This window comes from Paramormyrops kingsleyae, chromosome 20 (assembly GCF_048594095.1).
Source record: "Paramormyrops kingsleyae isolate MSU_618 chromosome 20, PKINGS_0.4, whole genome shotgun sequence".
NCBI classification, from domain to species: domain Eukaryota; kingdom Metazoa; phylum Chordata; class Actinopteri; order Osteoglossiformes; family Mormyridae; genus Paramormyrops; species Paramormyrops kingsleyae.
Genome location: NC_132816.1, coordinates 15,973,981 through 16,109,737, shown reverse-complemented (window position 1 = coordinate 16,109,737; position 135,757 = coordinate 15,973,981). Strand labels below are relative to the sequence as shown.

The 135,757-nt window shown below is 42.5% G+C and overlaps 1 protein-coding gene and 1 long non-coding RNA gene across 3 annotated transcripts; one reads left to right on the top strand and one right to left on the bottom strand.

Annotated features, from left to right (window-relative positions):
* The first annotated feature begins 56,860 nt into the window (after positions 1-56,860).
* Positions 56,861-134,172, top strand: LOC111853675 (muscarinic acetylcholine receptor M3). Its single transcript, XM_023830865.2, has 3 exons — positions 56,861-57,096; positions 77,582-77,684; positions 128,930-134,172. Exon 3 carries the CDS (start codon positions 128,949-128,951, stop codon positions 130,722-130,724), a length of 1,776 nt encoding a protein of 591 aa, XP_023686633.2. The 5' UTR covers positions 56,861-57,096; positions 77,582-77,684; positions 128,930-128,948; the 3' UTR covers positions 130,725-134,172.
* Positions 98,680-103,917, bottom strand: LOC111853676 (uncharacterized). 2 transcript variants are annotated; one of them, XR_002840501.2, is made up of 3 exons: positions 103,704-103,917; positions 101,085-101,366; positions 98,680-98,776 (listed from the first exon to the last, which is right to left on the bottom strand). It is a non-coding gene; the product is annotated as an uncharacterized lncRNA (long non-coding RNA). The 2 variants fall into 2 exon arrangements; XR_002840500.2 differs by lacking the exon at positions 98,680-98,776 and having other exon boundaries at positions 100,547-101,366.
* Positions 134,173-135,757: the final 1,585 nt, after the last annotated feature.

Sequence of the window (135,757 nt, the reverse complement as noted above, 5' to 3'; positions counted from 1 at the left end):
AAAAACAGGTCTTGATGTCTGAAAGCACCCTAACCTTTCTAACGCTAACCCTAACTTTAGTTGCCTAACCCTAATCTGGGCATTTAGGGTTACACCATAGGCCAGGGGTGGCCAATCTTAGCCAGAAAGGGCCGTTGAGTATGCAGATTTTCGCTGCAACTCCCTAATGGGTCTGGACAGCTGACCTAAAGGTTATCCCAAAACTCTGCATACACACCGGCCCTCTGCGGATTAGATTGGTCTCCACTGCAATAGCCTGTTGGAAAGTATGAAATATGCTAATGAATCAAGCTAAACTGTGGTTTCCCTTTATACGGGAGTCCTGAACAGTCATGAAAACAGGTTTTGATGCCTGAAAATCTATAACCTTTCTATCCCTAACAATAGTTTCTGTTGGCTACCCCTAACTCTAATTTGGGGGCTTAGGGTGACACATCAAGCTGTTGGAAAGTATGAAATATGCTATTAAATCCAGATAAACTGTTGTTTCATCATAAAAAAAACACCTTTTGATGTATGTAAATGCCAAAACCTTTCCTCCGCTAACCGTAGGCACAGTTAGCAAATCGTAATTTGGGGACCTGGGGTGACACAACAGGTTGTTGGAAAGTATGAAACATATTATTAAAATGAGCTAAATTGTGGTTTCCTATTATACCGTTGCCCAGAACTATTGTAAAAAGAGGTCTTAACGTCTGAAAATGCCATAGCTTTTCTGACCCTAACCGTGCCTTTAAGTGGGTTACCCTAATTTGGGGACTTAGGGTGACACATCAAGCCGTTGGAAAGTTTGAAATACACTATTAAATTAAGCTAAACTGTGGTTTCCTGTCATAAGGGGGCCCGAATAATCGTAAAAACAGGTTGCAGAGGCTGTAATTGCTTTAGTTTACCCAGTGACACCCTTTTGGGTGGGGATGGGGGGGGGGGGGGGAGATGCCAATGCAGAAGACCCAGTCAAACCCGGCAAAGAGTTGGGAGGAGGACTCCAGTAAACCATTGACACTCAATCCAACAAAATCTGCTGCTTTTTCCACATTGACATATTAAACATGAGACATTCCTGTCATAGTGCCTCAAACCCAGATACAAAAACGTCACAGACTGTTTTCAGTGTGAGCCATTGTTTTCACACACATGCTGATGCGAATTTCTCCCCCTGACACATCATCCGCAGTCCGGGGTGCTGGAACAGACTCGACAGCAGTGTCTGGTGAGTAATAGCCCATTCCATAGTACGTCAAGCCTCTCCATACTTAATCAAATTTCAGTCTGCCTGTCTCAACAAATGTACTCTCTTCTGCTGCTGCATGAGGCGGCGGGATATTAGTGTAGCATTGTGGCAGCCAGTTCACCGTTATTTTGTGCTTCCCTAAACATATAAAGAAGCAAAGACTGAAATGCATGGGTATAGCCCGCAACAGGGTGTGAATACTGTATGTATTCTCTCTCGAACCCAGGAACAAGCCCACTGTTAATTAATATCTCGAGTTTTATAAGTATTTGAGACGGTGTCTCAGAGTTTGGTTTGCAGCTGTACTGAATGAGGAGGTTTTCTGCTGTTCTTGTTAATATGAACTCTAGAGGCCAATTATCATTTTAGATATAATGTTTGAAGTTTAGAGGTGCATCCCGCCTATAGGGTACCTCAGCCTCATGACACACACCGCCTAGTAGAGGCTTCTAGGAAAGGAGTCTAGAAGATGGATGGATCGATAGACGGATGTTGTCATGGATTAATCATCTAGTGTGGATTCCCCTAGATTACATGCTGTTTTGAAATTAATATGTGGCCAATGGTACTATACAGTATCCATTTTGCATTACTCTGGTGGGACAATAAAAAGAATCCATGTGCCGGGGTTAGCAGTATAAACTGCTATGAACACAGCCGTCTCTGTATAGAAGTGTAAGAATCCCTTCTGCTGGAAGGCCGCAAAGAACCATGTGACCTGAGGATCAGGCAGGGGGTTTACTTTAGGCTATAGAATATAGCCTAGATATATAGCCTACATATACAGGTATAGAATATATATATATTCTCTAGCAATATGTATACATGTATATCTGTGTGTGTGGGGGGAGGTTATGTTTATATTGTGTTGTGGGGACCGAATGTACCCCAAAAATGTAATTGAAAACCTGTTTTTTTGATGTTGTGGGGACCATTTCTCAGGTCCCCACAAAGATCTCCGAATGCAATCAAAAAACTGAAAATGCCAAAAGTCTTGTTTTTTGTTTGGTTACTGGTTATGTTTAAGGTTAGGGGCTGGGTCGGGGTTAAGGTCGTCATGTTGTGATTGAAGTTTTCCCCATAGAAATGAATGGAGAGTCCCCACAAAGATATAATTACAAACCTACAAACATGTGTGTGTGTGTGAGATTTATTTTTGGTTTTCTTACTTGATTAATTTTGGCTGAGATTTTGATCAAGGATGAAAGAAACTGTCAAATTACTCTGGTCAATCTGAGTGATAAAATGCTTCTCCCTCCAATATAGTCTGTGTCAGCTAAATAAGATTCTCGAGTACACTGCAGTGTTTTAAACAGGCATCCATATGCCCTGGCTTTAAATATAGTTGGGGTACAGCTCCGCCTTCTTATGTCCAAATTGCACCTTGCTGGAGTGCGGCTCCGCCTCTTTCAGCGTTAACATTTTTTCTTAACGTCTTTATTTAGTGAAAGACTTAAAGTCAACCGCTCAATAAAAAGTCGGTCTTGCACTAAAAATCAGGCTTTTTATGTCAGCTGTTAATTATCATGTTAATGCTCATGACTAGCTTTGACCAGACGTTCATTTCTCAAGTGGATGAGATATTTCTACGTGCCGCCTTGATTCCTATCCCGTGTTTTTGTATTTAGACTTATTTTGCTTAATGCACTGCTGCCAGAACTTCAATTACTAGCTAGGCTTTGCTATAGGTAAGACGTACGTAAGAAGCAATCCATGAATAACTCAATATTTTAATGCATTTCTATGGAAACATTACGAATGAATAAACAAGAATATTATTTGTAGTGATAAGCCTTGATGCAATTTTCATTTACATTCAAGTTTTTTAACCACGCAATATATGCAATACATTTATAATAAAAAAAAAAACTGTATTGATCGCATTTTTAAAATTGATTTTTTTATTGTTTTTAAGTGGTAACACAAGATGCCGACACATCAACATACTTCACCTTTAAGATTGCGATCAAAATTCCTGTAATAACTGATAAACTAAAATACAAAGTGACTTATTAAAGACCCCCCATCCCTCTGGACCCGACCCCCCCCCCCCTAATTTAACCCTTGCTTATACAGCTATTTACCAGGACACGGCATAGGCCCTCTGCCTTTGAAGTTTTTTTTTTAATGTTTCTTGGAACAATGCAGTTTTTATTTCCGTAATACAATTGCCATGCGCCGGTCAAAATATCGTATGTTCAGTGTTGTTCACGACAGTTTAGCTGCCAGGGTAGCTTTGGAATATCATGTTATGCTGCATGCTATTCTTTAATATGTCCAATAAGAGCATTTCTCCTTGTGATTTTATCAGGAAAACCACATTGCCGCAATATCTATCGCCCCTTCGTATCCACGTGTGTCAGTTTGCTTCACTCAGGTTCTTTTCAACGTTACTTCGGTGACTTCGACCATTGCCATGGAAACAGCAAGAGCCCCAGGTGGAGATGAAGGCAAACTTCTCTTTTATAGTGAGATGTAGCGTAATTGTTGCTTGTTTTGAATGACAGGTGAAATGAGAAGGGGTGGATGCAGCCAGAAGAGGTGCTTATGTTTGTATGTTGAACTTTTCAGACTTCAGGCTGTAGCAGATTTAGTCAGAACACACCACCGTTTGCAAACAAAAGGAAAGGAGTACATGCATAGACCTCAGTTGGCAGTTTACTTTTGGCCAACAAAGATCACATGACTTAACGTGTATTTCTTGATGGATTTTATGTTCCTGTCTGTCAATTAAGAGGAAATTACCTGGTTGTTATTTGTAGCACACAGGAGACAATGCCCTTTTCATGATTATTAATGCATGGCATGGCTGAATATTTCAGGTGCATATGTGATTATTTTGCTACAAGTGGAATGAAGCCACTTCTCAGAAACTGGTTACAGCACTAATGTCACATAAAAGTCAAGTGCCACACAGGGAGAGTTTAGCGTACAAGCAGACAAAATAGCAAACGAATCGTTCTGAAATGATTTATGAGGGGAAACTTGACCCCGCGGTTGCCAGTGTGCCTCGTCGCTTCTTGGCCTCTCCCACAATGACAGCCTGTACGATTATGGACCACCCACCCATGGAATGGATTTCGCCGAGTCGGATGTCGTCCAAAGAAGCTTGCAAAAAACCAGTGTTGGGCCACGTGGTGGCCTTGGCGTGATGGATTAGCACCCCCTTCGCTGTCACGCGCTGTCACACCCAGAGAACCTTCAGGAGAGCTGGACCGTGCAGACACAGAGATACCACCATTTATTGTGGCGTGGCGGATGGATGCCGGAGTTCATTTGAAGCTTGAAGCACTCGTGAGATCGTAGAAGGCAGCTGAGAGTTCTGGGACTTTGTGAAGCATTTCAGTGATTTTATTATTATTTTTTTTTTTTAGCAGATTGTCGTGCACATTTACAAGCAAGTTGCACCGCGACAAAAGGAATTCGAGTAATTGGCAGGGCCAGCAGCCAGTGGCTGGTCTGGCTGGCATGTCGAAGCCTGGCGGTTTGAGATAACGCACGCTCATTCGCAACCAAGGAAGCAGTCTTCCTTGGGATGCATTGCTTGATCAGAGGTACAAGTGATGGGTGGAATGTGCTGAATACTGCAATTTCAGATTGAACATCTTAACCAGCTTGCAGGTTTTTTTTTTTTTTTTTTTTTTTAATATTTGGGGTGTGCAAGATTGCATAAGATGTGCACAGCACATAATCCTCCGTATCTGGCAACAAGTGTCGCTGGCTGAAGTATTAAAGTTTATTTTTTTTTATCGGGTTGCCTGTCAGCTTACTGAGTCTTACCCATGAAATGAGTTCGCGCTCAAGTAGCATTTCTTTCTAAATGAATCGAGAAAACTTGGCGCGCAGAATATTTTCTTCTACTACTAATTCGCAACCGTTCAAAAGTCCCATTTCAGCTTTTGGAAACTCTTGCTAATATCTCCGTTATATTGATTTCCTCTTTACGAAGGTATTACTGAGCTGTAGGCAGCTTCTCCTGTCGAACCAGTTGTTGTCATGCAAATCAGTCACTCGTTCCATCCTAGGTTCGACTTAGCAGCACTGACGTGGAAGACCTTACGAACGCTTCATCTGCCCCGTTATTCACTGTGCTCAACGTGGGGCTTCTACAGGTGTAAATCTTGGCAGGCAGACAGGAAATAATTACTTGTTATGTAAATCAAGGCACACAGACAGAGATTCACCAGGGCTCCTTGTTTGCCTGCCAAGTGACTCACATTCAAGCTATTAACAAAGAAATATTGAGTTCCTGGTTTTGTTCCTTACTTGCCCAACCACCTAGCCTGTGACTCAGAAACGTTGCCCAGAAATCCCAGACCTACCTGCTTCTCCACCAGGGGGCGCAATGTCTTTCTATACCACCGAAGACTTGCACTTCTGAAAACCACATGTCCCTGCAAGTGTAATTAACTGTATTCGCCCTCCAGTGGTGCAAGGTCTCCTGATAGATGCTCAGCACTGTAATGGTAAATATGAGTAATTTTTCACTGCCACGTCCTGAGTCACCAGGAGAATCTTCTGTGTTTCCTTGGTCCACGGGAAGTTCGCTTTATCCCCAGCATCTGCCTCTGTGTCCCGCCGAATTGATGAATTACAACGAGTCCATTAATCCATTATCAGACTCTGAAAAGAGGGCTGTTCCTACCCTTCAGTTTGTGCCCCCCCGCTGACTTTAATCCATGTAATTGATAGCTTATTTTCTCTTTTTTCTCTTTTTTTTGCATTCCTTCAATACAAATACCTCACTCTTCAAAATCCTTCACTAGACACATTTAATATGCAACTAAATGTGATTTTTTTTTCCCCCCAGAGTTACAGAGCGTGATGCCATTGACTGTTTTTTATAATTTTTATATTTATACATATTTTTTGAAGTCTTCCCTATATTACCAGGAGCTACATGGCCTATGAATTACTAAATACATGGGTGAATGGGGTGCATTACACATTAATTTTCTATAGCAGATCATATAAATAAACTTTGCTTTAACTCACCTTGATTTAGCTGTTGCTTGTGCATAGTGTCAACCCTGACAAACGTGTGGTTATTGCATTACCGAAATTGAATTTAGCTCAGGAACGCAGCATGCAGTTACCATCTGCCAGACACAGCCGCCTGCTTGATCAGAATACTTTCTCGTAACAGGGAACACAATTAATCATATCCCGTTATTAAATACATCATTAATATTGCAAAATATTTGATTGATTTTTTTTTTCCTGTAGCTCGGGTGATGTTTTAATTAAAACCAGTGAAACGGCAGCCTGTAGTGTTGTTACCATATCTAGTCGCGCTTAAAAGCCGGTGCGTGGAAGACAAGCTGTGGAGCTTTGAATGGCGACTCCATTAGACCACTGAGAAGTTGAAACACAGGGCAGAAGCAGTTCCTAATTTGAAAATGCAGAATGCATTAAAGGGTTTGATCGCAGATGCCCTTTTTGAGATAAATTGAGAAGAATACGTTAAAATAAAACAGTATACACTGAAAATAAAAGAACACACTGAAAATAAGGCAGTTTATAGGATATCTGAATACTATTTGGATGTTATACTCAATATTTGAAAAGGAAGCGTAGTGAAACATAAGAGACAAAATCCAGTATTAGCCAACGTCACATAACAGAATCGGCTGGTATCTAAAACGGGTAAGGTGCTCAACATGTGGTGTCTAAGTCTGACGTGGGAGACGCGTGTGAAGGGGATGGGGGCCAGTTTATTACACGGAGGAACATGATACAGGCGTGATATCACGACAGGTGCCGTGACTAGAAAGCCGTACTTCCAAATAACAGGTAAAGTGTTTGAAAGGAGCTAAAAAACGTATTCAGCCACACCAGAGTGCAAAAGAATTATGTGAACAAAACCGTATTAATAGAATCAGGCCTCATGTTAGTGTTAATAATTATACACCCTGACTCCATGTGGTCGAAACAACAAAATGATATTTTTTGGGCATTGCCAGTTTCCAAAAATAACAGAACCTTACCATTTGTAAAGGTTGGAGTTACAGAGGATAATTATAATGTCTAGTATTGGGAAACTGTGTAGTTTAACTGTTTAAAATTGAGACTGTTTAAAATTGAGACTCTATGGAACCTCCTGGATTGTGCATTGAGTATATGGAACTTGCTGGATTGCACATTCTGGGCTCATATATATCGTACATTAATATGACAGTCAAACTGTGGTTTTTGGTTAGGATGCGAACCAGTTATCTGCCTTCCCAGAGAGCCTGGTGAAAAATGACCCCCGGTGCCCCGGATTCTAATTCCCTCCCCCCCCCCCTGTCATCGGAGCTCAGCTGACCATGCAGCACTAATGGAGCGGGACCGGTGAAGAGCCGCTCCAGACGGGGGCCCGGGCGGCGGAAACGACGCGCCGCGGGAGCGGGTCCGCGCGACACCGGTGGGCAGAATCGTAATTACCGCGCGCGTGGATCCAGAGCCGCGGCGCTGGTGGCAGACTGAGATAAGGCTGCTGGGGTATATAACTGGCAGGGAATTACTCTGGAATTACCTGGAAAACTTTCCGCCGACTTGCCGTTCATTGACGTGTTCTTTTACGAGAACCTTTGTATCTTTCAGCTTCAGTATTCGCCTTTTAAATTCTGTTGAGCTATTTAGAAACTGGAAAGTGTTCGATATGGTATGAGTTAGATCAGCAGGCGTGTCATCAAGTGCTTTTATCTACGCAAGGGGGACAAATGCCAAAACCTGTTGGTTATCAGTTTTGGTGACTTGCCGAGACGTGTCTGGCTTGGCGATTGTTAAAGGCTGGAGAATAACGATCTAGTTGTAATAACCATGGTGATATAAAATAAACTTGATAATCAGGAAGAAAACTACTCTTCCAATTAAAAATAAAAGTTCAAAAACCTTTACAGGAGAAAAAAAAAAACAAGCTTATATTAAGCTTAGTAGTTGTCACTTTGTTGCTATTGTTGTTGTTAGTGTTTTTTGTTTGTCATTATTGTTACTCTTATTTGTTTGTCAGTCGCCCGATTGCATCAGTGTTTCCGTCGTTTCCGTCGTTTCCTCTCCCGTTTCTCTGCTCACTCCGCTTCGTCTCAAAATGAGTCGTCGCCCCCCCGGAGACCACAGGCGCAGATATGAAATGAAATTAAACCCTCTGCACCTAAAGCTTTTCTCTCGGAGAGAGGCACCCTGTAGGCCGTGGAACAACGCACCGGGTTCTACGGGGACCGCGGAATCTATAGCAAGGCTGGTGGAACCCAACAGAACGACGACAGGCCGGTGTGACGGGAAGACAGTGTGTGCCCATTGTTCTGTGGCTGTAATTGTCTTGTATTATGAGTTACTCTGTAGTGCATAATGCAAACGCAAATGTAGGGCATTGCTGCCCGAATAGATCCGCGGATAACAGGAATGAAGGGAATCCATTACAAGCAGTTGAAAATTGATTTGCGGCGAGTCGCAAATACTCGTTTTGTTTCATGGCACAGAAATTAACAGAATTTAAAATGATGCAGCTGTTTTCCTTATTTGAATGCAAACGCTGAACACTGTACAGAAAGCCCTTTTTGGCATTGGGAAATGAGGTTGCTTGATTGTGTGGCTTAAAGTGGACAATTAGAGATTCACATTGAATGAATGTGGATTAATGACATTATTTCAAACACTATTTATATAGGGGTTGTCTCTAAGAGAGAAACAGTGATAAATTGCGAGGTAGAACCAGTTAGATAACCTGTCCTTTCTGAATATCCTGTCAGGGTTCCCTTTCATTCCCTTTTGGCCAGACGGTGAATCTGTCCACCCACCGCAGTCACATAATAGGTCGAGCTGGCAGTAGCGTCCTCCTGCTCATTCCAGTCGGGCTGTGCTCCAATTGCGGTGTTGATGAATGACCATAATGCACCAGTCTGAGGGATCTGCCACTGTGGGGGGAAAAAGCCTCCTGAAATAAGCAAAACAAACAGCCCTTTTCCAGCATCCGCGATGTTTGCGTGTTAGGAAGACCCTCTACCCCGTCCGTGCACCCTGGGTCCTGTTAGGGAGACCCTCTACCCCGTCCGTGCACCCTGGGTCCTGTTAGGGAGACCCTCTACCCCGTCCATGCACCCTGGATCCTGCTGCTTCCCTCTTGAATTCGCCACCAGACGAAATCAGCTCCTAGGCCCGCTCTCTTCAAATCTGGACTTCGATTCCAAATCCAGGCCGTGTTTTTAGTTCTCCCAGGTTATTAGTTTAATAACTACTGATTCTGATTGGCCACAGAGGCTTCACACCCGGCTCACAGGTAAAGGAAGGCTGGGAACTCAGCAGGGCTCGGACCTCGAGGAGCACGGCACAGTTTGAATAGCCTCATCCTAGCCTATGGGCCAGATAGCTAATAGATCCCTGATATCCGAGACAGGGAAAAGAAGCAGTATGGATTTCCAGCTGATAAAAATGCTAATATCCAGTCCCTTCAGACCAAGAACCCGTCCAGCTCAGCTGATGACTTGGCTCTCGGGCTCCCCTTTAATTCACGTGTCACGGCTGCAATGCAGTGATGCTGTACACCTTATATTACTGTGTGTTTTTCAGAGCTACCTGATTCTGTATGCTTGTGTAGTTTACAGCGGTATTATCCAATGCCTGTACTAGTGAAGGGGTCTGATCTGTGATCAAGGAGTTTCTCAAATTTCAGAACAGTTGCAGAAAACCTTTGTTGGACTTATGATACAGAGAACGAGCTTTGGCAAAATATTCAGCCTTATAGATGTGTTCAATTTCAGTTTGGCTTGAATGAAATCTTTACAAATGCTTCAGTCAGTTCCATGCACAGGCGCTCAGATGCGCTGGCCAGGTGACAGTATTCATCACTTGGCCGCATCATCGCTGATCTGCCAATTGGCTTCGCTCCCTCTCATTTTGGCCCAAGGACTCGCCGGAGTGGAGAGATGTCATTGGTGTACTGGCTCCTATGCATCCCGCATCCCTTATTCACAGAGGAATATGCTGGCTGTGTGACTATCTCAGACAGCAAGCAGTCTACGAAATTGCACTAAGGAGACCTTATGAGAAGCGATTTGTATGGAATAAGGCCGGGCATGCAATTTGGACAATTTTAAAGGGGTGATACTCCGGCATGTTTGTTCAGTCTGCAGAGACTCGGTAAATATATGCTGTGGAGAATAAATGAAACCATTCTCACCTCACTATGAACACCAAGGGAAGGAATTGGGTACAAGTTCATGTACTGGGTACTTTCATTCTAAACAGGCCTGGCCATCCAGGTATCAAGTACATTTTGAATTTTGAGTAGGAATATGCAATGCCAGATCACACAGGACTTTTCTGATTGTTTTTGGTGACGGTCTTTGTAGATTAACGTGAATCGTGATTATTTTTGCTTATGGCAGAGAGATGCTTTGTCCATCCCTGTGGGAAAATTGTCTTTTTGTCTACCCCATCTTGCTCTCCGTGAGACACAGACACACAAGAGAGCAAGCTGGCGGGGGGGTCACAGCACAGAATCATCCAGCACCCCTGGAGCAGTTTGGGTAAAGAGCTTCGCTCGAGGGGCCACTGGTGACCTCATTCAGCTGGCCACACAAGGACATAGGTTTGGTTTCAACCTTGATAGGGACCAAATCATCCACGACCCCCCAAACATGCACAGTACTTCCCTACCATCCATACTCAGATCTACACCCTTGCATCCACAGGATTTGATCCAGTGACCTTCCAATCACCAGCACGGGGCCACATACACTGTGGGGGCACATCAATTTGGCCAGAGACCCCTGGGCTATTTCAGTTGTCAGAGGGCCCCTTACTACTCCCTTTGATGGTACAGTTGTCGTCAGGTGCCGGGGGGCTATCAGCATGTATTTCATTTGCACAGTGGGTCCTGACAGTGTCTGCTGGCAGTGCCTGTGAATTATGCTGTATTCCATTTACCTCTGAGGTGGGAGCTGGAAATGTCACACCAGAGTTACCCACGTTCCAGTACAACAAGATGGGAGGCCACTTAGCAATACCAGATCTAGCCAGGTTCATTATTAGCCATTATTAGCAAAGCCAGTGGATAACAACACATTATGAGGTACTTTGCACTGTATGTGCACTGTAGCAACATGTCCACAGATAGCAGTTGGACAGTGCTGTGTGTACGAACGATTTAATGAGACACAAATAAGACATAAGTGCTAATAAACAGTATGTAAATACGGCTTTCACTTTTGTTGATGAAGGGTGCAGCCATCTTGAATTCTGAGGCTGGGGTTGTACAGTAGATGTTCCTCCGACTTTCTGAAACTCAGAGTTCAGGGGACGTTACAGTTGAAATTTCCAACTGGGAACTAGGAAATAGTTCCCTGTTCAAATAGAACACGCCATTAAAGAGCCCCCTGTTCAGTGTCTTCACCTTCCTGGGAGCTGCTCCAAGCTGACCAGAACCCCACACTGGATGAGCGGTTCCAGGCGGATGGTGGATCAGGAGAGTAAATCCTTTCAAATACAAAGTCGTCTCACCAGCCCATGACCAGCATGCAGTCTGTTGCTCGACACAAAAGGCACATCGCCACACGCGTCGGTCATCACGCACTGCTGACCCCCCAGCCTCCATCACCCTCCCATTCCTAATTGGCTGCTATGCATTCGTGTCCCATTTTGCTCAGCAAGTTTTGTAGTCATCTGCCCTTTGGGACAAACATGTGATCATGGAGGGTAACGGAATGCTGGAAGGTCAGTCTCACACGTGTCCACTGCCCTGACGGCAACTGATGGCCTCCTAGGGCACCATCTTCTGCTGGGGCGCTAACTTAGCGATCTTCAGTCCCAGATACTATACCTTCACCAGTGCTTAAGCTTATCTAGGGGTCCACATGAGCTGTAACTGGCACTGCCCGCCGGAGATGTAGGACTGTCTTCCTGTGGTTTGCTTTTTGTTCTAACTGGGCTGTGAAGTTGTTCACTGGGATGTGGCTCAAAGCTGGAGCCCGCTGTTCATTGCATTGGGCTCTGACCAGTGTGACCAGTGTGACCAAACAGCATCTGCCAGGTAAATGAAAAGGTCAAAAATATACAAGAGAAACTGAAGATTTTTCGGGGGCTTTCCTCCTTTAAGAAGGTCTACTTCTTATGATACAAATAAATTCCCGATTTTCTGAATTTCAACCAATGGAAAAATCGACTGTCCAGGGTAACAACAGGCCAAGGGGAAAAAAAGAAAGGTGATAAAGGAGAAAGACAGGGGCTATGATGCGTGTTAGCAGTGACGGATATTGAAGATGCTTGGCGAGATAGAGCCAACAGGAAGTGTGGTGTGATAAGATTATTTAAACTGTCCAACTGCCCAAGCACACGCACCAGCAGTGCACAGCGGTTCCCAAAATCCACTCCTCAGCCCCAGCCTGTACACATTTTTCGAATTTAGATAGCTGCCTATCAATCAGTTATTCAGTACAATCTGGTGTGCAAGTAAAGGAATACAGCAAAAACATGAAGTGGCTTACAGGGATCTGAACACTACTGTTGTAGACCTTTCAGGCATGAGGCCGCATTCATGGAAACACTGTTATGAGAAGCAGTTTGTGGGTCACTTTTAACTAGAAGCAACTCTATTTATTGAAGAGTAGAACAATCTTACTCCGAGGCTCCTACAGCTCTGAAGCTCTGCAGCTTCCTTGACTAGGCCTCTAACCGAAATGTAGCCATACTGTTCATTTCACACTTCCCTGGACTGAATGGACCCAACCACTGATGGCAAATATAAATAATAGAACAGTGATACTTTAATCAGTCTGTGTTTGACTACCCCGTCTTGCTCTCTAAGAGACACACATACAGGGGGGAGTAAGCTCAGGGGTCAGAGTGTAGGGTCAGCCAGTGTGTAGTTAAGGGCCTTGCTCTGGGGCCCAATGGCAGAGTTACTCTCTGGGCCTTGGGGTTTGATTCCGTAACCTTCCATTCATGCCCTAACACACTGCGCGGCACACCACCCTGCAAATGTGTGTATCAACATGTTTATTCCCCTTTAAAGGTCTCACCATTGTGGGGGGGGGTTCCAATTTCATGCTAAATGCAAAGATTTGAAACGGCACCTTCCCCACAATAAGGTTATTTCTACAGCAAACAAAGTGTCCTTTTGTGAACCTTCTAGAATCGCACAAACAAAGCTGTACAATACAACTGATATTTTCCTGACATTTTCCTGGAACAGAGGGACACAATTGAAGCGGGGCACACACACGTCTAACCTGCAGGTGACAGCGGTGTGACGATTAATGCTGAATGTCTCTCCTGATCCCATCTGGCCACATGAATACAATCGTACCTTGTTCAGCTGCCCAATATAATAACCTTGATATCCTAGGCAGAAGAACCTGGAAAATATATGTGTGTGTGTGAATATATGCATGTAATTATATATAGGTTTGTAATTATGTCTTTGTGGGGACTCTCCATTCATTTCCATGAGGACTCTAATACCAAAAGGATGACCTTAACCCCTTCCCAGCCCTAACCTTAATCATCACTAACCAAAAGTGTTTTGATTGCGTTTACAGGTCACAACATCACAATAACAGGTTTTTATTACATTCTGGGGAACATTTGGTCCCCACAATGTAATATAAACATAATTCACATACACACACACACACACACACACACACTATGAAGTCAACCGATGCAAAATATCATAGTTGCAATGATTATTACCCCTTCTGGCAGTCTAACAAACATCTATTTTGGGGCCTTCAGACTCTCAGTTATTCCCATCTACTGTCAAGCTGTTTTGAAGTAGGACCTCATACATAACAGAATGTAGGAAGACATTTCAAAGAATGAAAAAAGGGCTTTGTGCTGCAGAGAGAATAACCGCTATGAAAAGTGACAAGCCGACTGACCTTCTGTGAGTAATAACGACTCTGAATCGCCGTGCTTAATGTGAACAACAGCATTATAACTGACCTAGTCCCTTAAGGGATTTCATTTCTTTGACCTATGATGAAGCTTTTTGTTGGGTATTAAATCTTAAGCCCCTATTGAATCTTGAATGTTAACAGGAAGCTTTTAAAAAAGCAGATGTTGTCGGAGATAAATGTTTTCTTGTAGTAGACCGAGCTTTTAGATACAATTTTAAACCACATGACAAAGATTCCATATTGATCCGTTTTCGAACCAAAACATCATGGATTGATTTGTAGGGGAGATCCTGAGATCCTTTGGCACCTTTAATGGGATATTTAGCTTGCTTTGTTTGAGTATAACTAAATCAAACTCCGAAAAGCAAAGTGTAAATGGTTGCTGTCTAAGTTTCCTTTGGTAAATGGTCAGCTCAGCACCTTAATAGTAACTGGGCCTTACTGTGCTAATTGATTGACTGATCGATCAAGGAACAGTAACTGCATCTTCTAAACAAAATAAAATGTAAAGTGTGTCTGGTATCTTAGCCCAAAGAACTTGACATGCTGATCTTAACCTTAGTTTTATTTAACAAACTGACAGCAGATGTCAAAGCCCCTTGCAGCGCACCCTAAAAAGCTGGACTGCAAAGGAAAGATTATTACTCAGAACAGCGGGAGCTTTTACCCAACTGAGAGGTATGGCATCGATTATAGCTCATTTGTTGTGAATTTTGATACTACAGCAAAAGTGGCTGAGATGTTCACACATGATGATTTAAGCTATCACCTCAGGAGGGCATTCGTCATGTGAGTTCAGAGTAGCCTAGAATATTATCATGGACCGTGGGAGATATCTAAAAAGACATAAACCCGTATACAGCAGTCAGCATCAGTCCCTGTTGTGTTTTCCGAGACATGATCACAAGCTAGCTGGGTTATTGAAGTCTCAGATGACACACCTTGTGTGACTGCGGCCCGGATGGAGGAAATTCTCAGCTGGCTGTGGATGGGAGGATGTGAGGTCCTCATGCTGTGAGGATTCACAGCGGCGGGAGAAAAGATTATAGGTGGTATTTCAGAGTCGCTCTGTGTGTTCTCACACACACGGCGATAGATCAGCCTTTCAAACACTGAAACCTTCAATAAGGTATGATGGGGGGGGGGGGGGCAGAGCAAAGATGTGTGGGAGAGCAATCGGTTAGCAGAAAATGGTCTGAGGATGAAAAAGGGGCTTTTATGCTCCAGCACTAGGAGCTGAAGAACCACAATGGAGATGGTACAAATAGGAATGTCTGAATCAATATGTCCACCGGAGAATAACTCAAGTGAGTGGAGCTTTACTGTCGTGACTGTCATTTGCGATACGCGGTGACATGAAATGCCATTCCTCCCAAACCCTTGGCGCAATATTCAAGACAGGATATGCATTATAGTGCTACAGACAGAATTTGAGGCAAAGTACAGAGTGCAAACAAATCCTCTATAATTTTCAGAGGGAGGGAAGACAGAGGGAAGCCTATTCAGTTAAATTTATTTTTATATAGCGCCTTTCATGGCAGAGTCACCCCAAGGTGCTTTATGAGTGCGTTGTAATAAATTCTTACATCATTCATACAGAATAATAGAAATACAGGGAAAATGGAAGACAAAGAAACGAAAGGAGGAAAGCCAAGTGACAAAGGAGGAGAAGAAAGAAAAAAATAAAGAGAAAAACTTCTGGGGGTCCAAGGTCAACTGGCTGAAGACTGAAGACTGAAGGCTGCACCCACGATGTTACCGAAGTCACATCCACAATGTCACCCCTCCATGGGACTGAACCAGGACTCCAGCTCAGATGGTGCTCATCCTGGGCATGTGGGAAGGAAGGTAGAGAGGATGGGTGATCAGAACATGCATCGAGTCATTAATGGACAACGCAGTAGATCAAAATGTCATGTTCAGCAGCACCAGCGGCCACAGTTATGGCGTGTTATGTGTTAAGTTGCTGGTAAACTAAACTGAAGTAGTAGGTCTTCAGTTGAGATTCAGCATCCTGAATATGGGCTATGGTGGCTTTTTCTGTGCAGAGGTTTATCTGTAGAGCGAAGGATGGAGAGATGGTTCTTGGGTTGTGATTGATCAGCTTCTGCACTTTTATTCTCATCGTGCTGGGCTTGCCCATGGCGAAAACACAAATGGTCCTTTGAAGTATGACACAGTTACCGGTCACATCCTAATCGTAGTTCATAAAACACAGCAGTAATAGCTACGATACAGCAAGATCAGCCCCGGACTGAATATATCAATAACACTGAATAATGCATGATCAAAACACCAAAGTCACGAGGCTGTGATTCAAAACATGCAGCACGCAGACGGTCAGGAGGTTCAGCTACTGTTCGGCAGAGTGATGGACAATACGTGTGATCTCAGTGGTCTTGAACGCGGTATAACTATATATCCTGTTTTTCCGGCATCGCAGAAACAGCCACCATCCTGGGATTTTCCTGCTCTTCAGTGTCTATCGTTTGCAGAGAATGGTGCGAAAAACAAAAAAAAAACATCCAGTCAATGGCAGTTCTGTGGTCAGAAACACCTTGTTAATCAGAGATGGCAGAATGGCAGGACTTGTTAAAGCTAAACCAAAGACCTCAAGTATAAAAATAACAGCAGTGAGAAAAGAATCTAGCAGTTGACAAAACTGTATATTTCACCAGGAAACCGGAGTTCTCTAACTGACAGCTTAAATTTAATTTTCCTGACATGAAATTATATTAACATTATTGGCATCTGAGGAGATTAAAATTCTAATTGGCAAATATTGCTTTAATTGGGTCCTCACTGGCGGCTTTGTTGTTCCCATGAAGGGAAAGAATGAAAGTAAAATGCATTCTAATGAGGCTAATTGGCTTGCAAATATTACACATTTCATTTCTTACCCTTATGCTTTATATTTTCCAAATGTCAGCCATTTGGGAAATGGTGCTGAAATAGGGTGCATTTTAAGTGTTTTTAAGAATGAGATTAGTCTGAATGCATGGCAATATAATATCTCTGACACACTGGCGAGGATTATCAGGTTTTTCAGACCAGCACTCTTGTGTTGTTCTTGAATTAATCAAAAGGTAAAATCTTATACAAAGCTCCAAATTCTTTATTCTGTTTGTAACGTTAATTTGAATTTAAAGGTTCTACTTCTTAAAGGAAGTCACTGTTCACTGCTGACAAAGCCTGATAGATTTGTCCATATAATTTATAGGTAAAACTTAATACATCTTGGTGATAATAACCATACTGTGAGAAACTGGCTCATAATGATAAAGGCGGAGATGGCCAACCAGTTCGACCCCAGCGTACAGATAAGAGGAATGAGGTTCCGTCACCGTCAGGTGGGTGGGATCATTATACCTTGGCAGGTATTAAGTATGATTCTGGCTCTCACTGGGTACTTACTGGTTCAGAATCTCTGTTAGTGACTGTCATAGTTATCTCACCCACCTTGTCTCACATATTGTCCGATGTTCCGTCGAAGTCGGAGTGTCGTGACCTAATGGAAGCCATCGCTACCTTTGTTGGTGTTGACCAAGGCGAACATGCTCTAATTTACCTCCAGGTTCGTTTGTCTGAGCTTCGCAACTTCCAAAGATCAGCCCACGTTCGGCTGGGATACAAAGGGTGCCGTTTTTGGTGACCCACCCCCACGCGGGGAACAGCAGAGAGGGAAACGCAGACCTCCATCTTAGAACCGAAAGCAGCCGCTATCGCTGTCGCTGTAATGGTGGTGCTTCATTTTAACGGATGGAGGTCGGTCATAAAATAACACAGATCTGACGCTCACGAGAGAATCACGCCTGTGACTATGAGCTATTTGTTTATTTGTGTTTTTTTTTTTTGGATAAAATTCGCCTTTGCAGAATTTTGTTTCTTTCCTTTGTTGTTTTTGTGATTTCAGAAGGGCTCTTTTCACATTATCAATAATAAAAATATTAGAAGTTTTCATAAGTACAGCCATCATCGTTCAGTTTCTTTAGAGAAAAAATAAATGCATAATTCATCAGTTTTTAACTATTTACAGGGGCAATTCTAGGATATTTTAAGGTGGGGGCCAAAATTTATACAGAGGGGCCAACCTTATAATTAACCAATGTTTTGAATTGTTGAGTGACAAGGAGGGGGCACTCTTGGGACCAATCCGCTTTCAATTTGGGCCAGTGGCCCCGCCCCTGTATATGGCTTTGGACATTTGTGAAACAACATCATAAAAATTTGAGAGTTTGAAAGCATGAGTGTCACGCCAGATGCGTGAGAGCTGGCAGCCCTGACCACAATAAACAAGAACTGAGCCAATGGTCAGAGAACAGAAAGGCCAGAAGCAGAGGCCAGAAAACAGAGCCACAGATGGAGAGTAGAAGCTTTTGATGGGTTATTTATAGTACTGAAGCACACAAGACCCCATCAGAGTAACACAGTGTTAATAGACTCCTCCCTACTTTGGCTATGCGTAGGGACAGCATGCATTGCTATTTTCCATCGCGATCTGTCTGTTCCCCCAAAGACTAATGAACCCCGCCTTCCGAGAACCAAATTTATTTACACCCCCATAAATCTGAATCAAAACGCTCTCTAAACTGGGCCGCCGGTAGTCGGGGAGATGAATCTTGCAGTCAGGAAAGATGAGGATTTGATTGCGGCGGCTTCCATAATTTAATACCCGGCGTAATTGCTGTTTCGGGGACGCGCCGAGGCTGTAGAGAAGCGTGACAGGCACTTAGTGCCTTAAATGACAGACAGGCTGTCCGGTCCGCATCGCCGTCGGGTATTTCACAGTGCCGGGAATGCACTTGTGACAGCAAAGTGAGCCACTTGTACACTGGAATCATTTCAGTGTAGGCATGTACAGTATGATGTATGTGTGCTTGAAGTACCGGCCCGTCCTAGAGGCGACATAAGCGGCCATCTTCTGAAGGGGTACTGACTCGCAAGCCGATTTCACTTTCCCTCAGACAGGGGGCGCCAGGTCAGCTTGGACCAGTACTGTGTGCTTGACATGTTTTGGGGTTATTCTGTTGTTTTATAATGTTATAGATCATTCTGGAAGGTTTGGCTACAGAAGATTCCAGGGCTGATGCTCCCTGGCCGCTTCTTTTTATCATGAGCCCAGCGCCGTGACCAGAAATTGCTCAATCTGGAGCGAAACATCCACCCCAGCACACTGGCTGATGGAGTTTTTATTTCTGCTCCTAGTGCCACTGAATGGAAACACTGGGCCAATTTAAACCCTCCTGGCTTGTTGATAATTGCCTGCCCCCCCCTCCCCTCACACACACACACACTCAGTGGCTCACACTGATCAGCTAAAAGGAGGCATCTGGGGCCCTTGCTAGAAACCCTATGGATGTGCTCTGACTCTGAGTGGAATCGCAAAGGTTGTTTAGCATTGATGACCTCAGGATGATGTCAGACACCGGAAACCACAAGTGCACATTAGTTTGAAATGTTCTACCTTTTTCCAGGAACTTAACTTGAAGTTAAAAGATGTGTAAACATGTAAGGCTGTAAAGGTGTGGCTTAAGAATGCTATAATATAATGTAAATTGATATAGCTGCACAGTAGTGCGGATCAAGATTTGTTATTTTTAAGTAGGACAAGATTATGATATTTACACCTGACCTGATTATAATGTAAGACCTGCTCATGTGAAAGGAAAGATCGTTATTTTGGTGGTGAATAAAAACAATAATTTCCTTTTTCTGAGGGATATAATCCTTCCAGCTGTTGGGTAGATTTCCATAGCTAAAGTGAGACTTACATGATCGGGCAAAAGATCACTGTAAGTTATTAAAAAAGGTCATAACTTTCCAAATGGAGTCTGTATTTACTTTACTGATATTATTTGCACTTTTCTGCCTGAAACTTGGCTGCTGTATATACTGGAAAATTAATCTTTTCATGCTTCTGTTGCCAGATTCTTGTGATGCGATGCACAGTCAATTGTGCAATCTTCAGCTTTTCTTCTTGTTAATTTAATACTGCAGGGCTCAAATAAATACTAAATAAATCCCACTGATGCAAACTATAGCCTTTAACCAAATTTTAAATTCTGTTGTATCCTGTGAAGAGGCTTAAGTGCATGTAAATCTTGTAAACAAACATGTTTTTAAGAGTCAGACATGTGATAAAATAGTACTTTTATGATTTTGACTGTGACAGGCCTCTTAATGTTTAATGTTTAGGGCATAGCAGAAGTTTGGTGAGATTGGTCTGATGTGAATTTCAAAGAGCCTTCTGGGAACTCTGTTCCACAAGGGCCTCTTAGTCGATGTCATAAAAACAGTAGCGCTTGGCATCCAAACCCGGTGGCAGCACTGTAGTAGATGTGTGGGTCCAAATCCAAGCAAATGGTAGCTCAGTGGGTAGTGCTGTGTTCTTGCAACTCTAGAGTTGTGAGTTTGAGTCCCACTTTGACTGTGAGTTAGGATTCTGTGGGTTTATGCGCTACCCTGAATAGGATAAGTGGTTACATAAAATGGATGGATAGATGCGTTTATGCACAAGATTCAAAGATATAACATTTAGGTATCTCAGTGTGTCTGCATTGGCCTTATTGTATATATGTGCCTGTGACTGATTGCCATCACATCCAGGATGTCTGTGTCCTGTGCTTAATGGGACAGGCTACAGGCCCACTCAGATCCTGCACTGGATAAATGGTTTGAGAAAATTCAATTTTAGATTATTTTATGCAATGGAAGTATTTTTCCAGGTGGAAGTTATACACTGTCAATCACAGATATTGACCTTTCAGGTCTCACCTGTGAAGCAATAGCAGGAAGGCAGTCTTTTGACTCGGGGGGGGGGGGGTGTTGGATTGTCCCTCAGTTTAGTTGGAGGTAGTAATGTTTAACTTTGCTTACCAGGGTGGAAGAGATACATTATCTACTGCCTTCCTCTGTTTTTTTTTATTTATCTATACAGATAAATATAAAAGTATATCAATAAATAATACGGTGTGGAAACGCTGTTGTTTCCTCTGACAGGAGCCACAAAATGCCTTCCTCCTGATGACCTCCCCGTCTCCAAAAGGGCACGCACGCCACCATCAAAGCGCAGACAGGACAATAAATAAGTAAGTGCTTTCTTCCCAAACCATCTCAAAAGAGCATCAGAAGACCTTCTCAATACGACCAGGAGAAGCTCGCTGGCGTTCCCGACACGGTGAGTCAGCGGTGCCCTGCCTGAATGTCTTCTGGACAAGGAGCAGATTGTCGATCGCGTAATTCATTCACCACGGCCTTTCCACTCTAACTCCTCTTTCAGAATCGCAGTCCGTAAACGCTCTGCTGTGATGGGGCGGCTTTTGTACCCATAATGCTTCTCTCTAAGGTGTGATCTGTGGGTAGTCGCCTGTAACGCTGAAGGTCTTTGTTTTCACTAACTGGGTTGATTTACCGCTCTAGACTTCAATGGCACAAACACTACAACTTTTTTTTTTTCCATGGCATGTTTTTTTTTTTCTAAAAACCTTACTATAGATTTTTTTTTGACTCAACTTGTTAGCTTATATAACTGTTAACACTTTATTTCCTGCCCATTTGTGTCTCATTACATTTAAACCAATGCAACAAAGGTGTTAATCTGATATCAGGTTAAGGGGCGCTTTTTGATGATGTCACACCACTGTAGCGGTGTTTCCCATGTCATCTGCAGCTTCTGGGAATTAATGCCTAAAACATGGCGTGTTTGCCCATCCTTGGAGGCGTGGTGGCGGAGGAGGCTGCTGCCTGGCGGCACCATGTCCGCATGCAGTCTTTCAGACCCGGCTTCTTAATCATTTCCACCCTCGTGCGTTTCGATCATGATTCCGGATCTTTCTGTGGAGCGGCGGCTTAGAGGAGAATTCCTAACTCAGCCCCTACCATTAAACCCCCAGTGAGACGGCTTCGATGCTGGTCCTTTCTACAGCACTAATTAGACGGCTCAGTCCTTAACAATGACAGATAATGGCATTCATTCAGCAGAGATGGATTTAATGACATTTCAGGAGATTCCGTTTCAGTGCCTTACTCACCATTGCAGGCTTCACTGTGGTGGTCAAAGTCTTCCTCGATTGACATGACAAGATATGCAAGTAAAAAACAATATTAAAATGTCATTAATTGAAATAACAATATAAAAACACTATTTGGTTTAATTTCTGCTATCTTCCTGTAATTAACTATAAAACTATACAAATAATTTTTACAGATAAGGTAACAATCTGGCCATTCTGGTTTTTAAACCGGGGATTTTGCATCTCCATTTATTAAACTGACATCATCTCCCTTAGGGATTGTTTTACTTTAAAATACAATTTTTTTAACTAGGCTTACATGGTGAATATGTGTTATGGGTTTTAATAGCATTCTAATCACATTATGTTTTTACACTATTGCATATAATAAGATATTATGGTTTATAAAAAAAAGAACAATCTTCTGCAATCTGAAATTACAAGAGGAAGCAGAATTTCTCCATTAACCGACGGCTGTCTGATTAATTCACATGCAAAAGTCGATAATATTCTAAAATGATGTGGCATATTTTTCTGTTCAGATGTTTATGATAAACTAATTCACACTAATTCTGAACTCGGACAGAACTTACGTGAAGGAGAGATTATGTCTGGATTTGGTGCTTTTGAAGAAAAAACATCTGAAATATGTGAAATATCTCCTTACTGGGAAATAAGCCCTCCAGTGGTTTCTGAGATGCGTTATTTTGCAGTTCTCCATCCTGTCCTGAACTGGACATGTCAAATTGGCAGAAATGACGGTCTGATTCTCATGGAATACAAATCCCAGCTTCAAAGGCGCTCGAGATGTATCTCATACAATTTACATAACGTACAGTAATGGTGTCTGAGATGTGATTGGTGGCCTCTGTAGCTCTTTTGACAGCCCGGTGCCCCGGAGCTCGGTGGCTCATAGAGGTTTTCACATCTGCTCGCCCATTATTTCCTCATAGCTGGATTTTACACAAGGGGTGAAAGGTCACGGTGACCTTTCGGAGGGGCCCTACGTTGGGGGGCTTCTGGGAGAAGCTCTCCCATTTCTCGCCATAGGAATAACAAACAGCTTGCGTGTGCGCCAGCCCTTCCCTCGCAGTGTTCCGCGCGATTAACGGAATGTTCGGAAAACGGTAAAAACGTCCGGCTCAAAGGACCGGGATTCTTTTCAGCAGGAAGAATGGAAGCTTTGAAACATCTGCTGTCCAGGTGTTAGAGAAGAAAACATTTTGAATTCTGCACGCCAGGGCGCAAAGGGGCCCCGACGGTTTAACATCTCATGAAAGATTAACATATTTTCCCAAGCTGTGCGTTCCTACGTGCCAGAACACTTCTGTGATTCAGGAAATCCCAACTATTGGCACCACACTTTTTTGTTTAATCTCTGATGGGGACATAATGAAATTCTAATTTAATATGGGAGAGGGGTCTCTTCTTAACTTTTCGCTCTGCACTGTTGGTACCCACCCTGGCGTATAATTGTCTGTTAGGGTTGAATATGTGTGCATGAGAGGTTCTTACGGTTCATTTCCCTACCCTGACTTCTCTTCCTGGATCTCTCGGCAGTATGGAGGCTTCTTTCCTTGTATTTCCTTGCTCTTCACTTCCTCCCCGAAGCTCCAGTCATAATATTTTTGAAGTTCCAAGTCATTTTAAGTAAGCTAATGGCCAGTACAGTTTGCAGCCTTTTAGTACGCGCGAACAACAACACATATATTGTGTAATATAGGAGCACTGCAGTTTACCGATGTCCATGTTAAATACGATGCATTAACCTGACACCTATAAACAAGGCACTTTCGGTACCAGTCAAAAGTATGGACACACCTACCCATGGAAAGGTTTATATGTACTATTCACTCCATTTTAGAATAATTATATAGACATCAAAACTATAAAATAACATCAAAGGAATTATGCACTGACAAACAAAGTATTAAACAATTTTTTTTTGGGGGGGGGGGGCAGCTCTGTAGGTTGAGACTCAGAAGGTTGTCGGTTCAAATCCCATGGGTGATCCCACCGTTGGGCTCCTGAGCAAGGCCATTAACCTGAATTGCTCCAGGCATTTGCTGACCCTTCTGTCTCCTCTATGCCCATTTCATGAGGTGGTCTCTGGGGATGCTCCAGTTGTCCTGAAGGAGGTCACACATTTGCTGAGCACACATTGTCCGCTTCTCCGTCACTCTCTGGTCAAACTCCTCCAAAAACCATTTCTGCTGTGTATAGGCCAGGTGTCCAGGTCATGTGATGCGATTGTATCACCCTCTTTGGTCGGAGGCTTGGCGTGTTCAAACTTTTGACTGCTACTCTATATTACACGCTGTTCATTTTTTGCTATTAGTGTCCATATCTACTTCCCCATTCCTCGATAGTATCTGTACTCATGAATTAATAAATATGCATATCATTGCCTTTGGACGGGGAAATATTTGCCCCTCCTGTGAACGACATGTTTACCTACTTCTCTAGTTTATTTACCCACCTGCTTCATTTTGGTGTTTACATGCTGAACTGCCAATTTTTCCCTAATATCGCATTGTGGAAACTAAGCTCTAAAAGAGTTACTTCCATTGTGCTAATTTGCCTGTTATGTTGTACCTTCTCTTGTCAGGGGAGAAGCCATAGAGACTTTGTGGCCTGTTGGGGTCACATATAGCTGAAGCAGGACAAAAACGGGTGTTTTTAAATTCAAGTACCATTTCTCACAGGGAACACAGGGATTCTTAGCTGGCAAAATAAACATGGTCTTACACACAAAGGCACGCAAATCGACAAATAGGGCTCAAATGAACCGATCAGGCTGATTTTCAAAGAAAGTGAACGAAACAAGTAGGGCTTCTCTCTGTGTGATTGATGCCTTTTCAATGGATCCCTACATTGAGTGGAGGTAATGAATTTACTCTTTCCACTTCCCTGAAAGGTGTAGAATATTTATAGCTTTTATATAATTTAGCAGTTATGTGCAACTCTCTATTGAATAATTATGAGTTGTGTCAAAATCTCATTAGCACAACACTGGAGAAAAAAAACATCTAAACAAGGAGACATATACTGATCCATGTATTGATTTTATATGGCGATTTTATATAAGTATTTAAACTGTTCTCCCTTTGCCCGATGTAAATGATTTAAGTGAGCTAAGCTTGAATAATTCACACACACTCCACAAACCTGTCCTCTGTGTTGAGTGCTTGAGTACCAAGCTGTCCTCTCCCTAATTCATGAGTAGTCAAGGATCCCTTCACTCAAAAAATGTAAATTATTCTTGTCTATCTGCTTATGCTTTTCCATCATCCCACAGAGTCCTATTGTTTTTCTGTTTTTTTTTTTACGTGTTCAGCAGGCAGAGACCCCAGTGAACGATCGTATCTTTTTTTTGCAAATAGACTAGACTGCATGCCTAGGGCATTTCGAATTAGTCGCTGGAGTATGTAACACAAATACAACAACCAGCGTAAGATCTTGCTGCAGCAAAGGGTCCTGCGCAATTCGCAGGACGATGCTGTAGTGTGCAACAGCTAAGCCTTTCAGAGGCCCCTTGTAGTTTTGTTACGGGTAATAAACCGACATAAACCAGACGTCAAGAGAACGTCACCTGGAGATCTGTAGTCGGGACGCCTCTCCTGCCATCATCCTCCTGCCATCATCCTCCTGCCATCATCCTCCTGCCAAACCGACTTCCACGTGTGTTCACTTCCTGTCGTACCTGAGATCTCTTTTTCCGGTTCCTGGGTTCAGCACCGTCTTCATCGTCAATCCCCTGTCTGTCGCTTCAGCCCAGCTCTTGCCTTAAGCTGTTGTGGGTTGTGCATCTTCAGAGTTGCTTTCTTATGGATCATCTGTGACAGAAGTGTAAATGACAGGCGCTTCAATACAGCTGTTGATCAGCCTTTTGCTGGTGTCTTTGTGTAGGGGCCGGTTTTATAATTATTAAGTGTTGGTTTGGTTTCTCTGGCTGCAGCTGTCTATGATGTAGGCGGATGGGTAGGTGTGGTGGCTTCGGCAGAAAGGAAGCAGGTGGGGCAGTACGGGCAGGAACACAGGCAGGAACACAGGGAGGTACGGGCAGGAACACAGGCAGGAACACAGGGAGGTACGGGCAGGAACACAGGCAGGAATACAGGCAGGAACACAGGGAGGTACAGGCAGGAACACAAGGAGGTACGGGCAGGAACACAGGCAGGAATACAGGCAGGAACACAGGCAGGTAAAGGTAGGAACACAGACAAGAACCAAGCAGGTACAGTACATGTAGGAACACAGGCAGGAACACAGGCAAGGGGCTCCTTTATATCCAGACCTCCTATTGGTTCACTCCAGAAGGGGGCAGGAGACAAGGAAAGTGTATGAGCAAGTGTGGGACAGAAAAGTGACAATGAAAGATGCCAGCATGAGTACCATAAAGAAGCCACACAGATTATTATGAATCTCTTGTGATGTACTCCATTGCTATAAAATATTTCAGGATGTATAATCTTCAAGACCTCTTTGATAAAACAAAGACATTGCAAATGCACAAAATATCAATTTAACCATACCTAATTTTTTTTTTAATCAAATCGTATTGTGAGTAGACTCAAAATACTACCAAAAACTGGCTTGCCACCAATCCTATTTTATTTAAATATGCAATTTTCAAAGTACAAAAGACAACAAAAATGTACAGTTCAGAAATAGCAGAAACTGCCGGCAATTTGAAGACTAGATAATCTTGTTACCCAGTTACAATTACCTTCGACAATGAAAATCATAACATTACAATGACATTACAATGACATCATTCTTGTGTCTAAATAGCCTGTATTTCGGAAACACCAAACAGACATGTAATGTTCCAATAAGGAATAGAGCTACACTTTCAGAACAGCTTTTTAGAAACAATTCCTCTTGGAAAGCTGTCATACAAATCCTGGACAGTTTGCATTGGGATACTGGAACATTCCTTTATAAGAAGCCTTCAGTTTTTGAGAGCTGGTAGAATCATGCTTTGCTTTTTGCAGTTCTAGGAGGTTGTAGTAGATGTTTCATCCTGGTGTTTATGAAGCCTCTCTTTAATTTGTTTCACAGTGTGCAAGGGGACATTATCATCTTGGAACAAGGGAACATCACGACGTAACAATGTTTGCGCCATAGAGTTCAGCTGCTCCTATAAAATGGTCTCCTATTCCATGGTTGTTATCTGACCATGTAGAACAATCATCAGACCTGATGGTTCCTGTACATATCATTACGGAACCTCCCCATCACTCGTCGAAGGCATCTGTGGGTTTTCTCCAAACATAAACCAATCTGCATGTAGAAAAACAGGCCGTAAGATGACTCATCAGGCCGTTGTCCACACTGTGTGTTCCTTGCACCTGGTTATGCGTCTGTGTGCACTGGCCTTTGAAATGAGCCGCTCCGAAATGCCATCCCTTCATAAATTCCAGCTTTGTGAAACTTGCTACATACAATTTGTGCTCAGATGGGTCACAGAGGTACAGATTTGGATCTGTGATAATTGTTGAAGCTGTTCTTTTCTGCTGTTTAACAGCTGTGCTATTAAGTGTCTGTCTATCCCTGTCTGTGTCAGTGTGACCACTGTTCCTCTTTGCCGATTCAATTTGTGCCTGTTTGACAAAATGCTGTCATGATTTTTTAGGCCTCGTGACACATTAAATAATTTTGCAGTTCATGGACAGAGTCTTTGGGCCTTTTGCGTTTGGTTTTGTTGCCTCATTTTGCTTTGAAAACTCATATATCTAAGTATTGATTGTCTGCCATTCAACATAACATGAATCTGCAATATGAATTGTAGCTGCGATTGTGATTGTCATTTAGTTATGTGAAATGAAAAGTCATTTTTCATGAGGTTTTTCCGTCACCGATTGCCCTTGATTTGCAACCTATGCAATGATGATTCGCAGATACAACCAAAGTTTTTTTTTTTAAATACAGTAAATGTTTATAAAAATGTATTTCAGTCAGCCATGTGAATGGGAGTATTATGCTACTAGTGCGTGTTGCATGATACTTAGCCATAAGTCCGGAACAGTCTATGTGTGTGTGTGTGTGTTATTTCTTAGATGACCTTCCACCAGAATAAACCACACCAATCCATTTCTAGGATTAACTGTCACATACACACCTGCTAAGAATTAGCTCTGATTTAATGGCTGTCCTTTCATCATTTTAAATCATGCCACAGTGAAGGAATGGCTATTTCTACATTATAACAGTGTCACTTTATTACAGGGTAAAACATACAGCACACTGCTGAGTGGAACAGCAGGCAGGATAATCCCGTACCTTTTCTCCAAGAGGCACCATCGAGAAATGAGGCAGGTGTCAGGTGACAGATTAATGCCCTTTGAAGAAACTCCTCTTAGGTTTAAGAAACTGAATGAGCTTTTTTTTTTCCACCACTGAAGACAAAACATTAATTTCCTTTTTTTTCTTGGTTTGAGGTATGAGAACCTGAAGGACACAGGGTCTGGAGATGTAGTTATCAGTGGCGGGGCAGACAGTCACTTCATTTCCAGAAGATTCCCTCTAAATTCTAGGTGGCCGCATTGCAAACTCGGTATCTAAATTGCACCAGTCAACATCCTGCAGTATGAATGAGAAAATGTGAAATTATAAAATGCTGCAAATTGCTTAGCATACAAGCGCTGAATAATTATGAACTTTATTGTAGTCCCAGGAGAAGCTGCAGCTGCATTCTTTTAATAAAAAATCTTTAATTATAGATTTTGTGCCAACTTCAGTGTAGAGGGGAGAAGTATTATTAATGCTATTGTCATGGGATGGGCCAGTTCTGTTGTCGCGCGGAATGTGGAGCATTGAACCAAGCCTGTGGTGCTTCAATACATGTTAATTTTCTAGTAGTATTAACTATAGTATTACCAGCCAGGGGTTACTCTGCTGCTATGGACAAGCACTGATTTTTGTTTGAATGTCACTCTGAATAGAACCTTTGAATGGAATGTAACATTAATAAGCTTTTTGAAAGGCAACTTTGCTCTTGACTTTGATGCAGTTCGAGCTGTTTAAGTGCTGAGTTTAACTCTGAAACGAAAAACAGCCAATAGAAGGCAAGATCTTCCACAGCAGAAGGGAATCTGATGGACGGAGAACAGAGATGCTGGAATTCCTACCTTGATAAAGCTTTTTAGTCAAATAGCTCAGGAATTAGGTTTGCAGAAAGCTTTCAGGCAGGACGTACATTAGCTGTCAAAAGTTTTTGCGCACACTGAGATTTTCTACATTTGCATGTTACTCACTTAACATCCACTAAAAATACACTCAGTATTCTTTGCTAACAAATAAATGTACAGTATGTTCATCATTTGAGTACCTTTATAAGCAAGAAAATCTTTGATTCATCTAAGTAACCTCCTCTAGCAGTTATAACAGCAGAGAAAATTTGAGGCATTTTTTCTACAAGGAATATTAAATCTGAAGGTGAGATGAAACAGTTGACTAGTGCATTTAAAGTTAAAGGACAGCCTAGAATCTAACTCTGCCATCACCACACAACCGGTTAATAGGATGTCGGACATGCACTGTTACAGTACATACTCATTCCATGTTATAAAGGAAACTTATTTATATTTGTTTATAGTTGTTCACTCAACTTTCCAATGCTTAACAAGAATAAAAAATCTGCAGTTTTGCCTGTAAATAAATGGAAGACTGGTAAAAACCTGTGGTGTGCAAGAACGTTTGACTGGTAGGCGTTTTTTATCAATAAATAATAACAATGATATCAAATCCGAGCAATTGTCTGTCACACAGCTAGTTAAAGCTGTGACATGAATAATTACCTACAAATGTTAGAACTGCAGAACAGCAGACAGGCCTTAAATGGGAGGGAAAATCAAGCCCCCCGCTGTCGGCCTGATTGACAGTATATTAATTGCCAATTAGCAGAGTAGTTAAGGATGAGAATGAGTGAAATGGATGAGGCACAAGATAAAAAGTGAACTGGAAAGAGAAATGGCTTCGCTATTATTTTTGGCTTAAAAAAGGGCCCAGAAGACTATAATCATCCGCTATCTAACTTGACCCAATCCTATAGTAGATCAATAAATGTTCACTTGCCAGCAGGGGTTTAATTATAGAATTGCCGGCTCTGTCACTATACAGTCAATGAAAATTTATGCTTCTGTGACACTCGTGTGATTAGCACTGTATTATCACTATTCAGGGCTGCGGATGATTATAGATGACAAGTACAGGAACTAGACGGTCACTGAAAGGAAGGCTAGCTGTTAGCAAAGTACGATGGAGAATCCCCAACATGAGTGGTGCTATCTGGGATGATTTTTATATCTATATAAATCTATGAGAGAGAAGACAAAAACATCACTTGTATTATTTATCGGACACGGAAATTAAACTTTTTATAATAAGCAAATTTCTCATTAAGAATGATCAACTATCTGTATTGTGTATAGTTTAATTGATCACATTCGTAAATTGCAAGGTTGAAATGATTTAGGCTATGGTATAGTGCAAATATGGTCATAAAATGCTGATTCGGCGATAACAGAGGATGCAGGTGCCCTCGTCAGCGCAGTTTGCTATGCTAGCAGATCAGTAAGATGGATTTTTGTGGGCGATTCTCATAATGCGAGCCACAAAGTGTGCATACGGTGACGCATTTTCATTGTTATTGAATGGGCTGGAACACGGCTGGCTAATCGTTGCTATCGACTGCAAGCTGGCTACCAGCGTGAAGGCACATCGGCGCAAAGTATTCTGTCGTCACTGCTTAACCCTTAATAGTGCAAACCAGTTTCTAATATTACACCTGACTCTTAAATTACATCCAAAGACGAACTCATGTTTTTCTTTTCTTTTTTTCTGGCTACCAGTGTTTGCTAAGTTTAGGCCTAAGTTTATCACCTTCATTAAACCCCGATATTACAAGATAACTAGCAGGAAGCACGCAAGTGGCAGTCAACTGAAAGTCAGAACGCAAGTACTGTAGTTACTAAAAACACTCCAAAACCACCAAGAATTTCACGTGGATTTACTTAGAGCCCATCAGCTCCAGTGGTCATGGGTAAACCTGGTTGAAATACAATAGACACTATATACTTCTCATTCAGGGGGTCCGCATGCTGTCTGTGAGCTGTTTGGCCACTAATATGACAGGCTTTGATGGATCGACGCATGGAGAGTCTGTTCATACTCTTATTTTCTATTTCTTCCCTTCTGTTCTTTGGCCGGGCGTCAGACTTGCGATGTCACTATGTCCTTCCGTAAGATGTGGTTCTTCGCCACTTCATTCCGGGCCTCCGGAGGACCCGACATCAGGGCGCCCTTCTACCTGCCCGAACTCGCCTCTGTTTTGGATCCCGCTTCCCACACAGGCTGCCCAGTGCGAGCCGGGGAGCAGATAATGAAGCCGTAAGTGGTTGGTTTTAAATAGGCATTGTTTACGGAGTCCCTGCAGCCAGCGGCCCGCTGGTTATAATTCGATATCACCGCATGAAGGCTCCCCCGTATTTGTTTATCCCCAGAATGACAGGCGACACCACATGACATCAGAGGGTCTACACACTCTTCTCCATCCCTCATCTATACAACTTAAATTTGTGTCGTTGCATAAGAAGAACCCTTCCATCTTACTCTGTCCAGCTACATGTTGTAAAAGAAGGGATTTTGATTTATTTATATCTGTATACAGCCTTCGTCGGCATATGGTGTGAATTGCCAGAGGGACTTTGCTAATAGTCTTTGATTAAAGACTCCACCTTTTGGTTGTGTAGCACTATATTTTGCCTTAAAGCCCTGCATTGCTTTACAGGAATTAGCCGTCCGATACAACTGCAATAAATTCAGTGGGCAAGTTTACTGGTAAATGATGCTGCATTTGCCATTTGCGAAGGTACATCGGAATAGTTATTTTTTGCGTATCCCATCATGCTCTCCGTTGAGATGCACACATACACGTGAGAGTGATGCTTAGGACCAGAGTGTAGGGTGAGCCGGCATGGCGTGTCCCTGGAGTAATCAGGGGTTAAGGGTTTTTGCTCAAGGGCCCAATGGCAGCATCGGCCTTCTGGCGCCGAGATTCGAACTAGCAAGCTTCCAATCACAGGTTGTGTCTCAGTATGTGTTTTACGTCATCTTCCATTCCCATAGACCAGTTCCAATACTAAGATCACAAGACCAGCGGACAGTGTTGGTCTTGCTCTGCCCCAAATATCAAGGATGCATCGGGTGCATCATTGCCAAACGAGAACAATCCCATGATTCATTGTGTGCTGTCTCTGTGGTGGAGGAAGAATCGGAGTTACCTTAATCGGAGTAACATTTCCGTCGTTCCTGTCAGATAGTATTTTCCCACTGTTTTTTACTTTTTTGGCTCGTGACGCTGCTGAACTGGAATGGTTAACAACCGCATATAGCATTTGTACAGAGCTGAAATTTGTACAGAGCTGTAAACTTTATTTGTGTGAAAAGCACAACTAATCATACCAGGAAAAATTTGTCATTTAGACTGGACATTTCGATTATGTGTCATTTATTAAATGCTACAATAAAAATTACGACTATGGTAATCAGCTGGGCGTCCAGCATAGTGGAGCAGCAAGTACACAAGTACTTATCTGTCTCAATCCACAATTGGTGTAGTCTCTGTCCTCGTGATATTCCGAGATTGTTTCTGGCAGGCAAGTCCGCAAGACCCGTCTTGTCAGGACACAAGTACGATCTTTGTTTTCTGGGTATTGAGATTCACCCAAGAGTCCTAACCCAATGAGCCAAACATCGCCCCCTACAGGTTAATTAACCTGCAAAAAGATAATGATGAATATGATGGTTTGCATGCGACGATAAAATGAGACATCTGTGCGAACGCTGGGTAGGATAACTTGTGAAGAAAAGGAAAAGTTTGCAGCGTTCTGGGTGGCAGTGAACTCCTGCAGCTCCTGAACGTCGCATATAGAGCAGCGTCTCTGTGTAAAACAGCTAGTGTTGGTATTTATATACACATGAATATCTACAGCTTTAATCCTGTAAGTCTCACATCACCTTGTGTATTTTGTAAAACTGTCCTTGAAACCAACAGGAGCTAGAACATAGATCCCATTGATAAAACATGCATCTGTACAGTATACAGACCGTCCCCGGGTTACGGTGGTCTGTGTTATGATATTTCAGCTTTACAATGGGTAAGTGACTTTCACTTTCAGTACATTATTCAATAAATTACACAAGCTATTCAACACTTTAGTGTAAAATAGACTTTGTGTTAATGATTTTGTCCAACTGTAGGCTAATGTAAGTGTTCTAAGCATGTTTAAGGCAGGCTAGGCTAGGCTATGATGTTTGTTGGGTTAGGTGTGCTGTATTAAAATACATTTTTGCCTTAAGATACTTCCACCTTACAACAGGTTTATCGCTACGTAACCCCCTTCGTAACCTGGGGAGCATCTATTAAATGTAGGAAGTGAAGAAAGAAAAAGAAAGTGTTAGTCACCAATTAGAACATTTCCCCCAACATCTTGGTCTTCAGTGAGGCCCTTAATTCCTGACCCTGCCTTCTCAAAAAAATGTATGTTGTTTTTGATAAAAGCGCCTGTTAAATAAACGTAAACGCTCTCGCTGCATTTCAGTGGCAGAAGCCCAGATATCTCACCGTTCTGTGTTCATTTCAGAAGTGGAATTCAGCTGGTGGTGCAGCCTGAGGAGAAAACCCTGCTTTGGTGTGATGAGATGAAACGGACACAGACAATCCCGCAGGCTCTCCCGGAGACAGCTGCCTCGAGAGTAACGTGGCAAGAATTCACCCGAAGACTGACTCCCATGTTAAAATCCAGACAGCTTAGTAAATTTCTTTTTTTAATCCTTCAACACACATCTATAAAAATACCCCATCATTTATTTTGCTTTTCATCACCTTCTGTATTTTCCGGGAGCACCTTGCCTAACTAATCCTCTCACCGACCTTGGCTTCACTGGCTATCCTGTAGATATGGGCTCCAAGCAACACTGCAAATGTCTTTATACCATTTCTCCCAGTGAGGGTCACAGTGGCAGCGTGCCAAGCATGTCGGACCAGTGCTCTCTTTCCAAGGCTCGCTCTGGGGGCTCCCCAAATGTTTCAAAGCCATCTGAGAGATTTAATCCTTCCACGGTGTGCAAGGTCTGGCCTCAGGCTCCCCTCCAGAGGAACGTCCCCAAAACAGCTCCCAGTGCACAATCCAGGTGACATACTTACTGTATTAGATTCCCAAACCACGTCAGCTGATTCCTCTCAGTCCCAAAATGCAGGGACTCTATTTCAAAGTCTCTGCAACATGGAGACCTCAGACCACTTTAGCATCTTTTATCCAACAGTAAAATCATCAGTCACACAGACCTCAGTCTAGGGCTTGTCTAAGTCTCTCCATACTCGCCTATGTGACGATAAGGCTAACTCTATGTAGCCCACACCTTGCTATTCCTCAGGGTTCTTCCCAGCCAGATAAGTAACATTCCATGTTCCTAAAGCCAGTGTTTGGGATCTGTTTGGGTCCTTTCTAGTCAAGCTTGTCACCCAAATAGCACTAAACCTGAACTGCTTCACCTTGAGGGAGGTGAGGATATAAGGTGGCTCCATATGACCTCCATATGACCTTTCAGGGTAAACCATACCAGGTTCTGTGGGTCGCCTGGCCTCCAGACACTCACTGAGGAAGCAGCCCCTAGGATTGGCTCCAGAGGTGGGTCCCAGGAACCTTTTTCAATGCACGATACTTTCATTTTTTGTGGTTCCTTTCACAAGACATCTTGCTGGATCTTGATTGCTCTGGCCTTGCCCCGCAGAGCTGTTTGCTAAGGGAGGACCTACCAAAAACTCCAGCTAGAGAATCAGCCAGCTGAGGATCACTAGAACAGGGAAAATCCTTCCACCACCCTAACGTGATCACATGGTGTTTTTGGTGTTGAAGCTTTTTCATGTTCATATTTTAATTAATTGGTCATTAATGTCATCTGTGTATGTAGAGTTTGTATGTTTTACTCAGGTTTTGTGGGGTAATGTATTTTCTTCCTGTAGTTCAAAAACACGCAACTGGTGAATTGCTCTAAATGGCTCATAGTGTTTGGGTGGGCAAGCAGATGGATTTCATTTAAATATTTTAACCATCAAGCAGCTAGCAAACATTCTTCCATCTGACATACTTTATTCACTGAAATTCAAATGTCAGGCTGGCTATTTCCACAAAGATTCACCACAGTTCCCGGCTATGATTGTTTCCACCGTCTTCAAAATGTAACATTAAATATCAGCAACTTTACATGCAAAAATGTCGAGCCATCTCTTTGGTATCAAATAAGTGGGTGTCTGAGGAACAGAATTACAGCGACGGGAATGTTTTGAACCGAGGTAAAATTAGCCGCCGGCTGTCTCAGCTGTAAGATTACTTTGTAGTAATTTTATAACACACCCTCATTCTGGTAACAGCGGATAGTTTGATTGATTCATAAATGTGATGGCGGAATATGCTCAGAATGAAACCACGGCACTAAGGCCCCCAAACCCAAAGAGATCCGCTGATGGATTTCCACACCAGAACAAATTGTATTGTGCCACTCCAATGCTTGTTGTCACTTCCTGTTTCGTCAAAACGACACGTTGGCCCATCGCTGTTCTCCTGTTTCATTATACCTGGCATTTCAATCTGCGTGAACCTTTATCACAACCAGACCTATAAATTAAAAGCCATTATATGTTGTCATTTAATTTTTTTGTTTTATCTGGGTCAGCGTTTAACATGGTCGAAGCTTAACTCTGATGTGACACCAATTCCCGTCCCAGAATTCAGCTCCTATGTTCCGTGTGGGTCTGCAGTCACATTTATATTTTATCTCTGTCTTTTCGCCAAACTCTTTCCTTTGATTCTCCCTCCAAGGTCACCACAATGTGAAAGACTGTGTGTGAAATCGGTGTGTAGGCTCTCTGCTCATTTTTCTGTGATTCTGTGTGATTCTTAAAATACGGGAATCACAATTTTAAAAGCAAATATCTGTCTACCTATTTTCTAAGCACATCTCCTGGTCAGGGACACATGGAGAAGGCGAATATGCCCTTTATTAGCATAGCGATGCTGCAGTAGTTTTACATAAACCAGCTGACATTGTGAACGCCTATCAAGGTCAGAAATGATTAATCTAATAACTGTTCGTTTTACTTAAGTTTAATATCAGATTTTAATCGCAAACAAGGCAGGTGTGGTAGTGAATCACAATCCAAGCCGCATTTGTGATGTAACGCCGTATAGTGATCTGACAGTAGCCAATTAATGTTTCAACACATTAAATGCTTGGCATAGCCAGTAATAATCTGAGGAAATTGGTTATTAAGAAAAAGATACTGGATGTATTGCTTTATTACTTCTCCCTTGCTGCTTTCTTAATAGCTGCTGACCAGCAGTGACGTTTGCCAGATTGTGACAGGTAAATGTAGCCAATTAGGTAATGCTTTCTAATGCCATTTACTGCCCATTGCTCATCGGATAATACAGGCAGTCCGCGGGTTAAGAACATCCCATTTACAGACGTCTCATACTTACGAACGCATTGTCATAAAGCCTATTGTATAAAGAATTTAACTTAAATATAATTGCAATAATGAACACGCACACTAATTTGTGATGCTCATGAAAATATTAGTCAGCTTTAGCAGTTTGTCAGCTCAAGCTACAGTACAGTACTCACTTTTGGTATTACTGTATTATTATTACTATTACTATGTACTACATTACTATTGTTCTAACTTACCTACAAATTCGCCTTAAAGACAGACTGGAACTGCCTCGTAGCCTGGGGATCTCCTGTATATAATGATATCTCTATGCATTCAGGTGATTTGCAGACGCTCCTCAGGTTACAATGGTCTGTGTTACAATATTTCAACTTTACGATGGGTAAATGATTTTCACTTTCAGTACATTATTCAATAAATTACATGAGCTATTCAACACTTTATTGTAAACAGAGTTGGGTAATTCAGGTCCAGAGAGTAAAAGTCCAGACCAAGATTTTGTTTCAACCAACCATAAGCATAGATAGTCACAGTCACAGAATAGTCAACTGGTTGGTTGAAACAAAATCCCGGTCTGGACTTTTACTCTCTGGACCTGAATTACCCAACTCTGATTATAAAACAGGCTTTATGTTAGTGATTTTGCCCAACTGTAGGCTAATGTAAGTGTTCTAAACATTTTTAAGGCAGGCTAGGCTAGGCTATGATTTTGTTCAGTTAGGTGAACTGTATTAAAATGCATTTTCGCCTTATGATACTTTCGCCTTATAATAGGTGTGTCAGAACATACCCCCAACGTAACCAAGGGAGAGGCTGTAATGAAATATAAAGCAGACAAAACACTACCTTTAAAGGTCTGTGGTGATGATACATTACTTTAACTTTATACCTTACAGGCGTGCAGTCAAAGATGGATGAAATTTGGGGGGAATTTGTCGATTCGGGTCAGTTCTGGGTCAGTGCTAAGGTAACTACACTGTTCAGCTTGGTACTCACCCTAAATGAAGTCAGTAATTATCTAGCTGCGGGTGAACTGCTTTGCAAAGCAGCTGAAGAAAATTAATTAAAACACAGTTTAAGGATTATGTTGAAGGCGGACTGGGAAAAACAGTGTCGCTAATGCAACGTTTAATATGTTTGTCTGAAGTTGAAACGCAGAGGCATTTTGACAGGAAACATGATAATTAATGTCTGATAATTCTCTTCAGGGTTTTGTCAGTGCTGGAGTACCGATATCTCAGTCCTTTCCAGTCACATTTTCCATTAATTCTGGCAGGATGATTAAACGTGTTTTCAGTTGAATGTCCTTTGCTTAGTGTGCTGTTTTAACTGGTTATAATTTCGCAGTTACACAATCATAGAACAAAACAAAACAACAAGGCAGGAAACATACTTTTAGTCAATAAACATTGATCAGTAAAAGGGGCCTATATTTAAATAATAAAGGAATTGACCCATGCATTTTTAAGCAATTAAATGAAACATAATTTTAGACAGATCAACACAGCAAAATCTACACCAGCATTGTAGAAAGGAGAATAAAAGGCTAATTATCAACTAATTTAATAATCTTTCTTTTTCTTGATGTATTATCATGACCTTTTTATCAGAAAATAATGGCATCACCTAAAAAGCATGTTACACTAATTAGATTATTTTGGACTTGCCTGGTCATTATCGCATATTGCACGGTCTATTTCCATGGAAACCACTGTGTGAAAACCTGCCCTCATTTTGAAACAGGCAAAGGCCCAATGACAGCCCGACAGTAAGGCCCAGCGCTTTTCACATCCAAACTATCATTTCCCTCTTCTCCATTTTTTCCCAACTGGCTTGAGACACCGTTGCATTGCTCACTGCTCCAAAACCAGTGAGCGTTTCTCGATTCCATAATCCCATCACTTGCTGGGATTTGGGGGAAGTTCTCCAGTTGCGAGATCTTAGGAGATGGGGCCAGAGAAAGGTAACCATGGTGAAGGGTCTCGTCATTTAAGGGAGCATTTCTAATTTTGGTCGTCTTCATTACTTTCTAAACAAGGATGCGGGTGGTCTGACACGTTAATCCATTTTCAAACAAGACCTCAGCTGTTTTTGTGTGGAACGGCCCGCCTGTGTCTGCGGACGACCACCTGGAGCAGTGACTGGACGTGCTGTAGCCTGCTCTCATCATGCCCCCCCCCCCCATTCAATCAAGAATTCCTCACCTCCCCAAACAAGGAAGTCAACAACGACCATAATTTCTGTTCGAAACCTGCAAATTAGCTCATTTTCATTAAGCCAGTCCAGTTCTAAAATAGGAAATGATGAGATTTTGGAGGAAAAAAAAACATCAGGTTCACCCACCCGTGGGCTATGGTGCTGTCTTTATTAAGGAACACCGAGAGGTCAGAGGTCACTACATCAAATTTCACTTCCCAGCCCTGAAGTGGCAAGGAAAATGAGAGGCGTCCTCTCACCTGCTTATGCCGCACGCGGCCGCTCCGCACTGCGGGAGCCCAGGGACGGTTTCCGTGGCAAACGCTGCCGGGTGCTTGCCAGCAAGCTGACGTGTCCTTTTAGGGTAAAAATGCTTGGGAAGAATGATACGTTCACACGTGGTTGTTTTGAGCTTTCAGATGGAGGTCTTCAGTCGCACGTGGGAAACGTGCACTAAGTCAAAACAAGTTTAACAACTTTCAAGGTTTACTTTTTCATGTGTACATAGCAAAATTAAATTCTTGCTGTGCATTTCCTGCAGACCGTAATGCCAAATAAATCAAGACAATAAGTATATTAAATAACATCCATCCATCCATATTTTGACTCCTTATCTTGTTCACGGTCACAGTCCTGGAGTCTATGTCCCACTCAGCATGGGATGCCTGTCCATCACAGACACCAGTTAGCCAAACCACATGTCTTTGGACACACAATAAGAGCAGAGGTGAGATTCAAACCCATTACCCTGAATGTGTAAGCCCCCCCCCAAAGAACAGACAAAAATATTATCCTATACAAAACTCATGGTTAACTCAAATGTACTAGATCCTCAGTATTGAAGCACACAGATCCTCAGTATTGAAGCACACAGGTTTATCGTCATGGTGACTGTCACAGAATGAAGAAATGCAAAGGGATCAATCCTGGATTCATTTATTTTAATGAGGACTAATAGTCAAAGTATTGGAAAATGAGAATAAGATAACTGCCGACTAATACGGTGTTAGAGTGTCAATTCCCCAAGCTAAATCACCAATACTGCTCTTTAGCCACGATTACAGAAAATTTCAGTTGTCCCTGGCTGAGGAAATACAAAGTAGGTGTTAAATGCTAGGCAGGAGAACGGTTATAGACAGACAATCAGTATGTCAACCCTAATGCCATCGATTTGTCCTCTTTTCTTGAAAGAGCGTATAAAGCTTTTCTTTTAGAGAAACTCATCAGTTCTATCTTAAGCTGTGTAACCCCTGAACAGAAGCCGCTTCCCCGTACGTTTTAGGACGCTATCTGAAGAGTCTTGCTGCATGCTGTCCTGCCCAGTATCACTTCAGGATTTCCTATCTGGGAAGCTGAGGCTTAGCAGAGACAATTACTGCTCTTGCGTCCGCTGTGTCAGCGGGAGCCGTTCAATGGCCGGCGGCGAGGCTGAGCCAGTGGCCAATCATATCTCAGCCTGATGTTGCATGACACTTGATCATCGCCAGCCGAGTAACTTAAATATCTCCAGTGTAATTATCCTGAGTACCAGGAATGCCTTCGAATGAAAGGTTGTGATCAAAAGGTTACTGATTCAAATCTCAGGGTCAGTAGGATGATGCTTGGGTATTTGATAAGTTCCTTAATCCTCAGTTGCTCTCCAGAGACTAGCTGATCCTACTTCCTCAAAAAATGTATATTGCTTTGACCAAAAATACACTATATGGACAAAAGTGTAGGGGTACACCTCTTAATCATTGAATTCTGATGTTTCATTTCATGGATGAGCATAAATGAGGTCCCATAAATATTCATCTTACACAAGCTGATAGAAAGGGCCACGTTCCCAGGTTGAGGGCCATGTGCTGTTTATCATGGTCTTGTGGAGAAACCTGAACAATAAAATCGGCATTGGAGGACAACTGGATTTGGGGCACGGAGATTCTGAAATCTGATTAAAATTGTATATTATTTCGCAGATGATAGGAAGTGTCACTTCACATAGCCGCTTCTGGTCTTATTCATCTCATTATCTCTTATCCCTCTAATTAAGCAAAACCGTCCGCACTTGTAAATCATCACCACCGTCGATCCACCTGTCACTCGGATGTTCCTCTTACCCTTCCCGGTGAACGAGATCTTGAGAGATCCTAAGCATTTATACTGGTTCACTAAGAGCAGACTCTCCAGCCTCTGAAACTGCTGCAGAGCATGAAAGAGTTCCCAGTCTGATGAGTCTAGAGGAGCAACACCTGCAAATAACAGGAATGTCACCTCTAGCCCCCCATACCAGACGGTTTTCTAGCCACTGCTGTGACTTGATATCCCGTCCCTAAAAATCCCAAACAGGAGTGCAGATACAACACCAGAGGCCGGTATATGCTCTAAACAACCTTGACTTTGTGCCAAGCTTGCAGACGTAACTCTTGTTACCTTCATACACCAACTGTGTGTGTTCAGTGAATTAGGGCTCTATGCCTGCAACTGGAAGGTCACCCATAAAGGCAGTTATTTCGCCATTGGCCCCTTGTGCCTGCCTTCTCATCTGCACATTGGTTTGGATAAAAGCTTCTGCTAAATAAGTTTAATTATTTAAATGTAGCGCCCCCTACAGTACGTACTGGGCTGCACACGTGCTTTTTCCAGATCCTTAAAGCTGATATAGACTTGTTAGAAAATTTCCCATATTTCTTGTGAATCATAACAATATGAGATGGAATTCATGGAGCTGGTGTCTGTGTACAACGCTGAAGCTGACTCTCCATACTAATATCAGTCTGGACTGCTCAGCTGAGTGAGGAGGAAATGATCAGCTATGAGCAGGAGTTCATTCATCCATTTCCGACAAGCACTCATCCAATTAGTGCGATGCGGTGATGTGGAACCAATCCGGGGGAGGCACGGGGAATCGGGATCACCAGAGAGTCACCAGGCCGTGGCAGGCGTCGTGTAGGGTCGTCATTTTGCATGAATGGTATGTCTTCAGAAAGTGCGAGGAAACAGGGAACAGACACCCGTAAACAGACGAGTACATAAGACCCAGATGCCTTAGACTGGATTCTGTATTTGAGAGGTATGTGGCACTTTATTCTATTATGTCACCCACTGGAATGTAGCATGTTTAAAATTCACACCACCAATGGTATTATGCTCAAAAATGCTACTAGAATGGTAGCAGGTGATTCATTGTTTCACAGATATCACTGAAATACAAACGTGGGAAAAATGATCCCACACGGTCTCAACAATTGCAAGCAGGTGGTTTTGGATGTACTCTTCTTGACTTCATACTATAACAATTTCAGCTTTCTGTTTAATGTAAGCCTTAGTAATTATAGTACACACTTTTGTTCGCTTTAAGAGACACTTTGTAATGTTCTGTAATTGCTCGTAAAAACACCCTGGCAGCCAAAAAAACTGAATCACACCATTTAACTCGGGACTAAGACAAAAGCATCAGGCCAACCTTTGATGTAGAATCAGTGCAAACTATGGTGATGTTCCCGCAGAATATTAGGGAACGTCTATCACCATATAAGGCTTTCCTTTCTCCAGCCTGGCAGTAAGGTCACAAGGAACTTATATCCACACTAGAGATAGACTATGTCCTTAAAGAGCGTGGATCATATTCCAGAGGTCTTTGTAGGGGGTTGTGGTGATAAACTGAGAGTGGTTCTTGGCAGTGGAATTTCCGTCGTTGGTTACTTCCTGTCAAAACAGGACAGTGTAAGTGTTCATTCCCTCGTGAGTTTAAAAAAAAAAATTCGTTAAGCCCTTATCTTTTACATCGTAGTCTTCAGTGGTGCCTCACGCAGGCTGCAAGCCATGTAGTAAAATCTCACATTTCAACCTCGAAATTTACTTCAGCCGCCCGGATGGGAGACCACCCCCCCCCCCCCCCCTCGAATGATGAAATCTTCTGAGGGGTGAACGCCCATCCCTCTCCCTCCCCCCTCTGGCTATGGGCCTGCTGTGAGCTTTGATCTTCTTTTTTTAGGAGAAAATGACAAGAGATAAAAAAAAAAAAGAGAAAAGCACTAATTCCAAAGGCAACTGTGCACTGAGCGAACACCCTGAATGCCGGTGAGAGGTGTCGTTCCTTCCAGGCGGGACGCCTCCATCTCCGGGTGAACTGGGTGCTCCCTCGCCATCTGTTAGCGTGACGAGGGCTGGCCCCCCCATTGCCTGGTATGTTTTCACCCATTAGACGTTTCCAATGACGCTGACATGAGCATCGCCAACCCTCTAGATTCATTCAGGTCATTTCTATGCATACATCTCATGATGAGTGAATTTCAAATAGCCTGGAATGAATTATATCCCGAGACCTTCTGACCTTCATGCAGTAAGGGTTCAGATCAGATCGTCACTGACAGCGACGGCTAATATCTGTTATTTGACTTTAACTGCTGCTTTGTGATTTTGCTCATTATACTAAGCTAGACCTAGTAGGACATGGAAATTAAATGAGCAAAACTAATTATGAAAAGGTCTCCAAAGGAATTGCTCTCGCTTCGGACCACAACTCAGTATTAATCTCATCTAGCCTTCCTTGTACACAAATGCCGCCATGGCGTTTTCACAGAACAGCATCAAAAGTAAAGGAGTTATTGCTGCGAGCAACTTTGAATTGAGTAACAGATGTGCCAGATCCAGTGGTGGAGAGCCAGCAACTGTGGAAATGTGCCTGGTGAGTCCTGGTTTGGTTGGTCAGAATCACAAAGCCACAAAAAACACACAACCATCCTTTTCTGTGACCACTTGTCCTATTATGGGCACAAGGTACAGTAGGCAACCCAGGATGGGGGGCCAACCCATGGCAGGGCATACTACCCATGGGCAATTTATTAACTCCAATTAACCTCAGCATCTTTTTGGACTGTGGGGTGAAGCCAGAAATCCCACGACGACACGGGGGGGGGGGGGGGGGCGGGGGGACATGCAAACTCCAACCGTAGTTCTCGAGGTCTGAGGCAGTGATGCCAAGCACTGTGTCACCGTGCTGCCTTATAATAATAATTATTATTATCATTATTATTATTATTGTTGTTGTTGTTGTTCTTAATAATAATTCATGTTTGTTTGTTTGTTTAATAATTTAAAAAGAATAGGTTATACTAAGATATATACAGTATTTTGGGTAGCACAGCAAAGCTAACAAGGGTGGCAGTAATGCATGGTGTGCTGAACGTGGCGGGGGGGTGGGGGGGGGGAGCATTTGGAGCATCAAGAATGCAGTGATGACAATCAAGGTACAATTACCTACAGATAATTTAATGCAAATCAATAAAACGCAAGTAATAAAAGCCTGAATTATTCCCTTGTTTTTTAAAGCAAAAGGTTATATGGTAAGGTTTCACTTAAGGCCACGTTTTTAGTCATTTATAAACACATTCATAATGTACTGAGCAGAACTGTAGTGTTAAGACATTAAAAAACAGCGTTCACTACTGTTTTTATTGCGGTACAGTTTACTGACAGTCAGCTCTTAAGTAACTAGATACCTATTTATATTTTTTAATCTATTCATGTATTCATCATGTAGCTCAGAGTTTTTCTGTTTGTAGATTAGTCTATTATTCTCTTGATGCACTTTTTTGTGGTCTGATTTTAACTATGTAATTATAACTGTAATTATGGAGCAGGGGGGAGGGGGAGTGATTTATAGTAAATGTGCAAGAAAGAAATTCAAAAGTTAGGAGTGACAAATGGTGAGCAAGTGTCCGAAAAGCCCACACTGTTTTCACCAGGCGTGTCGTCAGAGAGGCAAGCAGTTTAGATGTCGGAGAAGATCAGAAATCGCAGAGGAAGATGGTGAAATGTTAACATGCACACATTCCAGGGATTCAGAATGCTTGGTTAAAATGTGCTTTTTGGCTAATTCAACCAGAGTCCAAGAGGACCCCAAATGGGGCTGTTCACTGACATTGCCTGTTCATTGAAATTGCCCAGTTTACCACCCAAACGCAGCACAGATATATCACCAGCGGTATGTTTTACAGCACTGTGATGCCTTGTTGATGTTAGAATGCTTGTCACTATTTGTTCCTTATAAACAGACATACCACTTGACAATTGACTGTAACACAACCAGCGGCGTTGGACGGGTATGGATACCCTGGCAGATTCCTGGGGTCCAGCACTTAACAAGGGCTTATACATAACATTATATGTAAAACTGGCCAGGAGGGGCAAGGTGACATTTTGTCAGGAAGCCCAGAATTTCTAAGCAGGTCCTTGAACAGGACAAACTGATCAGATTATTCTGGAGTAACAAGGTTCAAATACAGCCTGAGTGGGCCTCTGTCAGGAATCACCCTTACTTTTTTGCTGAAATGAGAATAAAAGTCCTCAGAAAACAACTATCTAAGGTTCTGATAGCTCTACAAGGCTATGCATGCTTGAGATTATCTGACGAGGTGATGTGTGCTCACTGGGTTCCAATATCATTTCTGTAATCAGAAGGTCACTGGTTCAAATCCTATGGTTGACAGTGTGGTCTCCCTGTTGAGCCCCTCAGCCGCCAATCACTCTGGGGATTGTCCGATCATAGTAACCTTCTCATGAGTATTTGAAGACACTTGTTCAGTTGTCCATCTCAAATATTTAATATCCATAGCCCTTATACTGAATTTGTCAACAGTTTACTGAGTACATATACTTATCAATTCTGGTTTTACTTGGCAGACTTATCCAAAACACGAAATTCCCAACATGCAGGCACGCACAGAGCTTTCCTCCCCGTCCCTCGGATAAACGATTACGTGGTTGGAGATGTTATTGAAATCTCATCAGACGTAACAAATGATTAATAAGGCCTGTCTTTTGTGTGGGCCATGTATGCCTTAGTGTACACAGCCATGACAGCAATTAATACTTGATTAATGGGCCACTTGTCAAATTTTGAAGGGGGCAGTCAGAACGGGGAGCGGGAGAATATAACTGTCATCTTAAGGCTGTTGTTGTTCGTTTGTTCATTCAGAACGGAAGCCTGTCCGGCTTGTAAGTGCTTTATTTCTGGACACAATTTATTTGCTTAGCTGGGGTGCAGTTAAGTGAATTTCACATAGCAAATTGCTTGTGAAAAGTCAACACCCAGCGCGGCTCTGTCCTCAGATCAGGTCCGCGGCTTTTTCGGCTGGGGAACACGGAGGATTAAGTGGCACACGGGACGCTGCAGACCCTCAGCCGGGATCGCTTTCTTCCGGTTCCCAGAAGCATCTTTTATACCGGCGATGATTTACTGAGGACAGTGCAAGCCTGTGTATTCATGGGCTGCTTGCATTCTGTGGGCAGAGAAATGCAGCATTTAAACAGAAACAACAGATGCAGTGGGCACCTGTGATGATGGTATCTGTAAGCAGGGGAAGATCACTGCAAAAGTACTAGGAGCACTGCACTCCCACTGCTTTTCCCATCACCCCAGGATTCAGATCCCATCCCATCTGGCACATGCTATGTAGAATATCCTGTATGCACTTGATTGCAGATGCACAATCCCACTTTGGTTACTCACCTTCTTACTTACATCGTCTTTTTGTCCCTTTAATCTTTATATTCTTTATATTTTGTTTGTTATATTTGCACAGTGAGATTGATGCCTTGGCACTACCATTCCCTTTGGGATGAGGAAAGTTTCATCTTATCTTATTGTATCTGATCTTATATTAAGGGAATGCCCCATTTTTTGAAAACGTAACATCATACTAAACGATTTATCCTTAAGAGAACAGCGCACACCTGTAATACGCCCTACCAGCGATTCCCCATACCACGAAATGTACTTTCTGCACAAAGCCTAGAGCTGTACATTTCCTTTCATGGTTACAGTTTCAAATGCAATTTTCCCTTGTGTGCTTCTGTTTTTAAATGTACTTCTCCGCAAACTGTCGTTCTGACAGAACAAATCAATATTTAAGCTCAAATAAAATAACCGCTGAACAAGATGCTGCAAAGTTCAGAACCTTAGAAGTGTGACTTACAAGGGACTTTGAAAGCTTTTGCTCCTTAAATTCTGTCACACTGCAATGGCTTTATCACCTTATATTTGTGACATTTAGTAGCTTGTTCTGTCTTGTTTTTAAATAAAATTAATCACAGGTTTTGACCTGTCTTTAAGTGTTGTTTTTTTGAACATGTACGACGTGAGTGTCTTGAAGGATTTGTTCATTATGTAGATATAAACGGTATAGAGTGTTTTTAACCTGTTACCAATCAGGTTATTTCTCTATATAAGAAGTATATATAGAAAATCCATCCATCTCACAGCCGGTTGTCTAATACAGATTTGTGAGGAGCAGAGTATCGCAGGCAGCACGGGCCACGAGGCAGGGGGCGCTCTGGACCAGATGCCAGTCCACTGCGGGGTACTCGCACGAGCACTCACACACACAGTGTGAGCAATTTAGTGATGCCAGTCCACCTACAGTAACTGTGTGCTTTTTGACTGAGTAGCAGAGTACCTGGAGTAAATCTGCCTAACGTCGCGATACAACTTCCACCCCCCTACTACTAATACTACTAATACTACTATACTACTAATATACTATAGAATATATATATTATACTACTAATATATATACTACTACTACTATACTATAGAAAATATATACTACTACTACCAGTGGCAGATTAACGAGTTCAGGGGCCCCTAAGCCCCCCTTCTGCCCCCACTCCCCAAAACGATACAATCAACTATAAAACTATTAAATGTTAGTACTTCACCTATAATAAGTCCTACAAAGTGAAAGAGAATGTAACACTGTATCAAACGAGAACAATCACATCATAAGGACAAAACCCCGGCAAGCTTAGACTTTCACGACAGTCATATGTAGCAGCTATACACATACTGTACCAGACAATACACAACGGCACAAAGGAGCCCCAAAATGGAGATACATTTTTCCCCATTCAGTTTTAACCAGTCAACAACTCGCAAACAAATAAATGTCCCATAAAAAATCATTTAAAATAATAATTTAAAAAACTAGATGACCAAAGGGCCATAACATATTATAGCCATGTTTCTCATGCATTATGAACTCTTTATGAAGCTCTCAACTATAATGCACTATACTGTAGATACCTTCATAATGCATTATAATGGTCAGTATAACAATTAAGGATGAGTTGTGCTGCATTATGAATGACTTCATTATAGATGAAACCTTCATAGAGCATTCAGAATGCAAAACACATATGACTATAATGGTATTATGCCTTTTGATAAATATTTATAGCCATGGTTATAATGCTTTATGAATGCATTATAATGTGTTATGAAGGTATGTATAATGCAGTACAATGACTGCTATAATTAAAGTGTTCCCAAATGCAAATGCATTAATAAATTGTAAAATCTGAAACTAAGTAAAACTTTTAACTTTGTTTCAGTTCATCAGCCCAATATATGTGAATGCTTTGTTACTTTGTAGTTATAATGTTTCAGTCTCAAGGCAAAAGTCTATCTGCAGAGTGGGAGCTTAACAGGCAGACAATTAAAGGGGAGTTATGTCTAACTGTACAGAAAGCGGAATAATGACCATGGAAGTCGGCACCGGCAGGCACGGAAGAGAATTATCGCGACTCTCATTTCTGTTTCCCAGAATACATCAGCAAGTGTGAAGAACCCATTTCAAAACATAAAAATGCTGACAGTGACTGTGGCTTGCTTACAGTTGCATAATTAAAGACATCTGTATTTACATTTTCCAAGGCCATGTAGTAAATAAGAGGTCACGGTGTTGTAGATAAAACTTAGAAGTGATAAATAGCAAAACTGGGTTTTTTTTTTGCTTATTTATTTACTTATTTCAACTTCAACTGTAATGGCTACATTGACCATTAGCAGGGCATGGAAGCGTAAAAATGTAGTGCTTGGAAAAACAAAGAACAAAGATAATGCACAAGTGAACAATAATGCCAAACGAAGTCATCAGAAGGCAGCACTTTGCGAAAGTCTATATCTTATTCCATTTGTGAAGAAATCCTGTATATTAACTACCAACAAAGCAATTAAGTATTTGTTTTTTTGCCAGTCCTGGCCCAAAGTCTAACAGACAGAAAGCCATTTTATAATCCAGTGCAGAACAGAGATTAATTAATCCTTCGTTCAGCTACCCATTCAGGGATGCAGGGCAATCTAGCAAGGCACAAACGGATCTGCATTTTCATTTGATTCAAATGCAGAACTAATTAAAAGCATATATTTCATGAAAGCACACAAAGCAAATTAAGTGCACCGCCCAACCATTGAAAAACAAACATTTATTGTCTCCTTTCGTAAACAATTGTGGTGGAATTGAAATACAACTGAAAAATATGGTCCAGTTGGTAATATTAAAGTCGACTCTGTGACATGCATTTCTTTGCTGATAATGTTTTATGAAATGAGATCATTAAATATGATTCATATAATTAAATTCATATGATTAAATGAATAATTAATTGGAGTGTTGGTAACTCAGTGGGTCAGAGATATGTGGAGGGTCATAGGTTTGAATCCCTTGAGCTCCATGGATGCTGGCTGGTTCTTTGTTTTGCTCCCAGGACACACTCTCTCCTGTAAATACATCTGCCTGTCTCTCGTGGACACCAAGATGAAAATTTCCAATTTCTCTATTAGAGTAAAGAAACCACAGTAGGCCAATTTCCTTTAACTCCTATTTGGCCTAGAGTCCCGAATTATGTCTCATTGTGAACAATTTGTGTTCTGCTGTTGACTTTTTCTGAGCATTATGTCCGTCAGCTGGGTGCCGTACAAACACGTTCCCCCATGCGCACTAAAAAGAGGAGCCGCGGATCAAAGAGTAGAGCGGCGTCCCGCCTCAGGATGCTCCTGTGGAATCCGGAGGGGGATCGGGCCTCACCTGTGCTCTCGACGGGCTCTTTTCGTGACAAGGGCTGTCGCTATGACAACGGTGACGTGAAGATCCCTTCGGCTGTTAGCTGCAGGGCCCTGCTGTCTCTGGATCCTAGAGAGGAGCAGTGGTGGCGCTCCACCATCAAGAGCGAGGAGAGAGGTGCCAGGGGAACGTCACGTGTGGCGAGGGATGACGGAGCTTTCAGGGGTTACCTTCTAACCGTCTGTTTTCTTCTCTTTTCTGTCAGCAGAACCTTTAAACTTTCCTTGACAGATACAATGTGTATGAATCATAATCTAACTCAGTCTTAGTCATGGTATAGAGAGAGAACATTTACCTTAGATGTGATTGGCATGGGAAGTACGGCATTCTTAGTTCTCATTTCAGTAGGGTTTTGTGTGCATCTGATATCGCGTGTGTGAGTGATGTATTTTGAAAGTTTGAAATAAAGATACTTACAGGTTTCATTCAAAGTAATTCAATGTAGAAAAGTAACCCTTTACTTAAAACTCACGTCTATAATGCGGTATAGATACATTCATAATGCATTATAGATACCTTCATAATGCATTATAATGGTTGGTATAAGAATTAATAAAGCATTACAGCGTCTTCTATTGACAGGAATGAAGTATTAATGTGACGGCCGTGCGCAGAGCGAGCGAGCGAGCAGGGAGCGGGGAATCAGGATCGAGCACACAGAGATCCAAAAACGGGGTTTATTGCAGGCAGAACAAAACTACACAGTGAACACTTCAATGACAGGACTGGGTAAATGTACTCGGACTGAAATACACAGGACTCACTGGAAATCACAAGAAACAGCTGATATCAATCGGGATTACATGTGAGGTTAATGAGGGGGCGTGGCACATGAGAGGACCGGACAAGCAGGTCATGACAATTAAAGTGTTGGATATAATACTTCATAAGCTGCAGTGAAGCTCTCATCTATAATGCACTATAGATATCATAATATAATGCTTCATAATGCATTATAATGGCCAGTATAAGCATTAAGGATTCTTTGTACTGTATTATCTAATTATCTAGGTATCCATAGTAAATTATAGATTAGAGCTTCGTAAAGCATTCATATTGCATAATAAACATAAATATTTATAGCCAAGTTTATAATGCTTTATGAATGCATTATAATGTCTTATGAATGTGTTCATAGATTCTTATAGTCATGGCATTCGTAGAAAGTGTTACCAAAAAAACATACATAGCCTTGTTGAATCTTATGCTAAAAAGGAGACACATGCAATCGCTCTAATTATTTTTGCAGTGTAGAGGAATGAGCAAATCCCAGGAAAATGCCCTTAAAGCAGTCCATCAGTGTCACTGGCCAGCTTCTGTGCCTTCTATTTTCCTCACAATTGGCCTTAATTGGATATTTCCAATGTTCCATGCCAGCGAAATATAAAAGACCACTGCCAAAATCTACAGAAGGAGAATGTTCTTAAGGTTTTTTTTTTTGTACCGTTTTACATAAGCCTACAATGGACCTTTCTTAAATTACTCCTGTTCCTTAATACTTCCCTAGCCTGAAACTTATTTGATTCATTACAAATTTGGCCTCATACCAAATAGTCCACTAACATCTCTACAGTAGCCGATTTAATTTTCATTTTTTCCATTCCAATCCTAACTATAACTGATGTCAACACTCTTCATCACTTTAAAATTTTTCTTAGATACTGCTCTGGAAAAAATTAAGATGCCACTCCATATTTTTTTAAAATCTGTGTTGTTAAATCCTGGTTTAATCCTGGTTCTGCTGGCAGAAGGCTACACTGCGAGGCAGGCTGCTTCCGGGCGGCTACACTGCGAGGCAGGCTGCTTCCAGGCGGCTACACTGCGAGGCAGGCTGCTTCCAGGCGGCTACACTGCGAGGCAGGCTGCTTCCAGGCGGCTACACTGCGAGGCAGGCTGCTTCCAGAAGGCTACACTGCGAGGCAGGCTGCTTCCAGGCGGCTACACTGCGAGGCAGGCTGCTTCCAGGCGGCTACACTGCGAGGCAGGCTGCTTCCAGGCGGCTACACTGCGAGGCAGGCTGCTTCCAGGCGGCTACACTGCGAGGCAGGCTGCTTCCAGGCGGCTACACTGCGAGGCAGGCTGCTTCCAGGCGGCTACACTGCGAGGCAGGCTGCTTCCAGGCGGCTACACTGCGAGGCAGGCTGCTTCCAGGCGGCTACACTGCGAGGCAGGCTGCTTCCAGAAGGCTACACTGCGAGGCAGGCTGCTTCCAGGCGGCTACACTGCGAGGCAGGCTGCTTCCAGGCGGCTACACTGCGAGGCAGGCTGCTTCCAGACGGCTACACTGCGAGGCAGGCTGCTTCCAGGCGGCTACACTGCGAGGCAGGCTGCTTCCAGGCGGCTACACTGCGAGGCAGGCTGCTTCCAGGCTCAAAGTTTCTAAGACGGTACACAAGAACAAGGTGAAGCAGGAGACACTGGCAATGACCAAACACCAGCCAGGTACAAGGCAGAAGTGACCTTCTAATGCCAGAGATGACCGTCAACTTATCTGGCAGTGCCTCATAAATCAGAGGATGACCTCAAGTGACCTTCAAAAAGAATGGGAGACATTAAGTGGGGTGAAGTGAACTGCTAGGACAGTTCATAACAGGCTCCTAGAAGCAGGACTGAAGACCCATAAAGCAAGGAAGAAGCCCTTCCTCAGTGACAAGCAGTGAAGAGCCAGACAGGAGTTTGCAAAAAAAAAATGTATATTTTACACAGGTGCACACCCATAAATTGAGAAATGAGAGAAACAGAAAATTTTGCTGTGGTCTCAATTTTTCCCAGGGCTGTGTTTGGTTAGATGGGTGTAAAAGTTCCTGAGTTGAGGTGCGACTGCCGTGAAGGCTTATAGTAAAATCAAGCTCAATTTCTCAAGTTCAATTTCCATTCCATTGATTGGACAGTTATAGCCTTGTCAGTGGTACTTAGGATAAGCCATTATTTTACTCTCACTGAGACAGATTCCATCATATCCTTATCTTACCATAAAGCTGTCGGAGTAGGAAGTATTAATATTCTGCTGATTAAGGTTTTAAATTATAACAAGTAGCCTAATGCTTGCATAGAATTGCCTTAGATGTGGCACAGTGACAGTGGGTAACACTGTTCCTTCTCACTTCCAGGGTCGTGGGGTTGAAAATCATCCTCTTGGTGTGTGCATTTGTGTGTTTGTGCGATCTCCTCCTGTCGCCTGCATTTTCTCTGATCGGAAGACAAGCGCTTCGGCTAACTGGCATCTCTAAATTGTCCGCAGTCTCTGATTGAATGTGCCCTGTCTGGCTCGCGGTGTCCCCTGCCTTGTGCCCTATGCTGTCTTGGATAGATTCCATCTCTGCATGACCTTTTCCAGGACAAAGCGCTAGAAGATGGATAACAGAACGGATTCATATATCGTAATTAATTTATTTTATAAAATTTCGGTTCAAGGTTAATGGGTAAGCATTTTTAAATAAAATATTTGTGGATTATCAAATAAAACAACCTTAATTTTATTTTAATTATGGGATTTGTAATCTGGAGTATGGGTCACTAGTCACGGGACCCCTTGAATGTGATAGCGGTGTATTGCAGGGCACACGCACGAACGATCACGAACCGTGCAATCTGGAGATGCCAGGAACCTGCAGCAGCCAGTGAAAGCTCATGCGACATGGGAAGAACATGCACGCCGCATACATACCGAGCGGGGACAGCATTTAAACCCCCATCCGTGACGTGTGAAACGACGGCAATCCCTACAGAGTCAACGTACGGCCACTATGATCCGTCATAATAAAAATAACATTTCCAAATACATAACTATTGTTCTTCCTTCCAGGTCAATTTTTCATTTACATTGTTAGTATTGAATTGATTCCATGATTTTCAAGTGTTACCGTGTTTTAAAACCATAAACTTTCCGATCAATAATGAGACCGTGGTTTTTTCACAGTTTGAATTCTTTTGCAACAATTGTATTGTTTTGTGACGATATTATGGCACAATGTACGGAATGAAATATTTAGAGATGGGTTATAAGTATGCTATGCGCGCGCTCTACAGTATATTCGGTCTGGGTAAACAAAACAACGAAAATGTACTGCCTTTTCCCCCTAGAGGGCAGTGCGCCCCCCCACTTTCAAGCACTAATTGGTTTATAATGCAAACGCCACAGATTTCCTTAAATGTACAAAACATTTGTGTCAAGTTACATTTATCGATAGTAAATGAAACGGAAGTTTTAATTATCTGATTTTACAACTTGAGAAATCATTTCAGACTCCCAGGGTTTACATAGTGTAGGCAGTTAGCAGATGTGTTTTTTTGCTATGTAAGTAGGCTACTTCATTTCAGTGTGCAGTGCAGGCCAAACGTTGAGGAGAGACTGAGGTTCTTAGTTTTACTCTAACTGTTCTGTACTGATTATCTGATATACATTTTTCCCGACAATGGACTGGTACCCTATCCAGGCTGTTTCCTCCCATATGCATCCAAATGCAGTTAGAGGATGGATGGATGGATGGGCGGACAGATGGATGGATATGAATTTCTTCACAAAATATGGGTGAAGCTGAAGAAACAACACAACATTTGATGGCTTAGTTGCTGGGACGTACGATTGTGTGGTTCTCTGATGTCCGTACCTATGAAATCGTGCCAAGGCATCGTGCCAGAAGAGTGTGAAGCGGGATCTGAATAATGGTGTTAATGTGCTGGGAGCGCTTGGCAAAGCACTGCTGAAAAAGAAAAACGGTCAGAGTCAAGATTGCAGGACCTGAAAAACCTTGACAACATTCAAAACAAGGCTGTTAAGTAAGAGAGGGTTTCAGACTGTCGTTTACTGTATGCCTGGTAGGTTGAAAGACTTTCATTTAGTGTAATTAAAAGCAGCGCAACTTAATTAAACCTTGCAAATAAACTGAACTTCCACTATTTATTGTTAGCTTTCATTCAGCATGATCCACAAACCATGTAAGTTAGTTAGCTTACCACTGCCATTTATCCATAATACTACCTTAGAAATGTGTTGTGTTGCCATGGTAGTAATAGCTGAGGTTGTTTTGGGCTTTGACTCCGTGCTGGTAAAAGCGCGTAATGAATCTGACTTGATTTGGCTGATTTCATTGGCCAGGATTTGTTTTCAAATTACAGAATTATTTTTTGTGATGATGTCAGCAGTCCCTGCTGTGATGTCATACACGTTACGTAGGTTAGTCTTTGAGGGTGAAAAATAGACATAAGTGATTTGAGTCTGGTTGTTGGGATTTGTTGAGGTATGAGCGTTGTGTGTGTGAAATCACATTCCACGAGGCTGAGAACGAGAAGGGGCGCAATGTTTTACAGCAGAAATGCAGCTCCTTCTTGTCCATTGTTCACTTTTAGTACCTTTCATTGTTTCACTTTAATAGCGAACCGTCAACGTTCATCTGCCTGAATTTGTGTTACGATTAGGCTGATATATCACTAGCTACTGGTTCGGATTGATGTTGAGATCTATTTCCTAGAGCAAGGTCTAACACAGAACAGAGCTAATATTTAACACATACAGTAAGTATCAAATAGATATATACAACATGACTTTGCAAGCATTTTTGACAATATCATGAACTTCACAGCGTTGGATGGCAGACAGTGTAATCCTGCCATGTATCAGTGCCATTTCCACGCCACCCTTTTTGTAGCTGATGTTCAACCTCAACAGCTCACATCTCTTCAGCATGACAACCTACTGATATTTCACCTAGAACTATATGAGCAAGGAAGTGAAGTGTTTAATGGTAATGCAGCTTGCAGATGATCTGCCTTCACGTTCCATCTATCTAGCCTAACGCATCCTTAATCGCTATGCTTAACAGCAACTGTATGCGTGCAAGTGTCTATGGAAAACGGCATCAACCAGAAAAAAGTCCTCGCACTTTTCTGCCAATGGGATTGGTGAATAAACATGGACTTAAAAAGTTCTCCACACTTGTGAAATACCCACCTGTCGCCGTTCGTGCCAGAATTTTATTGCATGATCCAAATGTGGCGTTTTCTGCATTTGCTCAAGGACCTGAGACTGATTTTTGATGGTACCTCTTAAGGTATCATTCCCTTATGCAGCTCATCTGACGACTGTAAAAGAAGTGAAATTCCTTTACTTGTGAATTGCTCCCTATTTATTCTAAAGGACTTACACATTTATTTCAAACATTTCCCGGATGTTCCAAAGGCATCTGCTAATCTGCAAATATTTTTGTGCCATTTGGTTCACAGTATGAATATTCAGACGGTTTTGTGCAGCGCACAGACTAGCGGCAGAGTTCTAGCCAATGACAGCACACTTCACAAGCACTGACAATTACAATATGGCTCAGGGAGCTTTCGCCCATTTTGGTCTGATACACTTGTTTAGAGAGAGGAAATAATTATTATTTAATACACCTTTCTCACACCTCTGAGACCTGGGTTTGAGTCTCTGCCCCGGTTCAATGTCAGTGGAGACATTCAGGGCCCCCTGAATCTGTGACATTATATTATTTTACATATTCAAGCCCCCCCTGTAAAGTGCTGGGCCCCCTGAATCTGTCAGGGTATGCATGGCCCGCCGACGCCCCTGGTGTGGAGTTTGCGCATTCTCCCCATGTCACCATGGGGTTTCTTCCCACAGTCCAAGAACACACTACGGTGAAGTGGAGTTGCCAAATTGCCCGCAGGTGTAAATGGTTACCGTGCGACTGTAGCTTCTGCAATAGGCTCTGGACCCCTACAACCCTGCACTGGACAAGCAGGTATAGATGATGGATGGATGGATGGATGGATGGATGGATGGATGGACATTTACAAGATACAGGAGAGAATCACTTGAATATACTGTATGGAACATTTATTCAGTAAAGAAAAGCAAGAAAACTGCAAAAGAAGTATACTGCAAAAAGAAAAAAACATCACACGATCAACATGTCCGTGGCCATCCTCAGCACCACCGTGACAGAAAGGCTCTTTGCCATAACTCATTACTTACCGTGTTCCCTATTGCTACAGTGCAGGGATGCGAGAAACGCAGATAACCCCCTTGCATCCTTGCATCTGACGTGAGGAGAGGTGTGGCACTTGCCCTCAACGTCACCGTCACACTGGCCAATCATGCAAAGGCGCCCGCACAAGCGATTCCCAGGCGCGACTGAAAATTCCGCTGGTGCTTTAATTAATAATTGGAAGGGGGCAGAGCGCTGATCGCGGAGCCGCCGGTCCGGTACCGAAGGGAACGGCGCACTTTTCTAAGCGGCTCTCAGCGCCGAAGTTGTGCCGGTTGGTACGGATCTGAAGCACCTAATGGATTTAACTTAAATTAAATATCAAGTTGTCCCTCGTTAGTGCTTTTGCCGCTGGCTCCATGCATTAAGACATTTGCGACCTCTCGAAGGTAAGCACGATTTTTCTCTGTCAAATATGAGCAGGAAAGGCAGCGCAGCAGAGAACTTTTTCATAAGCGGGATGGTTTGGGACGCGACAATCTTTGCACCGCATTTGCGCCTAGAATGCAGTTCATTGTAAAATATATTAAAAATCCGAGTTTTGTTGAAGTTTTTTTTAGTAATAGGCTACTGTTCTGTTCTTGTAAGATATACGAAGAGGTCAATTAAGAATTGGTGTGAAATCTTGAACATTTTGATGTAACAAGTGCGCGCGTAGCTTTAAGCAAATTGAGTCGTAAAAAGACGCAGCTATCTATTAAAATCGACGATGTCGGGTGTGATGCAGCGGCTGTTCGTTACTGCCTGCTTACTTTTTCAAACGGAAGCTGCTTATGGCTTGTGCTGCACTCCGAGCATGTTTGCAAAGTGCGGAATTGCTGCCAATCCGTTTCCCAGAGCGTCTGCCCTACGTCTGCAGATCTGCCCAGTTTGCAAGGGCACCCCAGTAATAATGGGCGTCCGGGGGGGGGGGAGCACGCAGCATTTGGATTAACGACACAATGCATGACCGTAAAGGGTTTATTCCTTGAAAACAACCATGTTGGTCTTGATAATGATTAGAGACTATAACGCCGATTTGAATGGACGGTCGGAGTCAAAATTACGACTGATTTCTTCATTATTATTTTTAACTAAATGATACAATGACTATATAAATAATTTCTGAGCATTACCATTGAAGTGTATCGTGTAACGACTGTAACTGTGTTGTGATGTAAAAACTAGCGCAAATAGTTATTTTACTGCTTCTTTGTGTTTTGGGAATAGCATGTTATATTATTGAAAAAAGATACAACGTTCTGTATACAACTTTTTGTTTTCCCTGGGAAAACGTTAACCCGTTTCGAGACCTAGCCTACATATTTGAATATAAGAAATTCTGTCCAAAATCTTGCGCAATCAACCACTTGCAGGCAAAGTCGCTCTAATTGGTAGTGATATACCGTTTTCGGATAGCTTTTGAGAAAACCTCAGTTTTTATCTCTTGGTAGCAAATCCTTTTCTTTTTGTAAAAGTTTTTTTTTCCTATTTGCAGGCGCATCCAGAAATAGCATGTCCATCACCGTTTCATCCTTATTTTAAAATCATCTATTGCCTTATTTGTTTGCTTCTCTGCCATCTGGTATTTGTACAACAGCTGTCTGGTCTGTAACAGACAGCTTTTGGAGAATAGCAACAGCTCTTTTAAAACAGTGGGGTTTTTTTGCTGGTAAATGATAATTTTTTAAGTAAGGAATTAATGTGGAGGTCATCAATATGCTTTTTGGTTTTGTTTTTGTCTGTCTGTCTATGTCTGTCTGTCTATTTATTTATTTTTCGATTACCCCTGACAGCTCAGCGCCAGCTCCCCCTGTGTCTCTCAAGCTGCGTTTGGGTTCACGTTTGGGAGTTTTTGCGGCACGTTTTGCGGGTAGAGCTGCCGATTCCCGCAGAGCCCGTTTTCACGGTTCGAGCCCCAGATGTGCTCCCGCAGTCACAGCCCTCCCTCGCCCGAAAGCCGCCGTTAACCCCCGTTTGCCACAGTGTCACGGCAGAAAACCCCGATGCGCGCCGTGCGCATGCGGCTCCTTTTTACAGAGCGACGGCACCCGGGTGAGTTTGGAGAGCTGGCGGTAAAGCGCTCTGTACCTGCGCCCCTCACCGACACCATCAGCCGGCATGGGGTCGTCAGCCAATATAGTGAAAGCACAACCTTGAAGGAGCGATTTATTGGGAGACCACCGGCTCAAGCTGTCATCAAAATATAACGGCTTCGCCGTAGAGGCTGCATTTACGCACCTTGGTGGCACATAAACGATCGTTTTCGTGTATTAATTGTCTTAGGTCGGCATCAATGGGATAGAGGATAAACCTTACACATTGAAAAATTGCATGACCCCTTTGGAGTACCATCTGTGGCATTTTATACATGTGCTCATTCTGACTTTATTATATACAGGGGAGGATAAACGTTACCAGAAGGAGAGGGAGAGATGGTGGACGTGCTAATGTATGAAAATCATGTTGGTCTTGTAATTTACTGCCTCTCCATCTTTTGATTAATGCTTAATCATCCTAGGGATATGTCTGGATGTTGCCGTACCAGTAGCATTCAGACTGGTAGGTTTATACCTCCTTACAGTGCCAGGCTGCACACACAAACCAGGCTGACTGATGGGATACAATTACAGAGATTCAGTCCTCTGCCGGGACTTTTTGAAAGCCATATAGCTCAAATTCCCGTGACACTTAATTCTTTCTTCTGCAATCAAGATAGTTTTTATGATTGCATCATTAAACTGAGAAACACAACATATTAGAAATGCATTTGGCGTTGATAGTGTCTAGCATGTAGCGTTAGCGCAAAAAAAGTGCCTCAATTAGTTGACGCATTAATAAGGCATTAATAACGTGATCTATGTTAAACTACCGGTCTCGAAAAATAAACACACACACAGTCCTGCAGGGAGTTGCGACGCACCGAAGGAGGGAGCGTATCGTGTTCTGACAAGCTTGGTGCTCATCAATCAAGACTGTAGCCTTTCCAAGACACTAGCTTTTAATCAGCCACTCCCTTAATGCTCATTAATGCTAAGACACCGATGCCAAGGTTTGTATATAATATATGGAGTCTTTATTGTGGTGCGCTAATGAAAAATGTACTGGCCAAAAAATTATATCAATGGGAAATAACACTCAATAAAGAGGAAGTGATTCTGGTGCTGTGTTCGCATATTTCATGCCATGTTATCTTAATGTATATTTATAGTTTCTAAAATGACTTAAACAACCTGCATTTCTGGTGTAAAATGCGCAACCCTACAACTGAAAAACATTCGAGCAATGCGCAGATCTACCTGAGCCTGGTGTAACTATAGTGAATGATTCTCAGTGACAGGCTGGTGACTGGTGTTACCTCCTCATACTGACAGGTCACTGATCCCCTATTGTTAATCAGCAGAAGGTTATAGAGACTGGAGGATTAACCGCGGGAGGGGAGCGTTTCAGCTGTAGGACACTGTGGTTATAGTGCACACTGCAGTAATCCTACAGTAATAATTTTTAGTCTGAACATGCAAATATATTACGGCAGGATTTGTTTACTTGCAGACTTTCAGGGGATTGTGTCACAGTTCTCAAGTGAAGTTCAACTTCCCTGTTTGTAATACAGCATCCTTATACATCAGGGCTTGTGTGCGCTGATAGAATACCCTGTTAGGTAGCGACCATCTCGGGAGTATACCATTGCTGTTTTCTTAGGGTTTTGTCGTCTTAGGTTTGCATCAACGGGAGGGATTAACATATTTAGCGATGCTAGTGTTGGGAAAACAATAAGGGCAATCCGCCAATTAACAATGAAGAGTTTGTCTTAAGCGACGTCGCGTTACTTTCGCAGTGATGTCATGCCTCCAAGTTCGTATTTGTAAAATATCCAGAAAGGGCCGATGGGTCGTTTGCAGATAAGCGCCACGTATTTCCACTTCTCGCTTCCGCTGTTAAATAAATCAAGCATTTCTAAATCCGGAGGCATCGCGTAGCCGCTTTGTCGAGCTGAGCTGGTGCAAAAAAAAGTGCTATATGCTACAGAAAAAGAGAATGCGCTTTCCCCCCGATCGTAAAATATTAAAATTCATGTCATTTAAATGGGTTACAAAGTTTATCATTTTCTCTTAAACTTGAATCTTGTCCCTTGTAAAATGGAAGAAGCTGTTCTTGGCAAATTAATGCGGAGTGTTGCTCAGTTTGTCTGCAGGTAACAAATTGCTGCTCATACTGATGTATACTGCACTGAATCCACTGACCCTGTATACAGCTGTCCAATATGAAAGACATCTGTACAGGGAGATGTACAATAGTTTGGTAACACTTAAGACTCAAGTTACTTAATTAGTAACTAACTTACTATTCATGTACAAATCATGAACAAATATAGTAACACAGGGTTGCCAATTTTGGTCAGTTAGCTGGCATGAAATTTTCGATTGGAGACAAGTCTGCACTCTCATTTACATGTATGAAGCCATTTTATTACCTTGTGAAGAGTCTGTAGCGTTTGCAAACGACCCCAAAACTTTAAACGTAGCAAATTTTAGGTTTATAATGGAATGATGTAGATTCGCCGTCAGATTTCTTGCGTGAGAGTCTGGTAGCGTGAGTGTCACGCCAGATGCCTGAGAGCCGGCATCCCCTGGTGATGCGTGAAGGAGGTCACATGTACAGTTACGATTGATTACTGATGAAGGAACATGGGATCCAGGGCCTTCATCTTTCAAAATGGGGGTGGGGGATTCCCCACTTAAATGGGGGATACTACTTGTGAGCTTAACTACAGGTCTTACCTTGCCCTCTCCACCTTTACTTGCCTCAGCTTGCATTCGTTGCTTTCCTACACTTTAAAGGATTCTCTGTACTATACAAATTGCTGTAGTTTGCCGTCTCTCCTATTAATCGTCATCCCTGTGAGCTGCATCAGCGTCCTTAGTCTTTCTTTTGGTAGCTCCCTCTTCTCTCATCTCTACGCTCTATTCTTTCCCTGCACTCTGTTTCCTCCGCCTCATCCCCCTCCACTTGCCGACGGCGGCCCATGTTTGCATGCCTTACAGTTCATATCATTGAAATCTGGATGTATCCTAGCGAGAGATGCTGCCACAGCAGAGGGGGCTGTCACTACCTGATCTGTGCCACCTGCCTGATTTGTACTTCACAAGTCTGTGCATGCGCAGCATTTTCTAGCGTGCTTACACACGCATAACATTTCCTGGTCCGTTCTGTTCGTCCTGCCATTTTCTACATTGTTTGCATTTACTATAAACTAAACTGGTTACTTTTATTGTTTAGCAAAAACTGGTGTTAATGATTGTGCTGAAAAGGGGAAAATGCATTTACTTTGCTTGTAATTTTCAGGGTTCACTCCTCGTCTGTTTCCAGTTTATGGAAATACTAGGTTGTTATGGTGGGTCATAGCAAAGGGACAGGAAAAGAGGAACGAGCCACGGAGTGGCTCCAAAAAAAGGGGTTTATTAACAAAAACAATACAAAGGGTTAAACCACAAAATAATGGGACCACGAGGACCCAAGAACTAAATGGGAGAAATAAGAACTAACAAATATACCACAAAATTAACATGCTAGGGAACAGAAAAAAAGAGAGCAGGACTTGGGGAAAATCCAAAGCCGTAACAACAATATAGCTCAAACATCTACACACATATAAACACACACATCTGAAATATAATGACTAACTGAACAACTGGATGAGAGCTGACACTTTAAATACATACAGACAACAAGGCAAACAAGGGGTAGGTGTGAACCTTAACCAGGTCAACCAATCACTGCAGGTATGGGACAACAAGCACCAGGTGGAATAAGTTACAAGTAACAAGCACAAGAAACTAGGAAAAATTACCAAACACGAACATAATACTGCAAGGTACGGGCAAGGTAGAGTATAAACAGGGACACACTGAGCCACTCACTTGACCAATTGAGCTATGCTGTGATCTAGGGAATAAGGAAACACACTGGGGATTTAAGGCTATAAGACAGAAGAGGGACCAGGATGGCCAGCGACACCTGCTGGCCAAACGGGGACAAAACACATGGGACAGGATCAGATTGGCACCAACCCTGCCACTGGGCTATATTATCTAAATATCCTGTATCTGTATTAGTTTATATTTCCATCAGTTGAAGTTACTGCTATCCAGCAACATGGTATTTTGGTCACTTATAGCTTTGGTTCACTCTGAACTGAAATATGAAGTTTGGGGTATTTTATGTTTGCTCCAAATCAGTGGGATCAGAAAAAATGAACAAAATAAATAACTATTTTCTCTAGTTGTTTGTCCAACTGGCATAATCTGCTGATTGTGCTGCAGCATAATAGAGAAAGCCGTGAGGGACATATAGGGGGTCATCCCACCGCAACTGGGGTATCTAACAAGACCCATGAACGCACATGCAGAACCCTAGTGAGATCAATATGTTACACTTAGTTTCTGGTTAATTAATATATTAACTGAGTGTAGTCTAGTACATTTGTCTCCTCAAGTAAAGTGTTACCAAGAGAGTAATTTTTTAATTATTTAATATTTCAAAATGGTAAATGAACTCTAAAAGTAAGGGAAGTAAAAGTATATTAAATACTGTGCATTATTATTTTCACAACTGCATATCCAATGTGGTACAATTTGCCCTTGTTTCCTTGTCGTTGTAATTGTCTCCTTGCTTGAAGGGCCACCTTCCATTCAAAAGCAGAGAGGAATAATTTGAAGAACTGATTGGGGAAGTTTGCATATCTGCTTTGATATCTGCTTAGCCCAACCTACTTGATTGGTCTGAAGCTGTTTAAATCTGGGAAATAATGCTAAGCAATCAAATACCGTGATATTCGGCTGTCACAAGGACAACCTCTTGCGATGAATGGCAAGAATGTGATTTCAGACTGAGCCTGCGTTGCTGTGATTGGTTTTTATATTACAATTTACTTTCACAGAGTAGTTTTGACAAGGGATGAAGCTGAAACTTCTGGAAAAGGTCATCACTTGAAGTTGGTGTGTATGCAATGGATTAAGGCACCATGGAGACATTATCCATTCAGTGACACCTTACTGAAGGATCATGTAAGGGTAGAAGAAAGAAGTTTGAGGTGGACCAGGTTGAGACCAGGAATCCTAAAGAAAATAAAGACATCCTCCCCTTGTCCGTTGGGGATGATATCCACACTAGGTTTGCAAAATTCTGGGAATTTTCCCGTTAATTCCTATATATTCCCGTTAATTTCCATGAAAAGTTTCCAACTTGCAATATTTCCAGACTCCCTGGCTTAACTTCCCATGGAATGGAAAGTTTCTGGAAAGTTATTGAAAATGTTCCGTCCCCATGCAACACTCCGCACCCTATATTCTGATGGATGCCAGCCCCATCATACCATACATCCCTGCTTAAAATAACATAACCCCTTGTTTAATCAGAGATGGTATGTTCATTAATTCTTTATCCTAGTGTCCCTATTTATTGTCATTTATGCTGGTTGCTGACCAGTACGTTGTTAACGGCAACCATGTAGGTTAAATCTATGGGAATCAATGTCTGGATATATAGTGACACTGTTATTTGTTCAGGTAAGAAGAAATGCCAAGTGCATTAAATCAGGCCCTCTGTGAAGCGTGAAATATTTACCCTTTGATTAACTAGTGGTTTCATAGCTTTGAGAAGGTGTAAGTAATGAATGTACCCAGTTGAGAAGTGCCTGGTTTTTCCTACTTTTTCTTGACGTGCTTCTTTGCGGAATTAAGACTCGATTCACTGTAACGTGTTAGGCCATCTCTATTCTTTTCTGTGTTTTTTTTTTTTTTGTTATTGAAAATTAATCAATTAGTTCTAGCAGTTACCCTTCCCCAAAGGCACAGGGATGTGTCGGCCATTAGGTGTAACACAGATGCTGACTCTGGTGTCACCTGACAACCGCTCCTGATCGCTGGCCAGCCCTTTTGGCGTTTGGTGTGGAGTAAGCTCTGCCCCAGCTCCTGGGGGGTCGATGGAACGGTGCATGTCCCTCAGCCTTGTTTACCGACAGCTGTCCCATTGTGCTTATGTAGAACTTTGCAAACCACCCCTATCTACTGCTTTCATCTGCAGGCCTCCCCAAGTTTGGCTCCTCTGTCTCCTTTGTGGTGGGGGGGGGGGGGGCAAGTGGTATTAATCATTCTGCCCAATACATACACAAACAGCTTGTAGTCCACACATTCTCTGCTTTGAGAGCCACGAATAAAAGAAACGTTTTTAATTTGAAGAGGAATATCTATCCACCATCCATAATTAAAGATATGGATTTGTCTTGTAATGTTAACGCACATCCTGATGGATTTAAAGCTGAAAACTTCCCTATATTGTTGTGGGGATTTCAGTTTATTTGAAACGTAGGATCATAGGATTTTGTTTTTTTCCAAGGACCATTTCTGAAACCAGTATACATGAATCTTACAGGCTGTTGAGTCATTCTGTTCTTCAAGCAGGGTGCTGGACTCACCAGAAGCCTGATAGCAGGTTAAGTGGACTGTTTGTTAGCCGTAGCAGTTAGTATCTCGGTCAGTCACTCCCTCAGTGAGGTCACATGTGCATTCAGATGAGCTGAGTCATAATCCTAGCAGGTGAGATTTCAGCGGTGGGGGGTTCCTGGGATTTCGCATGACATTGCACTGAATAGGCATGATGTGTTTGCTTTTTTTATGCAAAAGTAAATTTAAATTTAGATTTATGAATGTCCTTATGAAGAAATGAAACTTTGTATGCTATATTGCCAAAAGTATGTGGATACCCCTTTAATTCTCCTTATAATTAGCTGAATTGGCTAATTAAGGCACAACTACTGCTGACACGGGTGTATAATTAGCCACGTAGCAAAAACCACTGGCAGCGGAATGTGTGGTGGTACAGAAGAGGTTAGTGACTTTCTGCTTGGCTCCATTATTGGATGCCGACAAGTCAGTCTGACAAATTTCTGCCCTGCTAGTGCTGCCCCGGTCAACCGCAAGTGACGTTCAAACATCTGGGAGCGAGTTCAGCTGCAGAGTGTTTGGCAAGACAGCTCGCAGAAAGGGACCTGATCACCCAACATCAATACCCAACCTGAATGGCAGCAAATGCCTGTGGCAATGTTCCAGTACCTAATGGAAAGACTTCCCAGGAGAGTAGAGGCCATTACAGTAACAACAGGCAGACCAGCTCAACTTTAATACCCTTGGTTTCAGATTGAGATACTGAAGAAGTTGGTGTCCACCTACTTTTGACCATAAAGTGTAAATCTACTCTATATCTCTCCTCCCATTTGACCTTTTTTTTTTTGTGGAACAAGTATGATGGAATGCATAATGCCATATAAGAATTCTGCAGAATGTTTGCTTTATAAATCACCAATACCGCAAATTCTTCTTGGTCTGTTGTTCAAAGGCAGAAATGGTCTATTACTCATTTTCTGTAGGTTGCTGCTATTGATTTTCTGATATTAACAGCGCAGTCACTGAAGTGAGCGCGACCCGACGTGAGCTGAGATCCACACTTTCTATGAGTTAGTCTTGATGAGTATGTAGCGTTTGTGTGGGGGTGGAGGAAGGGGTGGGGGTTTCCTCTAATGACGAATATCGAAATCACCACATCATTTACTCCCTTATATGTCTTATGTTTTCTGTTGCCATAATGTAACTGTATTCATGTTTCAATTTTGAGAAAATTTAACATGTTGGTCACACTTGACTGGGGAAAACCTGCAATCACCCTACAGTATTTTGTTCTCTGAAAGATAACATTATCGTACTTGGACTTCAGCTTTTTGTTTGCCCTCTGAAGTTTCACACCATCCTCCATGCAGATCGTAATACCTTATCCTGGGTTCTCTGCTAAGGGTATGGAGTTTGTTTCCCTTTGTGGAACAGTCTAGCTAGTCTAGAACCCTAATTGACTTATCCATGCTGTATGAGAATGCTGTATAGGTTCTGTTTGCTTCTGAGACCTGATCTGGATAAAAAAGAAGAAAAAAGATCAATGTGAACAGCACAGGCAACACAACAGCCACCTGCATCTACTGCTTGTGAAGTCAAACGTATTTTCCAAAGATTTCTCACACATCGTATTGTGGGCAGTTATGTTTCATTTCAATCTAAAATGAATTGAATGGTCCAGCTTTGCCCAAGATGCATCTTTGAAGTTCAAGAGACTCAAGAATTCTTTATTGGCAACACATTCATGTATGAGTACACATTGCATTGAAATACTATTTCGCTTGGGCCCCCCTCTATGGTGCTACATGTAAATACAAAAACAAAAGATTAATGTATAACATTAAGGTGTTCAATTACAGGGGTATGTTTTAACTCTGATGTGGAGTTTCTGCATACACTTCCAGCTGAAGAACACAGCACACTCACCTCAGTCACCCTAAGCTCACATCCATCCATTGTCAATTTTAATTGTGGCTTTAAGGTCTGTAATAATCTTAATTTACTGAGCTGTCAGTCATGAATTGACAAAATTCACTTCATTTTTGAGCATTATTGAGTTAAGATATCCCCTATCTGGGATAAGTGGGTGGAAGATGGATGGATTGACATGTACAAATGTGAAAATGTCTTTAATGCCCTGATGTCTTGCGCATGTTGTGAAATATGACATTTTAATTTAAACATTCATCCTTATTTACACTTTTTTTTTAATGCGTGTTTGACAGATTGGGGAGGCATTGTGGCGCACTGTTGCCTCACACCTCTGGGACCGGGGTTCGAGTCTCCGCCCACCGGGTCAAAGTGGGTGGAGTTCATATGTTTTCATGAGGTTTCCTCTCACAGTCCAAAAACATGCTAAGGTGAATTGGACCAACAGTGCCCATAGAATGGCGTGTGTGCCCTGTGGTGGGTTGGCATCCTTTTCTGGATTATTCCCTGCCTTGTGCCTGTAACTTCTGGGATAGGATATACAACCCTGCATTGGACAAGCAGGTATAGAAAATGTATGGATGTTTGGCAGATCCCAGAACATCTCAAAAGGTGAAGATGATCAAGTGTGGCTAATGAATGTGTAACTTTGTCCAATTGGCGTGTAAAACGTGCTCCATAATGGAAGGCTACTGAAACTTCAGGTCTTATGGCTGAAGACCGTGACACTATTTGAGGGTTCGGAGCTGTACAGGTGGTCCTTGGCAGAATAATGCATCAGAAAATCTCTGGCTGGGCTTTGGGTCCCCAGTCCTGGGCTGCCTCACAGTACTGGAACCAACAACCATAGGGAGCCCTGGAGAGGCAGCGGGTGGGGAAGGCGCTCTTAGAAGTGATGTGGAATCACCTTTGATAACCTTTATCAGCATGTAGTATCCCTGCGGGGCACAGCAGGTAACAGAGGGCTGTGTGTGTTTGTTTCTCTGCTGGCTGCCTGTCTGTAGGTGAGCTTCTCTCTGGTCTTTCTGACCGAGTTTCTCGTTAATGCTCTGTCCTTCAGGCTTCTGCATGGGACAGGATGGGCTGTCCTCATCCTGCTTGTTCTGTGGTCATTCTGTCTGTCCATCTTTCTATCTATCTATCACCCCTCCCCCCCACCTTGGACTAAACTCATGCTGTGCAGACAGTTTATATTATTTATACCACATGTAGTCCAATCTTTACAAGTTTACTCAAGGTAGACGGGTTATTCGGGTTTTCTAGTTGCTACAGTAAGTCAAGGTTTTTCCACTCATAATACAGCAATGAGAAGAGCTCCATCTAGCCTTTCTCACAGAGCCGCTACGTTTACCCCGCATGGGAAATCCGCGTAACGCGTCAAGATTTGTCTGGCTCTCAGGCATCGGCCTTCGATAGACAATAAGCAGTGTGGACGCTAAACCACACAGCCCAGCAGGAACCCGAGTTTCCCCTTCCAGAAAAAATTCAAAACACCCTTTTTTTTTTTTTTTTGCATCCCGCTGCTGTCAGACTGGAGAACAAGGCGGTAGCGTTTTTTTCAGTCGCCCAGCTGCGTCTGTGCGCCGATCGACGTTACGAGCGTCCTGCTGTGTGTGGCTCAAAGGGCTTGCGTCGCTGATTCTCTTTGATCGTCTTATAAATCCAGACTTCAGTCTTCTTCATTTAGAGCCTGGAGCTCTCACACTTATCCAGGTCTCCCCCAGGGGTTTGGACTGAGAGATCTGCTGAGGAACATCTCTTACAGTCTAATGATCCATCACACATTTGGCATGACCAGCTCCCTGCTTTTTTCAGTCTGGCGGTACTGAGCCAACCCTTGAACCAAAGTCACCAAACAAAGTGTATGTTACAAAAAAAAATCCTCGTTTGATGAGCAGTTTTGAATCAATTTTAATTTATTGCCAGAAGGATCTGCAATGACTCTTCTCAGACACCTGTGCGTTTCATTAAAGCTGGATCGTCCAGAAGTGCATCGTTTTCATACAATTTAATCCCTAAGCGTGATATCACTGGTTTCAGTTCTTTCCTTAGTTAGTAATATTATTCAATAATGTAACAGTCCATGTATCCTACATTAAATAATTAAAACACTTTAGAATGTTCGGCTACTTACAAAGCTAGTGATTTTAAGCATTAATAAATAGTACATTAAAACAATATCACCCTCAATGCCTGAAATGGGCTAGCCCCAGCTCATATTGTATATCAATATTGTATATCAATTGCAGCATTCAAGTCTCTGTCAGAACATTGAGGTCCACGTCAGTTTCTCCTGTCGCTCCCATGAATCGCAGCTCAAATCAGATTCAGTAGTGTTCAGTTTTGAAATATATATTGTTTTGCAGATACTGTCATAGCAGTACACACACCCGTCACCTAATGTGTGATTTAACCATTTTAAATACCTTTCACCTGAAAGTTGTGGGGGGGGGAACAAGTTTTGCAGGTTCGTTTCCCACTGGTCAGACTTGGAACCCAGAGACTCGGGATGTCCAGTGAGTGTCGCCCTGTAATTGTGGCCAGATCCAGTGCAGCTCAGTCCAACACTGACACTGCAGAAATTACTTTAACCTCCAGGCCGTGCTGTGTACAGCCTCGCTGTCTGAACGTCCTTAGGGGGAAAAGCAAAGACAAACTGTCACTAATGTGCGTCTGCTGAGATCCCGTTCAGCGTGGTCACATGGCGCAGGCCGAGGGCACCTCGCAGGGACAGTGGCACTAGCAAGTCTAATTGGGAGTGTCAGTGCCTCAATGTCACCCCTTTGTCTTGTGACGAATCCGTCTCGAAAGCATATACTGTAAGCAGGCCGTTTAAAGCGGGCTGAATCCATTGTAGGGGTGTCAGATTCAGGACTTCGAACCGGCAACCACCAGGAAGACCTATAAAGTGGCACGTTTAGATTATGATTCAGCCCTGATCCAGAAAACCTAGAGCGTGGTGGTATTATAGTCAGATTGGATCAGCTGAAATCAGCATAAATGGCTAAATAATTGCAGTCTGTTCCTGTAACGGGCACCTAAGTGACAGAACCTCCAGGGTAATATCTAAGTATACCAACCTGTCATAATGCTGCAGGTGTAAATATGCACATGTAGGGCATTTGGTGCTTTTGCACATGTCCAGAAAACAGAGGAGCCTCTGGCTGGGTCCTGCTTTCCTGCCAGACCATGTGACGAGACCTTTCCATCAACGTGACTTGCTCTTGTGCGTCAGCATTGAATTGACCAGCCGGGCGAAAAATATCTGCGGGGGGGGGTTTTGAATGCTGTGCCGGGCTGCCACGGCCTCGTATCCCGATCCGGGGTCAGGTCGACCCCTCCCCGTGTCAGGTCAAAGGTTAGAAAGGTTGGTGCAGATCCGAGCCTTGCCGACTTGCTGGGAAGTAATAATTACTCTGGGAAACATTCGCAAATAAACATACTACCTGTACACTTTGGAGTGAGTTTGTAGGACCCAAAATCTGCCGGCGACGGTTTTCAATCACTTTTTAAATCTAATTTATAGTGTCTGCAAAGTTTCTATCTGAAGCTAGGGTTAAATCTAATGTCCAACTTTAATTTCACCAGTTGTCTGGTGATTTATGAGACGACTAAACTATTTTAACCCCATTACACCCCCGTTAGACCCCCCCCCCCCCCCCCCACACACACACACACACACACACATGGGGATATCATCTCCGTTTATTTAACCAGTTCCACTGAGAAAACTGTTTATTAATCTGGAAATTTGCATTCATTAATGTAGAAATTATTTTTACCATGCCACAGATTCCCCCATGTATGCAAATATGAATGATTTAACATTTTAGCAATTCAACTTTGCAAGACATTGGCTGTCCCCAGTTACTGCTGGGTGGATGGCGGATGTGGAAATAACTGTTCAGTTATATATTGTAAGGAGGTGGTAATTTCTGATTAGCAAAAAAAACTCGCCACTTGATGGGGAAAAATACAGACCACTATAAATTCCTTCTTATTCCTTACCGCATTTTGAAATGCCATGCTTTTAGTTTTAGAATGGTGATATACTCTGGGTTTTTGTGCACCATAAATGGAACGTTGGTCCTCGAAATGCTAAATTGGTCTGTGGGACTCTGGTGAATACAACTCTTTGAGAGAGTCTGATCTGAGAGGAGCTTAGACTGTCTCAATATCAAGTTTTCCACATCGAGCCATTGAGTAATGTCTGTCTGTGTATATTAATGCTTGACACCATTTACACATTTATTACAGCGATAATATTTAAAAGGCTGCCGCACAACTTGACCTACTTGGGCTACTCCAGAGTTGAGAACGCAAATATCTCTATTAGAAGAAAGCCGTCTCAAGTAAGTTGCAGTTTAAAGTTCTGGTTAATTCTGGTTCAGATATTAAGATGGTTCTTCCCCGTCCTACAGAAGTAAGGCATGTTTTAGTAATGGGAGTACAGATGAATTTAAGGAAAATGAGACCGAGAAAAAAATGAAAAAGTACCAGGCTCTAGGGCCAAGAGAAAACAGATCTTAGTCTTGTTTAGTGATTAGTAATAAAGAACAAAATAATGAATGAATAGATTTGCACTTTTATTTACTGATAGCTATCATGTATGCAATGATTGCAGTCCGACGGTCTAAAAAGCCATCTGATTTGTAATTGCTGGCTCTGAGCTGATTGGTAGTTATGCAAAACCTCTGTTTTTAGTGGTCTAGTCCAAATCTGTCCATCATCCAGCTGGTTATTCCGTACAGGGCCACTGGGGAGTCTGGAGCCGATCCCAAGCAGCACAGGGCGCGAGGCAGGGGTACACCCTGGAGGGGACGTCAGTCCACATGATTAGCATAATTGGAATTGCTAATTTAACACTGAGGGTTTACATAGTCCCGCAGTACATTCTCGGTGTTGGACACTGTAGCGGTAGCTTTTGAGAAACGGCAGGGTATCGAAGTCACATGATCATCGCTATTCTACCTGGGCTTCTAGTTCTATTGATTACAAAAGACTTCTTGTCTAAATTTTCTTGTGCCCGCAGCCAGCCTTTTATACATTTGTTAGCTTTTAAGTAAACTCGATTTGATTTCTCTCTAGCTAGTCTCCAACCATACTGAGCCAGCCCACGACAGATTAATATATTTTTAAACACGTTCATTTTATTTGTAGCTTGGTATCAAAATTTCATACTCTTTTCAGAATCACTTTGTTGTGTAACTTGTTAGTATTCTTGCATGAACCGCTACCGTTTGCACTTCACCGTGCAAACTCAAACACTCTGAGGCTTCTGTGTGTCCTGGTAAAATTAATTTTGAAAAACACTTGCTGAGGTAAAATCACAGTCATGATTTTAGTCATCGGTTGTTGAAGGGGAGAAATGTGAATGCTTAAATATTTCAGGCTCGATTTTTTTTTATTTTTTATTTTCTCCCCGCTTCGGTGAACTCAAACCAGCCCCCGGAGTTATTCGTTTGCAAATCTCACTGCACAGTGTGAATGAGCTGCTCGGTGCTTAAAATGATTTGCTGAGGTTTTTAAAGCTTCTTCATAACCCTTGAATTGCATGTCCATTGCACGTTTCCTAGTGCATCTCTCTTTCAACATGGTTTCTACACTGAAAGCACTCTGTTCTTGAGTAAACGCTTGGAGCGAAATAAAATTTGTCGGACACTAAGTGTGTGCAGTTTTGACCACTGCAATATACAGTGTTAAGCCTTAAATATTTAGTCATTTTCCATTTATACTTGCACAGAAAGAGCTTTCTTAATAATACATGATTAGTGCTATTAACATCATCTATATATCACAATATATATGTTCTATTAATATCCTATATGTCCCATAATAAAATAGGCCTATAGTAATGTTCTCATATGAATTAACCAGTTATGAGGTTCAGAATAGTAATGATGTCACTATGACGATATTAAGGAGCAGGTGTTTCAATTTAACATCAGATCCTTGGCCACAGGAAACCGAAGAGAGCCTTTGATACTATCCTGATATTGGAAATATCTCGCACCTCACCAGGATGGCAAGAAATGGAAAATGTCAAGTATCTTGAACATGCCAATTGTGTCCTAAAATATATCTTGCATTTTGAAATAATGCTCAGCCGCCTCCTCTATAACCAAGTAAAGTTCTTGCGTTCTTTAAGATTAACTTCTGCCGTGAGTTAAATGAAACGTATGGAATTCAGAGTGGAGCTAATCTGGTTTTAGCGAGTATCGGGGTTAAGGATTTAGCCTTGCTTCCTGTTAACTGTACAGTAGCTCCTAGACAGGGCTACTGCAGTAGAGCCATGGAATAATTAAGGTACTTAACCAGGACAAATCTGGTACAAGCTCCAGCTGTGTTAGTAGGTTAAACTCTAGGTTGCTGTATGTAAAAAGTATTAAGTGTTAAAAGGCTTAACCGTGTTGAATCATTTTTTTTTTATAACAGGAACGCAGGTCTCCGAGACCCTGTATGTTTGTGGATGTTGGCATGGTCACGATTTATAGCAACAAATCCATTAGAGAAATGGACGAGATGGCAAAAGCATTTATTGGAAGCATGCATTTAGTCCTATAAATTCGGTTTTGCATTTGCTTTTTAATGGGATTGTGAATCATTTGAAATATGCTATTTAAAAAACAGTTGCTGACAGTGTGAGGCGAACTGGAGTTGGAGGGAAAATATACAGAAATTATTTCCATATTTATATGAATTGCATATTAATGGCATAAAATGAAGCGGAGCATCGATTTATCACTCTGCTACCGTTCGCATTTCAGGAATTATCGATGCGTTGTTAAGAAAGAGGAAAGTAAGCAGAATGAATTCAGTCAGCTGTCAAAAATGTTATGATCGCAAGACTGAACAAAATGTGTTGAGGAGGTACAGGTATTTTCACAGTATAGTACTGTTTAAAAAAAAAAAAAAAAAAAACCTCTAAATGTAAAGCAGTATTGATCAGAAAAAAAAATCTTTGAGCTAGACTGATTTATGAGACCTGTAGAATGTAAACCAAGTTCATACGTTCCTTACAGGATTCGTAGACCATAAAAAAATAAATCTTGATGGATAGATGGACTCAAACAGACAGACTTTATTAAAGCTCAAGGGGAAATTTTCAAAAGAACATTTTTATTGATCTTCAGTTTCTGCTTTTATAGAATGAATTTAAATGTCTCTGATGTTCAAATGCCAATCAAACAAAAAATTTGTATATGCTGGGAATCTCGCATGTTGTCTAACCATTTTAAACACATCGAACTTGTGCTAATGTCTAAACAATATTCTACATGCTATTACTACAGTAGTAACCTTACTTGGAAGTTAGCTTACAAATCTAGAAACCTCTAACCGGGACTCAATAGAAAGGTGAACATTCTTTCATTTTGAAATTCCATTCTGTGTCTGCTTATATTATTGGTGGTCACCTTATTTAGCATGAAATGTACAAACGGGGGTGTCCTCGTATTGTTTTGGGCCACGGCAGTTGGATGGCCAGTGACTGTCCCTGAAGCCAAAATGAAAAGTACCACAAAGATGTTTGGAGGCAGATGGTACGTCTTGATAATGCAGGCTGGAGAAATTCCTTCTAGGAATAACTGAACACACAACCCTGACTGCAATCTGTTTACAGTGACCACACATATACATCCCCCCATATTGGGTAAAGATTGTTGTGAAATATTTCCATGCTTAATAATCTGAGGTTTTTTTTTTTTTTTTTGTCATATCACGTCAACAGTGGTTGTCCATTACCGAGTAATTTTTAATTGCAAGGGAATCCACAAGCAGGAATATCTCGCAAGAATATGATATTTTTACCCAAAGAGTACCAAAGTGATCTGGTGCCTATCCCAGTAAATCTAAGACTAGATAAATGGGAAAAGTTCCCCCCCCCCACATAAGAGAATTCCTTCTTCAGGTTGAAAGATGAGAACAAGATCAGGTTTTTTCCTTTGTTATGCTGTAATCTATCAAATAGTCAATAAATATTCAATTATTATCTGTCACCCCCCACTAAATATATTAATATATTTAACTGTAGAGTTAAGATTTACTCTTTGTAATAACCTTGTAAGGTTTTTGTTTAGCCATTATGATGTTCGCTACTGACACTGTTAATAACAATTTACCGCGTGTTTATTTTGAGAAAATCAATAGCAAGAACGCATTGTTTCTGTTTACTACATCAGCACAGCGTTTTCAGTTTATGTAATGTCTCACATTTAACTGTATTTAGCCATAAAGCCATAAAGCCAATGACCATGGGGGCTGGGGTAATGTTCTTTTCACTGTGGTCGCCATTCAGATGTCAAGTGACACAACGCATTTCATTTAATGTGCATTTGTGCGCCGTGCTGTGTAGTAGAATACATTTCAGGAGAGGCCTGGATGAGAGGAACATAATGAACAGGAAAAGTGCTCTTTAAAAGGATATTTACAGATTCATAATGCCGTATAGATAGAGAAGCCTACGGAAGCTGAGCGCCCGGATGTTGTCGTGCCCCGCAGACCAGTGCTTTCTCTGGGATTTTTCTCTGGGATTTTCTTAGTGTTGCAGCGTTAAATATTCGGCTGCTGCCACCGCATGCCGGGGTCACAGCAGGCCGCGAAGGGGGTCATTACGGCGACACGCTCCTCTGATCTCGGAAACCGCCACCTGGGGGCCTCGCTTATCGTTTCAGTTTGGAGACCTCCTGGGGATATCAGGTAGTCTACGCTTGCTTTCTTTTATTTCCCCTCAGGGATTAATAAATTGGTCTAAATGTGAGATTGAATGGGGTAGCGGGTGGGGTGCGGAATTTGCAAGTGCTCGAAGGAGGGAAAACTCACAGGAATAAACTTCAGCAACATTCTGAAAGGAATGACCTTACTAAAGCAACATTGTATACATTGTCTATGAATTTATGGAATGTTTGTATATGAAATAATTGTTTCCCCCTGGAAATGAGCTGCAGTCTAAACTTTCTTCTGCATTTTACTAGTTTATCAGATGCTCTCAGGGGCAGCCAGTCCCTGGAGCAATTGGGGAGTTAGGGGTCTCACTCAAGGGCCCCATGGTGATTGTGGCTTACTGTGGGATTTGAACCAACAACCTTTCGATTACAGGGACCGTGTTCTAGCCCAGTGAGCCACATACCGTCCCGTTTTCTGACTTTGCGTGTAAGATAACGGCTTCCTGCCCACATGAATGAAGATGGGATTCGATTTAAGCATTCTGTCATCGAGGAGTTGCTAAGGAAGTGATGAGATCAGTTCTCCAATGTAGCAACAGATGGGTTTGGTGATTAAAAAAATAAAATTTTAAGGTTAACGGTTGCATTCTTTTCAGGGGGTCACTGCAAGAAACGGGAAGAGTGGGCTGTTTGGGGCTTTTTCACCATTAGGGATTAAATTTGTCCATCTGCCTTTCTGTTTTTATTTAATTTCATGTCCTTGTTTATGTCTGGTGGGGTAAGCTTATACCTGTGCTCAGCACCACGCAGCCAATCATGCTGACCTGCAGCCCTGTTATTTCCAGCCGCGGCATTTATTCTCATCGCCCCTTGTCCCCCACGGCCCCCCCGGCACGCCACGCTTCTGATTGCGAAATCACGGCAGGTCCCATCACAGCATGAACCGGCTCTGCCTCGATCTCGTCGGATTCGCTTGTTGGTGTAGCGAGGGGCGAGCTGATTAATTACAAACACAGATTTGCGCTGTCGTAAATATGTTCCAGATGGCGAGCGTGGCACAGGAAGGACGGCTTGGCGAAATAAAAATGTACTTTTAGAAAAAAGCTGTGATTTTATCGGCTAGTATTCGAACGGCTGCGTGAATGTGCACTTAACACGTTTGTTCACTTTGATCTTATGTATGTATGACGTAAAGACACCTTCCCACACCATCATCCCACGGTGTCTCTCATGCAGCAACAACATAATGAGAAGCCAATCAATTAGTAATGAAATCATTTAGACACAAATGCCATCAAACATCAAAACACCGCCAGAGTAAAATATACTAATTTCTTAGTAAGTATAATAGCTTTCAATGCGTTTATGCCCTTTAGCATCTGACAGTTCATGGACTAAATGTGACGTTCAATTAATTAAACAATATCAAGCAAAGTGCAACCTGTTTTTGACATTTTTTTATGGACTAAATGAAAAGAAATGCAGCCATATTTTGAGTCACCTGTCGCTCACGTGACCACTCTAAAAGCCCTGAATCTCACTGCTGTTTGTGACGTGTGACACATGTGGCATTGTGACACATGGATAAATCCTGCAAGATCTTGAATTACTGTTACTGTGACGCCCATAAATAGCACTGAAAAATGGAGGGGATTCCTCCAGGTAGCTACTGGAGCCATGAACAGCGCTTCATTAAGGTGGAGGCCAGCTCTCGGCGCTTGGCGTGCTACGTTACGTTTGTTTTGCCGCTATAAGTGATTTGGGTTTTAAAACAACCAAGGATGCGGGTTAGCATATTAGAATTCAACTTCTGGCGATGCACAAATATTAAGTGTGAGTGTTGCCTCTTGCTTCTCCAGTCCTCTGACACAATGACAACTCCAGAAGAGCGTGCCTTGGCTGGATGCTGGAACACAGAACATCACTCCACTGAGAGGTGACCCCCAGATCTTCTCGAACCTGGTATGTTCCCCAAAGTCGCTTGCATCGGCACTATAACTGAATCATTGAGTTATTTTACAGGCAGTCCCCGGGCTAAGAACGTCCAACTTATGGACAACTCGTACTTAACACTGCAACTCGGATTACCATGAAGTCTATTATATAAAACGTTCAGGTTAAATGCAAAGGTTTGTAATAACAAAGGCACACACTAATTTGTGACGGTCATGAAAACACTGCACGACTTCAGCAGTTCGACAGCTGGACCTAGAGTACAGTATGCAGTTACTTTTATTATTTCTGTATTATTATTATTATTATTATTATTATTATAATTATTATTATTAATAATAATAATATTATATACCACAAACTCGACTTGAATACCGACTTAGGGAATGGATCTCGCTCATAACCTGGGGACTGCCTGTATGTTACATTAAATATTATAGATAAATGGGAACAGGAAAGTTTACATTTTGCAATTACATTACACGCAAATAGCGTATGTTTAGGTATATGAACACTGGAGTGACCGGGACAGTTTGTTGGATTAGTAGATTAGGACACAGAAGTTAGTCTCAACGTATTTCAACATTGTTTCCGTTGTTTCATATAAATTTTTACTTATCATTATTTATAATAGCATTAATACCAGAGTTGATTGGCAGTTCATTTATAACAATACTGCTTTGCTGGCTCTTGGTTTGAATTTAAATTGTTCCTTTCACATCCCTACGGCATAAACAAACAGCAAGTCTTCAGTTTTTGGTACAAGTATAGTGGTCAAGGTCGTCCAGCTACCCTCTGGTCAAAGACTTATCTGCATAATGAATATTAGTGATGCTCGCTGATATTCCCAGAGGTTATTAACACCTAGTGATAATAATGACTGCTGATTCCCACTGTGCTCCAGCAATGCTGTTAAATGGATCCACAGTCCCTTTGGTTACATAACCATAGTCACACTATGGCCTGTACTGCAACTTCTCTCTGTACCAGATATTTCACTTCGTGTGTTGCTTTCATAAGAGGGAGGCTGCAGTTTCCATTTCCCTGCCTTTAAATGGTTAAAAGCTCTGTAATTAGACACTGAATTGATGTCAGGATGAACCCGTTCCTATTGTTCATTAAAGTGCAATGCTGCGACATGGTTACAGTCCTGCAAGCTATCTTCGGAGTCCCTGTTAAAAAGGAGAAATGCTTTCTGTCTTTCCTGAACATTTATTGTGAGGGAGATTCATTTTCATTAAAAAAAATAAAATAAAAAAAACATTTGAAAATATACACTGGTTGAATAAGCGCGCATATAAATGACTAAACAAATGGCTGCAGTGAAGATATTTCACAGCGTGCCTTAACATGATCACTTTCCATTATAGAGCTGCCATTTATGTGAAGGTATTACAAATTACACGTTGAGCTGGCTGACCTTTGGATTTGAAGTGAGAGAGAAATCAATCCGACAGTGGGCCGTCTGTGAAGACCGCTCTTCATCGCTATGTGTGTGTCGCTCGCTAAATTGGCAGAATACAGGTTCCGTGGGTGGGGGGGGGGGGCTGCCCTATTTGCCTGAACGAATGAAAGAGCTGGTGTGGCCAACAGGTTAGCCCACCCTGAGGTACGTGTGGCTCCCCACACTGGCACACTGTAAGATGGTGCCGTTCTTCCGATGAGACGTAAAGCTGAGGTCCCGACTCTCTGAGGTAGTGAACGGTCCCTGGGCATCTTTCCATAGAGTAAGGCTGGTAACCCGATGTCCTGGCTAAAATTGCCCACTGTGGCCCTTTCAAATCTGGCCCTTATATCTGACTGGTGAATTCTCTCCTGCCCCCCCCCCCCCCCCCCCCCCCCACCTTAGCTACTGTGTGGTGAGCGTATCGGTGCAGGATGGCTGCCGTCACATAATCCAGGTGGGGGCTACACAGTGGTGGTGGTTGAAGTGGCTCCCCATTGGTTCAGTAAAGTGTTTTGGGCGTCTTGAAAAGCGCTATATAAATGTGATTTTAATTCAGCTGATATTCGTGCTCCCTCTAATATAAAAAATATTTATAGCTGATTTGACCATTTGCAATGTGGGAGGGCTTGGCCAATTTGGGGAGCCTACACTTTAAAGTAGACATATGTATTTCTTTGTACTTAAAATTAACATATTTAGTTACGCTTATTGAGGGGTACTCAGTCTGACTATGTTTCAAGGTATGTTAGGGACTGTAAATATTTCTACTCTTTGGTGAGGAACGTTCTGAAATTTTTGCACAGGGAAGACCTTTGATGTTACGAATTCACGGGAGAGATTAATAGAAAAGATTAGGGGCCAGTGTCTCCGAATTCCGAAGGCATTTTGCTTTGTGAGGAACAAAGAGCCGTGATGCTCTCATTTTGTTGCCTCAGAGTTTCTAAAACTCACATCGCTGTCATCGTCGTCGGCGTCTCCCCGATACCGCAATCCCCAGAAATGTGCTTGAGATGTACTGGCTTTTTGCAGCGCATCACAAAGGATGTCGGCAAATGTACATACAATGTCATCTCCCCTTCCTCTGTAGTGTTCTCTAATTCTCTGTCTTTAAAATAAACAGTGGGAAAAAAATTGAAGAAAAATAATCCCAGACATGAAATCTCTTGCTCCTCTGCAGGGCTGTAGCTGTAAATGAGCCCCCCCCCCCCAGGTTATGGACTCTATAGTTAATGTTGCCTATACAAGAAACTGAGATTGATGTGTCGCTTGACTGCCCTAGTAAATTTTGCACTGTACCCAATCTGTCTATATTTCCTGGAGGTACATTAAAAATTGAGTCTTCTGTTGGGAAATTATGAGAGACAGGGTGTGCGTAGTGTTGAGGTGCGTGTCTTTCTTTTAAAAGCTGCAGAATAATGTGATGGTCTACCGTAACAGGTAACATTCAAGTAAAAATACACCATAAACATGCATGTTTTAATAGTCAAACACCATTTACAATTTAATACCTGTAAATTATCATTTAAATTCATATAATTTAAATTCAATCCCATGAACAGAGGGAATTCAGTTGTGTGATAAGTAATATAGTTTGAATTTTGCATTCAGAGAAGTATAGAGCAGTGTTTCCCAGACCGGTGCTTGGGGACCCATGGACAGTCCACATTTTTGCTACCCGGAGCTGGGAGGGAGCAAAAACATGGACCGTCTGCGAGGACCGGATTGGGAAACACTGGTGTAGAGAATCATTGTGTAACAACATCAGATTTTCTGGATTCATTGGGAGCTTGTATAACCCTTGTTTGATATGGAGGTCGTTTTAAACATCAGTAGGTACATATAAGGGTAAAGTAGTCATAAGCATCCAATAAACCCCCCTTTGACTGTTTTAACACGCTTTATCCCCACTGTTAGTATGCTATGAATACCCCGAATGGAGTTCAAAACACTCTTACCTTTAATCGTGTGGCGCTGTAGTTTGCATTCCTTTGGAACTCCACAAAGGTGGAAATTGCCCAAAAGTGGGAGAAAAAAAATTAGCATTTTAATGAGCTTCAGCTCACCCGAACTGAATAACGTTCTAGACTGCTACATCAAACACGTTTCACTTATCTCCTGCTTTCCACACTGCTCCTAATTAGACCAAATATAATGAATAGCCAACCAGTGTTGGGTATAATGTACAATGCGCTTGGATGTTAGTGACTCAGCTTGTAGATTCGCTCCAAAAAATGAATTTGACTCCAGTCCCATAAAGAAAAATGTTTTCTTTAATCAAGACTACTTTCATTTTAGACTATATATCAACTCAATTTCTCTGGGCCGTGATTTGTTACGTTTTTTTTTTTTCCTTTGGTTATTCTCCGTGCTTATCCAACCGTATGATCACATGCTTTTGCCGGTATTCCCGTCTCCGTAAATAGAAGGGCATTTTACATCTGACGAGAGTGATGTAATTCTATTCTGGCAGGTATATGACAGCAGTTTGCCACAAGGACCCAGTAGAAAAATAAATGTCAAAAACAAAATGGAAACCCAAATGGGGCCAAGGTCCCTTTACGGCTTTTACACTGAAAGGTCCAAAATCAGAAGGAATCATAGCTTAGTTAGAGGCAGACCAGCAGTTCTGGTTGAGATGCAGCCATCCCTGCTTCTTCAGGTGTTCCCCAACATCCACTTTCCTTAGCTCCACCCCCTCGCCATATAAACACCATTTCCAGGCTATGGGTCCAACTAGGACCAGCTGGATTCCATTCGTTGGCTTTACATGTAAGCTCTGATGCGGAAAATATTTCTACCCAAACCCAGCATGGTGCTATTGTTCTCCTTTAGTCTCATTTACTGCATTATGAAGTGGAAACTGAAGGGAAAACAGCCATTTACTCATTATAATGGAGGTTAGTTACAGGGCTTGGCAGCCGACATTAGGGAAGGCACTCTTGGCTAGCAGGCGAGGATTATGCCCTTATCTGGGGTATTGTGAACACTGAGCATTGCGACAGCCACATAGCTGGGCTTGTGCGCCTCGTTAGCAGAAGGCAGATTCCACACGTCGTTGCCTTTTGAGACATTTCCTAAAGAAGATTTCGAAGCCTGATTTAATATGCCTTCGGAGACGGAAAATACGACATAAGGATGCAAAAGGGTGCCGAACACTGGCCAGATGTTAGGGGTCACAGCACAAGGTACACTGTGTTCCGAATCCCAGAGAAGGGCCTTATCATAGGAGTACAGTCCTCTCTATGTACTTCAGTCTCTGTCTCTCTTTTTTTTAACGCCCAGATTTCACTGACTAAGACTTTTTTCTTTTCTCACCATGGTCCGCCTCCGTTCTGAATTTTAAATTTGGTTGAAGACACTGTAATTTTCCTTGTCATGAATTGTCCACGCGGCGCTTCGGGAGGTGAGAGCGCAGCCGTCCAGTGCGGTTCCCACATTAACATCTTTCTCACGTCCTCCCAAAACGATGTCATTTCTCTGGCTCATTCCTCGCACATTCCATTTCTGTGCATCTGTCAGGTATGCAGTGCAATTACTGCGTGTGTTTTCACTCAGAAACGACACAGTTCTCCAGTTAGCATTTTAAAAACTGCTGTAAACTTGTAGATCCAGTTGCAAAAGTCTGTGTTCCCTGCAGTGGACTTACATCTTGTTCAGGTTGATGGATGGATGGATGGATGGATGGATGGATGGATGGAAATCCAACTTGCACAATCATGTTGTCTACATGCATGTCCTTTGCCAATTCCCCTTACAATGGTGATAAAATGGGTAGTTATAAGACAATTAAAATTATATTATTATTGTATTGCATTAAAGAAACTTTCCTGTACCGAAATCTGCTAAGAAAACATTTCCCATCATGCAGTATGTATCTGTTTTTTTAATCTGTTATTCACTGCTGTGGAGTAACCGGCCAATGAAGATTAGTTGATCTGAAGCCAAATGGATTTCGGAATATTCCCAAATAACTTGGTTCTGCTCCAAAATGCAGCTATGCATTATGCTGTCTTTCTTTTTCAGGCTGCGTGAGGAAAAAAAAAATATATATATATTAAAGATATGTATGAAATGCATGAGCAACTTAGCAGAAAGCATTCACGGCATTGAAGAAAGGAGCGGAAATGAGATTATCCTTGTTTATACCTTAAAATATCGGCTGACAGTTTGTGACCATGCCCTGCAAGAGCGCCTGATTGTCCCGGCTTTGGTTCGGCTTAGGGAGCTTGTGGATGAAGACACTGTCATACTGGTTGCAGGCCAGCATAAATTAAGGACTTGTTAGATGTTAAGGTTTGGCCTGTCAGCAGAAACTATTTTGAACTTCGTCCATTTAGTCCTAACTCTCCACTGGTATTTGCGCTCTTTCCGTGACCACCTGCCCAGGTGGCGGGGGGGGGAGGATTTATGGGGTTGCGTGGTGCTTTTTCTGTCTCCCGATGGAGTGTCCCAAAGCGGCGCTGTGGGGATCGAAGGCTGGCCTGCACCTGCGGGATTGTCCTGTGACCCTGAGAACGTCACAGCACACACTGATCTCTGGAGGCTTAGCAACACGCTCTTGGGCCTTCAGAGGATTTCGAGTGGATCTTGCATCTATTATTAAACAATGTGGCACATTAAAGCTCTGGAAAGGCGTTTCATGAACTTTGGAGCAGTGCCAGAGACACACACACGCTCGTATGTAGACACACGGGGACGCACATATGTACATATGTAAACGCGTGCAGGCATGCACACGCACCCACACACACATGTACATACGTATATAGATACACAAACGTGTATGTATGTAGGCAAACACACATGTACATACATATATAGACAAACATAAACACAGACACAAACCTGTATAAATGTAGACACACGCACTCGTGTACACACACACACACAGAGTCTTGTAATCATTCATTTCTATGGGAAAAATGTTAATGCTAACTTTGACAACCTTAACCCCTACCCAGCCCTAACCATAGCCATAAGTAACCAAACAAAATACAAGAGTTTTTGCATTTTTAGTTTTTTCCATTGCAGTGACACATTTTTATAAAATATGAGTTTTTCCATATGGGGACCAAGAAACTGGTCCCCATAAAATAAAAGAGCAGGTATCATGTTGTGGCGATATTTGGTCCCCACAAGGTAAGGTATACTTGGGACACACACACACACACACACACATACACACAAAGGGACGTGATGAGAAGGTGTATATCAGCTTAATCTGCTACCCTGTCATGCAGTGCTCTTTGTTAGAGGTCAGGATCGTTTACTGCGTGTGGAGGTGCATCGGAAAAGACCTGCAGTGAGTGAAGTGGCCCTGCTCTTGTACTGAAGGGACGCTTTCAATCTTCCTCGCAATCTCTTCTCAAGGAGAAGACTAAACAAGGACCCAAGCTGGAGGGCGGAAGATTTTGTTTTGGTAACGTCACTATTGATCTATTAAGTGTATTTTTCCCCCCGTTTTCTAAAATGGAAAATCAGGTTTCTTTCCCTCTTTCTAGAGGGGCATCTGCCCCCCCCCCCGCCCCCCCACCCCTCCCTTCTGGTGAAATATTAACACAGCCTTTATTTGCAGTATCTTAATTGAAGGAACCGTTCCAGGAGAAAAAGCTGAAGACTGAATTGATGATTCTGGCTTTAATTAGTATAGCCTGTATTAGTGATCACACCAAATCTTTACAGGCTATGCTAATCTATGCCAGAATCAGCAATGCAATTGGACCAGCCGGCCCTCAACATTGTGTTTTTTTTTTTTTTTTTTTTAATCATTTACTAATTTACTTACTTCGTTTACAGTATGACTGCACTGTGTGATGTACTGATGGTGTATAGATATTGGTTATCTAATTATTTGTGCAATTAATAGAAATGAATCTGTACATTAAGTGTAAGTTTATCGTGCTATGGAAAAGTAATATATGTGATTTTTTTTCCCAATAATTATTTTATGATCATTTTGAAGGTCAGTTCTACATTTGTATTCCCATGGTGGTTTTTGGTTAAAGGACAGAGAAGGTGTTGAAGGATAGAATATTTTGTTCTTTTTAGTTTGTAGATGAGCATAGATATGTATCTACAGGGCAGGTTAACAAATGGTGTTTGAATGTGAAACTCAAAGTTTTCTAAGATTAAGCCATGAAATCTTAATAGCTGTAAGTATATCAAGGAAATGTGTGACGGTGTATGACAAATTTAGCCTTTATATTAAACTGATAATCATTGCAATAGATGTAAACAATCTTCCACAGCCAACAGTAATAATGACTCACAATTATTATGAATTATGTAAATATGTTTGTCCAGGTTTTCATCCAACCAAAAATCAGAGTGATTAAAACCATTTTGCCTTTTGTAGTTCTTAATATTTCATCCATCCATCCATCCACCCAGTTATATTAACCATTTATCCCCGTGCCTCAAAATTCTATAAAATTTGCTAAATGGACTTTTTATTTCAGCTCTCCTGTTGGTTTTTAACTTTCTTCTCAAATGACTCTTGACAGATAGATCAGGTTTTGTAATTTAATTTTGTTTTTAACGCCAGTTCACTGTTCGTTTCAGGCGCACTGCCTGACAAATCAAAGCCACACATTTCAGTTTTTAAAATCCAGCTTTGAACAACTAGTCAAAAAATGTGCGTTATCTCATGAATGTGTCCCAATAAGCCCCCAACAGTGAACTTTGTAAGTGGTAAACTAGGTCCCTTCATGTAATGAGTGGACTCCAGTGGGAGTATAATTGTAATGAATGGAACCCAGTTGCACTTTATCACCTCCAGTAGTGCTCTATCAGTAAAGAGTGGGACCTGGTAAACCTGTACAGTGACTGTATTCAGCAAGCAGTGTATGCAGAGAGACTGGCATTCTCCAGTGGCACATAAAGGAGGGGTAAATGTCAGGTGAGCCTGGAGGGGTCTGGCGTGAAAGGTGCAAGAATGTTAATGTGCATCCCAGGGTGGTGGGGGGGGGAGGGGGGGCGATGCTGTCAGCTGCAGCCGCGCTCTGCCTCCTAAACGGCAGTGATGCTCCCTGCATGTCCAGTAGCGACATCAGTGATTCTCAGCAGCATCTCGTCGCCACAGTGATTAAAACTCTCATTTACTGACACTTATATATATATATATATATATATATATATATATATATCCAGGTGAGCTCATTATGAACCTGATATCATTATTCTAATACCGAACTATAATGCTCGCCGCAACATATTAATCAGCAGGAGTGAGGAAAATATGGTTTTTGAAATCAGCCATTACAAAAAAAAAAACAATTTAAAAAACAATTCTGGCCATCGGCTGCTTCAAGGGAAATTTGAATTATGTTGCCATGCAGAGTGTGGTAAGACTTCACCTCAGTAACCTGACAGCATGTTGGCGGCCTGCTTCACTGCCGTGCCTGGGAAGGCAGTCGACGAACGTGAGGGTGGTTGCTGCATCTGCTGCAGGCCAGCGGGGTCAATACACTTCCGGAAGGTTATACTGTATGCTTCAGTAGGACTTTTGAATGTATTTACAGACCCAGACAGATTGTGTGCCACTAGACTATACTCCACATCAGGGTTAGAAACTCAGATTTTAGAGCTTTAGGATTAATGTCCAAGGTGCTATTACAAAGTCTGCAACAGTCTAAATATCTGGCAGGAAACAATGTTTATGATCAGGGCAGCGTGGCGGCTGTCTGGGTATGACCAACGGCCTCTTACCACAGGTCTGAATCTCTGTTCTCTCTCTGTTCATATGGATATCTTCCTGCAGTCCAAAGACATGTGGTTTAGGTGAATCAGTTATTCAAAATTGAGGCTTGCAAGGATTTAGATTTTCACAGTTCGGTTGTTATTTCAGTTCAATGGTCACAGTTCGGTGAATTTCGGTTCAGATTTTGTCCAGAGCAAATGTACAAACAGCAGACTTCAGTTTTGCAGGTGGATCTTTCAGACAGTCCATCGTGTGCACTTTCATATGCAGTGATTGATTGGCTGACCAGGTCGCCTTTAAGCAATTATGTGAGCGATTACTTGAGAGATGAGACCACAGTCCTGTCTGTCTTTATTTATGACTTTATTGTTTTGACATTTGAATAATGTTTTGACTTGTAGCATGAGAGATTACATCAATCTGTGACTCCACTGGGAAATTCCGAAGTTCCTATAGATAATTGCATGTTTTCGGTATAATAATTGATTTGTCAAAAATCATTTCGGTGCACCAAACCGTGACCTGTGTAGGGTGGTTTTTGGTTTTCTTTGTGAACCGTTTCACCCCCCCTCTAAATTGTCCCTATTCTGTGCCCTGCAATGGACTGGCATCTCATTCAGACTCTCTTCTGCTTTGCATTTTCCAGTACAGACACCAAAATTGTGGTGACTCTACTATGGAATCATAAATTAATAAACCCAAACAAAATCTTATTGTATATATTTATGTTTATGCTGCTGTTTCCATTAGTATAATTTTGTTGTTTCATAGAAGGCCACGTCTTTCCTGGATACCTGTGTCCAGGAACTAAAATGAACGTCATGATGGAACTGCATGATTTCACTGGAAAGTATTGATTTTTGAGGTATAGCAGAAATTACAGATGTACTACTTTTAAAGAAAATCGATTATTGTTGGATAGCCGTTGGCTTTCTGTATCTCTTTAACCATTTAAAAAAAAAAAACAATGTTTCCTTGTTAAGCAAATTGATTCCCCTTTCATATCATTAAGTACCATTAAGATGTTTGACTGGGTCTTTTACAGGCATTTTACATTAGTAAAAGTAAATGACCTTCTTATTAGACATGCTACTTTGATTAGGCTCGATCCTGTTTAACCTTCATGACTTGTTCACCGGGCCTGTGTTTCGCAGAAACACCCGGATCTATTTTTTGTCCCTGGTGCCACAGAAGATGTTAAGAGCGTGAATGTCAGTGTGTGTATTGAATATCCTGTCTAATATCAGCTCCCATAGCTAAAAATGGGCCTTTGGAGAGATTTAAATCCCAGCATGAAAGAACAGGACGTCTAAATCTGTGGGCTTCTGCTGTGTTTGGGGGATTCAGGAGGAGTAAAGTGTATAAGCCCTCCGCAGGCGTCATCTCTTCTCAGTGCCCCTTGGTGTTGATGTGTTCATTTAGCCTCACGTAGAATTTCACTTTCTGCAGTAGCAGCTAATGGAACGATCGTCGAGTTGCATTTTGTGACCAGAAGGTGACAGATTTACATTTTGGGAGGATCTGTTGTGCACTTCAATGAGGAACTTGACAAGGATTTCTTGGATTAAAATTTGTCAGTAAAAACTGGTTTGAGTTAAGTTGGATAAAGTATGGTACTGCTGGTTAGGTAATTTGACGTTCTGAAATGGTGTCTCATCACGATGTCTAATGGTGCTTTTCCACTGCAGCCAGGAACCGAGCCGTACCGTGAACTGACGGTTTTCCATTGTAAAGTATGTGAGCCGTACCCCTGATATAATGGCCCTACTTACTATCAGGGTCGAAAGCATGACCAAACTGAGCTGGTTGCATCATCACCACCTGATTGGCCAAAATACAGGGAGACACCGGTGTTCTGCATCGATATACATGGATTATCTGAAGAAAAAAACTGCATATTCTGTACGTTATTCATTATTAGTGGAATCGCACATCGCGATATATTAATGCATTCCCGATAACTCGGAACATGAAAATTTCCAACTTCCTACTTAAAAACCGTACTTTCCACAGTACCGTAGAATGACTGAATGGAATGGATTCGTAATGCAAATTTACAGAAGCGAATGCTAATTCCACAAGCGTCTGATGCTAACATACACAGACATACTAGTGGAAATTAGCATATAATAATAATAATAATAATAATAATACATTTTATTTATAACGCACTTTTCATTAACAAAATCTCAAAGTGCCACATTAAAAACAACAAAGTTAAAAATATCCATAAAATCAAAATAATATCACTACTACTAAATATGATATCTTAGCAGTTGTATGCTTTCCTAAAAAAAAAAAAATATATATATATATAGCATAAAACAATAGGAAAACATTTTTAACAATGCAAATGGTTAATCATGATGTATACCATGTGAACAGTAAGTAAGCGTCTCTGTTGCTGTCCAAACCCGATGCCTTTACCAAGTCGATCTTTCTGCAGAGAAAAGCTGAAGCGAGCTGGAACCACACTGTAACTAGACTCTCTTGGCGGTACGGCTCGGGTCCTGTATGCCAGTGGAAAAACGCCATATCGGTTCCCGTTACTTGGGAACAAACACTGGAGCTGGGTCAGTGCAAAAGATGTGTTGGGACTGGACTGGATTCCTGGGGCTCTCCGATCAATTAGCCCAGCCTCACGATGCAAAGCACCTTCCCTCAGGATATTCTCAGCCTGGCTGTTTCCTGAAAGGGTAATTTCCGAGGGTCCCGGCACCCTCTTTTCACGCGATTATGTTGGCATCGGCAAATATGGCGGTTTATTAATTTCCTACCACAGTAATCTTGCCTGGTGTCCATTACATTGATTTGTGCTGCAGCCAGAAGTAAAATAAATAAGCCGAAACACGCCACGCATATTTCATCTGGACATATTTTTATGACGCCACATGTTGAGATTTGTTATGCTTTATTTTTTCCAACAGTCGGAGACCTTATTAAAAACAGGCAGTAATTCAGACACTCCTGCTCAATTGAATGTTTCAGTGTCCCTCCTGCCAGATACAGGCTTTCCGCAGTCATCAATTTAAAATGGCCGCCTGGCAACGTCGTCACGATAATGTTAATCCTGTACTGCCTGTCCTCTGCACACTTTGGCGAGGGTCTGACAAAGGCAGGCTAGCGGTAAGAAAAAATTAACGTGCGAATGACACCCAGCTGACAACTTTTAACGGTGATTGAATCACCGCAGGCTGGTGAAGAGTTGAGTGCAACAAGGTAATTCCAGCCAAGCGAACAAAAATGATTTTAATGAGGGCTCGCGTTACACTCTCTCTTCCTCCTTCACCAATCTCAGCTCTGGTGATTCACTGCATCGAGGCCATCTCTGTTATGGCTCTGTCATGCCGCCTAAGATTAGCCAAACCCTAAACATATACCACGTGAAAAGAGTGGAGTAGTAGCAATGTTATGTGTGTTGGGTGCAAAATTCGCCTATTTCTAGTGCTTTTTGCAGCATGTTATTTTCCCATTTGTGCACCTTGAGGGCATAAGAATAATGGAAACATTTATTTCCCTTGGAGTTTGGCGAGATTTTCTGAGGGCGCAGACTTTCATGTGTACCTTGTTAGAAGGCAGGAGTCCTGTTTCAAATCAAAGCAAAGATGTGTTGAGCATTTTAGGGGTGTGTGTCCTGATTTAGATACAATCAGTCCATTGTGATAGGAAACACTGTAGTTAGGCATTACTATGGTGCTGTCATACAGTAGTAGGCTCGGTTTTTGCTAGTCATTTGCCACGTCGCCAAATGCAAATGTGGGGAATCTATTTCTCAACCAGTTAATTTCTCAACCATTTTGCCAGGCTGGCAAAGATCACACTCGCGGTCCTGTCCACAGCAGCTTTTTTTTTGTGTGTGTTACACTAAATATATTTTGGTGATAAGAGGTTTATTTTTCAAAGTTCTTCAAACATTCTAATACCACATAACTTGGACAAGCGAGAGTAAACTAGTGATGAATCGTTGGCAAACGGCTTGGCTGTAAGACACAACTTTTTTAAAAGAACGTATTATGCACTAAAACAATGATTTTTTATTTTTTTTTAAAAGCCAATCAGATTTTAGTATCCAAACTATTTGAACTATATATTCGAATCTCCTTGAGCTTGACAGTTGAAGCTTATGCAAACGAGTTTCATTGCTGAGGCCTTGCAGAATCTGAAGAGAAAAGAAAGACTTTGGAGGACGAAACGTGACTTAGATAAATAAATGTCCTGTAGACCTATGTATAAAAAAAAAAAACAACATAAATTAAGAAATGAATAAATTCACTGCATAAATAAATATTTGTTTGTCCGTATTTTTCCGTACATTTTTTGAGCTTTATAAGCTGCTTTAAGCCGAAGACCGTCACCCCAGAAAAACAAAGCACAATAGGAATTAGATAACTGCCAGCGATTTCCAACCATTTTCTATTGCGGAGGATCAGGAATCCAGAAAGTACAGCCACGCTCTTCATCCAGTGCACTGTATGTTATTCTAAAACAATGTTACTCTCTTAAACAATCACTCCACAACTGTATGATGAAGCACCTATGGGCGTCACTGGGAGAAAGGGCTCAAAAGCCACTGCAGTTTGCTTAACAACTTGACTCATGCTGATATGCTCAGATACCACTCACCATACAGTGGGTCGGATGCTTCAGAGGATGATTTGAAGCCAAAGGGTGCATAATATAACATTTCAATCCATAGAGTATAGATTTGATACCGATCTATTGATACTACAGTATATGTGGTCTCTCTAGGTCGGGGCTCTTCAGATCCAGACCTTGATTCCAAATCCAAACACCTCGCTTGGATCCAGGGCCGGCCCAACCCGTTTTGTGACCCTAAACAAAATTTGATTAACCTAGTTGTCATATGTCATCTTCCTTTCCGTTCTGACAGGGTGATGAAATATGGGCCCCCTAGTGGCCACTGGGCTCTAAGCAGCCACTTAGTTCACATACGCCTTAGGTCGGCCCTGCTTGGATCTTTTTCATGTCCGATTTGCGGTTCCAACCATGTGTGTGAGTAGTGAGCTCTTTCTTTTCAAATGTCCTCCTTGGGTTGTACAGATTTTACTGTGGATGGAAGCCAGTAAATGTATTGAGCTCTTAAATATTTAAAAACATTGAATTGCAGTCAGAGCTGTCACTGGGTCATCATGATGACCAGGTTCTGTTTACGCTTTTTGAGGGAACATGGATTGCTCAATGGTTACTTTTGAAGAACTTGGTCCGGTCAAGCAGAATTTGGTGCATATTTATGTTCTTGAACCAGCTAGACTTGTACTTGTGTATTGATTATTCTGGATGGTGTATCTGAACTTTTTATTTGATAAATGAAAATAATGGAATGTTTAGTATTTGTTTTCCAATTTAATACACTTTTGTAATTATATCGTATCTGTTCAGTCTGGAAGATACCGGGAATGCTCAGGAATCATATTTGTTCAATGCTAATTTATACAGATACACCATCTAAAAATAATATTTTCTGTGAAAATGCCTTTCTTTGAAAAAAATATTTAAGGCAGTGTATTCTGAGGTTTACTCTGAGAAACCCCATATGGGTGCAGATCATCTCCTTTGAGGGGTTAGGGTTCTCCCATTTTATTTAGAACTTAAATGATTGTGAATTTCTGCTTGTATCATAGTCCCAAGGCTGCCCCCCCCAACTGGCAGAAGATTCACTCTTCATCGCTGCATTGTCCACTGCCACTACTCATTCCCTACATATTTGTGCCGCATCTGTCATGTTAGCGTGTATTAAATATTTAATATGGTTTCTGAGGGGTGGAGAAGTTTAGTTATTCCTCTGGGCAAGAGTTTTCTATTGTGCCAATTGTTGTGAAAAAATATTGTGCTTGATGCTTTAGCTTTCATTGCGTGTAATGGCTTTTTGGGTCTCCGTCGTGAATGATACTCATTTTCAATAACCCAGTCACAGAGGGAAGGCTACGGAGATGATAAGAGCATGTATTGGGGTTGGCTAATGCCGAACTGATAACGTTTTATTATTTGGCCGTTGAACTGGAAAATCGGAATCGACCCAACAGCCATTGTAATATCTTTTAAGAGAAAGTACACAAGCTGATCTTTCGACCTTCACGGGATCTTATTGAAAGTGCTCTTTGGTATTTGCGTTGCGAATAATGCCGCTTTCGTATCGGCTGACTCCCTCAGATCGAGAGCCTAAGTCAAATAACCTGTTTCCAGTGTTCATGACGGCGGGTTTGCCCAGCGGCAGGTGAAGACTGCGTCCCTCTGAAATGAAGTCACATTGCCCGCATGCCTGTCATGTCCGTTTTAGTCAAGGCTGTCATCTTTCACATCCCGACTTTGCCAGGCTGTTGATGATACATCAGTGGATCGGAGCCACTGTTGTGAGGTGGTGGTCTGCAACACTGAGGGAGTGACGTGCAGGACTTATACCAAAAATAGGGGGTAACGCGCCACTATCAACGGTGCAAAGGTTGTCCCCTCGTAGCGCACCTCCATCTAGCTAGTCTTTGTGTTCCAGAGGTACGTTATGGCACCAGTGAAACAGGCATGAACCAGCACCGTTCTGTAGGGTGGCACATATTTAAGTGGGATCCTTAGTTCATCTAGTTTAACTGCTTTTACAGTGCAGTGTTTGTGTTTTTTTATATGCAGGTCTTGAACAAATGAAGCAACCACTCCATATTTTATTAAGAATCTGTGTTGTTAAATCTTGGTTTAATCCTGGTTCTGCTGGCAGAAGGCTACACTGTGAGGCAGGCTGCTTCCGGGCGGCTACACTGCGAGGCAGGCTGCTTCCGGGCGGCTACACTGGGAGGCAGGCTGCTTCAGGGCGGCTACACTGGGAGGCAGGCTGCTTCAGGGCGGCTACACTGCGAGGCAGGCTGCTTCCGGGCGGCTACACTGCGAGGCAGGCTGCTTCCAGGCTCAAACTTTCTAAAACCATAGTACACAGGAACAATGTGAAGCAGGAAACACTAGGCAATGACCACAAACCAGCCAGGTAAAGGGCGGAAGAAACTTTCTAATGCCAGAGATGACTGTCAACTTTCCCAATAGTGCCTCATGAATTGGAGGATGACATCCACTGACCTTCAAAAAGAATGGGAGACATTAAGTGGTGTGAAGTGCAGTGCTAGGACAGTTAGAACTGCTAGGACTCCTAGAAGCCCTTAAAGACCCCTACAGCAAGGAAGAAGCCCTTCATCAGCAGGGAAGAGCCAGGCTGGAGTTTATAAAGAAATGTATATTTTACTCAGAACTACACCCATAAATTGAGAAATAAGTGAAACTAAAATTGTTGCTGTGATCTCTTAATTTTTTCCAGAGCTTATATTCAGATGTACGGACTGCTTATATGCTGACAGAAGCCACTCCCCTATAGTGTACCACCATTTTTATTGGTTCAGCACCAGCTCACTAAGCTGGTTGAGCAGCCGATTCAAACCCGATTTGAAGTTCATTGTGCCAAGTTGTTATGACAACCTAAAATCCCCATAAACCTGAGAAAGGCACCTCACCGTTAAAAGGGCCATTTCCATAATCTGCTCCTGTTAAGTGTGAATGAACTGAGGCTGAGACAGTGTTGTGTTTAGCCGTTTTCACACCGCAGGAACATTTTTTCTGGAACCTAGAATCTTCTTCTGGAACCAGAGACATTTGACGTGTTCACACTGCAGGAACCCGGCCCAGTTGTAGTTCCAGAGTAGTTTTTAATACCTACTCTAGACTCGGAACTTTCACAAACTACTAGGGAGGTGTTTACAGTGGTAGCACAATGATTGGTTGATCACAAGCACCGGCGCTAACTTGCTATTTAATTAGCGGAGCAGAAATTGGCAGATGGAATTATTTTTATACTTCAGTTACATTTATTGAATATATTTTTTTGCTTGCATCTCCATATTTCTAAATCAGAAAATTTGATCGATAACCAATATACTTTTGCCTAATATCACCAGTGTTGGCGGTGAAACTTGCTAGTGCTAATTAGCAGAATACGTTGCATGAAACAAAAAAATCAGCCAGATTTAATAATGAAATACAAACATGTTGCAGTTTGTATGAATAAAATGTGTCCCATTTAGGTCACAATCACTCCCCCCCCCCAATAACTAACAAACAACTAACAAATAATTTAAGAAAATAACTTGTTCATTCTTCATTGTTTTGGGGTGGTGATGTAGTTTTGAATTATGTGTGAAGTTTAACCTATGAGCTTTTTGTGTCTCCATTGCTGATTTAACATAAAGGTCCAAGTTACGTTGTACGGTGTGAAAGCGACACACGGAAGTGACAGCCCAGGGACCAGGTACCAGAACTTTGGTGTGAATGTGCCTATAGAGAACCAATCAATACTGGGAACCTACAGGGGCGGGCTACAGGGGTACTGGCCCAAGCTGAAATCTGATTGGCCCCTGGAGTATCCCTTCCCCTGTCACTCACAGATTCAAGGCCTACCATTGGCTAATGAATAGGTGGGCCTCCTCTATATGAATGTTGGCCTCTGTTATTCCCCCCACCTTAAAAAGTTTTAGAATCAGCTCAGGGCACCCGAAGCTCCCTTCCTGCGCTCCATTCTTCTCTCCATTCTTCTCTCCCTTCTTCTCTCCCTTGTGCCCATCTCTCTGTGCCTTTCCGGTTAAGACCTCCCTCTCTGCCGTGTCAGCTAGGCCTCTTCCCTCTGGGTGTCTGTGAGCCCTGCGATTCACACTTAGTGGGTCACCGACACGCCATCGACAGGCCGACCTGAAGAACCAGAGGTCCTCTGCATCTCCTCCTGTTTGACATCTGGAAGCTATGTTCATGTAGCAACTTCAGCCACTGGCCAAGTCTCACATGGCATCCTCAGCCAACACAGCAAAAACCAACCAAGAAAAGAACAGCGATCCCATCCCACTGATGTTTGGACCCCTAAAAATATATATTTGGTGCTGGGAAAGTTAATAGGTTAAGGGAAGGATGCTCATTAAGACAGAGGGGAGCAGAGGTGAAACATCTCCCTGCAGGGATGGGTGGTGAGAGAAATGGAATTCAAGTCAGGGAGTGAGCTCAGCCTGAAACTCAATTTGGAGGGCTCCTTTTAATTACCGCCCCTACTTACATCATAATTGGCCTGTAATTGGGCTGTTATTTTGAATGATATTTCCTTTTATGCATAGTAATTAGTGGTTGACTTAATTTGCTTTAAAAGTTAACCCCATCAAACCTGTGTCATTGCCATAGCTAATGTTTATTGCATTTGCAACTGCGCCTCGATCAGCGGTCATGCGTCGACCTGAAGTACGTTTTACTCTGGCATTGAAAAGCAGTGAACAAGACTTTGAACAGAAAGTACAGTCATGGCCAAAAATATTGGCACCCCTGCATTTATATCAGAAAATGCACCACTTCTCCCAGAAAGTTGTTGAAATTACAATTGCTTTGGTATTGTCATATTAATTTCTCTTGTTGGCACTTGAAGACCACAAAAAAAAAACTAATCTGAGACATTACACACAATATGTCAAAAATGGCCTGGACAAAATTATTGGCACGCTCAACTTGGTAGCAAACCGTAAAATCAGAAATAACTGATTTTAATCACTTTCTGTAACAATCAATGAGTCTTTTACATCTCTCTACTGGAATTTTGGATGACTGTTCCTTTGCAGCTGCTCCAGTTCTCTCAGATTTGAAGGGTTCCTTCTCCCAGCTGCTGTCCTTGGATCTCTCAACAGGTGCTCTATGGGATTCAGATCTGGACTCATTGCTGGCCACTTCAGAACTCTACAGGGTCTTAAACCATTTCTGGGTGCTTTTTAAAGTTTGCTTTGGGGTCATTGTCCTGCTGTAAGACCCATGACCTCCGGCTGAGGCCCAGCTTTTTCACACTGGGCCCTACATTGCGCCCCAGAATTCTTGGGGTAGTCTTCAGATTCCATAATACCATGCAAACAGTCAAGACTACCAGTGCCTGAAGCAGCAAAGTAACCCCAGAACATCAGTGAACCACCTCCATGTTTGAGTGTAGGGACCGTGTTCTTTTCTTTGAAGGCTTCTTTTTGTTTTCGGTAAACAGTAGAATGATGTGCGTTACCGAAAAGCTCTATTTTTGTCTCATCTGTCCAGAGGACGGTCTCCCAGAAGGATTGTGACTTCCACAGGTACGTTTTAGTAAACTCCAATCTGGCTATTTTATGTCTCTGTATCGGGAGTGGGGTCCTCCTGGGTTTCCTGCCATAGCGTCCCGTTTCATTCAGATGGCGCTGGATAGTGCCAGTTGACACTGTTGTACCCTGTGCCTGCAGGTTTGGAAGTTGATTGAGGTAGTTTATCCACCATCGAACAATTCTTTCATTGTAACATTTAATCGATCTTTGTCTTTCGTCCACGTACAGAGAGAGAGGCTACAGTGCCATGGGCTGTAAAATTCTTTACAATGTTGCGCAGAGTGGACACAAGACCATTAACATCTCTAGAGATGGACTTGTACCCTTGGGATTGCCCATGCTTTTCTATAAGTTTGGTTCTCACATCCTCAGACAATTCTTTGCACTTCATTCTTTTCTCCATGCTCAGTGTAGTATACACAGACGCTCAAAAACAAGATTGAGTCAACATTTCTCCATTTTAACTGGTTGCGAGTGGGAATTTCCATATTGCCAGCACCTGTTAATTGCTACAGGTGAGTTGGAAGGAGCATGACATGCTTGAAATACAATTATTTCTTACAATTCTGTTAAGGTGCCAGTAATTTTGTCCTGTCTATTGTTGATGTTTTGTGTGTAATGTCTCAGATTCATTTTTTTCCTCTGATTTTTTGTGGTCTTCCAGTGCCAACAAGAGAAATAAATATGACAATACCAAAGCATTTGTAATTGCAACAATTTTGTGAGAGAAGTTTTCTGACATAAATGCAGAGGTGCCTATATTTTTGGCCATGACTGTATATGATATTCAGATTTTTTTTGTCATGCATCAGTAAAATTTATAAAGTAGTTTACCTATATCGTTTCCTAATACTCAGGCTGATTATTCTGAATTACACAGAGCAGAAGGACTTTTCTGTATGTGCACTGTGATTTTGTCCACGGTGATGGTTTATTTTTATTATATTTTGTCATATTTCTTGGATGTATACTCTAAAGGAAACTATATGCATAACAATTAAAAAAAATGGATAATATATCTACAATCAGGATATGATTAATGTGCTGGTTGCAAGATTCAAACTCACAACCTTCTGGGCAGGAGCACAGACGCTAAAACAGCTCAGCTAAACACCACCCAGTTGTAGTTTCATAATGCAGAGTATTTTAGCCCGGTTCTCGGGGCCCCCCAGACAGCCCATGTTTTTCTGGGACTCTGTGTGTCTGGGACTCTGCGTGTCTGGGACTCCCTCAGAACCAGGTTAGGAAACACAGCCTTAATGTTTAATTAAATGCACTATGAGAAGGATCTGAATGGGGAAAACCCGCTCTGTCATTAAGAAAATTAAGTTTTTAAATAATCCCCCCAAAGTCGATTGTAATTCTTCCTTAATACGGTCATTTGTAATCAGAGCTGCTTTACAATCTGCCATAACAGGATTGACAGACAGTTCTCCTCATATTGTTGGACAGGAGAAGAGTCTGTGGGAGAGGAGATATTTGCCTTAAGCTCTTCTGCGGCAGAAGTTACTACAGACCCAGAATTTATCTCATCCAGGGGAGAGATAAACCTACCTTGTCAGGCCTGGCTTCAGACCGTAAACGTGCTTTATTTGCTGACCACGGTATTTTATTTTATTTTTATTTTATGTCTGTTATCTGCAACGACGAACATAGGACACGTTGGTAATGTGATCAGGCTATACAGCACTGTTTGGATATTTACCTTCTGCTGCATGAAGCTGTGCACTGGCATCACAGATCCAGGGCTTTGGCTTTGACCCGCGGCTTGACTCGCAGCTCCTCTGTGGGCTGCGTGGTGCTCCGCTTCTGGCATCTGTAAATGAGCCTTAGCTAGTGATGGAAATTTTAATCAATATCGATAACTGATGCATTTTTTTGTAATATCATTGATACCAATAACCGGCTCCGAGCCCGGGATCGTCCAATGCAATCATCTCCATTATTTCAGTAGTTGTGTCTTTATCTCTGGTGCTGCTAAGTTGCAATATTGGCAAAGATTGATGATTGGACAGATGATGATGATATATTTTTAACAATACATTGGTCGATGCTAATATATTTTTTAGCAGTACAGTACATTGGCCAATGATGATATATTACCTAATGATGCATCTCTACCCTTAGTGTCTGTGCCTGCTGGGATAGTCTCGAACCTTGTTCTGCGCCCTGCATTTCTGTTGGTGAATTTCTGCGTGTTGCTGAAATAATTGAATGGAGGTGCCAGGACTCCACTCTCTCCCTCTTTGCTCCCTGCCCTCCGTACCACCCTGCCCTCCGTACCACCCTGCTCTATTGGAAATGTTTTCTCTGTTGAGAGGGAGCAAATTCCATTTGTGGCCTCGTGCTCTGGGAGCAGCGCCGCCGAAGGAAATGTGCATTAACGATACAACGCAATTTATCAATATGTCACAAAGGGTGAAGAAAACACATAAGCACTTTGAAACACAAATCGAATGCCGTTTCTTTTTAGATGTTTTATTTTCATTTTTATGAAAATACTGACCAAAAGTAAAGGTAGATTTTGTTTATTCAATTCCCCCATTCTCTCAGAGGTAAGGCAGGTCTCTTAACTTTGCTTTTATTTTGACAGTGTTATGTAAAGTGCAAAGTGTGGATGGTGTTCACGTAATAATGATCCTGATGGAAACGAGGGCGCAAGGTTTTTGTTCCCCCTGAGTTCAGCTCCGTCCCCTGAACAGCCGGAGAGGCGGGTCGAGGCTCACTTTATCATGAGCAACTGGGATTACAAACCCAGTGGCAGACGGGCTCTGTTAACGCCCCTGGAGCCCCGGGGGCTCTGGACTCATCTTGCCGAAATATAAACTGTGAGACGTGCCAGAAGAAATATTTAACAGACAGAGGTGCCGTGTGAGTCGTGGAAAGGCCCTGGTGATGTAACCCACAATGGAGCGCCGTGACCAAGCCGCCACTGTGCTCCAGAAGTGTAGCATTATGGGATGGAGTGTCTCGTGTGTGGTGGTGCAGCGGTTAGCGGTCTGAAGCGGGGGTCGTACTAAGGTTAGTGGATACCAGAGGCTTAGCCCAAAAATAGCCACGTAGCATCACACAATGACGGTGATGGTCGAAGTGATTTAAAAGAAAAGAAAAAAAAATCAAGGCTTTGCTAAAACATTAAGGTCCTGAGCTTTGTAAGCTGCACCCCCCCGTCCCGCCCCCCTCCACCAACCTAGGGCCCAAAAGCATCCAACATGCACGATTTTTGTAGCGAAGCAGACTGATTATTAGGCCCGATGGCAAAGATGAATGAACTCAATCATCCCAGCGAAGACCCTGGTTTTGGAAGGCCTGAAGAACCAGGAAGAATGTGGTAACACTTTAATTAAGGCCGTGTTTTTAGTGATTTATAAACACATTCATTATATGAATGCATTATAATGCATTATAAATATGTTTAGAAATTATTAAAAACATGGCCTTAAGTATAGTGTTACCAAGAATGTTCTCAAGAAGGGCAGACCATATTGTTCACAAGGTCTTACTGCACATATAAAATGATACACGGATAGGACATGAGTATCCGTTGGAGTAATAATATTGGAGTAGTAATATTGGAGTAGTAATATTGGAGTAATAATATGCAGCCTTTATTGAAACAGACTGTTAGGTGTACAGAAGCAGAGGGATCTGGGCATGCTCTCTCGCAGGCTCTGGATTCTAGTCATAGACACCTTTGAGAGCAATTGACGTCATACACTGGAGTGGTTAATTAAGCAGCACTGATGAAGATCTCATATGCAGCCATCCAAGTCCAATCCAAGATGTCTGACCCAACTGTTTTGAAAAGGAATAAAACTTTCCACGCAACAGGACGCCTGTGCTGTTGTTTGATGTCTTGACCTGAGTCCCTTGTCTTGGGACTGGAGTATTTCATCTGCACTCAAGAAGGGTGGCACTAAAGGTGGCATCCTATGTGATGTAACTGCTTCAAGTAAGACCACTGGATGGGGATGGATGCACTGGCAGATTCAGGGGTCCTAGCACTTCACAGGGGCCCCAAAAGCCACCATGGGGAGAGCCTACCGGCCTAATCAACCCAAAAACCTACCCAGGCAAATTATATATATGTGGGATACACATCGCTTCAAATTCAAAGTGTCCACCTGAGTAAGCAGGCGAAGGCGTCAGTCTGTCAGAGGGTCCAGAGATTCTAGCTACGCCCCTGGGTAGAAGTTTGGCGGCTGGATCCATTTGGCGCGTGAAGATCTTTGAGGCATCCCATTCACTCCTGTTCACCGCTGCATCCCTGGGAGCCGGCGGTAAAATAGCGATGGCCAAGGTGGGCTTGGGCCTCGGGCCCGGAACCCACAAGGTCCTCCCACTGGAACGGTCAATTCGGAGTGGCCCGTAGATGCAGGGATGGGGGGAGCTAAGTCTGTCCGGCACTGGGCAGAAGAACAGGGTGGGTGTTAATGGAATATACCGGAAAAATCATTTGATGTCACTGTTACAGTCATGGAGATGGTATCTGTCTCTGCTGCCCCAGGCGGATTCCCCAGGTCATAGTTCACATACTTAGTGGGACTCGATTGTACTGGCATCCCTGGCTTTACCTCAAAATTATTTAGGCTTCAATGACTTGTGTCTCCATCAGTCTTAAGTTCAAATAGGCAAATAAAACAAGAATGCAGTACACAAAAAGAAAAAACACACATGAAGTAATTGATTTCTTGGATGTTATTTATTTAAGTTTTATCTGCATATCTTCCAAAATAAAAATTCAAAATAAGTTTTCTGGAAACAGATGGCAAGATGAAAGCGTGATGGGAGGTATCCTTAGAACGTACGACATTTGGGATGGGAATTTGAGCATCTCTGTTTCCAAGTAACAGGAAATGATCCAGGCTGTCATAATTAATGGACAGATGCATAAGACCGACTTGAAATGAACTTTCCGCCCCTAATTCACTTTCCGCACAGAGATTGATTCCCTGCTCCTTGCGCCGTGCGTGGGACTTATCGGATTTACCTTCTGGATGTACGCGTCGCACGGACAATGCTCAGATTGTGAGACTGCTTGTGGCTGCAGCTTACGGTACTTTCTCTCCGTCACGTGACTTAGAAATACATCTGTGTTGAAGCTCCAGGCGCCTGGCCATGATGAAAATGATTTTCTTGTCAGTGAGGCATTGTTTTAATTTATGGGATGTCCTTTCGCTGGTGGCAGGTTTGAAATAATTACACAGCTGTAATACAGGTTTCTAAAACACATTTTTAGTTAACTTGAAGATGTTTATCCTCTCAGCTTTCCAAACGAAATGAGTTACTGTGAGTGAAAACTTCAATGACACTGCATTCAGTCTACTAACGACAAGGACCATAGCGACAATGGTGGGATGCTACATATTGCTGCCATTTATTTTTTTTAAAAATAATTATAGTATAACTGCAAATATAACTGACAGTATCAGGTGATTTTTCCTCCTAAGACGCTTTGATGCCTGTCGCCTCTGACTCGCCCTTTCAACGTGACAGCTGGCCGTTTTTTGTTATTTAGCTTTGTCACTTAGCCTGAGCCGCGCTAACCTCTGACCTCCGGTTTAAGGTCAGATGTTCTGGGGAAGTCTGCCACGAGGTGGTCAGAGTCTCACATTGCCTGTCCGTGACCTTTGAACCATGCCTCTGTTACTTCCTGTTTCAGAAAAGTTTTATAAACACATGAAATATGATGGCTGACGGACAACTGATCAGATTTGGTTTTAACGGCTTGTTTTTCCCGCACAGACGAATTCAGGTGCACATGCAAACGATCTTTTATGTCTTGTTATAATTACTGTTCATTTAGCTAACACAGCAATGCCTACTATACATTTTTGCGAACCGACGATATTTGCACTGTGGCCATTAGCGGTGGAGTTTGTGGGCGTGTTGTTTCGTAATGTTTCAGCCTGTAATGGATATTTGATAAACAATAATTAAAAGGTGTTCTCTGTGTCGTTTTGCTGCCCTGTCGTCTATTAACAGATGGGCAATTGCTGGGCTCGTTATACTTTGTTTACCTACAGTAGCAACCGAATATTAACAATCTTACTTCTACCGTATTAAAAATCAGCTTTTGAAACCATGGGATGGGATGTGCTGCTATTCTGTTACGAATTTATCCTCCTGCACAGGTCCAGTTGTGGGAAGCCATGAGTTATCTAAGCTTGAGCAGCAGCTGAGTAAATTTTGGACCCGTTATGTAAATGTGTGTGAAATAGATGAGCGCGAGTTCTTCGCAGCCAGCGCAGTATCTTCAGTGTCTAATGCAGATTTACGGTGCCTATTGTCTGAGTCCGAGGGTCGCTGGCATTGTTTTGCAAATGCCCGAGGTTCGGCGGTTTACCCTGTTATATGTGCTGTGAATTTCAAATTGTCTGTTTTACTCTTACGCAATTCTTTAAACTTGTTCTTAAACCTTTGCTCTGGAAAACTTTCCGAAACAGAAAATGAAAAAACGTTTTCTATTATTATTTATGTTTTGAGAGATCCATCAGACCACATTTTTTTTTAATCCTAGACAGCCTCAGCTGAGATAAAACGTCAGAATGGAAAGATTAAGGAGGAAATCGACGGCGTTTGCCGTCACGTTTTGGCCTCGTTTCCTCTGCAGCTACCTGTCACCCTGGACCCCTGGGGTTGAAGCATTGATGAAACATCAAGCCTTTGGTTGCTAGGAGTCTGGGGGGGGGGGGTCTGCTGGTTTATTGTAACAATGAGCATTCCTACCTAAAGAAACCCACCTTGGAAGTTGTATCACAATCATTAATGTGACTCTTCGGCTCTCGATTTTTTTCTGAACGAAAATAACTTTTTATGGTTTTGGGGAATTTCCAGGTTCTTGCGGAACACTCCCAATTAGCAGGGATAGGAGAATATCCTTCTGTTTTGCGGAGTTCATGACATAAACAGTGTTTTAAAATCAGCGTGTCTAATTGGACTCATCTGGGCCAGTCTGCACAGTGACCTTTTAATTACCGGCGTACTTTGGCGGGAAACCGTTGCCGAAGCAACTGCGATGTTTCGGAACTCCTCTAATTACCTCATTTGAACAAATGAACCACCGTATCGCGGGACCACAATTTTCCCATCGATTGAATGTGGGGGAGTCATTTTCTGGTCTTTCCCCCACCCCAAGCTCATTCAGGATCATTGATGACAATTATTACTGAGCGAGGAGTTAGTTAAGATGGACGACATCACCCACAGACATGAAAATGACAGTCTTGGAGTTTTATGGATGGTGCGCACGGCTTAACTGTCCGGTCCATCGTAGACGTTGGTGCATAATGGGGATGCCAGAAATCGAATCATCGGTCCGTCACGTCGGAGCTCTTTTACGTGACAGGTGCAACAGTGTGGAAATTCGCCATGATTATGTCACAGAGAAACAGGGCGGGGGAGGGACCGCTGGCAGACACTCGCTGTTATTTTTATGTCCTCATTCCAACCCACCACCCCCCCTTACATTTTTAGCTCTTTTCCTCACGCTTGCTGGCCAATTTGTAAAGGGGGGGAGAAGCCCCTGTTCACAGGTGGTGGCGTCCTGATCTGTGACCGACCCAGGAGGATCGTGCACCGCAGAACGAGCTCATGCACCATGGGGCGAACATGCTCATCGCTGCCATCACAGGCGCTTATTTTTAGCACACGTGGACCACGACTCATGCTAATGGAACACGATTTTCAGGTCCCTGTTATTAAACAACAAAAAACACTGAACCTTTTCCGAGGAGAGTGATTTAAAAGAAAGAAAAAAAAAACACCGACGTTTACAGTCAGCCAGAACAAACCCAGAGACCGAGTTCTCAGAAATCGATGTCCGCGATGACGGGCGCCAGGAAAACCACGTTGCGCTGATCAGCATAGAGGATTCCAGATGCGGCTTCTGGCAGGCAGACAAGAAATGGGTGACACGTTAAAAAAAATCAACCGCTCCTGTTGCCAGAGTGTTGCCCATACTATATAAAAAGCCATTTGCTTTATTACAGTACTGGCAGAGGTCTGACAGCAGGTGATGGGTCTGATTTCTTACTAAAATGTAAATGAAATAGTACCTGAAATACTTCCAGGGAAATTTTACAGAGCAATGAGCCATCCATATGCTTCACTTTCATAGTCTGATCACACAAGACATTATATGTACACTTAAAGTTTTGTCTCTGCTCATAAATATTCCTTAACGTGCATGTTACTTAGCTAAAAGGCCTAGCCACAAGGCTACCTGCATTTTATAGAAAAACATCAGTACATGCAGACTTCACACTTGCACAGAGTTGTGGGTGGGACACAGGCCAATAACCTTGGGTGGGGAGGTCTCAGATCTACCCACTGCGTCTCTGTACCACATTTTAATCTCCTATTTCTATGCTTCAGTTTTTGTGTCTCCTTAAGGTCACACAGTTTATTTATTAGAGAAATGCATACATTTTGAGCCTTGTGTTTTACAGGGAAAAATGCTTTATACTTTGTGTATGAAATATTGAAATAAAATAAAATTATACAACATTCCCAAAGGCTTAAGCAGAACATTTCAATCATTATGTGCGTTGTTTATTTTGTACAGCAATTTTTGCTAATTTTCATGAAGGCTGCCATAATTCTTGAGCTGGGTCCAGTACATTCTGTATACTGTGGTATTTACCCTGGTCCTTCAAGAATGATTAAGAAAGTAGGATTTTGCGGTTGTGTTGTGTTGGGAACTGGGAAATATATGCCCTGTTGAGATGTTTAGAGTTCTTGTTAATGGCAGAGGATCTACGAAATGGTTTCACGGGACCCAAAACGGGCAGCCTTACTCACTGGGTACTGAACTCTTCTCTCGTCAAATTTCTGACCTGTACCTCTTGGTGAACAAGTCACATATGTCAGCGGTAGCTCTCTGTCGTGTGGCTGAAATAGGAATGGAAATTATCGTCTCGGCTGAAGCCAGTGTGATAGGCTTAGGTGAGAATTAGCTGCTTCGAAAATAAATGCACTGTAGGGGCTCTGTGTTGTACTTCAACGAAAATGGAGACAGTGTCAGAATCCAGAGCACTAGAGGTTTACAGATTTGCACACTATTACACTATTACACTTTTCACTTATACCCCATATATACAATATGTGGTGTTGAGTAGAGGATACGGCACGTTGTTAGATAATGAATTACCAGTGTTTACTTATTTAAAAATTTAAAACCTCACATACAAATCAAATCAATGGCAGAGCCAGTGGACAGGCTGGGCTGAAACTTACCACCCCTCCCCCTGAAATCGGATTGACCCCCCACACTGTCCCCCCGATTTCATTGGCTCTGAGTAATGTCAGTCATAAAGCATAGGAAACGGTTGTGCCATACGCATGAAAAACAAGGTATCACAGGCATAAACCAAATCCATACAAAATATCCATCCATCTTTTGTGACCGTTGTCCTGTTCGGGGTCACAGGGAGTCTGGAACCTATGTACCCTGCAATTGTTTCTTAGCTTTATCCCCTATACTGCCTGGGTTTGGCTCCAGACCCGGTACTGGATAAGCCATTGTGAAAGATGTATGGATTAATACAATACGTACTCCACCTTACCTTTGAAGCCATTTGACGTCCTTGTCCCTCATGAACCATATTTCCTATTTTGTCTTTTCTTATTTGATTTTCAGATCCATGTTGCATTTGTACAGCCGACCTGTTACGGTACCGGGAACCTTAAAGCCCACTAGGTGTGTGGCTTATGCTGCCTGTTAACGCAGGATACACCCAACCCCCCCCCCCCGGTCACAATAACACCTGAGCTTTAAGTTCATTTCTAATTAACAGCTTCAGCCATTTCATCTACATACACAACCGTGTGTTTGGTAATGAAATGCTGTACAAATTTAAGCTGTAGCTTAATCCTATTATTATACTTTTTTAACATCCTAAGTACTGTGTACTTTGGCTAAATCTCTTGTTTTTTGTTTTTCACCCCGCAGAAATAGTACAAATGTTATCTTCAATTAGTTAAACACAATTCTTCTATAATTTCTTAACTTTAATTTGAGTAACCCCACACTTAATCATACCAGAGCATTTCACCCAGGGCAATTAATCTGGTGCGAGGTTGTCTGAGAGGATATTACGTTACATTTACATTTGTTATTTATCCTATGGTGATACTTGTCATATTTATCCTGTTGAATTTTTTTTAAATCCTCCCTCCATGTAAACGGCCATATTGAACTGCCTAGCCAGTTAAGTTTGCAGTAACATAAACACGTCACTTGACCCTTAAGTCTTTAGGCACTGTCGCTGTATGTTACTTAACCATAACTGAAATGAATTACTTCAGTTTTAATTAGAAAATATGTGGAGCAGTTCTGTTATATGTATTTGAAGTGGCTCTAAATGAAATACCTTTCCCAGATTTTTTGGCTTAATCCTACAATAGAACCATTCGTTATTTGCGTTGGGAAAATATACAGCGCAATTAGAGTACTGTTAAATTAATATCAGTACAGGAGCCCTTCATTACTGATTGTCCTTGTGTAGCTGAGTTAAAAAAAAATTCTTTGATCTTCATTAACAAAGAAATGTAGCCCAAACTGGAAAAGTGGCGATGACCTTGACCTAACCTACTTTGGGGAAGGTTTGTACAGACTGGTCTTTGTTGCCATGGTAACAAACATATTTTTTTTCTTTTTGACTGACTTCTTCCGAATAGGTCTTAATAGAAACAGGTGTGCTGACAGCAGTGTATAACCCTGTTCACCCACCAGCAAGTTGGCGTGTGCCACGGACGGTTACTCTACCCCACCTCCACCGCTCTTCAACGACCTGCCGGGGGCACTCTTGTGTAGCCTGGCTGGCTCAGGGCTTTCTGGAAAATCAATGTCCACTACTTCCAGGGATTCGCTCCTCGATTTTGAAGCGGTGCCTTGCTTGTTTTTTGTTCCCGATCAGGGAGCTACAGCATCACAGAAACGCACGGAGCCCTTCCGGAACTTTCCGCCTGGCATGCAAAAAGTTTTCCTGGTTTTGTTGAATGAATATATTTCTTTGGGAGGAGTCCTGTTTTCTTATTCGAGGCAGACTTGAAGGCACCTCATTCTCACGGAATTTAGCTTTTTCCTAATTAAAAATGATTGAGCTTAACGTTTAATTTGAGTAATTTGCCCATTTTGACAGTATCTTTTATATCAGTGCCTCACATTTTTGATAAAGGTGCATTTTGGCTAAAACACTCCCTTTGGCACCTAGATCCCCCAAGCAACTGAATTTATTTTATATTCTTTTATAGCTGTAAACTGAGAGAATGGGCGGGGTCAGCATAATGGGGCTTGGCCTCCTCAAACCTCTGTCATTGGTTCGCCGGTTGCCCTTGACCGAGATGTCAGTCATCATGATTGACAGGAGCTCTTCTCGTCATTGACTCGCCTGTGGTGCATCAGCGATTAGCTTTCAGCCCTTTGGTCCTGGATAAACCCAAGCGTATTCTTTCACAGCGGGACCTCATTTGTAGCGCTATGCAGTATAATGAGCCCTCAGTGATTTGTGCTATCGAGCCCACTCCTTCAGTAACGGCTGATTAGCATTAAGGAAGATACTTTCAGCTGGTTATGACAGTCATTTGTCTGCATTGGAATAACACAAATGGAGTCACATTCCAGTCAATGGGAACTATGGTTTCAACTCAACTCAGGTCACCATGTCAATATTCCAGAGGTGGTGTATCATCATTCCCAGAGATTTTCAGTTGCACTAATACAGACTGTTTGCACTGTTAAGATCTTTCCCTTGCAGTGCTAATTGTTTCATTTGTCTGTTCGTCCTAGATAAGGGCAGCTATAATGAACCTAGGCTGTATGTATAAATATACACAAACTAAACATTTACTTTACGCGGGACACTCAGAAAACAACCTCAAAAATCTAAAATGATCAAAAACACATACAAATATAGTCAGCATAAAACCTTGCATTAAATAGTAGTAGTAATAATAATAATTGTAATGGGTGCTCATAATTAAATATAATACTCATAAAATTATATTAGAACGAATTATGATCGACTTTTAAGGCCACATTGAATTAAATGGTATCAATTTATTTATGCTAGTTACACGGACCAGGCTTTCAGCAGACCTGAACATAAATTTGAATTAAAATGAGCCATCTACCTTTCACTGAATTAATTAAGCATTGTTAAGATGAAGGAAGTTGATCATTACATCTCAAATTAGAGCTTTTAAAACAATTAACCAAAACATTTCTTCTGAAGCTTCCCCTTAACTCTTCCGTGTCTATTCTGGCTTGATGTGCGATGGTCCTTCATGCAGAAAAGTACATTGTCTGATAGGCAGAGAGTCCCCCCCCCAAAAAAAAACACCGCATCCTTCATTCTTGGAAGCTGCTGTTAACGACGTGTTTCGGGATGGTAGGTAATCCCTCAGAACAGCCGAGGAATGCGACAGCCGACTGGAAGACTGTGATTCCTCAGCAGATCCGGCGGCAGATGGAGAGCCACAAACAATAATCTCCGGAAAGTGCCGTTACGCGACAGAATTGAACCTCCTGTGGAGCTGTCCAGCTGCCTGGGCCTCTCTGTGCAGCCTAAGCCATCCTCATGAAGAGTAGGGATCGTCTGCTAGGATCCCCTCTGTTAGTATATCCACACACTTGTATTTTTAAGATGCACACGCTCCCTAGCCTGTTATCCAGGGTGTTTTTTTTTGTAGCTTAGATTGTTGGTGTTTTATTTTTTATTTTTTTGACTTGGACGCTTGTTAAAGGCGTAGGATTTGACACCAAATAACTACAGTCGATATTAATGAAAACTGCAAAAAGGAAAAAAATAATAATAATAATAAATCAGAAAAAGGCAATTATTTAGCAGGCCTGGTACTGGATCTGGTGCAGGGTTATCCAAACAAGATCTGCAAACTACGCCAGTCATCCTCTGCGTAAGTTACGAACCATTACTGGGTTACGGTGCGTTTCCGGCATCTGTCAGGCGCTTATTAAACTGTATTCTCTCAAACCCGTAGCACAGCCGCTATCTGTGTCCAGGGTTTGCTATCTGTCATCAAGTGATAAGCTGCATTTTTTATTTTTTAAGCTTAAGGTTTTTAACTCCCACTTCTTCACCGTTACGCCACTGCCAGTGTGACGCCATTAGACAGATTAGATGGCACTAGGCACTTGCCTGTAGCTGTAATAATTGCACCAGGTCGAATGTGTAAAGCGAGCTTCCCTCCCTGAACATTAATCACGCCCACAATGAAGGTGAAAGCCTCCATGAATATTATCTTAATGGAGGCCCGGAATGGGGCTTCACAGGTTCAAATCAACAAATTGATATGATGGTAAACCGCCTGCAAATACCGCTTTTTCATTACATGCCTGATTACCTGTTTGTTCGAAAGTGACACTGGATGGAAAAGGGGCGCGAACTATGGGTCTGTGACAGGTCTTAGCTAAGACCCGGAAGGCCTTGGGTTCGAGTCTCATGGTCTGCGACGTAATCCTACCACTGTTGGGCCCTTGAGCAAGGCCCTTAACCCCGATGTTAACCAACTGCACAACCTTTCCTCACTCGGATGTTGCTCTGTTAAATAAATAAATGCGAATGATGTTTGTCTGCTGCAGTTCTTAATATAACTCTGGAGACTGTCTGAAAAATCGGCATTTTAATCAGGGACATTCCCACCCTGTTGGCGCACGGGAGACCTAAGCAGGATTGGTTTTATTGTGCCTGGGGGGGGGGTTTCTGGGTGTTTTGTATTTCTCACCTGAAAAAGCAGAATTTAGCCCGCCCCCGCCTCACTGCACATCCCGGCTCCCTGGAATCTTTGTCTCTCGTTGTCTATTATAAAATAACAATTTATAATGTGACAGTGACGAAGACCCTGAAGTATAAATTATGTTTTGCTGCAAACGAGAAATAAACCGCGTTATATACTACGTTACTGAAGTGTACCACGTTTTGTTTGTGTCAGTGTTATAAGCTCATTTAAATTGCATAAATATGAAAGCATGAGTTCATTTTGATTCTGTAGGTTAATGAAAAATGTACGCGAAAACTTGGAAGGTTTTTCTGGAATTGTTGGAAAAGTTTCTGCAGATGAAATTAAAAACAAATCTGTTTTACAAGGCACATCAATAGAATAACCATTGGTGCAGAGTACTGCATTAGGGTTCAATGAAATGGACTTCAGAGTTGTTGGTTCACATCCCAGGAGCGAGCTGCCCCTCTTACCCTCAAAATCTGATTGGAAGAAGTTTTCTAAGAGTGTCTGCTGAGTGGCATGGCGGCCATCGCGATAAGCCTTGCTCATATGTAAAGGGAGGGATTGTTACTGGACATAGGGGGGAGGGATTGTTAGTGGGCATGGGGGGGTCAATTGCGGAACTCTTTCTGCACTTGACCCCCCCCCCCCCATGCCCACTCCCTCATTCCCTTTTACATATTTTTTCAGTTCCCATCTACCTGATTGACTACAATTTTGCACAGAATCTCCTAAATACTGTAAATACTGTCGCACTTTACGTCATTGTGTCCTTTGTTCAACTGCCCTGTGTGCCTTTAATTGCCCCTTGGGGACAAATAAAGTTTTTTTAATTGAATTGAATACGATGTGCCCGGCACTGCTCTAGGTGCGAGGTCTGAGCCCGGCACGGAAGCAGCCGACAGTAGTTTTGTGTCGTCTGCTCGCCGAATTATCTGCTGGAAATGAACACGAGGAAGAGCGGCCATCAAAGCAAATGGTTATGAGCCGCATAATTCCAGGTAGGAAGGCCCAGTTCTTCTGTTTGGCTGTGGTGTCCTCTAGGTCTGCCCAAGCACTCAGACAGGAAATCTTGACACTTGTATTGCCAGTTCTTAGAGGAAGACTGCCTTTAGCTAAGCAGAAATGCTTTTCCATTTCTAGACGGCAGACTTTATCTGCAGTGTATCCAAGCCTAAAGTTCAATATCCTGATAATGTAATAAATCCTTCGCATTGGCCAATCCTTTTATGGTAAGACGCTCCTGGTCCTTGTCCTCCAGGATAAATCCCAGTGGAAGTTCAAAAGTTGGATTAACTTTATCACTTCATCGGACCTGATTTAATTACGCTCAGATTTAGTCTGTGTAATTTAATAATCCGTGCCTTGCATTATTTCAGGGATAAGAAGATGCTGTGAACATGAAAATATGGGCGTCGTCACTTTTATCTATAGCCTCTGTGCATGATTGCAGTTTGTTTTTGGCTAAACCAAACAGCACATCCATCCGCTTTCTGTAAGCGCTTATCCGGTGTGGGGCCGCCTGGAGCCTGGGGCCTGGAGCCTGTCTCGGGGATATCAGAGCCGAGCTGGGGGGCACCCTAGGTGGGAGGGCGCACGCAAAGGGTGGTTTCACCAAACTGGATGTTTTCTCGTTGCTGGTGGAAAGCAGAGTATCTTGAGATGACCTGCATGAACACAAGATGCAGACTCCACAAACACGCACCAACCCACACAGCCCTAACCTCCACCTCTCCCACATCTGCCCCCCACCTTAGCTACTGCCCCACCCCCCCCCCGCATTTACATGCAGTTCCACATGCTTTTACTTGACTACTTGAGGGGACACAAGTACTTAGTAGTAACTCAGTTGCTACTGAAGTAAAACTCATGAACAAATATAGTTGCTACTTAAGATGAAAGATGTCACAATTCAGTAACAATGAACAGACATGAGATCAGGATATCACGTGTTATTCTTAATTTGTGCCTACAGTCCTTTCTTCAGTGGTTCCTTCAGTAGTTCAGAATGGTTTACAGAATTACCAGATACAGTATAACAACAAATATAGTAACTGCTTGAGATAACATGAGTCACGATTCATTAATGATGAATTAACATGACATCAGTGTGTAACTCAGACTTAGTTTGTGGTTAATTAATACATAAGTAATAGCATAATACTACATAATTTGTGTCCCCTCAAATACATTCTCCACACCCATACATTCTCATATATTATGTTTACTGAACAAGCGTCTTTATGCTGTTCGTTCCAATATGTACTAATACCAATATGTATGTTTTATGTTTTTATGTATATTTATGTATCGTGACCCTGAATAGGACAAGCGGTTACAGAAAATGGATGGATGGATGGATGGTATATTTATGTATTTGCTATTTATATTTTATACTAGTAGCTACTTTTTTTTTTATTTTACGCTAATGTTTTTTATCTTCGGTAGATACGTGTATTTTACATGCTATCTACTGCACTGTTGTTTTCTGTTTTTACCGTTTTTCTTTTCTTTTTTTTGCAGCATCTGGTGCAAACAAAATAAGAATTTCATTGTGCACCAAATAAACTGCCCGATCACCTTGAATCCTGTGAGGCCACAGCAGTTTATTCACTAACCGTAATCCATCGCCCCTTTTACCCTGATGCACATTCCCTAATTTCCTCTGCGATTCGTGCATCCTCCGTACAGTAAACGATTGTATTTATTCGAATACCTCTGATCATTTTAATGCCATTGATGCCACAGTGGGAGCACTGAATGGGCCCGGAGAGACCGAATCAACCTTGGAAAACAAGGAGGGGCGGAGAGCCGCTAGACTGGAAAGTAAGATGGACTGCAGTAACAGCCAGGGTATTCATCAGCGGGGCTTGGACTGGACGCTAGTGGGGTAAAGGTCTGCTTCAAGGGTAGGAGTGAGACACTGGATGTCCTTTAGTCAAACTAGTTACTTTGTTACTGGAAAAACTAAGTACAAAACTGGGTGTAGGTGCTTTTTCTGTGAGCCAAAAAAGGAGTGTTAGAGTAAAAAGCTTTGAACTCAAATTGCACTGCGAGCACAAAAACCCGCAGACGCTTGGTCTGATGGCCCAAGATCCACTCCTTGTAATCACTGCGCTCCTGATTCCACCCAGCTGACCCTACAGAAACCCTAACGAGGCAGGGAGTCCACAAGCACCTAATGAGATTCCTTAATTGTGTGTCACTGCTGTGACTGGGTGATACTGGCCAATTGCCATCCGTGAACAATGTAATCGAAGAATAGACTCGACCCGCATTTGACTCTCCCTCGCTGTGTTGCTTTCAGTCACCTGCCTGGCACAGTCTGTCATGGGAGCAAAAAGATGCTTAGAAAGGTGAAGCGTGAGATTTGTTTTCTGTTGATGTGTTCTGGGTCGTGCTAAGATGCATGTGGGTGGCAGCGATTCCTTGGTTCATGACAGTGAGGATGTCTTGTGTTCCCGTCACGTCTGGGCAGCTGTAGGACTGCGGGGGGGAGGCACTTGAATCCTGTTTACCGCACATGTACACATATTCTTTACAGGAAGTCAGCTATTGGTGGCTAATTTGGTGGTTAAACTTTCACAATTCAGTATGAAACCGGTGAAAGTGATGCAGCATTGTTAAGTACGCAGGCCATAGGAAGAGGTCAATTCTATCAGCCAGTCAGCCTGTTCAAGAGGGTCTAGCTGCAGACACCTGTAGAGTGGAGCTCCACCCGAAATACGTCACCTCCACAGGAAACACGTGATCTTTAAGGACGTAAAGTGGAGCTCCGTTTAGGTTTAGGGTTAAGGTTAGGGTTAGGGTTAGGTTTAGGGTTAGGTTTAGGGTTAAGGTTAGGTTTATGCGCTGTAACACAGAGTTGAGGTTACGTATTTCCGATGGAGCTCCACTCTACAGGCGTCTGCAGCTGGACCCTTTTCAGCCTGTTGGAAACAAAGTCATACCCACTGCAACGCATAACATTCATGCCATGGTCTCTTATCTCCTTAACTTGTAATTGTACAGCGATAATTTTCCAGTGCTGCTTAATGTGTTGACTATGGTCCCTCTTGTTATTTCAAATTCAACACTATCTTTGATTTATTATTTGTATTTATATAAGAATCAGTGATGAGATTTATATGGTGACAACACATTTGGCACCGTTCCATCCATCCATGTCACACTCACTGGGCCGCAGTGATCTGGGATCCCATTCCAGGGGGGCACGGCATGCGGCAGGAGGCACCCTGGGCTAAGTGCCAGTCCACCACAGGGGGTGCAGTCTCACACTGGATAGTTAGAGAGCATTCAGGTGGCGGTGTGGTGGTGCAGTGGTGCAGTGGTTAGCACTGTTGCCTCACACCTCTGGGACCAGGATTCAAATCTTTGCTATGGCTCCATGTGTGTGGAGTTTGCATGTTCTCCCCATGTTGTTTCCTCTAGGTTCTCTGGTTTCCCCCACAGTCCAAAACATGCTGAGGCTAATTGGAGTTACCAAATTGTCTGTAGGAGTGCCTGTGTGAGTGAATGGTGTGTGAGTGTGCCCTGTGATGGGTTGGTGCCCCATCCTGGGTTGTTCCCTGCCTTGTGCCCTGCGATGGGTTGGTGCCCCATCCTGGGTTGTTCCCTGCCTTGTGCCCATGGGTTCTGGACCCTCTGTGACCCTGAACAGGATAAGTGGTTTCAGAAAATGGATGGATGGATGATTGCGGTCATAAATTTTTATAAAATCGAGTTTCCCGTTGTGGGGATCAAAGAAATGGTCCCCACAACTTTAAAATAACAGGTTTAATCACATTGTGGGAACATTTGGTTACCACAATGTAATACATACATAACCCACATATATACACATACACAGAGTGCTGGGGCGGGATTTAAACTCTGGACACATGAGGCTACAGAGCCACAGCACAGTCTGCATGCTAACCACTACAACACCTTCTAAGCATTCTGTAACATCATATTCCCTATGTGAATCTTCCATTCTAAAGAAGGTAGCTGTTTATTGCGCTGCTATGTGAAACACACAGGAAATCACGTCCACATTGATGTGCGAGTAGTTTGTCGGTGTGTTTGCTGTGTGAGTTTTAATCATCGCGTCGGATTGGCTGTACTTCAGCTAACGCATGTTAATGACACCCGCTCATCAATTCCCCACCGTTTTTCTTAAGCATCCAGGCGAGGATTCGCTTCACACGCAATTGCAGTTTGTTCCATCATTAAAGTTGTATTTTAATGGGCGCGGCATTATACCGAAGCTGCTTATTTTTATTTGTTTTTAGCTGGTGCGCCAGAATAAAAAGGTACCGTGCCATCTGATCCGTGCCCGTAGGGGTCTGCCAGTGCAAAATGTCACGGGGAAAGGGCAGAGACTGCAGCGCTGTGTGACGCTCGACCCCACTGAATACGGCCGTCTCCGCGCCTGCCAGTGGGAGGCAGCGTAGGTACAAGAAGTCCACTTGTCCACTTGTGTCCCGTTTTCTCCACCGTTAATTTCCGCTGCGGAGATTCAGCCAGAAAGGGTCCTCTAAAATATTAGAGAGTCCTCTAAAATGCCACTAAATTAATTTATAATGAATATGTTAAAACCGCACTTTATAACACAGAGCGACGTAGCCATCTTTTTATGCAAGGTCGGACGGTGAAGTGGTTCTGACTGTACATGCTTCAATGTAAAATTAAAGTAATACAATAATCAGACCGGCACTGACTGCAGAGAGCGGCCAAATGGCTGCGCAAATGTGAGTTAATATTCTGTGGACAATGCGAGGAAATAAAGATACGTTTTTGGTTTTACGCTGGTGTTTGTTAAGCCATGGGTCGTACTGAGCTTATAAAAACACTTGTTTTGTATAATTTTGTTGACGTTTTCGTATAAAACTGTGGCTCCTTTTTTTAACCAGCAGCCATATACAGTACCTGCCCTGCTTGTTAGCCAAGTGACTCAGTGCTCCGGGCTTCAATGCAATTAAGTGCAAGCAAAAAGGGGAAATAGAATGGAGAAGTAGAAAAAGTGAGCACATTTCGCGAAGCTAAATTAAATCCCGTCGGCGTCTCACAATATAGTCCAGACTAAACAGCGGCTGACTAACGAGGACGCAGAAGCTGTGTCTGTGCCGTTATTCATCAGCAGACAGTAGGGGCTCAGAGAGGCGTCTTTAAACCCTCATTTTCTGTTGTTGGATTCCTCTGTTCATCACAAGCTGCTGAGATGACTTCACGTCAAAGACGGAGATGTCCAGATACAGTAGCTTATTGCTGTCTATGAGGCTAAAATAGGCCTAACGAAACCCCTACTTTTAATCATTAATTCCTGCATACTTTTCCAGTCGGATTTACCTCTTTTCGAAGTTTTAAAACAAATCAAGTATAATAATATGTAAAACTTAGTTTGTGTTTAATTATAGTACAGCCAGTCGGGAAGCTATAGTTAAATTTCTTGTTAGAATTGTAGAATTGGTTTCTTCTAGAACTCTAGAGTTCTAAGGCCTGAACAGGCTGTCCTCAGAGAGACGCCAAAGCGGGGCAGCACACCGTCAGATGCATTCGAAAATAACAAGGACCTCGAGGCTGCCCCTTGCACGCTAGGTGGAATATATATCCAGCGGTCATTTTGTTAGACACACATGCTGGTTTATGCCGACGGCCTGCTCCTGCGAGCAGAGAATCACGTGACTCGTTACATAAAGCCTGAAGGCAGGGTCAAGAGGTTCACGGACTGTTTGACGAAGCATTATGAAGGACAATAGGCCTGGTCGGGGCAGTTTTGAGATTATGATTGCTGGTGCCAGATGTTCCAGCCCAGAAACGGCCACTACCCTGGGATTTATACACACTGCAGTGTCTGAAGTTTACAGAGAATTTGGGGATAAACAAAAAAGAAAATGTCCCGTCAGTGGCAGTTATGTTAAGGGCTTCTTGTCAGTGGGAGAGGTCGTAGGAGACTGGCCAGACTCGTCAGCGCTAACAGGAAGGCTGCAAGTACAAGAGGGAGTTTCCCAGTACCTCTTTGGATCCACGCCTTGCAGAATTCGGACGGTTCTATGGGCCAAAGGGGGTGTCGCGGCTGGTACTGTACTTGACCAGTGAACCCAATAAAGTACCCCCGAGTGTATATTAAAGAACACTCCGTTACTGAGGTTATGCAAACGAGCTCGAATGCAGATCACATGATCATTTCTGTTGCATTTTTAATGGAAAGCTAATTCTGATCTGCAGCGAGAGATGACTAACTTTGTACAGCACCTGAAACAGAGAAGCTGTGTAATGATATATCTCTGCTCTGTCTTCCTTTATCCTTACTGTATGTGCACCGGGTGTATCTGAGTTGCCGTTGGATGCTTAAATTAGCTGTGTGATTGTGCTTTTGGGGGACGATTGTGCAGGAATTACTTCCTTTGTTTGTAGATCGGTTTGGGCAGAAAGCCAGCAGGAGAAAAGTTCCCAGTCTGAACTCCATTGAGCTCCATCTGATCCACCAGTGGTTGTGAGTGATTGTCACTGGAAATTACTGGTTGTGAGGTTTAATATTCCTACCCCTCCAACACTGACAGAAGGCTTAATATGTTCAATTGAAGAATCAATTAGAGCAATCATGTGCTTTAAGTGCTTTGCTGGAACAAGACGTTATGCTTAAAACAGAACCGAGATTGGACTTTCATTATCAATGCCTGTGAGATCTATGCAATATCAATTAAAGTGTATACATACCGTGGCCAATTATGCATTCAATAATTACCATTTTAATTAATGTAATGAAATATTATTTCACTGGCTGAGTTAAAAGGAAAAACTCATTTTGGCGTCCATGCATTATTCAGCAGGCATGTTCATTTAAATCTGAAGTCTAAACATTATGTTGCTAAAGCAGCCCGTCCTTCATAGCACAGAACAGAGCAGCCAGTCATTCCCATAAGCTGAACAACCAATATCAATTTGAATAATCAAATCCATTTAGCAGGAATTCTACAGAAGAATCTATAATATCCTTTTTTCCTCGTGTTTACTATAGCAGCACCAGATCTCATGTATTTTCTTGGAAAGTAAAGTTAGCATTTCCATACATCTTTCAGTGGTGTGTGCAATTAGAAATTCTCTGTTCCAGATGCATGCGCAGTAATTTAATTTCCCTTGGCTATGTAATCACCATAAATGCACTTTTTGCTAGAATTCCCCTTTAGACAAAAATCTCCAGTATAGGGATTGGGGTAATCTTTTATCTGCTGGCCACCTAGCATACCAGTCAGGGGGAGAGATTGGATTCCGTATGTGAAGCAGAATAGGAATATGTACCGCGGGATTGATCTGAAGGAATTTGTGGTAGGGGGGACTGTTTTTCTGCATCTGAAGCTCATTTTATCTGCAGTAAGAATCAACACAAGGGAGAAAGTGGATCTAGACGTTTTGGAAGATGGTAGGACATTACTCACTTCACTGTGATTATTTCATCTTAATTTTAAAAGCGCAAAAAGGTCTCTGTTACAAACTATGAAGTTTTTTTAGAAAGAAAAAAAAAAACAGTGTGGAATTACTTTCCCTTTGTACAGGACTCATTAGTATTAAACTGTAATAATAGAAAATTAATGTGAATCATGAAACTCTGTGGATTGGTTAGATTGGACAGACACGAGCACAGAGAGCAATCCATTGAATAAATTAGACTACTAAACGTCCAAATTTGCATGGCTCTCCGTCTAATAACACCGTCCGTGAAGTGCTTTAGGGCATCTTACCATATAATACTCGCATACTCCACAAGATAATAACGCAGAGCTAGTCTATTCGCTTGGATGTATATTTATATTTTTGGATTTTTGCTGGAAATGACTAACTCTGGAGACAGCTGAGTTCGGTAGTGATTAATGTGCAATAAATAAAACAGTAGAAGTATGAAACGAAAGCAAACGAGGAGATGTGTGCACTTGGATCTGTGAGAAGTGTGTGTGTTCATCAGTGTCTGGAATAGTGTCCGTCTGGGACCTTCCACAAAGACGCAGCATGATTTCCTTCTACACGCATTACACTGTGCCAGTGTTTCGCAGTCCGGTCCTCGGGGACCCACAGCCAGTCCACGTTTTTGCTCTCTCCCAGCTCAAAAAATGTGGACTGTCTGGCAGGGAGCTGGGAGGGAGCAAAAACATGGAACAACTGTGGGCTCCAGAGAACTGGACTTGGAAACACTGCACTTTGCTTAATAAGATGGTTGGATGGATGGCTGCATACAAGAGAAGAATGAATGGGGTGGAAATATATATTTGTGTGTGTGTATTTATACACATCTGTGCATGTGCGTGTGTAAAGCACCTTTTAACTTTTATTCCGTCAGCCGATTCTTTTAGAAAGTGAGCAGTAGCAGCTGATTGCCGTGAAACCGGCTCCCCGCTGCTGTTCTGATGTGTCCCCGCCAGCAGTCGGGATACCCGGCCTTTATCAGAAATCCAATCTGCCATGGCAACCGCCTCTCACCCCGAGGCTCGACGTGAGCACATCATGCGCCCGGCTTCGGAATCGCTCTCTTTGACATTGGTCGCTCTCTGCTTGGCCCGGGGTGGGGGGGAGGGGGCGGGGGAGCCCTTCGCTCTCATCTGTTATGGCTAGAATCTGTCCCACCCTCACCTACGCTAAATTTTAGCCCCCTGCTAAGAAATAAATGTGTGCCCATGTCAAATCGGTAAGTCACACTTTAGCGGCTAGAACGACGGCCACCTAGTGATGACACATGAGCACAGATCACTGTGTAATGAGGTAGGCTTTGTTGTGAAATTTGCGCAGTTAGACTACCGTGGAGGTTATCATCTGTTGCCGTTGCCGCCAGTCTCTCTCAGCGGTGAACAGACCTTGCCCTCTGCTTACTGTATTACCAGACCTTCATTACACAGAGATTAGTTTTTCAGTGCGGTCCTGTCCACGGTGGAGCAGCAAATCATTCAGCTTTCTCACGTGTAAAGCTGATCCACGGAGTCTTATTACAGGACATGAATGGGTGGTGGGGGGGGGCACCTGTTTCTTCAGCAGCGGTATTATGAATTGAAAATGTCAGCCACAGGGTGTAAATCGCGCTTGCGTTAGAGAGAATTATGCGTTCCATTCCCTCCTTGGCACCTGAGATCTTTCAGAGTCGTATGAAATGTTGCATGTGTGTGAAAGCATAGCCGGCCTCGCCGCGTGACAAAACGCATCAGTTCTGGTCCCAGGTTCTCGTCTGGCGACCTTTCCGGCACTGTGCGCCCCGTGACTGCGGTCCAGCTTCAGAATCTGTCTTCCTGACAGCGGGTGCGAGCTGCGTGCCCATATTGGTAGAAGTTCAGGAATAATATCAGGGACACTCCTCGTACTTCACGGCTGAGACGTGACCTCTCTCTGTTTACGCAACGCCGTGCTGCGCCAGTGCGGGGCCAAACCAATTGGTGACACTCTGTTAAACAGTGACTTGGTCACCCAGGGACACAAAGCGCATAAGTCTCTTTTCATTAGAGAGTGATCTCAGTGACAATGTTATCTATACATATGCAGTGTCAGTCAAAAGTTTGGACACACCTACCCATAGAAAGGTTTATTTGTACAATTCTCTACATTTTAGAATACTTATAAAATAACATATATTAAATACATACAAAAAATTCATTTAAAGAAATATATTTCCGGGGGTGGGGGGGCAGCTCTCAGGATTGGAACTCAGAAGGTTGCCAGTTCAAATCCCACAGAGTGATCCATCGCTCCAGGGACTAGATGAACACAAATTCTCATCTACAGCAGGTTCATGAGGTGGCCTCCTGGGATGCTTGTCCGGCTGTCCAGAAGGAGCTCCCACATATATGCTGAGCTCTCATTGGCCACTGTTCCTTCACTCTCTGGCCAAACTCTCCGGTTTTGGATCAGAATGGTCCAAAACCATTTCTACTGTCTATTTCTTTTGGTCAGGAGACACTATCACTCTCCTTTGTAGGCGGCTTTGTGTGTCCAAACTTTTGACTGGTACTGTATGTCTAGATATATACAGACCTTCGAGTTGTAATGGCATGGACATGGATGCCACCCCCCATGGGAAAAAAATTACAAAAACCACCCCGTTTAAAAATATACCACCCCCCTACGTCATTCAGTATAATTTCGCTCACATAAAGGTCAGTCTATTGACTATATCAGCGATACTTAACTGGCGAACTGTGGTCGAAATACAGTTTAATCCCCCCTCCCACTCAAAAATTGTATTGGCAGTAATCTGCTCAGAAAAATTTTATGGTGAGGGACCCCAGCTTGACCCCTGCATGTATAGCTGCAAACAACAGGCTGAGAAGTGTTTGTTACTGTCAACAGAGGAATCCACCCTATTATGTGGCTTTTACCCTCATTTCTGTCTATTTCCTCTATCACTCCAGCCAGTTATTTTTGATAAAATCATGCATCTATCTGCCGATCACACTGGACATTGCATGAAAAAGCTCTTAATGGTAACTTTTGCACTGGTGGTTATGTTGCAACACAGCACTGTGAAATTCTGTCTTTTCCAGGCACATTTCTTGCGCATTAAGAGCCAGGATAAGTTGTGTGGAGTAAATAGCTGCATTAGGTGTTTCAGGGACACTGGTGAGCTTGTTTTTTTTTTCCTTCTTTAATAATCCCTGCTGAGAATTAGATATCGAACCGGTCAGCAGTATAAAAGCAATTCAATTACATTCAAGGTAATTCACCTAAACTCAACAAGCTTCATTAATAGGTGTTTACAGACCATTGTATTGGGAAAGTGTTACAATGAATGTGTAAAATGATGCTTTCTGATAATGATACAAATTTTGAAACGCAGCCACTCCGACCACAATGAGATATAACAAGAAAACTGGAAAGTGTCACTAAATGCCAGGTCCTAAACAATGCGATTTTCTGAAACAGTGCATCATGATTCCCGGTTCCATTTGTGAAATATGGGCCACGTCTGTAGTGCTGATGCTGATGATGGAGGCGCAGGGCTCCGGGGAATGTTCCCTGTGGGCTGTCATTCAGCAGCGGCGTAAAGTCTCAGAGGGGAGTCACATGAACACTGTAACATTTCACGCATATTTTTATAGACAGACTGGGAACGTATGACGAGGAGCGAAGCGTGTCGGATGAGTCACGTTACTTAGAAGGTCCTGCTGTCGTTGCGTGAAGATGTTTCTATTAAAAACATTCTAAGCATGCAGCGTTGACCTACAACGCTGGTGGACTGTGACTTGCTTGAGATACGTTCTCAGTAGAACATTCTTGAAGCACCTTGCTAATGATTCAAGGGGCGAGGAATGTGATCCACGGCGTTCCAGGAATGTTGTCATAATCAGCAGCTGTTGGCCTAGGGCCCACCTGGAACCGCGTCTCGTTTAGGGGAGAGTTGTCGTAGAGCTGAGCGCAGCTTTCGCCCGTAAGCTGAGCATTATTTCGTGACTCTTTCGCCTACGAGGGAAGGAGGGAGGTCTGGCATTGCTCCCTCATACATCCCTCGCGGCGGACGCCCGCTAGCATCCTGATAGCGCCATTAGCCTAGCACATCCGTCACTCTGTAGCCATTAGCATTCATGCACCATTACCGTGCAAGCACCCAGCGCGATATACAGCTCAAGCCTTTAAATGGGCTCTTCACTGCACCACAGTTGTTGAGCAGCTGATGCATTAATCACCTGAATCACCTTCAAGTCGAAGGCGTTTTGTTTATTTTCGGTTTGTGAGGCTTACAGTGTGTGCAAGAATAACTATATGGATTGGGCATCATCTCAGACCACGGAGATTGCTACTGAAGGACGGCTCTCACTTCTGCTTTGATTATCTTTGCCTGTACACTAACAATCAAAAGTTTTTCACACTGCAGGTTTTCACCACTTTTCCATTCATCTCAAAAACTGCACATTTTTATTCTTCTTATTCTTATTTAGCACTTGAGTGAACAACTATAAATGAAAATATATGTCACATAAAACAAGTTTCCACTATAACATGGAAAGAGTATGTAACAGTGCATGTCTGACGTCCTGTTAACTGGCAGTGTGGTGATAGCAGAGTCAAATTCTAGGCTGCCCATTAACTTAAAATATACTAGTTAACTGTTTCATCCCATGAAGCAGGGCAGTATTTAATGTCCCTTGCAGAAAGAATGCCCCAAATTTTCTCATTATATTTTCTGTTATAACTGCTAGAGGAGGTTACTTTGATGAATCAAAGATATGACATTTTCTTGCTAACACGTGTAATCAAATGGTGGACATGCTGTAAATGTATTTGTTAGCAAAGAATATTGAGTGTATTTTAGTATATGTTAAGCAAGTAACATGCAAATGTAAAAAATCTCAGTGTGCGCAAAAATGTTGTGCCTGTTTGCCATTTGATTGAGTTGCCTTTGACTCCAGTTCATTGTCATTTAAGGTAAAGCGACTGATAATGTTCAGGCTAGTTCCCATCAGCATCAGTGTAACGTGATAAATCATAATTGTGCATTATCAGAGGGTAAGACTATTCAACAGTCCTTAACAGTGCTTGCAGAAAACATTTAGATAATACACTTAAATAATATGAGTTTCAAAAGCAAACGTACAGATGACCTGCAAGTTCTTATACGGAGAGGAGAGTTATTTAATGCTGTTGACTTTACTGATTCATGCGGATTTTCCCATAAGAGCTTCTAGTAAAGTGCAATCATCTTCAGGGCTGTTCAGGTTGCCAAAATAAATGGAAACGAATGAGGTTCTCCATTACCAACCCAGATGTCTGCGATGCCGGTCCTTTCTGCAACCAGCATGCAGGCAGTTTCCTTTGCAGGAGGCGGTGTGCAAAGTTCCAGGCACATGGGACCAAGCCAGTATGCGTCAGGCGCGATAGAAGACATGGAACGTTTCTGTGAATATGAAGAAACCAGCCTATGTACTTTATTAACAGAGGGGGGGGGGGACACTTTGCTCCCCCCTCCTGTACAGATAAGCTGCCCCCTGCTGAAAACAACAGCATAGACCAGTATAATCTCCATGCTGGTCTACGCTGGATTGTGCTGGTTGGGTGCAAGGTGACATTTTGTCATGGTGCCCAGAATTTCTAGGGATGCCCCTGGATACCTGGATATCAGTGATCTAATCACAAATGGGGTTTGCAAACTAGTTTTTTTTTTATTAAGGTTAGGCATTAAGGTTAGGCATTCTGTGTTTGTAGTTTGAAAGGTCTGTTTTGTGTTGGAATATACTGGGAAACGCATGCTAGCTGGTGATATTGTGATGTAGTTTCTGCCAGCATCAAGGGGACCCTTCAACTTAAGTGGGTCTCCTTTGAGGTGTTCTGCGGAGGTCCTTGGGCTGCTCCTGCTGGCTGCAGAAAATTACTAGGAGATACTGTCGCCGTGGTTTTGGGGAGGAAAAATTCTGATTGTTCCGAACTGAGTTAGTTTCAGTGGCCAATTTCAATACCACTTTATTAAGCTGTAATTAGTCAGGATCAACTTTCTTTTGGTTAATTTTGCTCTACGGGAACATAAAACCTATGTGGCAAATACCATAGGCTGGATGCTGAAGGAGAGGAAGGAAACGTCTTCAACAAAATGTGAAAATGTGCAGGCCTCCTTGGAATAGTTGCAGCTGTACATTTAATGGATGAACCGTTCAATTTTTCAGTTTAATCTTTCTATATGGCCACAAACCTGAACAATGTTTCCTAGACCAGTTCCTAGACCAGTTTACACTAGAAAATATAACAGCAAATAAAGGTATGAAGTCTAGATGTTAGTAAAAAGGAAGGCAAAGCGACCAGTAAATTTCCACGGTAATGCGCGCATGCTACATGAGCGCTTAGCATTTAGTCTTTTTTGTTGAATGCAGTGGTCATATTGCTCAAATTGCGGACATTATTAGCTTAATACCCTGAACTTCTCTTGGACTGGGATTTTAAAAAGCACGTGTGAAGTTTCCCCGTGCGACGATTCTGGGGCTTGACGGCGGTATGCATTATTCATACAGTTAAAGTAACTCAGCTACTGTACATTTCAGAGAAAACCAAAGAGATATTTACCGTAACCTGCTGGGAAACTGATTTACTTGGAACCCTTCGATCCAGCATCGTCATTCATGATTTTTATATCAGTTGAATCATGTTTAAATCCCATACCTTAATTCTTTGCCTCCATCTTGCACTGAATGTGGAATCGATTGGAATATTGCGGAATACTGTGAATAATTTACTGAATTTTTTTACTTTGTTGGCAACAAAGTAATCAATTTTTTGCAGTTTTAGGAGAATGTGTGTGCACACTTTATGTAGTTTTGCACACAAAAAGTGTTGGGATGAATCAGTGGCAGAATATCCATTCTTATAAATCTGGCCCAGAATTTTGGGTGTTTTTTTTTTCCCCAGTGTTTAAATGTGCAATACACATCCCGCTTCACGTGTTGAAAACTTGACGTTTGTTTGAAAGCTGTAGGCACGAGCATAGCCTGTAGATGTCACGAGCTCGCAGACCTTTGCTTTCATCAGGTTCTGAAGGGAAACGATGGTGTGTGATCAAACCCGGCAAGAAAGCTCGGCGTTTTGATTCTACCGAAAACCGCCGATGCTCTGTTCCACACCGATGTCACGTGACACGTGTCGGATCAGTTAGAAACATAAATGACGTCACTGCCGAGTCGCTAAAGGTTCTTCCCATATATGGTCAGACGACGGTGAATGAAATGCACCCCTCCCCCCCCCCCACTGGTGCGGCAATCACTTTGAAAGTCTGCTAGGTATGAGAGTCGTGCTGCATGCCGAATGTCGTCGCGGATTCGATGCCAGCTGAAGCCGCGGGTCTCTCAGCAGAGAGACGCGTGGGATGGCTCTTTGTGGAACAGCTCCGTGAACCGTCCAGTTGGCTGATGCATTTCATATGTCACCATGTTCAAGGAGCCCTTGTTTGTTACTAACTGTTGCATTTCTGCATTAACTGATGCATTTCTTACTGCGACTTATAATCAGCCTGTTATTAACATACTGTATACCACTACATATAACAGTCTAGCTGCCTTTGATGGATTCAAGGAACCGTTTTGACTCTTTCTCCCCATACAAATTTGGTTGCTCAGTGTTTATATTCGTTCTTGCTTGCTTGTAAAAACACAAAACATCAAGCAGAACTGCATGCCATCGACAGGCAAGGTCATTTGACATTTGTTTATCTTGCAATGTTTTATACAGTGGAGTCTTTTATCCGAAGCGATGAACAGTTGAGAATGCAGGGTCAGGCGGCCCCTAGAGCCACTGGGGTTCAGGGCCTCGCTCAGGGACCCAAACTCCACCCCATAATACTTAGCTTTTACATTAGTTTATACAGTAGCCTTATTACACACTTTATGCCACTTTGTAGCTATACTGTATTGCTACAGATTTGGTTATTTCGCTAGGCTGTGAGGTCACCTTACCAATGTATTACACCAATCAGACGGCAGTAGCAATCAGAGCTTTGGCAGTGGGTGGCCCCAGAGTCGGCAGCTCTGATATTTGAAAGCCGTCCTGCAGACCCTTGTTATTGCATCCTGGGAACAGCGGGGGGCAGCACTCACACAGTGTGTAATGTCAGTCTCAGAGTGATTACAGCAGCCATGCCACCGTCATGGAGGGGTCAAACCACACAGGCTCCGTTCGATAGCAATCGACATGCAAGTGGCTGTATTGGCATATTTTCAGTCTGTCACATTCCTGATTTCCCGAGCCAGAATGTTAGCATCAGTGGTGAAGATAACAGTCCGTTTTAGCATCCTTTGATTAAACACCTTCTGACCCAGTTACCCTTTTACACCATTTTCTGGTCAGTCCAGACAAACACATACCTTCCTCTGTGCGAGGAAAGAGGCCGCAGGGATTCTGGAGACAGCGCTAGTTTTTAAACGCGGGATTTAAGCACATCATCACGAAATAGCCCAGACAGACGTCAGGTGTCAAAGGAAAGTTGGCTCTGAGAAACCCGGCCAAACGTTTCCTCCACGAACAAAACGTTCTTCAGTGAGATTAAGAAAAGGGTATTTTAATTAAATACCTATAGACACAATCCGGACATAAAGTGCAACTGGAAATTACTGTCCTCTCTCCAGCCTTCGATATTTAACTAATCACTTTTGCAACTTAGTACTGGTAATTATAACCTAGATACGTACAATGGAAAGCATAATAGTTAACAATTAGTCAAGTGCATTATATGTAATGACTAATATCACACAGCTAAAATTGGAACAAGACTTAGACCGAATGTAAGATTGGACATGACTCACCCGTAACACTTTGCAGTGGCTTCTCTCTGGTTCTGTTGCTCAAACATCAAAGAAACTCATGGAGCGTCCCCATATGTTGGGTGTCTTCTCAATCCCGCCAGCAGAGGGCAGCCTCGCCTCAATGGAACAGCCTCGCGGTCCTGTCTCTGACATCGCGTGTCACCTGATGGCCCCAATGGGTGGTCTGTCACTCTTCCAGGGGTTCGCGCTCACCCCGACTCATAAAACGTGTCATTTACAGAGGCAAGGAGTACGGATGGGAAGTGGTGAAATGTTATTTATGCAGACGTGTATCATAGAAGCATGCGACCTACATATTGAACAGAGACCAAAATGCTAGCTGACATCAAGTTTCAACAGATGTCAACATTTTGATCAAAACAAAGAGAATGACTCAACCTTTTAAAAATAGCACATGTTTTGAGTATAATGCATGTGTATGTTAATAACAAGGTGAATATTAACAAGTCATTCTAAGAAATCCCTAGCTAATCATGGCAAAGAGCAATTTCCAATATATCTTTCACAGAGAAATAATATTTTCCTTTTCTCTCCACTTTGGTTAGTTTTGCAGTAAAAGTATAAAGCTAGACAGTACATTAAGAGTCATTTTGAGGTGTAAAAAAATTTATGTTAATCTCCTGTTCACAGAGATCTTCACAATGAATAACAAGATAAATAATATATGTTCATATGATATAGCTGTTTGTCTGCTAATGCTGCTTCTGTCGGTCTGTGCTTACAATCTGGGGTTTATGTAGGGAATCTTCAAAGTAAAACTCCCAGCATTCTTTGTAAAAAAAAAATGTAAAAAGCATTGTTTTGTGTGACACCAAAGCATAGGATGCAAACTACAATAAGAATCAAGAAGCTGTGATGTCGTGTGTCATCAAGCCTTACATTAACCAGTTAAGGTCCTGAACAGTTGTATCAACTACAGAATTAATCTTCAACATATAACTCTACATTTCCCTTTCCCGTTATTTTTACAGAGTATGTCTGGATGCTACAATGAATCTGAACCGCAGCACCACAGAGACCAGTATATTCTCATCTAGCAGTTCCTCTACGATGGGGCTTTACCAAGAGACTATCGTCCCAAAGGGAGACCCATGGCTGACGCATCAAAACGTGGATGAAAATTACTCTTTCTACAGAGAGAAAGACAACCTGACAGGCTTGTACAATGCAACTGTCACGCCCACCGTCGCATACGACCCTCTGGGGGGTCACACTCTTTGGCAGGTCATCCTAATTGTCCTCTTCACTGGGCTCTTGTCTTTAGTGACCATCATTGGCAACATCCTTGTGCTGCTGTCATTTAAGGTCAACAAGCAACTGAAGACAGTAAATAATTACTATCTCCTCAGCCTTGCGTTTGCCGATCTCATCATCGGCGTCATTTCGATGAACCTCTACACCACTTATCTCATCATGGATCAGTGGGCGTTAGGCAATTGGGCATGCGACTTGTGGCTCGCAATTGACTACGTAGCCAGCAACGCCTCAGTCATGAACTTGCTGGTGATCAGCTTTGACAGGTACTTCTCTGTAACGCGACCGCTTACGTATCGCGCCAAAAGAACGACCAAGAGGGCCGTGGCGATGATCGTCCTGGCCTGGTCCATCTCGTTCATGCTCTGGGCACCTGCCATCTTGTTCTGGCAGTACTTTGTCGGAGAGCGGACTGTCCCCACTGGCAAGTGCTACATCCAGTTCCTCTCCGAGCCCATCATCACCTTCTGCACAGCCATGGCGGCCTTCTACTTGCCGGTCACTATCATGACTGTGCTCTACTGGCGGATCTACAAGGAGACAGAGAATCGCTCCAAGGAGCTGGCGGGCCTGCGGGGCTCGGGCAACCAGGGGGAAAAAGCGAGCGTAGCCCATCAGACGGGGAGCTCCAGAAGCTGCAGCAGCTATGAGCTGAGCCGGCCGACCAAGAAGGGCTCGGTCAAGAGGATTATGGGACGCTTCCGCCTCTGGCCTGCACCAAAGCCCGGGAGTGAGGGGGAGCAGGATCAAAGCAGCAGTGACAGCTGGAACAACAACGATGCGGCAATGTCCATGGACCAATCCGACTCGGATGAAGAGGAGATTCCCGAGAGCCGTGCCATCTACTCCATCGTTCTCAATCTGCCTGGCATGAAGGCAGCCATGACCTCACAGCTCATGTCACCAGAAGAGCTCCAGGTGTCTGACAAAGTCCCTCCCAAAGGAAAGGCAGGGAGCCGGCAGGGTTCCCCGACCAGGGATGGGGGCAACCAGGAAGACAACGGCTACCACCAGCGCTTCTCAAAACCACAGGGACAGTCCGTGTCCTCAGCAGAAACAGCTAAAGCAGAGCCCACGTCCCTTGCCGCCAAGTCCCCGGCGGTACCCCTCTCCTTCAAGGATGCTGCCCTGGCCAAGCGGTTCGCCTCCAAAGCAAGGATGCAGATCTCCAAGCGTAAGAAGATGTCCCTCGTCAAGGAGAAGAAGGCAGCGCAGACCTTGAGCGCCATCTTGTTTGCTTTCATTATCACATGGACGCCCTATAACATCATGGTGCTGGTGAACACCTTCTGCAACGACTGCATCCCCGAGGCACTGTGGGCGTTGGGCTACTGGCTCTGCTACGTCAACAGCACAGTCAACCCCATGTGCTACGCACTGTGCAATAAGACCTTCCGGACCACGTTCAGGATGATCCTGCTCTGCCGGTGGGACAACAGAAGGCAGAACAAGCAGCAGTTCCAGCAGTGGCAGTCCGTCGCCTTGCGGAACAAGTTGCCGGGGAATGCCTAATGACGGTACCCCGACAGTGTACCGGCAAGTAGGACTCTGTGAGACTTCCCTACATCCGTTGTCGGGACACCACAGGAAGGAAAAAAAAAACCCTTCGCTACGGTTGCTGAATTCCTGTTTCTGTAGGAGATCACGCTGGAGGGGATCAATATGGAGCTTATATATTTTTACAGCAAAAGGGCTTTGAGTTACAACGATATGGGATTGTCATTATTTCACAGTAAAACGGTAACTTTTATTTGCCCCAGTATTGATGTACTGTGGTCTCCTTACGCACAGCGTGTCAAATGAACAGAAATGTAACTATTTAAAAAAAAAAAAAACAGTATTATTAAGTATTGTTGACAGGATCCAGTTTTTGGAAACTACCTTTTATTGTCTCCCAGTATTACCCACATGACCTGAGTGTGTCGGTACGACGCCTGAAGCCTGCAGCTTTATGTTTTGCCAGTATCATTGTCGATCCGTTTTTGTATTTGGATTTTCTGTGAAGCGCTCATCTTGCAGATGCAGTGATTGTGGTGGTCTCTCTTGTGACTTCCAGTAAGACAACGTTGTGAACGCAGAGTTGATGTAAAAGCTGCTTAATTATTCTGTATGAGATGTTATTTGCATTCTAGGCAAGTTGAAATACTTTGATTGGTGTTTATGTAAATACAGTTTTATGTTTCTACTGTATCAATGATAGTGGTACATTATTTCAGTATGACTTGACGGACTTATACTGATTATTATCGAATAATTTGGCAAAATTACAGAACAAAACATTTTTATTGCTTTTTAAAAATTCTAACAAGATATGACTGTTGTACACTATGTATCTGTCACCAAAGCCTTCTAGATATCCTCCTCATAATCATTTTTTATATTGCCATATTACATTGTCAGACCTGAGGCCGAAATAATAATCAGGACAACAGTGACCCCTGGTGGAGAAATGTTTGTCTAACAGTTTGTCTAAATGCTTTCTCGTCAGTGCTACCTACCAGTATGTGAAGACCGGACGTCACCAGCATACACACAGAACCAGGATGAGCAGGCACTTGTAATGCTTGTTGCCATGTTTCTACCATATCAAAATATATGAAATCCTCTGGTTTTTGGACAAGTTTAGGTCAATCCCAATAAAGGAAATCCCAATAAAATTTGTTAACTATTACGTAACGTAATGCAAGACTTCCATCTTGTTTCTGCTTAACAGTATTGTAACAGTAACTACTACAATACTACTACAGTAACTACTTAACAGTAGTTCCCATATAACACTAAAATACTTTAAACCATCTACCACATCTTTGCATACAGGCTATAATTATACATATAGATCTATTTCATTCCAAAGCTGCCATTAACTCAGATTATGTGCTTGATTGCACTCATTTTCACAAAATCCAGTTTAAGCTCTAATAGTCTGATTGGTATCATTTACATTGGTTTCCAGAAAGAGGAAATGAGTGCAGACAAGCCAGATCCCCAGGAATTCTGCCGTTTTGTGCATTTCATATAATATACCAGCCCTGTGCAAAGCAGTAATACTCTGAGTGTGAATAGCAGGATTCTCCCAGAGTCAGTACAGTCAGTATGCAGCAGTATGTGGGTAGCATTTAAGGACCTGGTTCACATCTCAGGAGCAACTCAGTCCTGCTTCTGTATCCTTTACAGAGGCACTCAACCTAAACGTAATGCTTCAGTAGAATACCAAGCAAAATTATCTGTTCATCGAACACAAGAAGAATAAAACACAACAGGATGTGGAGAGCAAATTAAAAGGCAAATGTGATTGTGTACAGAACTAACGCTCTGTTTTGTGAGGCAGGAATCCCTCATCTGCTGTGTGGTGTTTACTTGCACCTCTGTTTTGGTATAAACATACAGTACCAGTCGAACGTCTGGACACACCTACTGAGAATCATTTGTCTTTCAACAAGATAATGACCCGAAATCCACCTGGAGGTTATGTGGTATGTATTATCTCATGAACAATGAGTTGGAGTGCTGTGACTGATGACCAGGCTCCAAGAAGTCCCAGACCTAAACCCTATAGAGCTGGTTTGGGGTGAGTCGCTCGAAGAGTAAGAGCAGGTGGAAACTCCTTCCGGACTGTTGGAGAAACATTCCAGGTGGCTACATTTGGATGCTGGTTCAAAGAATGCCAAGGTTCTGCAACGCTGTCATCGAAGTAACAGGGAGCTATTTTGAAGTGTGTAAAATTTGAGAAAATTTTGAAATGTTGAGCAGTTCTTTTGGTCATGCCGATTTGTGTTACTCAATTGCCATACTGCCTCTTACCATAAGGTGAATAGCAGGCAACATAGGAAGAGGTGCATTAAAAGCAGGTGTCCAGACTTTTGACTGGCACTGTAAGCGGAATGTTACATGGCCTTTTTGCACAGCGTGTCACTTCGAATTTAACTGCAACCTTTTTCTTTCCTGAGAGAAATAAAATACAAGGTGTCTAATTCTGGAGGTTGATCGTCTTCGTGTGAAATGTATCGGAAGTAAACAGTTTCATGTAAATTAATAGAGAGCCAGACACAAGTTAATTACATGCAAAATAGGGATGGTGAGCCAAGATGATCTCCTTTAAGAGCCATTTACATTTTTAATTGTTCTCAATGGAGACAGAACTGGGATTACCAGAATAAACACCTAGCGAACATGGTTTAACATTCAACAATAGCTGGATTGACGCTCCAACAATAATAAACATGAGCTCGATTTTTTTTGTGCATTCTTAGACAATCGAGGGTTGCAGCAGTACAACATCTTAGCAAGCATGAGGCGTACTGTGGGGTGCACACACTCACACCTGCACGCAAACACACTAAAAGGCAGTGCAGAGGTGTCATTTCTTCCTGGGGGGGGCAGCAGAGGTGAAAAACGTGCAAACGTGAGGACGCAAGCTCCCCCACATAGATAGCTGAGGCTGGATTCAGACTCACGATCCCAGAGGTGTGAGGCAACCTGAGGATTTACACTGCATGCTAAATGTATTTCCATGTATCCCGATATTATGCGTAATAAGCCTTATTTAATTTTCTAAAAAAAAAGGGCATCTTTTAAATTCAGTGATGGTGTAAAAATGATTTTTTAGATCTTCTGACAGAAACCTCCATCACTGAGTTAGGTTCATCTATATCTAACCCTTCCAAAGCTCATGTTATTTACTACCACAGGAAATGTAGAAATAATTGTTTTCAATATTGACAGGTCTTTCAGTCCTCAATAAAACTGACCTTTTAAAGGACAAATGTGTTTCATATCTAAATTCTGTGTCTTATAGAGCAGAAAGAAAGATCAATGTCCAGAAGGTTCAAATTCCCAATTTCATTGATTTATTTAAACCACTTTCATGTTAAGGACTTGTGTTTTAAGTCTATTTATTGTATTTTGTTTTGTTGTTGTTCTACAACTTACACAAAGTTTGATTAGACAGAATATGTGTGTGTGTGGCTGTTTGTGTGGTTTGTGTGTGTGTGTGTGTGGCTGTTTGTGTGTGTGTGTGGCTGTTTGTGTGGTGTGTGTGTGGCTGTTTTGTGGTTTGTGTGTGTGTGTGTGTGGCTGTTTGTGTGTGTGTGTGGCTGTTTGTGTGTGTGTGTGTGTGTGGCTGTTTGTGTGTGTGTGTGTGGCTGTTTGTGTGTGTGTGTGTGGCTGTTTGTGTGTGTGTGTGTGTGTGGCTGTTTGTGTGTGTGTGTGTGGCTGTTTGTGTGTGTGTGTGTGGCTGTTTGTGTGTGTGTGTGTGGCTGTTTGTGTGTGTGTGTGTGTGTGTGTGGCTGTTTGTGTGTGTGTGTGTGTGTGGCTGTTTGTGTGTGTGTGTGTGTGGCTGTTTGTGTGTGTGTGTGTGGCTGTTTGTGTGTGTGTGTGTGTGTGTGTGTGGCTGTTTGTGTGTGTGTGTGTGTGTGGCTGTTTGTGTGTGTGTGTGTGTGGCTGTTTGTGTGTGTGTGTGTGTGTGTGTGGCTGGGTGAGGGTGTATAGACACTTCTTCCCCTCTGCCTGGTGGGATATCACACAAACTGTGAAGTAAGTGATTCTACATTGTTTTTATACATGTATTTTTATCCAAAATGGCAGTGAATCTTTGTAGCGATGATTATCCTCCTCGTAACCCCCGCTACATACTTTTTGGTCCATCCCGCTTGGTGGGATTCTTTTCTTTCAATATTACTTTGTACACAGAAGAGCCATAAGTGGCACCATTTTGAAATACAGTTTGTGTGTATATTGTCTATGGATTGCTTTAAAACAGCAATAAATATAGAGATATTGTGTACCTTTTACTTTTCATTGTACCTTCTTTTACGAGACCACTTCTGTAGACGTATAGATAATATGCAGATTTTGACCTAAATCTTTTCATCAGTTATTTAGTTTCAAATTTGTTTTAAAGTGCTATGAATCTGTAGCACACGTGTACATGGAGCGATTTCATTGTGGGTCATATTATCACAAATCTGTTGACAGACATGACAATATGGCCTCTGTTCTTACAATGAGATCGCCATATATCTTGTACTCTGACTGGGTGGCATAAAATTGGTATTTCCTACAAATAACCACTAGGTGTCAGCATTGAACAGCATTAGTAGCACTTACGTCAAAGTTTATCATTTATTCAAAGCGACAGCAGTACGTTTCTATATTTTATATTTTCTGTGTAACTGTTTATAAAACTATGTATTACATTACACTTTCGTAATACAATACATTGACCCACCCATTTCAATCTTCAGATTTTTGAACTAGTTCCCTCCCTTTGTTGGTTGAATACCACTCAAAACTAATATTTTAATAAAGATTCAAGCCAAGTTTAGATATCTTGAAAATGCAAAATACTTAATAATCACGATCCACGTAGCATGTAATTTTGGAACAGATATTCAAACTGCAATACACTGTGTGAAATTTGACTATTTTACAACATCGTTTGTAGCAACAAAGATTTACTGAGGCAAAACTGGGTAACACTTTATAATACTGTTCCGTAGTTAACAGGTAAATATGCAGGAAGTAAGCAGCAACAAAGGAGTAGCGCT

What these genes read in the sequence shown, in the direction of transcription:
- LOC111853675 (XM_023830865.2), top strand. Translation starts at nt 128,949, where the DNA reads ATGAATCTGAACCGCAGCACCACAGAGACCAGTATATTCTCATCTAGC.